General features: G+C 45.5%; 1 protein-coding gene and 1 long non-coding RNA gene across 2 annotated transcripts; one reads left to right on the top strand and one right to left on the bottom strand.

The window, feature by feature from the left end:
• The first annotated feature begins 48,835 nt into the window (after positions 1 to 48,835).
• Positions 48,836 to 95,584, top strand: LOC134956828 (uncharacterized). Its single transcript, XR_010186214.1, has 3 exons — positions 48,836 to 49,102; positions 52,618 to 52,823; positions 94,879 to 95,584. It is a non-coding gene; the product is annotated as an uncharacterized LOC134956828 (long non-coding RNA).
• A 40,247-nt stretch (positions 95,585 to 135,831) lies between these two features.
• Positions 135,832 to 140,279, bottom strand: LOC134958758 (actin nucleation-promoting factor WASL-like). Its single transcript, XM_063941497.1, has 7 exons — positions 140,045 to 140,279; positions 139,173 to 139,253; positions 138,905 to 139,006; positions 137,718 to 137,747; positions 136,816 to 136,935; positions 136,047 to 136,085; positions 135,832 to 135,913 (listed from the first exon to the last, which is right to left on the bottom strand). The coding sequence occupies exons 1-7, from the start codon at positions 140,277 to 140,279 to the stop codon at positions 135,852 to 135,854; spliced, it is 669 nt and encodes a 222-aa protein (XP_063797567.1). The 3' UTR covers positions 135,832 to 135,851.
• Between the last annotated feature and the right edge of the window lie 3,900 nt (positions 140,280 to 144,179).

Here is a 144,179-nt window from a genome sequence, read left to right as displayed (position 1 = left end):
TACTACTGGGGGCATAACTATAGGGGCTAAACTATGGGGGGAATTACTACTTGGGGGCTAAACTACAGGGGGGCTAAACTACAAGGGGGCTAAACTACAGGAGGGCATTACTACTGGTGGCATAACTACAGGGGCTAAACTACCGGGGGCATTACTACTTGGGGGCATTTCTACTTGGGGCAAACTACATGTGGCTAAACTACAGGGGCTAAACTACAGGGGCATTACTACTGGGGGCATAGCTGCAGGGGCTAAACTACAGGGGGCATTACCACTGGGGGCTAAACTACATGGGGAAAACTACATGAGGACTAAACTACAGGGGTTAAACTACTGGTGGCATTACCACTGGGAGGCTAAACTAAAGTGGGTGTAAACTACTAGGGTCATAACTGCAGGGGCATTACCATGGGGGGCATAAATACTGGGGCTAAACTACATGGGGCTAAATGACTGGGGGCATTACTACAGGCGACATTACTACTGGGGGCAATATTACACAGGGGCATTACCATTAAGGGCATTACTAATAGGGGCACTACTAATGAGGGCATTGTAAAAGGGGCACTTCATAAGGGGCATCACTCCTGGGGACATAAGGGGCACTACTACTGGGGTCATTGCATAAGGGGCACCACTACTATGGGCTCTATATCAAGGGCACTACCACAGTGGGCACTATCAGTACAGTGGACATTGCATAAGGAGCACTACTACTGTGGTCATTGTAAAAGGGGCGCTACTGCTGTGGGCATTGTGTATTATGGGGTGCTACTACTGTGGGTATTATGTGTATTAGGGGTGCTACTACTGTGGGCATTATTACTATTGTGTGACCATGCCTCTTTCTTTTTTGTGACCACGTCCATTTTTGGGATGAGCGCCATAGGCACGCGTAATTCCTTTATTACATGGGCGCCGGGGGGAGTGGGGGTGAGTTCCATCACCTCTCTAGGACCACTTTAAGCACTGGCCAACACTATGTATCTGACTGGTCACATCTTTGCGACCAGATCAGATAACACACTTGCTGATGTGGTTGCAAACTATGCGACTATGCCAGGCAAGTGGAATAAGATGTATGTACGTTAACATAAATCCCCCTTATTCCTATAGTAAGACGCATGTAGCTGTTCTTCTTTTCTTAGGTTTTTGAGTCTATGTGTTACTAATGCTATTTGTCATGTGATTGTCATGGAAACCACAGTCACATGATGCAGTGAGCAGAGAAACCTTGGAATTATCACAGCATTAAACCCTACCATTGTGCACTAAAAAAAAATAAACATATAAGGGTATATTACTAAAGAGTGAGTTTATAGAAGTGGAGATGTTGCCCATAGCAAGCAATCAGATTCTACTTATCATTTCTCTATCACCTTCAACAAGATAATAGCTAGAATCTAATTGGTTGCTATGGGCAACATCTCCACTTCTTTAAACCTGCTCTTTAGTAAATATACAGTACTCCATAATGTCAGCAGGCATTCATAAGCATACATACTCATACATAACTTTATTTTATATGGCCAAGAAAGTTTATCACAAACAGCATTCAAGAGCAGCAGGCGAATTCTATCAGCCAAATACACACAAGGATATGAATAAATTACGTTTACTGGATTCTGATGTACAAAGGAGAATGAACACATTTCAAAACTAACACACAGCTTTTCACTGAGCAAAAAGTTCACTTAAGCATATGCAGCTGTGGGTGGCCAGTTTCTGACAACACCATTAAACTCATCCTTTCATTATGCAGAATTTTCCCTTAGCATAAAAAAGTGAATAGTATCAACGTAGTGAAAAACCAGATGATTCATATGACAAATATTTATATTAAACATATCATTTTAAATGTGTAAATAAAAATATATTAATATTGCAATAAATGTAATACTTTAAATAACAATACAGATGTGTCCTCATATACTAGGCATTTTTATGCCACACACAGTGCTAGATACCAGGCAACTGAGATGCTCTGAGAAGAGTAGCGTAAGTTACTGTATTCTTCAAATTTTGTATTACAGACACAGTTAATATAGATGTAGCCACGTTCATCGTGTATGGGCACTCCCTGCGTAGCTAGGCACACTTGCGAATAGCCGTACCGAGTTGCGTCTTTTGTCACCCCCATTTATGCAAATGGTGCGCATGTGCATCTAAGGAGTGCATGCCATAAGGTGCCCATACACTAATGTGATTTTGCCCAATTTCATCCGATTCCGACGTTTCAGGGCGATACATCAGATGAAAATGGGCAAATCGTATGTGCTTTCCTTCTGATCCGATCCGATGTGCGGTCCTGTGAGCATCACACCGGAGCCCCTAGATCAGAAGTACTGCATTAAAGATATCTCGGATCCCGCAGGTATGGCTGGGATCACATACGATACATCGTATGCAAAAGGACCGCATACGAAATATCATATGCAATCCTTCCACCCAGGAAGCTACCGGGGGGTCAAGGAAAATCTGATGCAACTTCTTTCTCGGAGAAGGCCCATAAGTGTATGGGCACCGTTAGGCAGGCACGTGGTGGCAGCAAACAAGGCGCGAATGTGCCTAGATGTAGCTACAATGAGCATGACTTCATCTGTAGCTGCTTACAATGTATAGGGTTGCTGGGCTGCGGCTCCATCCCCACAGCAATTTGTTTCACACACGTACAAAGTTACAGATGAAGCACAACAGAACTTGGTGCTTGGAAAAGCAGCAGCTGTATCAAATGATCCAGTGTTTAAGTAATATATATGAGTGCCCCCACACGAAGGCATACAGATGATGGCCGTGTCCAGGTAATACCGGGGGTGTGGCCTTAAAAAATAATAAGTGATGCAAAACGACTTGGCACCCTGCACAGGGGGGTACCATTTGCCTCACAACCAGGAGCAGATCCATAGGGGTTTGATCACAACCCCCACCCCCTCTTCCGCAAGGAGAGGAGAACTGCTGTAGCTCAGCCGCTGCAGCCTCCCCTGACCCATGCAGCCAGCACACAGCAGCGTGTGCTTGCTGCCGGAGAAAGAGAGAAAGGCTGCTGCCAGCTGACACGTGAGGAGGGAGGGAGGGAAGGGGCAGGCCCGAGCCTCCGGCGGGAACCTCCAGGAAACCTGGATAATTCGTACCCACCCCTCTGCCCCCCTGAAGAGTTTATCTCTGTACAGTATGTTGTTGTCTTCTTGTATAAACTCCTTTTGACTAATCTGGTGTTGTAAAATCAGTTTTGATCAAATTAAATGCTGTAAACCAATGCAAAAAATGTAATGGTAATTTACAGACAGTCAATGTCATCTTAGCAAAGAAACTTTATAAAATCAGCTAAGAAAAACAATTAGTTATTTTTTTAAATTCTTTATTGAAATAATTTGTAATAATGTAACTATATCCACTATAATGGAATATGACTGAATATTGTCTTCCAGTTTTTATGTATTAAGTTATATCATAATAAAATACAAATGATACAGAATATATAGAATGACAATCGTAAAGGCGCATACAGTACATTTAAATATGAAATGTCTGAGGGAGGGAATCAGATAATTCATATGAGACCTGGATAAAGACTGGCTTTCAATATTATAGCAAAAAATAAAAAAGTAGAAATTGTACCAAATCATTAAGAATAAAAGAACTAGAATAGAAAATTACCATCTATCCATATTAACATACAGTATAAGGTGTAAATTGACGTTCATGAAATCTAACAAACCAAAAAAGGGCTTATCCTCATCTTTGCTTATCTGATGCCAGGCTGCAACTATTCGCAGCTGGTGATCACTCCAATAATTCCTAAAGGAATTAATGAAGCGATCACCATATAGTCACAGCCTGGTATTTTTTACTGCATTTTTGGTATTGGTGCATCGGGATACGGTCATTAGATCGACAGCACTTAGGTCGACAGCCATTAGGTCGACCACTATTTGTCGACATGCATTAGATCAACATGGTCACTAGGTCGACATGTACTAGGTCGACATGGAAATAGGTCGACATGAGTTTTTCATTTTTTTTTTTTACTTTTTCATACTTTACGATCCATGTGGACTACGATTGGGAGCAGTACCTGTGCCCGAATCATGGCAAGCAAAGCGAGCCATGCGAGGGGACATGGTGCACTCATTGGGGTTCACTTTACGAAGAAAATGACACCCAAAAAATAAAAAAACCTCATGTCGACCTTTTCCTATATCGACCTAGTGACCGTGTTGACCTAGTGGCCATGTCGACATAATGCATGTTGACCAATAGTGGTCGATATAATGACTGTCGACCTATGTGTGGTCGACCTAATGACACATAACCGGTGCATCCTACCCAGAGTCAAAAAGAGTGTCTATGTAATTCTCCCAAACTGCAATAGCCATCAACTTGAGTTTCCTTTTCCATGGCGACTTCTACTCATTAAACTCTAAAAAGGCAAAAAAGTTTGTCCCTAAACAAGGATGGAGATGAAGACTCGGAGTGTATCGAAATCTGAAGGATTGATTAGCAGGCTTCTGCCCTAATAGCCAAAAGCAGTCTCCAACACTCTTTTGTGATCAAAGATGTTAAGGGAGGATATAGAAAATTGCAGGTGTAAAAGGCAGATAAGTAATGAAATGAGCCTCTGAGTAATCAAGAACTTGCAACCAAAATGTACGTATCAATGGGCATTGCCAAAGGCAGTGATATACTGTAAATCAGCATAAGATTTCCCACGTGTAAAGCAGTTATGTGTATCAGAAAACGTCTATGTGGTGAGAGATAAGCTCTGTGAAAAATGTTTAAAACATTTCTGTCTATACCATAGTGACATAAGTCAACAAGATCTGACATATGCTTAAAGCAAATCATCTCTCTGCAATGCGTGGAACCTTGGAACCTAATGCTGAAGTTGCTTACAACTTATATTTATAAAGTGCATTCTGATCCTGAAAGAGAGAGACAAATACAATAAAACAGCAAAACGTCATGGTCACTAGGTAATTCCCATTGGACACAATGATATCTTTTGTGTTGCGTGCTGGAAAAAAATAATAATAATAAAAATAAATGTTAATAAAAAGACTAATATATTCCCTTTTATCTTCTACAGGTGTATTTATTATTACAGGTTGAGTATCCCATATCCAAATATTCCAAAATACGGAATATTCCGAAATACAGAATTTTTTTGAGTGAGACTGGGATAGTGAAACCTTTGTTTTCTGATGGCTCAATGTACACAAACTTTGTTTAATACACAAAGTTATTAAAAATATTATATTAAATGACCTTCAGGCTGTGTGTATAAGGTGTATATGAAACATAAATGAATTGTGTGTATGTACACAAACTTTGTTTAATGCACAAATTATATTATAACATTGGCTAAAATTACCATCAGGCTGTGTGTATAAGGTGTATATTTAACATAAATGCATTCTGTGCTTAGACCTTGGGTCCCGTCGCCATGATACCTCATTATGGTATGCAGTTATTCCAAAATACGAAAAAATCCGATATCCAAAATACTTCTGGTCCCAAGCATTTTTGATAAGGGACACTCAACCTGTATTAGCATTTACTTACAGTGCTCTACAAAGTTCCACTGCAACATACAAAGCAATGACACAAAACAGGGAAATATGTAAATATGTACATGGTAACTCCGCGCTAATGGTCAGCTTTATTTGTACATAGTGGCTCCGTTTACAAACACAATTATTCTAAAGCTAACAAGGGAGCACTTGATCATGTGCTCGTGTTAAAAATGTGATACTTGTAAAAAAGAAAATATGTTAAACAGAAATGTTTCCATCTCTTTTTAGAAACTTTGTGTTTGGATAGAGTCCATCAATGGTATAAAGTTTAGGGTTCTGCTGTTACATGCTGTGTGGCTGCACTCCGGTGGTTAGTGTAACCCCCGGGAGATAGAGAAAGGCACCACGTAACTTAATTTGGTAGTCGTTGCGTGATTGGGTTACTTCGGTTCTTTTGTTCCAGTTAAGTTGGGAATTTTCTTGCTTTAAAAGGATGGACAACTTTGTACTATTATAGCAGTTTTATTGCAGTGACCTTGAACCCTGGTCATAAGTGACAACTTCCATCAATGTCAATAATCACGCCTGCCAAACAGGTAAGTAGTTGCATACTAAACATACATCACTAATGACACTGTATCACATATGGCATACAAAATGTACTCTATTTATTCAGTATTTTGTGGTGTCATTGGTTGGTGCTGTAATATTTATGCGCACCTGTGAGTCGGCACGCTGGGCAATATGCTGCCACAACTAGGGAGAGTCCTCACCCAGCGCAAGACAATGCTACCACCCGACCCGGTCCAAAATTCTAATACTGCGTAATACCAGGTACCTAAGTACAGATGCAAATAATTTCCTTCTCCACATTTACCTTCTACACATCAGGTATTTTACTAGTGTTCAGGTATGGTATACCATATAAGCCTAATCCTGGATACCCAAGTATATTTGACTAGTGTAACACTCAAAGTCCTGAAATGTTACCTGTGCACAGGATTTCAGTACTGTATGTCCTCAATGGGCTTTCCACGTCAAGTGACATGTCACAGTCCCCAAGTAACAGCCTTCTTAGATTTATCTGGAAAGTTATTAAGCAATATAGTCCCGAGTTCGGAGACCTGAGGCGGGGAGAGTCTGATATCCTGTCTGTAGTTTAAAATCGGATAGCACAATATCATTCACCACCACCTGATGGTGCAATTTGTCCCATAGATGCGTATCAGGGTTTAGGTGTGGTGTTCAATGTCCTCCCTTGAACTTCCAATGCCCCTGATTCGGGGTAGTATAATTAGATAGTGATAAAATAAAGTCACTACTAGTTGGAGGCACTTCTTCCCCCCTCTCACCGACAGCTTATATAGTCTCAGGAACAGCTCTGTAATACTTGGCTGAGGAGGGCTGTTGGGCTGGTACTTTACTGGTTTACCCTAAGCTCACGTGGTGGTGGCCACCCACTGGGTCTCCCTCTACACAGTGCCTGGAGAGGGATCACGGGGCTCCACTTTCCTCTTGGGTAAAGGAGTCTGGGTCCCTGATACTGTCTTGTCACTACTGGGGGTCATGTTATAATACAGGGCACTATACTGGTCTGACTCACACGTTGTTCTGCTTCACTGGACTGGAAGCTGCCATGTTTCTGTTTTCCCCTTGTTCTGTCTCACGTTACAGGATCTCTCTCTGCCGGCGGGACACTATGTTCCACAGCTGGCCTCTGCTGTCACCGTGCTTCTGCGGGGCTCTGGCTGCACCGCTCCCAGCTCACTCTAGCGGCCATCTCACGCCCACTAGATCTCTGGACTGCTTCTCCATCAGCGCGTCACCACCGAGGGCTCGTGGATGCCGGGATCGCAGCAAGCACCTTCCGGACCTCTGGACTGCTCCTCCACCAGCACATCACCACCGGAGACTCGTGGATTCCGAGATCACGGTAAGCACCTGCCGCCCTCTGATGCCACCTCTCCGCGTCCTTACTTGTGTGACGTCACCCACCAACCTTCGCGCGCTGCTCCTCACTTGACCAGTGCTCCCTCCTCTACCTGAGCTCTGCCAGCCAATCAGGTCTCCCTCTTCCCAGGTCTGTCAATCAGGCCAGTCCCGCCCCTCTGTGGAGCATTAAAGGTCCCTGGGCACAATTAATCCTCGAGTTGCTCACAAGTCCCTGTGCCTTCACAGTCCACCTTGGCAGTATATAAACACCACCCTGTGGGGTGTTACATTAGCACGGGAACAAGCTATCTAAACTGTCCCTAACGCTTCCTACCTTTGGTTTGCTGTTTTCCTCCGTGGGGACCAGCTGAAGGAAAACGGAGTGGGCCTGCACCAAAGGTAGGAAGCGGTATGGACAGGTTGGACAGCTTGTGCCTGTGCTAACCACCAGTGTGTAGCCAAACACCACCGGAATGTAACAGCAGAGCTCTAAACTTTATACCATAGTCGGACTCTATCCAAACACAAAGTTTCTAAAAAGAGCTAGAAACTTTTCTGTTTAACATATTATCTTTTTTCCAGGTATCACGTTTTTAACATAAGCACATTATCAAGTGCTCCCTTGTTAGTTTTATAACAAAACAGGGTAAACCAGGAAACAAAATAATATGGAGATCAGAATACATATACATATTTAAATGTGTAGGTATAAATAATTATCAGCTTAGTTACATGACCGTGATCCATTCAGGATATCGACGGTTGGGATCCGTCAGTTGAAATACTAAACCTGGAATATTGACACTGCTCCTAAATGAGATCACAATCCCTGCACTGGCATCCCGTCAGCTGGGATCCCGAATGAGTGACAGCTGGGCCATCGTAGATGTAAGCCACAGGGGGAGGGGGGAGGTTAGATTTAGGTAGTGGGGGGAGGGTTAGGATTAGGTTGCATGGAAAGGGGTTAGGTTTAGGCTGCAGGAAGGGGGGGGTAGGTTTAGGCTCCACCAGGGAGGGTTAGGAATAGGCTGGGGGGAGGTTTAGGCAATGGTAAGGGAGGGTTAGGTGGTTTGGGATGGTAATGCATTACTCCCAGAGGAAGGCCAATCAGGGCTGAAACGCGTTGGAGGAAAGAGGACACAAACTCGCACAGACCACTCGTTAAGAGCCGCCGACAGCCTCCTCTGCTTTGTACCCCTAGTCTCCTTCACAGGCTAGTGAAGTGGAGCGACCGTCAGTGCTGCAGCGCGCCGGGGACTGGGCACCCGTACCAGGTTACCAGTACCCGGAAGTGCAGCAGCTGCCGGTGGTCCCGCTGTCCCGGAGGCAAAAGCATCAGTGTGCAGGTTTGCACACATCGGAATATATCTGCCTGGGCCCTTATCGGGGAAAGAAGGAGGTGCAGTGGGCAACAGCGGCTAAGGACAACTAGGAAAAGAAGGGTAAGTATATGTACTTGAGGGTCACGGGACACCGCACCCCCAGAACATATATCCCCCAACACACATTTACTTAGTTTAATTGAACATTTTTTGCGATCAGCAAAACTATGGATTTTCGGTTCATGTTGCAAAAATTACTCTTTATTTCTACTTTGCATTGATAAGTTCACACTTATTGCGATCAGCAATAATCATGGACTTTTATTAATTGGTCAATATTTGCACAAAAGCATTATTGGCTATCACTAGAGACTAGAGACCTTGCAGAGATGTGACATTGGTTTTTGGTTTTACTTACATGGACAGAGATATTAGTTTGTTTTAGCAAGACAGCATCTATCCGTGATTAGATCATTATTAGGAGCACTGTGGCTCCTTAATAAATTATATTTTGACATTTATACCTGTGCCATTTACACCTGTTTCGCATCAATTGGTAAATCATTTGTCCTTACCACACAATACATACGGGAATCAGCTGTATTAAGGGTTACCACTACAACTTGCAAAATTATCACACCGGTTGTCAATAGTGATCACTTTCTGCGATCCAGCATTAAGTCTACTATTGCAAAATATCATCTGCATTAGATTGCCACACATAACATAGAAACATAGAATTTGACGGCAGATAAGAACCACTTGGCCCATCTAGTCTGCCCCTTTTTTTTATCCTTTAGGTAATCTCAACCCTTTTTGAACCTTAATTCTTTGTAAGGATATTCATATGTCCCAAGCATGTTTAAATTGCTCTACAGTCTTAGCCTCTACCACCTCTGATGGGAGACTATTCCACTTATCCACTACCCTTTATGTGAAGTAATTTTTCCTTAAATTTCCCCTGAACCTCCCCCCCTCCTGTTTCAGTGTATGTCCTCGAGTTCTAATACTTCTCTTCCTTTGAAGAATGTTTCCCTCCTGAACTTTGTTAAGACCCTTGATATATTTGAAAGTGTCTATCATGTCTCCCCTTTCCCTTCTCTCCTCCAAACTATACATGTTAAGATCTTTTAGCCTTTCCGGGTACGTTTTGTGATGTAGGCCATGCACCATTTTAGTTGCCCTTCTTTGTACACTCTCTAATGTATTTATATCCTTCTGGAGATATGGTCTCCAGAACTGGACACAGTATTCCAGATGGGGCAGCAATCTCCACAGGATCAACACACGTGAGACTGCTCACATGCAGAGATACTATTGTCATTTACAATATCTGATATATACACCAGGGGCTGAGCGCAGTGTTTCACTTGCTTCATATATTGTTCAGTAGGAAAGATCACCTCCGAACACTAGCAGCTCACCAAATTCATTAGGATGATTGCCTCAGTACGCAGGTGGTAACTTCTTGTAGAAAACATGGAATGCAGCAATGTCAGTAAATATCATATACTGCACACAGGAGCTTGAGTAAACCTCAGGCACACATATGGTTAACAACTGGTCTGAGAACATTGCTGCAATCAGGATTCTGTGCACCTATGTAATCAGCTTGGGAAGGTGCTGCAGTTTGGAAACTAGTGTGCACAGCAAACACTGGAGTCCCCGGGAACACTGCAAAGGATCATCATAGCTTGCCAGATGCCAGAGCCCTCCTGTCAGAGGACCCAACGTACCCCCTGCCGCACCTGAAGTGACACCGGTGAGTGTTTAGGATGCCAATGCTGGTCGCGCATCCTGACAAGAATCTTACAAATTGTGTTCTTCTTTTAAAAAGAATACCCCTTTTAAGATAAAATTGCTGGGTCACACCTGGGATTTTGTACACAGATCCAAACAGGATGTGACCTGGTTAAGACCCCTTTCAGACAGGCAGCTTGACTTGGCTTCTTACCAATTCGGAGATGTCACTGCACACAGATGCAGCCTCGGCACTTGGAGATGAGATCATCTCCAAGCGTCAGCTCTTCTGATACGGTAAACAGGTCCCAGGTCGGATCAACCCGGGTTACCCATTTACACAGATCCTTACCCGGGTCCTTCCTGAGAAAAACCCTGCTCGCTAGCAGGGTTGGATTCCCGGGTTCACTAGACCCAGGATGAACCATTTCCACTGACAAAAATCCCGGGATCACATGCAATATCCTGGGATTTTTTTGTCCATGGTAAAGGGTGGCAAAGTCGGAAAAATATCATGCTACACGTTGCCATATATCCACCCCATGCGCGTGCCTGCTGCACGTGCACATTCTCTCCCGTGCGTGCGGATACTTGCAGCTGCGTGATGGCGCCCCCTCGGCCATGCGCTCGAGCGGGTGGTATGTGCATTTACGGTAGAGTTTGTGTGCGTCTAGCGGGCGACTCAATCGTTAAATAATAAAACCAAATAGTATGTTTTATAGATAATGTTCCCCTTAATAATGACTGTAAGTTTGTTTAATGTAAATGGTCGCTGGACAGAGGAATTCCTCTTTGCATGGTACGAAGAGTCAGACAGGGTTTGAGCAGTTGTGTTTGGTACCTAACTAAAGAACATTTTATTAGAAACAATCCGGTGCTGGTTAGGTAAAGATTAATCGCTCCTGCGTATAGTTATGGCCATTAGTATTTTCTGGACATTTACTATATTTGTGATTCATTACCCATGCGGCGGGAATCTTCAGATTCCCTCCCACCTGAGCAGTTTGATATAGTCGCAGCCCACCTGTTCAAACTAACCTATGACCTTTTGTTATGATGCGAGGAGACATTCCTGTGTCCAATGAACAATGAGATTATAGGTCCCTTTGTAGTGTACTGTACTCAGTATATATAAGATCAGCCAGCCTGGGCAGCTCTCTCACTCTCCACAAACGGTTTTCATCTTGACTAACTTGAGCTGGTACCAGAAGCTGCGCAGCGATCGTTCCCAGTGTGTGTAAGTAATTCTCTGTAACCAACTTGTTCTCTGTTTGTATTGGCCATACTCTCTCTCTCTCTCTGTTATAGTATAAGATTGTGACGCTATTGTATATTTCTGTCTAGATATTCTGTTAGAATGATATGTTAGCTTGTAGTGTATGACTTGTAAACTGTTTCCCCTTTTCGATATAACTAAAAGCTTGTTAGTAAAGGTGTTGGAACCTTAGCAAGGTATCGTGTGTTTATTATATTGCAGAGGGTAATAGGAGCGTCTCAAACACTCAAGCAGCTTTAGCAGTAACAAGGTTAAGCAGCGTTACAACGCTACAGTATTACAGTACAAAGTTTACAGTATAAGAGTATCCTTTCTGTGTGTTACATTCAAGGTTTACTGATTGTCATCCCGTGAGCGTCTGCGCCGCTCGTGTTCTCCTCGTGGACTCGAGCGTCCGCTACGCTGGTAGCGTAGCATTATGGTAGTCGGCCGCCTATAGCGTGCTCGACACCACGCATTAAGCTGTGAGCGAGCGTGTCGCATGTGCGTCTCGATCATGGCTGAGCGTATGCTACGCTAAGTGCGTACCCTTACGGTACCCCACACGCCAATTGCATACTGAGTCTCTTACCCATTTATAGTGAATGTTATAAGGTAAATAGTTAGCCTTATCAATTGGCGGCTCGTCCGTCCTCCACATATCCGCACTAGCGAACACAGACTTTGTCAGCAAGGGCGGGAAGGCAGTATCCCTTCGTATCGGGATACAGTAGTGCTGGCTAGATAAGCGTCTGTTTCGCTACGTTGAAGGAGTGCTGGTGGAATCCGGAACCGGAGGTAAGAACAATACGCTATTGTCTTTTAAAACTGTTTATTTCTGTTTTGCGTACACACGCACGCACGCACACACCTGTATTTCTTTTCATTTGTGTATTTTCACATATCACTTTCCTGTTTGCCATTTCACAATTGATAACGTGCTGAGAAAGATGTGTTGCTATTGGTAGTTAAAAGTAATATTAATACGTTAAGGAGTAATTTGTAAAACACGCGCACGGCTTGCCTAAGATACAAGGAAGTTCGGTGGGGTATTCGGTAGATGATTACAGTTAAAGATCATCTACATTGATATAAACGTGTTAATTATATTTCTGTGGATATACCTGGCTTGCGTACACATGTCTCTAACAAAGGGCGGGACTAGCGTACGCGACGCAAGGGCCAACGCACGGAGCGTATATTACGCAACGGAGCGTCAGGGTACGCCCACATAATACAAATCACACGATAGTATTGTTTTAGTTAGGCGATAAGGAGGCAACGCGATAATAGCGCAAATCGATCTCAGTGTCCAAAATTTTAAGCTAATAGATCCTTCTCTAGTTGCAACTCCTCGGGATTAGCCTGCGATACTGAATGAAAGGGATTTCTGCGCAGAAACTAAAGTAAAAGAGTATATGAGGTGAAAGAGTGTGTATACATATATATAAGTTTCTAATTTTTGGGGTTGAACCACAGGAAATCATCGAGTTCTCGTGAGGAACATACGTGTCAGTGACGGCATGGTGGCTTGGGAGGCATCCCTTGTTAAACATATTAAAATAAGAGCATTAGAGTATAGCAGACCAGGAGGTCTACTGTAGCACAGACCAGGAGGTCACGGACCAGGAGGTCCAGACAGACCAGGAGGTCTAGGTACAGCAGACTAGGAAGTCCGCTATAGATAAAGAGTAAAGGAGCACAACACCAGGAAGGGTTGGTGCGGTACCCATATAGGCCATTAAGCTCTGGCTGAAGGAATTCGCAGCCACAATTTTCGATACCACTGGTCGCTCCGCACATAAGATTAGTTGCTTATGTGCAGAACGATTGTACCGCACGTAATTGTGTGCATTAGTTAGTAACTTGACCCAGTAACATTTGCGTACGTAGAGGGGTCATAAACGCTATTTGTACATTCTAACGTGATTTGTGTAAAAAATTTTTTATTTTAAGGGAGGTACGCTGGTCACTAGGGAATTCTCTAACAACCGATACTTGCTGGGGACTGGTAGGTCCAACACGCCCCAGTAAATAAAGGTTCATAGGGGCCCTAGGTTGGGTACAGCAGCTTTGAGTCAGTGATTGCAGTACTGGCCAACGTGGGCGAGGAGTGAGTGGAGGTACTCGGTAAACTTCCGCCGCCGGCCTACCCCGGACATCTTGGTTTTTGTAAGGGTTCGCTGAAGACCCTGATTTGAAGGTCAGAGGTAGTGAAAGCAACACCTGCAAAGATGGGGGCCAGTTGTTCAGGTAGGGGGCGATCAACCTCGGTTCGGGTTGACTTAATAAACCGACCAATCGGGTCGGCAAGGTATGTCATGTGTGAGAAATACGGTTCACACACAGAGGTTTTGTGCTATGAATGGGAAAGAATGACTGTGCATGATGGGGAAAAGTTCCCACGGGTAGGCAGTTTTAGTCCCGAGGTGTTACAGAATCTAAGGAGAAGGATATGTCTCATTAAATCTACAAAGAGACGGATCAAACATTATGATTATTTACAGTTATGGCAACGGGAAGGTGAAATACAAGGAGGATTAGCTTACACAGCTGACTCTCACTGTGGTAAGAAAAATATGGCAACGGGAGAGAAGGTGGTTACAGAGAATGGCACACTGGTGTATGATAAAAATGCACTTAGCAACTGTATTATAGATGATAAGGATAAGTGTAACAAATGTAACAATGATAAAAGTAAAACTGTTAAATGTACAACTGTTAACCTGTGCAAGTCGCACCCCATGTTAAACTTCCCTCAGGATCACCAGCAAGAAAGTGAGCCCAGCACGATGTCAGCACCTTTTCCAGCAGCCATCACACAAGACATCCAGGTGGACGCGACCAATTCGGTAAAGGCAATAATCAAACCCCCTAACGGAGGGTCAGGTGAGGTCGTGTCCACAGGTACGTACGGTGTTATATATCACGCATAAACAAATGTACCTCATATTGTAGAACCAACACAAGATGATGTAATTGAGTTTAATCCTGTCAGAGTGATCACAGTCCCCAATGGGAAGACTGACGCTCAGGGAACCATTCCCGTCAGGGACAGTGCAATGCGCCGTCCCTGGTCCCGGATGGAATTGAGGTCAATTATGTCTGAATTTCCTGATCCTAGGAAAGATATAGTTGCATGTCAAAGGTTCATTAAAGAACTAGGAAACTCCACAGAACCCACCAACAAAGATTGGCGGACAGTGCTGAGGGCATGTTTGCCCTCCAGTGTTGACCCTGCGAAATTTATTACTGATTGTAAATTAGACACAGAGGTACCTCGTACGGAGGAACACAATCAAGAATGTACTAAGCAGATCAACCGGCAGTTAGGAGTATATTTCCCAGCCATTGTCAAGTGGGACATAATCCTCTCCATAAGACAAGGAGAAGGGGAAAGTACTTCTGATTACTTCAATCGAGCACTGCAAGTAATGGCTAGAGACACTGGGATCACGGACATCAAAACAAATGCACCGCATAGAGAGATAGCGGTTAAGGTATTAATGAATGGTTTAAAGGAAGTGTTGAGAACAAGGGTACAGACCACCAACCCAAACTGGAGAAATATCTCGGTGGCTGCATTAAGAAAGTCCGCTGTTGGGCATGAGCAAAACATTAGCAAGCACAGGGAAGCACAGAGAGGTAAGAGGCCTCAGATCCCTGTGGGTAAGTCAAAGGTGATAAGGTGTTATAATTGCCAGAAGGAAGGTCATTATGCACGAGATTGTAGGTTTAAAGAACCACAGAAGGTATATAAACCCCCTAGACAAAGACATGAGCAGAGTCATGACACACAAAATTGTAATCAGGGATCACATAGGAAGGAGTTTGGGCCGCACCTGTAATATGCAGTCGGGAAAGGTGATCATTAGGACTGATAGTAAGCCTGAGGTTACAGTTAATGATATTGGGAGGTCAGTTCCTTGTAAACACAGGAACGGCCGGGTAAACGTTGTAATTTATTTGTAAATGTTTCTTTTTTTCCCCATCTCTGACGTTCATTGGCAGAACTCAAACATCACATAGCTATTTGGTCCTTGCAGAAGCCTACCTAACCCCAGTGTGACCTACCGACATCGGTGTGTCCTGGCCAGGCACAAAAGGGTGGGGTGTGGAAATACTGGTGGGGAGGGGACTTCGCAAGGACACCAGTGGATGTGTTGGTGTGACAGCCTGATGGTGAACGGAAGATCTGACAATGTTTTTTTTTGTTGGTTAATGCAAAATGTGATGAATTGTTCTCTCTCTCGTTTGTTTTTTTTCCCCTCTTCTTTCTCATGTTCTCATGCTTTAAAGATGACATGTCACACATCAGTTGGACAAATGGTAATGCAAGATTTTTGCTCCTTACATAAAGATCGCAGATTTGGAAGGAATATTGTATCACCAGAATGTTCGTTTGGAAGACTGAGAGACAGCACCTTTGAGATGACAGCAGAGCAAGAAGAACAACAAGACTAGAGGACAAAAGCATCATAACATTTTTTCTTTCCCCTCAAAGTATTTTTTTTTTGTGCCCCCATTACAAATTTCTCTTTCTCCTCCTGTAAGATGGACTCGCCCCAAGAGACTGCAGTCCGTGTTTTCCTGTTGACCATGATGTTGACCAGAGCAGTCTGTTTCGGTGAGAGTACCATGGAGGTCGAGAAAGGATCGGGAATGGGTTCTGATGACCAGGATGCAGGCGTAGATTTCCAAGAACAACATAATCACCGAGTAAAGGCGAGTATCAGAAAACGATCTGGTAGCATTGACAATAGAAGGAATTGTGAAGGATTGTTAGCTGAAGAGAACTGCATCTGTAGGCATTGTGACAAAATAGTTGAGGATGGGTGCATAAAGAAATGTCAGTCCAGTTTTAATGTCCACATGGACCGGCATCCATTGAGTGACTATCACTCCTTAGTGGGTAAAGTGTTAAATCAGACAGACTGTTGGGTATGCTCTCAAGTACCTCAAGGCCATAGCAAATCAGGACTAGTACCATTCCCTTTAACTGTAGGAGAGGTACTTGAGCTAAGTGGTGGGAGGCCGGTGGACAAGAGGTTTAATATCTCTAGTCCTCCTAGTTTGAAGCTCCACCAATATCATGTGGATAGGTCCTTAGCGTGCTTTAACATTTCCAATCCCCGAAAGCCGGGAAATTGGGAAGTGTCATGGAGTAATCAAACCATGACCTTTTCATACAGACCCGACAGAATGCCCATAGACACAGAACTTATACGCCAGATAGCCGACCATGGAAAATATTTCCGGTATAGGTACACTCTAGGAAGTAGGACCATGCGAGTTGGAGAAGTATCACCAGGATACTGTGCACATGTCGTACAACCTGATACGTGTACTAAACAGATAGGAGAATTAGGGTTAGGAGATTTCACATGGAAAATTTGTAACATGATAATGTCATACTCCGTCCCATACGTTCTCCCCGATGATGCATATTTCATATGCGGGAGGAAGGCGTATAAGTGGCTTGCCCCAAACTCAGAGGGATTGTGCTATATTGGAAAAGTACTACCTGAAGTAATGACTGTAACCCATAACAAAATGAAATATATTCACCGCAGTGCCCAAGCTCCTTATACTCACACTCATTACGAGCACGTCGTTAAACGGCACCTGATAGAGAGGACAGAGCATTCAGCCTCTGATCTGATCCATGAATCCACCGGGATTCAATTCCTACTCGCGTTAGATATCACTCGTACCGCCAGAGGAGTGATAAATTACAAATATATATCTGCGCTTGCAAATTTATTAGACAATATCACCAAAATGTATGACGATACATTCAGGTACACTGGGAAAGAGTTACAAGCCTACAAAACAGAACTGGTTCAGCATAGGATGATTCTCAATTACCTCACAGCTGTAACAGGCGGGTATTGTGTTACCCTAGCAACTCAATATGGAATAAAGTGCTGCACGTACATTACAAACAGCACGGAGGACCCAGCCGAGGTCATAGACCAAAAGATGGATGACATTTTACAATTAAAGTGGGAGTTTCGAAGGAAACACAATCTCACACTCGCTGCTGTGGGTAATGAGCTGACCAGTTGGGTGTCATGGTTGAACCCACGAAATTGGTTCTCGGGCTTAGGAGAATGGGCTCAAGGTATTATTATGGATGTAGGGAAATTTCTTTTGTGTATTCTGGGAGTCGTCATATTGGTTGGCCTGATATTTAGATGCGTTCGGGTTTTAGTGAAGCGTAAAAGTAATACCAGGGTTATGAGTCTAAGGAGCGAAGACACTGTACTAACAACAACTAATTTGATGTATGACCCAACGATAGAGACAATGTTGTGATGAAAATGTGATTCCACGGTCCGTTTCTTTCACCCGTTTCTCCTTTCTTTTCCTCCAAGGTACAAAGACATCTGCTTGGAAGAAGAATTTGACAACCTCTGTTGTACAGACCATTGATGAACTATGCTACAAGCCCCATTTTCCCTAGTGACTTTAAATTTTACGATAGCCCAAATATTTTAGTGACTAACTTTCTGGACAATGAAAAAAACTTTTGCCGTCATTTATAGCAAAAGCATCAGGAGACTACAGTCAACATGTACATCGAGACAAGACACAAGACAAGACCTCAATCGGCAAATGTATATTAAACTCACATAGTTTATGACTGCATTTACCATAATTGCTTCTTATCTTCATTTCTACAACCTTCGGGTAATGACACACATAGTCAATAGGGAATATAGGCACAGATATCAGCACTCACATATCCCCCCATCCATGTATCATCAACTAAAATGTGCTCCCCCATTTTGTTACAACTAAAAGCCGAAAAGAGCTCGGTAAAGTTTGACAGCCCATCCACAGACCCTTGATACGGGATAAGAAAGAATTCAAATGTATACTTCGCAATACCTCGAAGCTTGATCTAAAACACGTACGGCACGATGATACATGACCCCTCAAACATGGATTCATACACACATGCTTCTACTATCTCACTAGGTCATACCTTTTTCCCACCTTCCTCTCTTCTCCTTTACCCAATCATAAGATGGTATTTACATTATGACATATATTTTTCTTTTTTGAACTGTTTTAGGAAGTGGCAGTTATTGATGACTGCCAAAGGGTGGACTGTCAAAGTCGGAAAAATATCATGCTACACGTTGCCATATATTCACCCCATGCGCGTGCCTGCTGCACGTGCACATTCTCTCCCGTGCGTGCGGATACTCGCAGCTGCGTGATGGCGCCCCCTCCGCCATGCGCTCGAGCGCGTGGTATGTGCATTTACAGTAGAGTTTGTGTGCGTCTAGCGGGCGACTCAATCGTTAAATAATAAAACCAAATAGTATGTTTTATAGATAATGTTCCCCTTAATAATGACTGTAAGTTTGTTTAATGTAAATGGTCGCTGGACAGAGGAATTCCTCTTTGCATGGTACGAAGGGTCAGACAGGGTTTGAGCAGCTGTGTCTGGTACCTAACTAAAGAACATTTTATTAGAAACAATCCGGTGCTGGTTAGGTAAAGATTAATCGCTCCTGCGTATAGTTATGGCCATTAGTATTTTCTGGACATTTACTATATTTGCGATTCATTACACATGCGGCGGGAATCTTCAGATTCCCTCCCACCTGAGCAGTTTGATATAGTCGCAGCCCACCTGTTCAAACTAACCTATGACCTTTTGTTATGATGCGAGGAGACATTCCTGTGTCCAATGAACAATGAGATTATAGGTCCCTTTGTAGTGTACTGTACTCAGTGTATATAAGATCAGCCAGCCTGGGCAGCTCTCTCACTATCCACAAACGGTTTTCATCTTGACTAACTTGGAGCTGGTACCAGAAGCTGCGCAGCGATCGTTCCCAGTGTGTGTAAGTAATTCTCTGTAACCAACTTGTTCTCTGTTTGTATTGGCCATACTCTCTCTCTCTCTCTGTTATAGTATAAGATTGTGACGCTATTGTATATTTCTGTCTAGATATTCTGTTAGAATGATATGTTAGCTTGTAGTGTATGACTTGTAAACTGTTTCCCCTTTTCGATATAACTAAAAGCTTGTTAGTAAAGGTGTTGGAACCTTAGCAAGGTATTGTGTGTTTATTATATTGCAGAGGGTAATCAAGCAGCTTTAGCAGTAACAAGGTGAGTATCACCTTGATAAAGACCCCGGCAGAGGGGGAGAAACGCGTTGGTGGAGGAGGTGGCGATTCAATTCGGGATTTACAGGAACATTGCTGGAAGCCGGGACAATCTGCAAGGAGGGATACCATACGATCCTGTGTTCTGAGCGTCTTTTGAACTGCTTAAAACCCAGTTCAATCCAATCCGGTAATTACCCGTGGTTTAATAAGCCTACCTCCTTATAAAGGAGCTTGTATGCCATACACTGCATTTTGTGATTCACCCCAGAATCAATTTTGATTATTGTTTGTTCATTTTGTCCATTTTGTGTTAATTAAAACAATGTTACACTATATTCCTTCCTTTTTCTCTTTGCATATCTGATATACCCTGAAAACGAGAAAGGGTTAATGCGAATGAGCCAACATATGGAATTCTGGAAAAGCGCTGGTTAAGTGTTTACTTCAATCTGTTGTTTGCTTCTGTTTGTCATCCCGTGAGCGTCTGCGCCGCTCGTGTTCTCCTCGTGGACTCGAGCGTCCGCTACGCTGGTAGCGTAGCATTACGGTAGTCGGCCGCCTATAGCGTGCTCGACACCACGCATTAAGCTGTGAGCGAGCGTGTCGCATGTGCGTCTCGATCACGGCTGAGCGTATGCTACGCTAAGTGCGTACCCTTACGGTACCCCACACGCCAATTGCGTACTGAGTCTCTTACCCATTTATAGTGAATGTTATAAGGTAAATAGTTAGCCTTATCAAGGGGTATAAGTAAACATGTGTGACATGATTGCAGAACATAAGATATTACTGTGGATGTGTCACTACACCATAAATCCCATGTTCATGTTAACAGGTTAATATTAGAGATGAGCGCCGGAAATTTTTCGGGTTTTGTGTTTTGGTTTTGGGTTCGGTTCCGCGGCCGTGTTTTGGGTTCGAACGCGTTTTGGCAAAACCTCACCGAAATGTTTTTGTCGGATTCGGGTGTGTTTTGGATTCGGGTGTTTTTTTTTTAAAAAAACACTAAAAAACAGCTTAAATCATAGAATTTGGGGGTCATTTTGATCCCAAAGTATTATTAACCTCAAAAACCATAATTTACACTCATTTTCAGTCTATTCTGAATACCTCACACCTCACAATATTATTTTTAGTCCTAAAATTTGCACCTAGGTCGCTGGATGACTAAGCTGGGCGACCCTAGTGGCCGACACAAACACCGGGCCCATCTAGGAGTGGCACTGCAGTGTCACGCAGGATGTCCCTTCCAAAAAACCCTCCCCAAACAGCACATGACGCAAAGAAAAAAAGAGGCGCAATGAGGTAGCTGACTGTGTGAGTAAGATAAGCGACCCTAGTGGCCGACACAAACACCGGGCCCATCTAGGAGTGGCACTGCAGTGTCACGCAGGATGTCCCTTCCAAAAAACCCTCCCCAAACAGCACATGACGCAAAGAAAAAAAGAGGCGCAATGAGGTAGCTGACTGTGTGAGTAAGATAAGCGACCCTAGTGGCCGACACAAACACCGGGCCCATCTAGGAGTGGCACTGCAGTGTCACGCAGGATGTCCCTTCCAAAAAACCCTCCCCAAACAGCACATGACGCAAAGAAAAAAAGAGGCGCAATGAGGTAGCTGACTGTGTGAGTAAGATAAGCGACCCTAGTGGCCGACACAAACACCGGGCCCATCTAGGAGTGGCACTGCAGTGTCACGCAGGATGTCCCTTCCAAAAAACCCTCCCCAAACAGCACATGACGCAAAGAAAAAAAGAGGCGCAATGAGGTAGCTGACTGTGTGAGTAAGATAAGCGACCCTAGTGGCCGACACAAACACCGGGCCCATCTAGGAGTGGCACTGCAGTGTCACGCAGGATGTCCCTTCCAAAAAACCCTCCCCAAACAGCACATGACGCAAAGAAAAATTAAAGAAAAAAGAGGTGCAAGATGGAATTGTCCTTGGGCCCTCCCAACCACCCTTATGTTGTATAAACAGGACATGCACACTTTAACCAACCCATCATTTCAGTGACAGGGTCTGCCACACGACTGTGACTGATATGACGGGTTGGTTTGGACCCCCACCAAAAAAGAAGCAATTAATCTCTCCTTGCACAAACTGGCTCTACAGAGGCAAGATGTCCACCTCATCATCATCCTCCGATATATCACCGTGTACATCCCCCTCCTCACAGATTATCAATTCGTCCCCACTGGAATCCACCATCTCAGCTCCCTGTGTACTTTGTGGAGGCAATTGCTGCTGGTCAATGTCTCCGCGGAGGAATTGATTATAATTCATTTTAATGAACATCATCTTCTCCACATTTTCTGGATGTAACCTCGTACGCCGATTGCTGACAAGGTGAGCGGCGGCACTAAACACTCTTTCGGAGTACACACTTGTGGGAGGGCAACTTAGGTAGAATAAAGCCAGTTTGTGCAAGGGCCTCCAAATTGCCTCTTTTTCCTGCCAGTATAAGTACGGACTGTGTGACGTGCCTACTTGGATGCGGTCACTCATATAATCCTCCACCATTCTTTCAATGTTGAGAGAATCATATGCAGTGACAGTAGACGACATGTCCGTAATCGTTGTCAGGTCCTTCAGTCCGGACCAGATGTCAGCATCAGCAGTCGCTCCAGACTGCCCTGCATCACCGCCAGCGGGTGGACTCGGAATTCTGAGCCTTTTCCTCGCACCCCCAGTTGCGGGAGAATGTGAAGGAGGAGATGTTGACAGGTCGCGTTCCGCTTGACTTGACAATTTTCTCACCAGCAGGTCTTTCAACCCCAGCAGACTTGTGTCTGCCGGAAAGAGAGATCCAAGGTAGGCTTTAAATCTAGGATCGAGCACGGTGGCCAAAATGTAGTGCTCTGATTTCAACAGATTGACCACCCGTGAATCCTTGTTAAGCGAATTAAGGGCTCCATCCACAAGTCCCACATGCCTAGCGGAATCGCTCCGTGTTAGCTCCTCCTTCAATGTCTCCAGCTTCTTCTGCAAAAGCCTGATGAGGGGAATGACCTGACTCAGGCTGGCAGTGTCTGAACTGACTTCACGTGTGGCAAGTTCAAAGGGCATCAGAACCTTGCACAACGTTGAAATCATTCTCCACTGCGCTTGAGACAGGTGCATTCCACCTCCTATATCGTGCTCAATTGTATAGGCTTGAATGGCCTTTTGCTGCTCCTCCAACCTCTGAAGCATATAGAGGGTTGAATTCCACCTCGTTACCACTTCTTGCTTCAGATGATGGCAGGGCAGGTTCAGTAGTTTTTGGTGGTGCTCCAGTCTTCTGTACGTGGTGCCTGTACGCCGAAAGTGTCCCGCAATTCTTCTGGCCACCGACAGCATCTCTTGCACGCCCCTGTCGTTTTTTAAAAAATTCTGCACCACCAAATTCAAGGTATGTGCAAAACATGGGACGTGCTGGAATTTGCCCATATTTAATGCACACACAATATTGCTGGCGTTGTCCGATGCCACAAATCCACAGGAGAGTCCAATTGGGGTAAGCCATTCCGCGATGATCTTCCTCAGTTGCCGTAAGAGGTTTTCAGCTGTGTGCGTATTCTGGAAACCGGTGATACAAAGCGTAGCCTGCCTAGGAAAGAGTTGGCGTTTGCGAGATGCTGCTACTGGTGCCGCCGCTGCTGTTCTTGCGGCGGGAGTCCATACATCTACCCAGTGGGCTGTCACAGTCATATAGTCCTGACCCTGCCCTGCTCCACTTGTCTACATGTCCGTGGTTAAGTGGACATTGGGTACAACTGCATTTTTTAGGACACTGGTGAGTCTTTTTCTGACGTCCGTGTACATTCTCGGTATCGCCTGCCTAGAGAAGTGGAACCTAGATGGTATTTGGTAACGGGGGCACACTGCCTCAATAAATTGTCTAGTTCCCTGTGAACTAACGGCGGATACTGGACACACGTCTAACACCAACATAGTTGTCAAGGCCTCAGTTATCCGCTTTGCAGCAGGATGACTGCTGTGATATTTCATCTTCCTCGCAAAGGACTGTTGAACAGTCAATTGCTTACTGGAAGTAGTACAAGTGGGCTTACGACTTCCCCTCTGGGATGACCATCGACTCCCAGCAGCAACAACAGCAGCGCCAGCAGCAGTAGGCGTTACACGCAAGGATGCATCGGAGGAATCCCAGGCAGGAGAGGACTCGTCAGAATTGCCAGTGACATGGCCTGCAGGACTATTGGCATTCCTGGGGAAGGAGGAAATTGACACTGAGGGAGTAGGTGGGGTGGTTTGCGTGAGCTTGGTTACAAGAGGAAGGGATTTACTGGTCAGTGGACTGCTTCCGCTGTCGCCCAAAGTTTTTGAACTTGTCACTGACTTATTATGAATGCGCTGCAGGTGACGTATAAGGGAGGATGTTCCGAGGTGGTTAACGTCCTTACCCCTACTTATTACAGCTTGACAAAGGCAACACACGGCTTGACACCTGTTGTCCGCATTTCTGATGAAATACTTCCACACCGAAGAGCTGATTTTTTTGGTATTTTCACCAGGCATGTCAGTGGCCATATTCCTCCCACGGACAACAGGTGTCTCCCCGGGTGCCTGACTTAAACAAACCACCTCACCATCAGAATCCTCCTGGTCAATTTCCTCCCCAGCGCCAGCAACACCCATATCCTCCTCATCCTGGTGTACTTCAACACTGACATCTTCAATCTGACTATCAGGAACTGGACTGCGGGTGCTCCTTCCAGCACTTGCAGGGGGCGTGCAAATGGTGGAAGGCGCATGCTCTTCACGTCCAGTGTTGGGAAGGTCAGGCATCGCAACCGACACAATTGGACTCTCCTTGTGGATTTGGGATTTCGAAGAACGCACAGTTCTTTGCGGTGCTTTTGCCAGCTTGAGTCTTTTCAGTTTTCTAGCGAGAGGCTGAGTGCTTCCATCCTCATGTGAAGCTGAACCACTAGCCATGAACATAGGCCAGGGCCTCAGCCGTTCCTTACCACTCCGTGTGGTAAATGGCATATTGGCAAGTTTACGCTTCTCCTCCGACAATTTTATTTTAGGTTTTGGAGTCCTTTTTTTACTGATATTTGGTGTTTTGGATTTGACATGCTCTGTACTATGACATTGGGCATCGGCCTTGGCAGACGACGTTGCTGGCATTTCATCGTCTCGGCCATGACTAGTGGCAGCAGCTTCAGCACGAGGTGGAAGTGGATCTTGATCTTTCCCTAATTTTGGAACCTCAACATTTTTGTTCTCCATATTTTAATAGGCACAACTAAAAGGCACCTCAGGTAAACAATGGAGATGGATGGATACTAGTATACAATTATGGATGGACTGCCGAGTGCCGACACAGAGGTAGCTACAGCCGTGGACTACCGTACTGTACTGTGTCTGCTGCTAATATAGACTGGTTGAAATTGAGATGTAGTATGTATAAAGAAGAAAGAAAAAAAAAACCACGGGTAGGTGGTATACAATTATGGATGGACTGCCGAGTGCCGACACAGAGGTAGCTACAGCCGTGGACTACCGTACTGTACTGTGTCTGCTGCTAATATAGACTGGATGATAATGAGATGTAGTATGTATAAAGAAGAAAGAAAAAAAAAACCACGGGTAGGTGGTTTACAATTATGGATGGACTGCCGAGTGCCGACACAGAGGTAGCTACAGCCGTGGACTACCGTACTGTACTGTGTCTGCTGCTAATATAGACTGGATGATAATGAAATGTAGTATGTATAAAGAAGAAAGAAAAAAAAAAACCACGGGTAGGTGGTATACAATTATGGATGGACTGCCGAGTGCCGACACAGAGGTAGCTACAGCCGTGGACTACCGTACTGTACTGTGTCTGCTGCTAATATAGACTGGTTGATAATGAGATGTAGTATGTATAAAGAAGAAAGAAAAAAAAAACCACTGGTAGGTGGTATACAATTATGGATGGACTGCCGAGTGCCGACACAGAGGTAGCTACAGCCGTGGACTACCGTACTGTACTGTGTCTGCTGCTAATATAGACTGGTTGATAATGAGATGTAGTATGTATAAAGAAGAAAAAAAAAAAAACACGGGTAGGTGGTATACAATTATGGATGGACTGCCGAGTGCCGACACAGAGGTAGCTACAGCCGTGGACTACCGTACTGTACTGTGTCTGCTGCTAATATAGACTGGATGATTATGAGATGTAGTATGTATAAAGAAGAAAGAAAAAAAAAACCACGGGTAGGTGGTATACAATTATGGATGGACTGCCGAGTGCCGACACAGAGGTAGCTACATCCGTGGACTACCGTACTGTACTGTGTCTGCTGCTAATATAGACTGGATGATAATGAGATGTAGTATGTATAAAGAAGAAAGAAAAAAAAAAACCACGGGTAGGTGGTATACAATTATGGATGGACTGCCGAGTGCCGACACAGAGGTAGCTACAGCCGTGGACTATCGTACTGTGTCTGCTGCTAATATAGACTGGTTGATAATGAGATGTAGTATGTATAAAGAAGAAAGAAAAAAAAAACCACGGGTAGGTGGTATACAATTATGGATGGACTGCCGAGTGCCGACACAGAGGTAGCTACAGCCGTGGACTACCGTACTGTACTGTGTCTGCTGCTAATATAGACTGGTTGATAATGAGATGTAGTATGTATAAAGAAGAAAGAAAAAAAAAACCACGGGTAGGTGGTATACAATTATGGATGGACTGCCGAGTGCCGACACAGAGGTAGCTACAGCCGTGGACTACCGTACTGTACTGTGTCTGCTGCTAATATAGACTGGTTGATAATGAGATGTAGTATGTATAAAGAAGAAAGAAAAAAAAAACCACGGGTAGGTGGTATACAATTATGGATGGACTGCCGAGTGCCGACACAGAGGTAGCTACAGCCGTGGACTACCGTACTGTACTGTGTCTGCTGCTAATATAGACTGGTTGATAATGAGATGTAGTATGTATAAAGAAGAAAGAAAAAAAAAACCACGGGTAGGTGGTATAAAATTATGGATGGACTGCCGAGTGCCGACACAGAGGTAGCTACAGCCGTGGACTACCGTACTGTACTGTGTCTGCTGCTAATATAGACTGGATGATAATGAGATGTAGTATGTATAAAGAAGAAAGAAAAAAAAAACCACGGGTAGGTGGTATACAATTATGGATGGACTGCCGAGTGCCGACACAGAGGTAGCTACAGCCGTGGACTACCGTACTGTACTGTGTCTGCTGCTAATATAGACTGGATGATAATGAGATGTAGTATGTATAAAGAAGAAAGAAAAAAAAAACCACGGGTAGGTGGTATACAATTATGGATGGACTGCCGAGTGCCGACACAGAGGTAGCTACAGCCGTGAACTACCGTACTGTGTCTGCTGCTAATATAGACTGGTTGATAATGAGATGTAGTATGTATAAAGAAGAAAGAAAAAAAAAACCACGGGTAGGTGGTATACAATTATGGATGGACTGCCGAGTGCCGACACAGAGGTAGCTACAGCCGTGGACTACCGTACTGTACTGTGTCTGCTGCTAATATAGACTGGTTGATAATGAGATGTAGTATGTATAAAGAAGAAAGAAAAAAAAAACCACGGGTAGGTGGTATACAATTATGGATGGACTGCCGAGTGCCGACACAGAGATAGCTACAGCCGTGGACTACCGTACTGTACTGTGTCTGCTGCTAATATAGACTGGATGATAATGAGATGTAGTATGTATAAAGAAGAAAGAAAAAAAAAACCACGGGTAGGTGGTATACAATTATGGATGGACTGCCGAGTGCCGACACAGAGGTAGCTACAGCCGTGGACTACCGTACCGTACTGTACTGTGTCTGCTGCTAATATAGACTGGATGATAATGAGATGTAGTATGTATAAACAAGAAATAAAAAAAAAACCACGGGTAGGTGGTATACAATTATGGATGGACTGCCGAGTGCCGACACAGAGGTAGCTACAGCCGTGGACTACCGTACTGTACTGTGTCAGCTGCTAATATAGACTGGTTGATAATGAGATGTAGTATGTATAAAGAAGAAAGAAAAAAAAACCACGGGTAGGTGGTATACAATTATGGATGGACTGCCGAGTGCCGACACAGAGGTAGCTACAGCCGTGGAGTACCGTACTGTACTGTGTCTGCTGCTAATATAGACTGGTTGATAATGAGATGTAGTATGTATAAAGAAGAAAGAAAAAAAAACCACGGGTAGGTGGTATACAATTATGGATGGACTGCCGAGTGCCGACACAGAGGTAGCTACAGCCGTGGAGTACCGTACTGTACTGTGTCTGCTGCTAATATAGACTGGTTGATAATGAGATGTAGTATGTATAAAGAAGAAAGAAAAAAAAACCACGGGTAGGTGGTATACAATTATGGATGGACTGCCGAGTGCCGACACAGAGGTAGCTACAGCCGTGGACTACCGTACTGTACTGTGTCTGCTGCTAATATAGACTGGATGATAATGAGATGTAGTATGTATAAAGAAGAAAGAAAAAAAAAACCACGGGTAGGTGGTATACAATTATGGATGGACTGCCGAGTGCCGACACATAGGTAGCTACAGCCGTGGACTACCGTACTGTACTGTGTCTGCTGCTAATATAGACTGGATGATAATGAGATGTAGTATGTATAAAGAAGAAAGAAAAAAAAAACCACGGGTAGGTGGTATACAATTATGGATGGACTGCCGAGTGCCGACACAGAAGTAGCTACAGCCGTGAACTACCGTACTGTGTCTGCTGCTAATATAGACTGGTTGATAATGAGATGTAGTATGTATAAAGAAGAAAGAAAAAAAAAACCACGGGTAGGTGGTATACAATTATGGATGGACTGCCGAGTGCCGACACAGAGGTAGCTACAGCCGTAGACTACCGTACTGTACTGTGTCTGCTGCTAATATAGACTGGTTGATAATGAGATGTAGTATGTATAAAGAAGAAAGAAAAAAAAAACCACGGGTAGGTGGTATACAATTATGGATGTACTGCCGAGTGCCGACACAGAGATAGCTACAGCCGTGGACTACCGTACTGTACTGTGTCAGCTGCTAATATAGACTGGATGATAATGAGATGTAGTATGTATAAAGAAGAAAGAAAAAAAAAACCACGGGTAGGTGGTATACAATTATGGATGGACTGCCGAGTGCCGACACAGAGGTAGCTACAGCCGTGGACTACCGTACTGTACTGTGTCTGCTGCTAATATAGACTGGATGATAATGAGATGTAGTATGTATAAACAAGAAAGAAAAAAAAAACCACGGGTAGGTGGTATACAATTATGGATGGACTGCCGAGTGCCGACACAGAGGTAGCTACAGCCGTGGACTACCGTACTGTACTGTGTCTGCTGCTAATATAGACTGGTTGATAATGAGATGTAGTATGTATAAAGAAGAGAGAAAAAAAAAACCACGGGTAGGTGGTATACAATTATGGATGGACTACCGAGTGCCGACACAGAGGTAGCTACAGCCGTGGACTACCGTACTGTACTGTGTCTGCTGCTAATATAGACTGGTTGATAATGAGATGTAGTATGTATAAAGAAGAAAAAAAAAACCACGGGTAGGTGGTATACAATTATGGATGGACTGCCGAGTGCCGACACAGAGATAGCTACAGCCGTGGACTACCGTACTGTACTGTGTCTGCTGCTAATATAGACTGGATGATAATGAGATGTAGTATGTATAAAGAAGAAAGAAAAAAAAAACCACGGGTAGGTGGTATACAATTATGGATGGACTGCTGAGTGCCGACACAGAGGTAGCTACAGCCGTGGACTACCGTACTGTACTGTGTCTGCTGCTAATATAGACTGGATGATAATGAGATGTAGTATGTATAAAGAAGAAAGAAAAAAAAACCACGGGTAGGTGGTATACAATTATGGATGGACTGCCGAGTGCCGACACAGAGGTAGCTACAGCCGTGAACTACCGTACTGTGTCTGCTGCTAGTATAGACTGGATGATAAATAATGATATAAAAAATATATATATATCACTACTGCAGCCGGACAGGTATATATTATATAATGACGGACCTGCTGGACACTGTCTGTCAGCAGAATGAGTTTTTTTAATTTTTATAGAATAAAAAAACACCACACAAGTCACACGACGAGTGTACTTTTTCAGGCAGACATTCAATCACAATATACTATACTAGTGGTCAGTGTGGTCAGGTCACTGGTCACAGTGGTCAGTGGTCAGTCACACTGGCAGTGGCACTCTGGCAGCAAAAGTGTGCACTGTTTAATATATACTCCTGGCTCCTGCTATAACCTATAACTGCTCCCCAGTCTCCCCCACAATTAAGCTGTGTGAGCACAGTCAGATATTATACATAGATGATGCAGCACACTGGGCTGAGCACAGATATGGTATGTGAGTGTGACTGAGTCACTGTGTATCGTTTTTTTCAGGCAGAGAACAAGAACAGAACGGATTATTAAATAATAATAAATTATAAAACTGCACTGGTGGTCAGGTCACTGGTCATCAGTCACTAGTATAACTCCTCCTAAGCTCCAGTAAGTAAATGAAGTGTCTCACTCTCACTCTCCTATCTATTTTAATTTCTAAACGGAGAGGACGCCAGCCACGTCCTCTCCCTATCAATCTCAATGCACGTGTGAAAATGGCCGCGACGCGCGGCTCCTTATATAGAATCCGAGTCTCGCGATAGAATCCGAGCCTCGCGAGAATCCGACAGCGTGATGATGACGTTCGGGCGTGCTCGGGTTAACCGAGCAAGGCGGGAAGATCCGAGTCGCTCGGCCCCGTGTAAAAAAAACTGAAGTTCGGGCGGGTTCGGATTCAGAGGAACCGAACCCGCTCATCTCTAGTTAATATTAGATATTTAATAAGAATTAGCAAAGTGTACTTACTAAAGAATCTAACCTAGGATGTCGGTGTATTTACATTTTAGCATATCTGAAATATGGTGCATACTGTATATTACTATTGCTGCTTTGGCTGTATGCACTGCTCAGCATATCGGCTTATATACACTACTTATGTTCTTCGCATTATGTGGAACTAACTGTTCTTCACATGGGAGTTTCTGATTTCCACGGTTGTAAATATAAAAGTTTTAAAAATTTGGTAAATCTATAGAGATGTAAATTTGAGACGTCTTAATGTAAGTAAATATTAATCTATGGTTCTTGGCGTTACCCGAGGAGCACCCATAACAGATATGGTAAAAAGTGACAGGACCATTTTTGTAGTTTATTAAATTCTGCACAGTGGAGGTGCAATCCAAACTTTGATATGATTGTCCATTTCGGCGTTATCATTCACGCAACGCAAGCCACACAACGGTAATGACCTCATTATGACAACCCCCCTTTCATCCCCTTAGGGGAGTTTTTTAAAATTCAAACAATGTATTTTTTCTAATTCCTACCTGCAGAATACCTATGTTGCATTTCAGCTTCCTAATATATCCAGAAGTAAGAGATTTAGTGACCAGTCAGTCAGTCAGTGGGTGAGCGAGTGAGGGCTTTTGTGTATACGTCTATATATATATATATATATATATAATGTATGTGTGTATACAGTATGTAGATATACAGTGTGCTGGCAACACAGAGAGAGATGCATATTGGGTTGTGCCTTGCCCAGAACATGTGCAAAAATATGCCACTGATATAAATGGCATTCATTTTGTGGTCCAGGCTGCAACAGCCCCTTGATGTATATCATTTTTGGAACCATAGAAAGGGACACATATGATTTTCAGTATACTGTAATATTAGACTATATTGAATGCAATTAAAAATATTTTGATGTTAAATAGACCTATTTATCCTCTTGTAGGGATGCTTAGATGTAACTGGATTCTTTTAGCATCTCAGCTGTCGGGATACTGGCGATCATGTGACCAACATCAGAATCCCGGGTGGTCTTCAGGTTGCCGAATGTCGGGATTCCGGCGCACAGTATACCGGCACCGGAATCCCGACATGCGGCGTACCAACATATATTCTTTTTCGTGGGGGTCCACAACCCCCTGGAGGGAGAATAAATAGCGTGGCGTGCGTAGCGCGCCACCGTGCCCGCAGCATGGCGAGTGCAGCGAGCCCGCAAGGGGCTCATTTGCGCTCGCTGTCGGTATGCCGGCGGTCGGGCTCCCGGCACCGGTATACTGGTCGCCGGGAGCCCGCCCGCCGGCATACCATACTACACCCCAGAATCCAAACACCACTCAGGACACTGGCACCAGATCACTAACAGCCGATATCCCGAAGGTGAGTATTGGGGTACAGGATAGGGCCAAGGGGGAGAGGGAGGGGACAGGTTAGGCACTAGGACGGGTTAGGGTTAAGCACTAGGGGAGGTTAGCCCTAGCTGCCATCCCCTAAGGCTTAACCATAGCTGACACCTGCAGAGGGTTAGAGTTAATGGGGGATTGGGGTAGAAATACTTTCCCTTTCCGATGTTCGGATCTTCAATGTTAGGATGTCATGGTTGCTCATGTGACTGCCAGCATCCTGACCACTGGTATATGGTATGTATTACGATGTAAGTTCATGTATGGAAACTATGGTATGGCAATGCAGGTACAAATCAATAAAGGTATCTATATAAAAGTACTATATATGTTCTGTATTTTTTTTTTTTAAGTTTCACTAAAATCTTCAATTGTATATAACAGTCATGCATATATTCATATGTATAACACATGTAACTCACAAATCATACAATCCTAAATTTGGAAGAGACCCATATTTGTAAACGACAAATTAAAGTTGATAAATAGACATACAAAAAACGGGTAATTCTACTCTGATCTATTTCTGAGAACGCATTCTATAATGTACTCAAGCATATACTTACAATGCAGGTGGACTCAGTGCTTAATCCATGTATGGATGGACAGATAAGGGTAGCCCAAGAAAAAGTAAGGAAAATATTTTCTGCATAATCATACAATTCAAAAACATTTGCAATTTTTTTTATACAAATAAATGAAACGTTTTCAGTAGGATGTTATTTATTACCTCATTTGAGTCTACATTGAAAAATGTCCATTTCTGTGTTTTCTAGAAAAGCCATTGTATTCTCAGCACATGTTAAACAGAAGGAGAAGGATCTGCCTCCTAGTATACTTTGGCTATAGATGCCAGTTGCTTCCTGTAAATACACAAAAGAAATCTGAAGCTGTCCCAAAATTTCTTCCTTACGCCCTACAACCAGCTGTACATCTTTTCTTGCGATCAACGCCTCCAGCCGCACAAGGCAAACTAGTAAAATGCACTGTGCATTATGGGTTATTGGTATTAATAGATGTTAACTCTTAAATACTCACTCTTATTGTATCTTCAGAGACAGAAAGGTCTCTCTCATATAATACTATACTGTATATATCACTGTTATTGAGTCCAGCATTCCTACCACCAAGTATCTATCTATCTATCTATCTATCTATCTATCTATCTATCTATCTATCTATCTATCTATCTATCTATCTATCTATCTATCTATCGGACTGATTCAGCGGTGGACACAGATGCAGCCACGACGTGGCTGCTTCTGTAAACTAATGCTGCAGCCAGGGGGTATTTTATGAGAGGAGAGGGCCCGCATGCATACCCCCTCCTCTCTGGCAGTGTGCAGACTATGGCCCTCATTCCGAGTTGATCGCACGCTGCTGATTTTCACAGCACAGCGATCAGGTTACTACTGTGCATGCACGCCGTACGGCTACAAACAGCATCATTGCTGTGCAATGATTCTAGCGACAAATCCATTTGCACAACCGATCGCAAGGAGATTGACAGGAAGAATGCGTTTATGGGTGTCAACTGATTGTTTTCTGGGAGTGGTAGGGAAAACGCAGGTGTGTCCAGGCGTTTGCAGGGCGGGTGTCTGACGTCAATTCCGGGACCGGACAGGCTGAAGTGATTGCAAGGGCTGATTAAGTTCAGACCTATTCAGAAACTGCAAAAAACTTTATCGTACTGCTCAGCTCCACATGCGATCGCACACTTGCAAAAATACACTCCCCCGTGGGCGGCGACTATATGTTTGCACGGCTGCAAAAAGTAGCTAGCGAGCGTTCAACTCGAAATGAGGGCCTATGTCTTTATGCCAGAGTCTACTGTGCATGTGTAGATGTCCGGGAACATGGAGCCTGCACCTTGATCCCGTGAGACATCTCTACTGTGCATGCGCAAATCACTGGTAAAATGGCTGCGGCGGCCACTTTTATGTGATTTATGTCTGCTGCCACTGTGGAACACTGGTAGGATAAGTACAAGTATATGGGTGCAGGGTGCAGTGTGGGCCCCCCTGGACCCTGGGCCCAATGTGCACCACACACATAGCACCCATTATAGATATGCATATCCCACAGCCTCTGGGCTCCCTACTGTGATGTCCACAAGCTTTGGTGCTAATCTGACTCCCCATCAGACATTGCACCAGACCTATGAAGGCACAGTCCATCTGGGCATGCCTGCATAGGTCGCTGACCATGATATGCCTAGCCACCTCTCCCAGTCACCACCCAGAAACACCAAGCAAAATTGCATGGATCTGCATGCAATTTTTGATCAGTGTCTCAGAGCGGTACCCATCAGGACACACGTGCAGTGTGGCTCGAACATTTGCACAGACTGAAAATATCAGCTGCTTCTGTCTGATGCCGCCCTTGCCTGTACCCAGAGCCGTAACTAGGCTTTTTGGTGCCCTGTGCCAGAGAGAGAATTTGCGCCCCCCCCCCCCCCCCCTCATTTTTCCAATAGGGACATAAGGCGAATGCCTCGTGGGGAAGGGGCATGACACAATTGATCCCAGAGAAAGCACATGCTATGATGCCCCTTCCCACATTTTTATAATACACACATATTTATAGACCACTGCAAGAAAATGGATTTGGGCACAAATCTTCTTTATACCACATTCATGCACTTAACTTGAGAGCTCAATGTTATTCAGTTACAATACCCTTTATTAAATAACACATTTCAATATACTGCCATACCCAGGATTCAAACCTATAACGTGTTGAATTCTAATCAAACACCCTACTCACTGAGCTATTTGATTCTGCATAAAAACTGTGAACACCATATGAAGCTACTGGTACTTTTTATAAATAACTAATCAGCACTGCAATTGAGCAGATCTATGTAGTGTGTAGCCACACATCCAATCTCTTCCAGAGACACACTACATAGATCAGCTTAGCCGCAATGCTGATAATTTTTTCACAAAGTACAAGGTAAGCTTCACATAGTTAGAATTATCTACCTTACTATGCAAAGACAGATAGCTCAATGAATAAATTGCCACAGGAAATGGGTTAGAATCCTGGGTATGTCAGCATCTTAAAATGTAATAAAGGACAGTGCGACTGAATAACAAAGAAATCTCAAGTTGAGTTCATTAATGTCGTATAGGTATTAGTGACAGAAGGGGTCAGGGTAGGAGACAGCGGCGGTCAGGAGATGCTGGGCTACAAAAAGAGGGGAAGCTGCAAGTGAAAGTAATTAAAACAAATAACTGACAAGTGCCGCCAACAGCGCCCCTTACCCTGCAGCGCTATATGCGGTGCCCCCTCCGCACACACCTAGTTACGGCCCTGCCTGTACCACTGAATCAGGCCCAGCATTTTATACTTGTGTGTATGTGGCATGTGTGAGTGTGTGTGCGTGTGTTTTGTGGGGAAAGGTTGAGGGAGGAGGAACCAGCAAATGACATAGACTCCATTGAGGTTTTAAGGCCCATATACACTAACCGATTTTGAGCTCAATGTAGCTCACTTTTGGCATTTTGAGCTACTTTAAGCTGAAACTCGGCCAGTGGTGCCGAGAGAGGAGGGGAAGAGGGTACAAATTACCTGGGTCCAGGTCTGATGGAGGGGCTCAGTGAGGGCCCAGAGGGGGCTGGGCCACCTTCCCTTACCTGACAGCACCAGCTGCAGCTCTTCTCCTCAGCCCAGCACTTGCTGCTGTGTGGTGGGCTGCAGTGTGGCCATGGAGGTGCTTAAAATACCATTTTTTTCAGCATTTTTTTCAAAGGGTGCATGACCACACCTCCCGTGATTAGGCCACATCCCCTGAAAAGTACCTGGGCCCAGCCGGGCTCTCGACTGCCCTGTGTATGGCCAAGTGGTGAGTGCTGATGCGCGCTCCCGCATCATCGCCAGCTGCTGCCATCCGTCGGGCTGTTTGAATAGCCGAGTGAACCACTTTCCACAGACTCCTACTGTGGAAAGTGGTCCCCCCCCCCCTACCCCCCGTAAACATCGCTGGGCCGGGTGAAAATCACTCAGTGTGTATGTAATGAGTGTTTTTCCTGCCAGCGATGTAAACATCATCGCTGTGCATACAAGCTGGGCAAAACCGCCCCGTGTGTATGCACCTTTAGTCTGGCAGTTTATGCAGTGATTTCACTTGTTTCCCATCCTGTAACAGGCAGAAACTAACAGTAATTCTTGTAGCTGTTTCTTATGTAGTGGCAGCTTGTTTCACCACTGGAAGTGATACTTTGTGTGCTTCTATGTGGGTGTATGTGAGAACTGAAATTTGTATCCATGTATTTGCTGTAGATTGTTAACTACTTGTATCATATGTACAACAGTACTGTATATGTTAGCACTTAGCAGAGCAGCTGACTGAGTAGAATCTACATGGATGTCAAGGAGATGCGGTGTAAATCCTTATCATATGTAACATTTTCTGTTGCTTTAATATGGGTTTTTTTTTTAGTACAGTAGATGTACTGATCTATTATTGGCTCATTTAAATATACCTAGGCATGAGCAGTTCGGACTCAGAGGATTCGACACAACCAAATTTCAGGGTACCGAGTCATAGCTCTGTTGTGACGGCAAAGTTGGATCTCAAAACAAGACAATGTGTACATTTTCATTTTCCTTCAAAAGGAATTGTGAGGAGAGGTTGCCTTCTGGTTAGAAGCATAGGGGTGTAGCCAGGGCCGGTTCTACACCTTGTGGCACCCAGTGCGAAAGTTTCCACTGGCACCACCCGCGCCAAAACAGTTTGTACGCACACAAAAATAGGGGTGTGGCCTCATAGGAGAGGGGCGTGGCCAGTTATGCTCCCAGTAGCTGTGCCCCCAGATTTGCCCCATATAGTTGTGCCCCAGTTGATTTGCCCCCAGTAGTTGTGCCCCCTGTTGCTTTGCCCCCTGTTGCTTTGCACCCAGTAGTTGGTCCCCGTTTCTTGGCACTCAGTAGTTGTGCCCCTTTTCTTTGCCCCCAGTAGTTTTGCCCCCTCTTTCTTTGCCCCCAGTAGTTGTGCCCCCTTTCTTTGCCCCCAGTCAGTGACGTGCGGTGAGGTCACTGGTTGGGGAGGCACTGGCAGCTAACACCCCCCCCCCCCCCCGAAAAAAAAAAAGTGTGGTCCCCCAACACATCAGTAAAACCAGCACTAGGCAGAACCAGCCAGGGGGAGTAATGCCATAGCAGGGGAGACACTCAGTGTGGTGTCCCCCTGCCATAGCATTTATCTGCCCCCCCAGCCAGTCAGCCCAGGGTTGGAATTCCTCAGAAAGTGTGAACCCCAAAAAGTAAAAATGGGGTCCCCCCTCCCGAGCAATAACCAGCACTGGGCTGATAGCCCAGTGCTATGCCCTGCACCCCTGGTGGCGGTGGGCGCGGGGTTCATTGTGTGTTAATATTGTTCTTTACAGGTGGCCTACAGGTCCCAGCAAGCCTGCCCCAGCATGCTGGCACTTGGGAGAACCACAAGTACCAGCATACCCGGACATAAAGGGCCTGCTGGCACCCGTAGTCCACCTGCAAAGAATAGTAATATTGTTCTTTACAGGTAGCCTACAGGCCCCAGCAAGCCTGCCCCAGCATGCTGGCACTTGCAGAACCACAAGTGCCAGCATGCCCGGACATAAAGGGCCCGCTGGCACCTGTAGTCCACCTGTAAAGAAAATATTAAAATAAAACACCACACGTCTTGAAAATAAGCTTTATTAAACTGGGTCTTCACCTGGGGGCGGCGGCCTTTAAGCTCTTTTGCGTGGCCGCCGCCTTCCCAGGGCTTCCGGCGTCTTCACCTGGGGGGCGCCACCCCCCCAGGGCTTCCAGCGTCTTCACCTGGTGGGCGGCGGCTGCTAAGCTCTTTTGCATAGCCGCCGCCCAGCCAGGACTTCCGGCGTCTTCTTTCTTCAGGAGCTCTTCACTGCTCCTCCTCCGCCGTCGGACTGACTCTCCTCCGCCTCGCGCTGACTTATATAAGTCAGCCGGAGGGGGCGGGCGATGATGCGGCGAGCCGTGATTGGCTCGCGGCGGCCATCTTGAATTTAAAAAATGACGCTGAGGCGCCATTTTTGAAACTGGAACCGCTCCGCTGCCAAACTCTGCAGGATAAAGGTAAATTTCCACCGCCGCCGCAACCCGCCACCCGCACCGCCGCCGCCCGCACAACCGCTGCCCGCACCAATCGCCGCATCCAGCCGCCCGCACCTCCTCCGCCAGCGTCGCCCACACAGTGATTGACAGCGGATCCAGTGACGAATCCGCTGGCCAATCACTGTGGCCTCACTGACAGGGACGTGCTTTCATAGGTTGAAAGCACGTCCCTGTATGAAAGCGGCACCACTAATGGTGCTGCTTTCCCATATATTTTCAATGGGCTTTTACAGCCCATGGCCAGTCCCCACCCGTGCCCGCCCCCCGCTCCCCATACTTTCCCCAGTGACAACGGGAGGCACCACGATCGGTGCCTCCCAAACACAGAAAGAAAACAGTAATGCAAAGAATAATATTAAGAAGATACATATGACACAGAATATGTGTCATATGCATCTTCTTTGTATTATCTTAATCATTAATGACAGTGGAGGCACTGCCTCCCCTGACTGCATGTCCCTGCCCCCAGCAGTTGTGCCCCCTCTTTCTTTGCCCCCAGTAGTTGTGCCCCCTCTTTCTTTGCCCCCAGTAGTTGTGCCCTGTTTCTTTGCCCCCAGCAGTTATGTCCCCTCTTTCTTTGCTCTCAGTAGTTGTGCTCCGTTTCTTTGCCCCCAGCAGTTGTGCCCCCTCTTTCTTTGCCCCCAGTAGTTGTGCACACACACACAAACACAAAAATAAAAAAAAACAATACTTACCACTGCCCAGCTCCTGCTTCCCGATCACTGCTGCTGCTCCGTCTGGCCGCTGGCTCTTTGTCACGATCCGGGTATCTGGACGCCATTTCTTACCCATCAGATGCCTCCTAAGGCTGGCTCAGCGCTCCAGGACCGGATCCCATCTGTTATCCTAATGTTCACATTCCTGCATCTTCTCCTGTCTCTCTGAGACGCTGTCACAGTAACGCCTTATTACATCTGGCATGGCGTCTCCCGCGGCCTCCGCCGCCGTCCCTGAGCTTCTGCATGCAGAGTGTCAGAGTGGCGATTACGTCAGCCGCGGCCTCCGCTGTGTCCGCGTGGTTGGATGTGCACTTGTCAGCCTGGCATCTCCTGTCTCCAGTGGCCGGCGCCGCCATTACTGTTTTCATTACCACATGGATTACAAACCAAACTTCCCTCCAAGTGTCTGCATGGGCGCAGCCATCTTGGATTCTGTCAGCTGATCATTTCCTCCAATCTGTTGTCAGTATTGTTAATCTGCATAATTGCCTAGCCAATCCCTTCCTTGCTGCAGGTATAAATACACTGTGCCTGAGCAAGGAAGGCGTCAGTGCTTTGGTTGTCAAACCTAGTTCCTGTTTGTCTCTCTCCTGTGATTGTCTTCCAGGTTCCAGCTCCTGTCTCAAGACTTCCACCATAGAGACCCGCACCAGCATTCCACCTGCGGTGTAGCCTGACTCTCCAATCCATTGTGGATTCATCTGTTTCCAGCTACAACATTACCTGCTTCCAGCTCAGCTTCCAGCAGAGTACAGCTTCCCTTAAAGGGCCGGTGTCCTTTCTACACTTTACCACTCTCCACCGGTATTATTATTTCTCCGCTCTCAAGTTCTACATTTCAGTTCATATTTCATCGCTCCCAAGTTCATTTATTATTTAACTGGTTCCAGCCAGTATCCACTCCGTGCTAACAACAGTCTGGTTCCAGCCAGTATCCACAGCAGCTGTTTTATCTTCAGCAACCCAGCTTTTCCTGGAACACCAGCTGGCACAATCCTGGGTTATCTCCATTGCTACAGTCGGGCCTGGTAAGGACTTTCCATCTAGAAGATCATAAGAACTATCTCACACTACCAGTGCCCTGTGGCTCCTGCCATCCTGTAGTACCCAGGAACTGTATTTATTCTTTGCTGACTTTTACGTTTTCTTTTACTGCTGCTGTGTTGCGGAGTTGTCATAATAAACATCATTGACTTTTATCCAAGTTGTCGTGGTCACGCCTTCGGGCAGTTATTATTCATGTTACTTACATGTCCAGGGGTCTGATACAACCTCCCAGGTTCCGGTACATCTCAGCCCCTACAACTGAGGCTGCCTCCCGTCAGCTCAGGCCCTCAGTTGCGACAGTAAGCACTGACCTAATGAATCCAGCCGGAGACCAGGATCAAGCGGCCAGGCCGATGCAAGAACTGGCAGCCCGACTAGAACATCAGGAGGCTGCACAGGGCCACATCATCCGCTGTCTCCAGGATCTCTCTACTCGGCTGGATGGGATTCAGACAACTCTCCATGGATCAGGCGCGTCTGGTGCGTCAACCACAGTGACTCCAGCTATAACCCCACCCACCTTACCCATTTCTGCTCCACGTCTTCATCTTCCAACGCCAGCAAAATTTGACGGATCTCCAAGATTCTGCAGGGGATTTCTCAACCAGTGTGAGATTCAGTTTGAGCTACAACCTGGCAATTTTCCCAGTGACCGTACAAAAATTGCCTACATTATTTCTCTTCTCAGTGGCTCAGCCCTTGATTGGGCATCACCGTTATGGGAGAGGTCCGACACCCTGCTATCTTCCTACACTGCCTTCGTGTCAACATTCAGGCGCATCTTCGACGAGCCAGGCCGGGTAACCTCAGCTTCATCCGAGATTCTCCGTTTACGCCAGGGGTCACGTACTGTAGGACAATATCTGATACAGTTCCAGATCCTGGCATCCGAACTGGCATGGAACGACGAGGCCCTGTATGCTGCATTCTGGCATGGCTTATCTGAGCGTATTAAAGATGAGTTAGCTACCAGAGACTTACCTTCTAAGTTAGATGAGCTAATCTCACTCTGCACGAAAGTTGATTTACGTTTCAGAGAGAGAGCAACTGAGCGTGGAAGATCATCTGCTCCAAAATCTTCTGCTCCTCCTCCTCGTCAACTGTCACCATCTAAAGATGAGCCCATGCAACTTGGCCGTTCCCGTTTAACTCCTGCTGAGCGCCGAAGACGTCTCTCCGAGTTTCTCTGTCTCTATTGTGCAGCTCCGTCTCACACCATTAATGCCTGTCCCAAACGTCCGGGAAACTCCAAATCCTAGCTCGCCAAGGAGAGGGCCGGCTAGGAGTAATGATCTCCTCTCCATCTCCTCAAGATTGTAATCTCCCAGTCTCGCTTCAAGTTGCTCAACGTTATCGGAACGTCATTGCCCTCCTTGATTCCGGAGCAGCTGGGAACTTTATTACCGAAGCCTATGTTAAACGGTGGTCCCTACCCACCGAGAGACTTCCTTCGTCCATTTCTTTAACTGCCGTGGATGGCAGCAAAATTTTTGATGCAGTCATTTCTTTAAGGACTCTACCAGTTCGTCTGAGAGTGGGAGTTCTTCATTCCGAACTTATTTCTTTTTTAGTGATTCCAAGAGCCACACATCCTGTGGTCCTGGGCCTTCCATGGCTCCGTCTTCACAATCCTACAATTGATTGGACGACTACGCAAATCCTGGCATGGGGTTCCTCCTGTGCTGAGACATGTTTGTTTAAAGTATTGCCTGTCTGTTCTTCCTCCCCCAGGTCGTCTGATGTTCCACCTCCTCCATATCAAGATTTCACGGATGTGTTCAGTAAAGCTTCTGCTGATATCCTTCCTCCTCATAGAGAATGGGACTGTCCGATTGATCTCGTTCCAGGGAAGGTTCCACCTCGAGGCCGAACTTATCCGTTGTCTCTGCCTGAGACGCATTCTATGGAGGAATATATTAAAGAGAACCTAGCAAAGGGGTTCATTCGACCTTCTTCTTCTCCAGCCGGCGCAGGCTTCTTTTTTGTAAAAAAGAAAGATGGTGGTCTGCGGCCGTGCATCGACTACAGAGGTTTGAACGACATTACCATCAAGAACCGTTATCCTTTACCCCTGATTACTGAGCTCTTTGACAGAGTTAGCGGAGCTACCATCTTTACAAAGCTGGACTTGCGAGGTGCATACAATCTCATCCTGATCCGTGAGGGTGACGAGTGGAAGACCGCCTTTAACACCCGTGACGGACATTATGAGTACCTCGTCATGCCCTTCGGATTGAGCAATGCTCCAGCTGTCTTCCAGCATTTTGTCAATGAGATCTTCAGAGACATTCTATACCGTCATGTCGTGGTCTATCTAGACGATATCCTCATTTTTGCCAACGATTTAGAGGAACATCGTTTTTGGGTTAAAGAGGTTCTGTCCCGTCTCCGTGTCAATCATCTCTATTGCAAATTAGAAAAATGCGTCTTTGAAGTCAAGTCCATTCCGTTTCTAGGGTACATTGTGTCCGGTTCCGGACTAGAGATGGATCCTGAGAAACTACAAGCAATCCAAAATTGGCCGGTACCCTTAACCCTCAAAGGGGTCCAGAGGTTCTTAGGGTTCGCCAACTATTACCGAAAGTTTATACGAGACTTTTCCACCATTGTGGCACCTATTACTGCTTTCACTAAGAAGGGTGCTAACCCGTCCAAGTGGTCTGAAGAAGCCATGCAAGCATTTCATCTTTTAAAACAAAGGTTCATCTCTGCGCCTGTTCTGAAACAGCCTGACATCGACTCTCCTTTCATCTTAGAGGTGGATGCCTCCTCCGTTGGAGTAGGAGCGGTGTTATCTCAGAGGGCTAAAGATGGCCATTTACACCCTTGCAGTTTCTTCTCCCGGAAGTTCTCCCCAGCTGAGCGCAACTATGCCATTGGCGACCAGGAGTTGCTAGCCATCAAGCTCGCTCTAGAAGAGTGGAGGTATCTGTTGGAGGGAGCTTCTCATTCAATCACCATACTTACAGACCACAAGAACCTTTTATACCTGAAGGGCGCACAATGTCTCAACCCTCGTAAGGCCAGATGGGCACTTTTCTTTTCCAGGTTCCACTTTAAACTCCAGTTCTGTCCGGGCTCTCAGAATCGCAAGGCCGATGCCCTTTCCCGCTCATGGGAGCAAGAAAATGAGTCAGAGTCTTCAGACAAGCATCCTATTATAAATCCGTTGGCATTCTCCACGGTAGGGATGGACTCTACGCCCCCATCAGGGAAAAGTTTTGTGAAGCCGATGCTAAGGAAGAAGCTCATGCATTGGGCCCATGCTTCCCGTTTTGCCGGACATACAGGTATCCAAAAAACCCTGGAGTTTATCTCTAGGTCCTATTGGTGGCCAACTCTGAAAAAGGACGTCTTGGAGTTTATTGCATCTTGCCCAAAGTGTGCCCAACATAAAGTATCCCGCCAGTCGCCTGCGGGGCAACTGGTTCCACTATCCGTTCCCCGTCGACCATGGACCCACTTGTCGATGGATTTCATTACAGACTTACCCATGTGCAACAAGTTCAATACCATCTGGGTGGTAGTTGACCGGTTCACCAAGATGGCACACTTCATTCCTCTCACCGGTCTTCCGTCAGCTTCCAAGTTGGCTCAAGTATTCATACAAGAGATCTTCCGACTCCACGGTCTTCCTGAAGAAATTATCTCAGATCGAGGAGTTCAATTCACAGCCAAATTCTGGCAAAGTTTATGTCAAGTCCTCCAAGTCAAGCTAAAGTTTTCCACGCCTTACCATCCTCAGACCAATGGTCAAACCGAGAGGGTGAATCAGGACTTGGAGGCCTTCCTCCGCATCTATGTGTCATCCTCTCAAGATGACTGGGTTCAATTACTTCCCTGGGCCGAGTTCTGTCATAACAACCAGTATCATTCTTCATCTGCTTCAACACCATTCTTCACTAACTTTGGATTCCACCCTAAAGTTCCTGAGTTCCAACCGCTTCCAGGAACTTCTGTTCCCGCAGTGGATATCACCTTGCATCAGTTTGCCAATATCTGGAAGAGCGTACGATCAGCTCTGCTCAAGGCATCGTTCAGGTACAAGAAGTTTGCGGATAAGAAGCGTCGAGCAGTTCCTGCTCTCAAGGTGGGTGATCAGGTATGGTTATCCACGAAGAATTTGAGGTTAAGAGTTCCCAGTATGAAGTTTGCACCTCGCTATATCGGTCCTTTCAAGATTGAACAAGTCATCAATCCTGTTGCTTACAGACTCCAGTTGCCTCCCTTCTTAAAAATACCCAGGACATTCCATGTTTCCCTGTTGAAACCGCTGATCTTGAATCGGTTTCATTCCTCACTTCCTCCAACTCCGAAAGTCCAAACTCAACGAGGCGTTGAGTATGAAGTGGCCAAGATCCTGGACTCACGTCACCGTTACGGTCAACTACAGTATCTTATTGACTGGAAGGGTTACGGCCCTGAGGAACGTTCATGGACCAATGCTTCTGATGTCCATGCTCCTGCCTTGGTCCGGAGATTCCATTCCAAGTTTCCTCAAAAGCAAAAGAAGTGTCCTGGGGCCACTCCTAAAGGGGGGGGTGCTGTCACGATCCGGGTATCTGGACGCCATTTCTTACCCATCAGATGCCTCCTAAGGCTGGCTCAGCGCTCCAGGACCGGATCCCATCTGTTATCCTAATGTTCACATTCCTGCATCCTCTCCTGTCTCTCTGAGACGCTGTCACAGTAACGCCTTATTACATCTGGCATGGCGTCTCCCGCGGCCTCCGCCGCCGTCCCTGAGCTTCTGCATGCAGAGTGTCAGAGTGGCGATTACGTCAGCCGCGGCCTCCGCTGTGTCCGCGTGGTTGGATGTGCACTTGTCAGCCTGGCGTCTCCTGTCTCCAGTGGCCGGCGCCGCCATTACTGTTTTCATTACCACATGGATTACAAACCAAACTTCCCTCCAAGTGTCTGCATGGGCGCAGCCATCTTGGATTCTGTCAGCTGATCATTTCCTCCAATCTGTTGTCAGTATTGTTAATCTGCATAATTGCCTAGCCAATCCCTTCCTTGCTGCAGGTATAAATACACTGTGCCTGAGCAAGGAAGGCGTCAGTGCTTTGGTTGTCAAACCTAGTTCCTGTTTGTCTCTCTCCTGTGATTGTCTTCCAGGTTCCAGCTCCTGTCTCAAGACTTCCACCATAGAGACCCGCACCAGCATTCCACCTGCGGTGTAGCCTGACTCTCCAATCCATTGTGGATTCATCTGTTTCCAGCTACAACATTACCTGCTTCCAGCTCAGCTTCCAGCAGAGTACAGCTTCCCTTAAAGGGCCGGTGTCCTTTCTACACTTTACCACTCTCCACCGGTATTATTATTTCTCCGCTCTCAAGTTCTACATTTCAGTTCATATTTCATCGCTCCCAAGTTCATTTATTATTTAACTGGTTCCAGCCAGTATCCACTCCGTGCTAACAACAGTCTGGTTCCAGCCAGTATCCACAGCAGCTGTTTTATCTTCAGCAACCCAGCTTTTCCTGGAACACCAGCTGGCACAATCCTGGGTTATCTCCATTGCTACAGTCGGGCCTGGTAAGGACTTTCCATCTAGAAGATCATAAGAACTATCTCACACTACCAGTGCCCTGTGGCTCCTGCCATCCTGTAGTACCCAGGAACTGTATTTATTCTTTGCTGACTTTTACGTTTTCTTTTACTGCTGCTGTGTTGCGGAGTTGTCATAATAAACATCATTGACTTTTATCCAAGTTGTCGTGGTCACGCCTTCGGGCAGTTATTATTCATGTTACTTACATGTCCAGGGGTCTGATACAACCTCCCAGGTTCCGGTACATCTCAGCCCCTACAACTGAGGCTGCCTCCCGTCAGCTCAGGCCCTCAGTTGTGACACTCTTCTCCATGGTAGAGACGTCATGACGTCTCTCCCATAGCAGCGCCGCACAGACACTAGAGGTCAATACTGACCTCTAGTGTCGGTCCCTGGAGCCGGCTGTAGCGGACACCCACACAACCCACGGCATCCGCTGGGGATCAGGGTGCGGGCAGGCGGCGGTGCCTGCGGCCGCGCCCCCAGGCCGCAGCGCCCCGGGCGAAGGCACTGCTTGCCCGCACCAAGATCTGCTCCTGGGTGTAGCCCTGCAGTGTGAGACAGGGACAGTGACATATGCAATGTTAGACAGAGATACAGAATGATACAGACAGGGAGAGAAAGAGTCTGAGACATTGATGCATTGTGTACTAGAACAAAAAACAGGCTGCTAGGCTGCTTCTTTATCCCTTTTGCAGTATACAGATGTATCCACATTTATCTTGACGGTTAATAGGATTTACTGAGACTGGCCAGTCAGACTTAACCCCTGCTGTAATGACTTAATCCCCTGCTGTATTGTTCTCTGTATTGTATTGCAGTTGAGAACAATAGCTGAAGGGTTTATGCTAATAAATCATGTTGTGACTAGGCACAGAAAACTACTCAAGATAACGGTGGATACACCTGTACCACAACTCCCCCCTCCAGAAAAAAAAAGTATTTAATTATCTTTTACTGTTGTGAGAGGAGCAGTCCCCTTATATATCTGATAGAAACATTTTTGCTATGGATGAGTGTGCCACAAAAAATATTTTGAAACCTAAAAATTATTTTATTCTGACATCTGACTACTCAACTTTTTTAAAAGCTGAGTAGTCAAAGCAGCAAAGAAAGAAGGTGCTGTCACTGTGCACACTGTACTGTGCATAGCAACTCCACCCCCACCCCCACCAAGAAAGCAACAACAAAATCTATATATTTATTTGGTATCCGGACTCCAGGTCGACACCAATAAGGTCGACACCACTTAGGTCAGCACCAATTGGTCGGCACACCTTGGGTCGACATGGACAAAAGGTCGACATGAATAAGGTTGACATGGAAAAAGGTCGACATGAGTTTTTCACTTTTTGTCTTAATTTTTTGAACATACTTTCCGATCCACGTGGACTACAATTGGGAATGGTAATGAGGCACTGTGCCCGAAGCATGGTGCCCTAATTGGGGTTCCCGGTCACATTACGGAGAAAATGACACCAAAAATACATAGTGGCGTGGCTTCGTGGGGAAGGGGTGTGGCCACAAAATAATACCAATTCATAAAACGGTGCACAGTAGTCTCCATTATTCAATTACGCCGCACAGTAGCACCACTACACCAGGTAGAAACCCTTTTACACCTTACGGCGGACAGCGTCCTCTTTTTACACATTACGGCAGACAGCGTCCCCCTTTTTACACATTACGGCAGACAGCGTGCACTTTTTACACATAGCGGCAGACAGCGTCCCCTTTTTACACATAACTGCAGACAGCGTGCCCTTGTTACACATTACGGCAGACAGCGTACACTTTTTACACATAACGGCAGACAGCGTCCCCCTTTTTACACATTACGGCAGACAGCGTCCCCCTTTTTACACATTACGGCAGACAGCCTACACTTTTTACACATTACGGCAGACAGTGTGCCCTTGTTACACATTACGGCAGACAGCGTCCCCCTTTATACACATTGCTGCAGGCAGATTCCCCCTTTTTACACATTGCGGCAGGCAGATTCCCCCTTTTTACACATAGCGGCAGGCAGATTCACCATTTTTATACATAGCGGCAGGCAGATTCCCCATTTTTACACATTGCGGCAGGCAGTCCCAAGAAAGACAGAAAGAAAGACAGACCGAAAGAAAGAAGAATTATACTTACCCTCTCCGCTGGCTCAGGCTCCTCGGTGCAGCTTCTGACGATTCCCGGGCAGGAGAGAAGGACGAGGAGGGAGGTGGAGGAGGGAGCCGCAGCAGCGCTGTGTTATTGGTTGAGGCGCTGCTGCTGCTGCCCCTCTGCTTCACTTTAGGCTGTTCTCGGAAGACAGCCTATAGTGAAGCAGAGGGGCAGCAGCAGCAGCGCCTCAACCAATAACACAGCGCTGCTGCGGCTCCCTCCTCCACCTCCCTCCTCCTCCTTACCCCCGTGCCGCTGCGCTCCTCTCCTCTCCGGGCGGCTATGTGCTGCGGGCAGCGGTTGCCCGCAGCACACATCGGCATGTAATGAGTCAGTTTGACTCATTACATGCTTTGGCCCCTGGACAGAGGCGGGCCCCAGTGCAACGCACTGGTTGCACTGGCGGTAGTTCCGCCTCTGGCGCACACCACATAAGCGCTGCAGTGGCAGGAGGCGGTAACCAGCGGTGGTGAGTGACAGAGATAAAGCGTCTGTGTGGGTGGTGCTGCCAGATGGTGCGCCTACAGTGCATTTGCCATTTGCGCTGTAGGCAAGGCACCACTGGCACACACCTAGTCACGGCCCTGATAGATAAATACCACTTGTGTAAACTGCAATATAGACAGGGAACATTAGTTGTAGCCAGCATTAGCTGACATATTAGTAATGATCAATATGCCCCCTCCCTTCTCCGTACAGGTAGATTTACTGTACACTACTGTCTAACATGAATTCATACAATTAAGAAAAACAACTTACTTAGACAATTGTCACCAAAATATTTGTAGATTAAGGCAAGCAAAAATATCAAAAACAAAGAGCTAATTATGCAGCATGACAAATTTCTCTTTATCAAATTTACAGAAGACTAGAGAATGAAAACTGTAATATACAATATTAGGTTCACTGTGGAAACATACTGTACTGTGGCTAATCATTGCACGGCACATACCTGCTATAATAGGAAAGGAACAGCAAAGCGCTGTTGAACAGGAGGAGTGCAGACAGCTTGCCCTGCGAGGTGTGCTGCTGGGAGTGCAGGCGACCATGGCGGCGGCGGGGGCTGACAGCGGTACATGGACTGTAGATGCCGCCAGTCTGTTCAAACTGAGTCCGTCGTCCTCCCGGATCCCAGCATCCCCTAGCAGAAGGAGGCGCATCCCCTGAATGCTGTATGGTCATGTGCGCGCTGCACACCATGCTGCTGCTAGACTCGAGGAGGGGGAGGAGCCAGAGGGAAGCACAGAGAGAGACTGCCCAGCGCTGTGTACGGCATTGAAGAAGCTGATCCGGACGCATCACAAGTACTACTATTATATATTATAGGGGGGAGCGTTGGTGCTGTCGGCGGCCAATTGGGGTGGATGGTGCGCCCACAGCGCATGTGCACTGTGGGCTAAGCACCATCCGCCCACACCTAGTTACGGCCCTGATTTGACCCATTCTCCACTAATGCCACCATTAAGACATTTACATTGCATATCAGTAATTATGTGGAAAGTGCAGATCAGACTGCACAGGACCAAACTTACAATCTCTCTAGAGCGGAATGCACTGCCTTAAAAAACCTGGGAGGATACCAGCGGACAAAGGTGGTGGCATAGTGGTACAATACTTACAAGACTATAAAACAGATCTACAAGCAATTGGCTGAAAGAGTATACTAGACATTACCACATAATCCTATTATTAAATTCAAGAAAGAATTAGACAACATTCTTACAGACGCGGCATCCAGAGATATTATTTGAAGGGAAACCCCGGAAGCTCTCACACAGGAGTGTTTACACCATTCCCAAACTGCACAAAAATCCAGTACAGCTGCCAGGGAGGCCCATAATCGCTGCTACAGATTCCCTGTATTATGGAGTCTCAAAGTACCTTGATTTCTTTTTGCAACCTCTGGTACAGAAGGTGAATACAATTCTTGAAGATACCACAGCATTACTTTTACTACAATCACTATCACATCTGCCTGAGAGGTACTTGATGTGCACCATAGACGTGGTGGGTCTATGTACCAGTATCGCACACAACTGGGACATTGAAGCGGTGTGTAGATTTCTCACACATAATGTGAATTATACAGGTCCTGATGTCATTTTTTTCATCCAGAAGCTGGAATTGACTTTATCCAGAAATTATTTCAAATTTGATGGGAAATGTTATACTCACACCTCTGGTGTCTCATGGGGTCTTGCGTGGCAATGAGCTTTGCCAACATCTTTATGTATCTATTCTTTGATAACAGGAAAAGTCTTTTGCCGCAATATAGGCAATATTTTTGTATTGTGGTCGGGGTCAGAAGAATCATTTATACAGATGATGACACAAATTAACCAAGCAGACCCCTCCATCAAGTTCACATCTAGTTGTAGCTTCACTAACAAACATTTTCTGGATGTAGCGGTACATCAAGATCAAGATCATCGGCTGCACACCACAGTCTATTACAAAGAAACATACAGGAATACTTCCCTTCATGCAGAGAGCCATCATCCCCCTTTTCTAAAATGGGGACTGCCATATTCCCAATTTCTTAGAATTTTTCTGATCTGCAGTGATACAATGGAGGCAATAACCCAAACTGACCTAATGTTGGTGAAATTCCTGAAACAAGGATACCAATTTAAACCTCTACAGCAAGCACTGCAACGAGTTTTGTCACTGGATCTTCAAGAAGTCTTATTACAACATGGAAAAGATGAGAACCAGAAATGGGTGGTGTGAACGCAAGACTTTTCCACAAACAGTTCCACAATAATAATAATAAAAAAAAAAGCTAAAAACATGTGGCCGATCATTTCTGAATATAAAACATTACCAATGCTAAAACACCAAATTATACTCCCCTCTTACAGAAGGGGCAGAAATGTGAAAGATATTGTAGTACATAAAGATGTCTCTAACTTTGTATCTAGCAAACCAAAACACTTCCTCCAGGGAATTACAGATGTGTTGGATGCACTACCTGCAGCTGTCTAGAAATAAGGGATACTTTCAGACAACCCTGTTCATGAAAGAAGTATAAAATCAAACATCTCTTGACATGCTCTGGCAGATTTGTAGTGTATTACATTGGTTGTCCATGTGGACTTTTCTATGTGGGTAAAACCACCAGACAATTCAACGAACATGGCATTCATGGATTCATAAGCTGGGCACACTACCCCCCCCCCCCCCCCCCCGTGGTCTGAATGAAAACCTCGGTTTACAGTGTTTTCTCTAATCTAGCCCCTATAGCAGGGGTGGGGAACCTCCGGCCCGCGGGCCGTATACGGCCCGTGAAGCCGTTTGGTCCGGCCCACCAGGTTGTGTCAGTGAGACACGCTGCCGCTCAGTCGGGCGGCAGCGTGTCTCAGCTGTCAGAGCAGGGAGACGGAGGAGAGCGCGGCTGTAGAATGGGACCAGCGGCGTGTAGTACTTCAAACCAGCCGCCGGTCCGTGAGCCAATCAGAGCTCGCGGACCGGCAGCCAATCAGGAGCCGCGGCTGCCGGTCCGCGAGCTCTGATTGGCTCTCGAACCGGCGGCTGATTTGAAGTACTACACGCCGCCGCTTTCACCCGACAGCCTCGCTCTCCTCCGTCGCGTCCACGGTAAGCTGCACGGAGGGGAGAGGGGAGGGCATTTGTATACCTGGCACTGTGGGGGCTGTATACCTGGCACTGTGGGGGTATTTGTATACCTGGCACTGTGGGGGCTGTATACCTGGCACTGTGGGGGGTATTTGTATACCTGGCACTGTGGGGGGCATTTGTATACCTGGCACTGTGGGGGAATCTGTATACCTGGCACTGTGGGGGCTATTTGTATACCTGGCACTGTGGGGGGCATTTGTATACCTGGCACTGTGGGGGAATCTGTATACCTGGCACTGTGGGGGAATCTGTATACCTGGCACTGTGGGGGGTATTTGTATACCTGGCACTGTGGGGGGAATTTGTATACCTGGCACTGTGAGGGGCATTTGTATACCTGGCACTGTGAGGGGCATTTGTATACCTGGCACTGTGGGGGGTATTTGTATACCTGGCACTGTGAGGGGCATTTGTATACCTGGCACTGTGGGGGCATCTGTATACCTGGCACTGTGGGGGCATCTGTATACCTGGCACTGTGGGGGGTATTTGTATACCTGGCACTGTGAGGGGCATTTGTATACCTGGCACTGTGGGGGCATCTGTATACCTGGCACTGTGGGGGGCATCTGTATACCTGGCACTGTGAGGGGCATCTGTATACCTGGCACTGTGAGGGGCATTTGTATACCTGGCACTGTGGGGGCAATTGTGGATCTGGCACCGCACTATTGGGGGCATATGTGTATCACGTCCCATTTTAACTGGCCACACCCATTTTTTTGGCGCGTGCGCGCCTCCGGCGCGCACACACAGTAACTCTATGGGGCAGACCTACTGGGGGGCAGGGTCATTTTTTAAGTTGAAAATTTTTGTATGGCCCCCGAAGGATTTTATAAATATCCAAATGGCCCTCGGTAGAAAAAAGGTTCCCCACCCCTGCCCTATAGGGTTAGTCAGCTTACTTTATCCCACACAGACCTTTATTTGTAACTGGCATTTTAACCAGTATGACTAGTAAGAGTGTGAGTCACCTCTGTAACATTGTTTTAGTCAGTTCTAGTGACGCTTTCTCCTGTTTAAATTCTGCCTGCGGTCCCATGCTTATATAATATACATTTTTATTTTCATCAAGGCCGGGATTGATCTACTTTGTGCAGTGAGTTGTAACAGTAATTTTTCTGGTGTTTTTCCATGTTTTATTCATGTCTTTTTTTCACTTTTTACTTTTGTATTTCAGGTTGCTTAGTTACCGTCCTGCGACGCGCCGCCGGATGACGTCACGGGCCGGCAGCATGAGACCCTGAATACAGCCCCAAGCAGCGGACGAGTGGGCATTGGAGTTGTCATGGTGACGGACTTCAGCCTCAGCTTGATGACGTCACGGACGGGCGACATGGGAGCGCTGCCGAGTGTCTGGATGGTCAGGATGGCGCCGCTGAGAAGGTGAGTCACATTAGGGTTTTCTGATTGTTTGTTAATGTTGTTGAGGCCCTGAGGAAGGGGTTGAGCCCCGAAACATGTCGGTCGATTAAAGCTGACCTTTTCATTTTGCCTATGAAGTCTGTCTGAGTGCCGCCTTTATTCCACATCAATATATGGAGGACTTGTTCCACTGGGAAGGCACCGCAGCATATACTCAGTTTCAGACGAGTGCCGGGACTTTTGCCAGTGTATGTATGTATGTATATGTATATATAATAAGAATTTACTTACCGATAATTCTATTTCTCGGAGTCCGTAGTGGATGCTGGGGTTCCTGAAAGGACCATGGGGAATAGCGGCTCCGCAGGAGACAGGGCACAAAAAAGTAAAGCTTTACTAGGTCAGGTGGTGTGCACTGGCTCCTCCCCCCATGACCCTCCTCCAGACTCCAGTTAGGTACTGTGCCCGGACGAGCATACACAATAAGGGAGGCATTTTGAATCCCGGGTAAGACTCATACCAGCCACACCAATCACACCGTACAACTTGTGATCTAAACCCAGTTAACAGTATGACAACAGAAAGGGCCTCTTAAAGATGGCTCCTTAACAATAACCCGAATTAGTTAACAATAACTATGTACAAGTATTGCAGATAATCCGCACTTGGGATGGGCGCCCAGCATCCACTACGGACTCCGAGAAATAGAATTATCGGTAAGTAAATTCTTATTTTCTCTATCGTCCTAAGTGGATGCTGGGGTTCCTGAAAGGACCATGGGGATTATACCAAAGCTCCCAAACGGGCGGGAGAGTGCGGATGACTCTGCAGCACCGAATGAGAGAACTCCAGGTCCTCCTTTGCCAGGGTATCAAATTTGTAAAATTTTACAAACGTGTTCTCCCCCGACCACGTAGCTGCTCGGCAGAGTTGTAATGCCGAGACCCCTCGGGCAGCCGCCCAAGATGAGCCCACCTTCCTTGTGGAGTGGGCTTTTACAGTTTTAGGCTGTGGCAGGCCTGCCACAGAATGTGCAAGTTGAATTGTGTTACAAATCCAACGAGCAATCGACTGCTTAGAAGCAGGTGCGCCCAACTTGTTGGGTGCATACAATATAAACAGCGAGTCAGATTTTCTGACTCCAGCCGTCCTTGCAATGTATATTTTTAAGGCTCTGACAACGTCCAACAACTTGGAGTCCTCCAAGTCGCTAGTGGCCGCAGGCACCACAATAGGTTGGTTCAGATGAAATGCTGATACCACTTTAGGGAGAAAATGCGGACGAGTCCGCAGTTCTGCCCTATCCGAATGGAAGATTAGATAAGGACTTTTATAAGATAAAGCCGCCAATTCAGATACTCTCCTGGCAGAGGCCAGGGCTAGTAACATAGTCACTTTCAATGTGAAATATTTCAAATCCACCTTTTTCAATGGTTCAAACCAATGGGATTTGAGGAAATCTAAAACTACATTTAGATCCCACGGTGCCACCGGAGGCACCACAGGAGGCTGTATATGCAGTACTCCCTTGACAAAAGTCTGGACCTCAGGGACAGAGGCCAATTCTTTTTGGAAGAATATTGACAGGGCCGAAATTTGAACCTTAATGGATCCCAATTTGAGACCCATAGATAATCCTGATTGCAGGAAATGTAGGAAACGACCCAGTTGGAATTCCTCCGTCGGAACCCTCCGATCCTCGCACCACGCTACATATTTTCGCCAAATGCGGTGATAATGTTTCACGGTGACTTCCTTCCGTGCCTTAATCAAGGTAGGAATGACTTCTTCTGGAATGCCTTTCCCTTTTAGGATCTGGCGTTCAACCGCCATGCCGTCAAACGCAGCCGCGGTAAGTCTTGAAAAAGACAGGGACCCTGCTGTAGCAGGTCCCTTCTCAGAGGTAGAGGCCACGGTTCGTCCGTGAGCATCTCTTGAAGTTCCGGATACCAAGTCCTTCTCGGCCAATCCGGAACCACTAGTATTGTTCTTACTCTTCTTTGCCGTATGATCTTCAATACCTTTGGTATGAGCGGCAGAGGAGGAAACACATACACTGACTGGTACACCCAAGGAGTTACCAGTGCGTCCACAGCTATTGCCTGTGGATCTCTTGACCTGGCGCAATATTTGTCCAGTTTCTTGTTGAGGCGAGACGCCATCATGTCTACAATTGGTCTTTCCCAACGGTCTATTAACATGTTGAAGACTTCTGGATGTAGACCCCACTCTCCCGGATGAAGATCGTGTCTGCTGAGGAAGTCTGCTTCCCAGTTGTCCACGCCCGGGATGAACACTGCTGACAGTGCTATCACGTGATTCTCCGCCCAGCGAAGAATCTTGGCAGCTTCTGCCATTGCACTCCTGCTTCTTGTGCCGCCCTGCCTGTTTACATGGGCGACCGCCGTGATGTTGTCCGACTGAATCAACACCGGCTTTCCTTGCAGGAGAAGTTCCGCCTGGCTTAGAGCATTGTAGATTGCTCTTAGTTCCAGAATGTTTATGTGAAGAGACTTTTCCAGACTCGTCCATACTCCCTGGAAGTTTCTTCCTTGTGTGACTGCTCCCCAGCCTCTCAGGCTGGCGTCCGTGGTCACCAGGATCCAATCCTGAATGCCGAATCTGCGGCCTTCTAATAGGTGAGCCTTCTGCAACCACCACAGAAGTGACACCCTTGTCTTTGGTGACAGGGTTATTCGCAGGTGCATCTGCAGATGCGACCCTGACCATTTGTCCAACAGATCCCTTTGGAATATTCTTGCATGGAATCTGCCGAATGGAATTGCTTCGTAAGAAGCCACCATTTTTCCCAGGACTCTTGTGCATTGATGTACTGACACTTTTCCTGGTTTTAGGAGGTTCCTGACCAGATCGGATAACTCCTTGGCTTTTTCCTCTGGAAGGAAAACCTTTTTCTGAACCGTGTCCAGAATCATTCCTAGGAACAGCAGACGAGTTGTCGGGATTAAATGGGATTTTGGAATATTCAGAATCCACCCGTGTTGTCTTAGCACCTCTTGAGATAGTGCTAAAGCTGTCTCCAGCTGTTCTCTGGACCTTGCCCTTATTAGGAGATCGTCCCAGTATGGGATAACTAATACGCCTTTTCTTCGAAGAAGAATCATCATCTCGGCCATTACCTTGGTAAAGACCCGAGGCGCCGTGGACAATCCGAACGGCAGCGTCTGAAACTGATAGTGACAGTTTTGAACAATGAACCTGAGGTACCCCTGGTGTGCGGGGTAAATCGGAACGTGTAGATACGCATCCTTGATGTCCAAGGATACCATAAAGTCCCCTTCTTCCAGGTTCGCTATCACTGCTCTGAGTGACTCCATCTTGAACTTGAACTTTTTTATGTAGAGGTTCAAGGACTTCAGATTTAGAATAGGCCTTACCGAGCCATCCGGCTTCGGTACCACAAATAGAGTGGAATAATACCCCTTTCCTTGTTGTAATAGGGGTACTTTGACTATCACCTGCTGAGCGTACAGCTTGTGAATGGCTTCCAACACCCTCTCCCTTTCGGAAGAGACGGTTGGTAAGGCAGACTTCAGGAAACGATGAGGAGGATCCGTCTCTAATTCCAACCTGTACCCCTGAGATATTATCTGCAGGATCCAGGGGTCTACCTGCGAGTGAGCCCACTGCGCGCTGTAATTTTTGAGACGGCCCCCCACTGTCCCCGAGTCCGCTTGAGAGGCCCCAGCGTCATGCTGAGGTTTTTGCAGGAGCCGGGGAGGGCTTCTGTTCCTGGGAAGGAGCTGCCTGTTGGTGTCTCTTCCCTCTTCCTCTGCCTCGTGGCAGGTACGACAAGCCCTTTGCTCTCTTATTTTTGTAGGAGCGAAAAGGCTGCGGTTGAAAGGTCGGTGCCTTTCTCTGTTGGGGAGTGACTTGAGGTAAAAAAGTGGATTTCCCGGCAGTAGCCGTGGCCACCAAGTCTGATAGACCAACTCCAAATAACTCCTCCCCTTTATACGGCAAAACCTCCATGTGACGTTTTGAATCCGCATCGCCTGTCCACTGTCGTGTCCATAAGGCTCTTCTGGCTGAAATGGACATAGCACTCACCCGAGATGCCAGTGTGCAAATATCCCTCTGTGCATCACGCATATAGATAAATGCATCCTTTATTTGTTCTAACGACAGTAAAACATTGTCCCTATCTAGGGTATCAATATTTTCAATCAGGGATTCTGACCAAACTACTCCAGCACTGCACATCCAGGCAGTTGCTATAGCTGGTCGTAGTATAACACCTGCATGTGTGTATATATTCTTTTGAATAACTTCCATCTTTCTATCTGATGGATCCTTAAGTGCGGCCGTCTCAGGAGAGGGTAACGCCACTTGTTTGGATAAGCGTGTGAGCGCCTTGTCCACCTTAGGGGGTGTTTCCCAGCGCGCCCTAACCTCTGGCGGGAAAGGGTATAATGCCAATAACTTTTTTGAAATTATCAACTTTTTATCAGGAGCAACCCACGCTTCATCACACACGTCATTTAATTCTTCTGATTCAGGAAAAACTGTTTGTAGTTTTTTCACACCATACATAATACCCTGTTTTACGGTATCTGTAGTATCAGCTAAATGTAACGTCTCCTTCATTGCCAAAATCATATAACGTGTGGCCCTACTGGAAAATACGTTTGAATTTCTACCGTCGTCACTGGAATCAGTGCCCGTGTCTGGGTCTGTGTCGACCGACTGAGGCAAAGGGCGTTTTACAGCCCCTGACGGTGTTTGAGGCGCCTGGACAGGCATTAATTGATTGTCCGGCCGCCTCATGTCCTCAACTGACTGTTTAAGGGAAGATAAACCATCACGTAATTCCACAAATAAAGGCATCCATTCTGGTGTCGACCCCCTGGGGGGTGACATCTGCATATTTGGCAATTGCTCCGCCTCCACACCAATATCGTCCTCATACATGTCGACACCACGTACCGACACACACCGCAAACTCACAGGGAATGCTCTAATGAAGACAGGACCCACTAGCCCTTTTGGGGAGACAGAGGGAGAGTCTGCCAGCACACACCACAAAGCGCTATATATACAAGGGATATCCTTATATTAAGTGCTCCCTTATAGCTGCTTTAATATATATATATATAGCCATTAATGTGCCCCCCCTCTCTGTTTTACCCTGTTTCTGTAGTGCAGTGCAGGGGAGAGACCTGGGAGCCGTTCTGACCAGCGGAGCTGTGACAGAAAATGGCGCCGTGTGCTGAGGAGATAGGCCCCGCCCCTTTTTCGGCGGGTTCTTCTCCCGCTATTTTTCCAGTCAGGCAGGGGTTAAATATCTCCATATAGCCCCTATGGGCTATATGTGAGGTATTTTCAGCCTTGTATAAGGTTTATATTTGCCTCTCAGAGCGCCCCCCCCCAGCGCTCTGCACCCTCAGTGACTGCCCAGTGAAGTGTGCTGAGAGGAAAATGGCGCACAGCTGCAGTGCTGTGCGCTACCTTATGAAGACTGAGGAGTCTTCAGCCGCCGGTTTCCGGACCTCTTCACGCTTCAGCATCTGCAAGGGGGTCGGCGGCGCGGCTCCGGGACCGGACTCCACGGCTGGGCCTGTGTTCGATCCCTCTGGAGCTAATGGTGTCCAGTAGCCAAGCAGCAAATCCACTCTGCATGCAGGTGAGTTTACTACTTTCCCCCTAAGTCCCACGTTGCAGTGATCCTGTTGCCAGCAGGACTCACTGTAAAGAAAAAAACCTAAACTAAACTTTCTCTAAGCAGCTCTTTAGGAGAGCCACCTAGATTGCACCCTTCTCGTTCGGGCACAAAATCTAACTGGAGTCTGGAGGAGGGTCATGGGGGGAGGAGCCAGTGCACACCACCTGACCTAGTAAAGCTTTACTTTTTTGTGCCCTGTCTCCTGCGGAGCCGCTATTCCCCATGGTCCTTTCAGGAACCCCAGCATCCACTTAGGACGATAGAGAAATATATATATATATATATATATATATGTAGGAACACTGGGCAAGGCAAATACTCATCACTTAGATGCAGTAGATAGTTACTGGTAAACTCCCAAACAGACGTTTTTGGTACAAAACCTTCATCAGGGGAACAACCGACTATAAAAAGCCATAGTGCCAACATAAGAAAGTGTCTGAGTGCAGTGTAAAACTCCCATCTCCTGGGAGTTCTATTTAAGCTCCCTGGCCGCCACTATCACCAGCGACCCATTCCCATGCCGCTCATCCTGAGGCCGGCCACATCGCGCATCACGCTCCCAGAAACTCCCGTCAGTGGAACGCATGCCAAGCGATACGAAACCGGAAGTTACGGTCCGTGGAACGCGGTGCATCACCAACCTGGACGTCCTGGCCGGTGGAGCACAAACAGTGTGCTCCCCTGGAAACTCGCGCTGGTTCCCAGATACCCAGTGACAGTGGTGCTGTATATATTCTGTACACAACTAGTACTAGATCACAGAACATATGTGATCAAGGACCACGTGGCAGCATGTCATTAGAGTTAATAAAGTGTCTAAGCTCACTGGTAAGTATTCAATATATTGTATATTAACTGAGACATTATCATAGACAGCTGAGTCCATCATACCAAATCACTGTTGTGTAACAACAAAAGAACATCACAATTAACAAAACAGGAAAAAGACATTACTGTAAAGATAGCAACACTGTGTATACCCCAGGTGTAGTAACAAGTAATTAAACAATTCAGATATGATCCAACAGTCACCAGCAAACATTATACTAGAGAAAAGGCACGATTGAGAATTCTTCATTCAGGCCCTGAGGAGCCATAGCATCCAGGCGGTAAATCCACCTACATTCTTGCTGTAATAAAGGTTTGTGTTTGTTCCCTCCTCTTCTAAGGGGTGGTACATGATCAACGGACATGTAATGAAACTCACTCAGTTTGTGTCCATGGGTGACAAAATCTCTCGCAACAGGAGGTGTACTCCCATCAACCTTCAGATATGCTTTTTTAATTAAAGATCTATGCATGGCTATCCTCTCTTTGAGCATACGACTAGTCTTCCCTATGTATATTCGGTTGCATGGACAGACAATCATATATGTAATATATTTCGTGTCGCAAGTCATCCGAAATCGTAGCAGATATTGGGGGTCATTCCGAGTTGATCGCTAGCTGAAAATGTTCGCTATGCAGTGATGATGCAAAAAAATGGCACTTCTGCGCATGTGTGTGTGTATGCGGCGCAATGCGCATGCGTGTGCGTATGCGGCGCAATGCGCATGCACGACGTACTTTCACAACGGCCTATGTAGTTTTACACAAGGTCTAGAGAAGCTTTTCAGTCGCACTGCCAGAGTGATTGACAGGAAGTGGGCATTACTGGGTGTCAACTGACCGTTTTCAGGGAGTGTTTGAAAAAATGCAGGCGTGCCAGGAAAAACGAAGGCATGGCTGGCCGAACGCAGGGCGTGTTTGTGACATCAAACCAGGAACTGAACAGTCTGAAGTCATCGCAAGCGCTGAGTAGGTCTGGAGCTACTCTGAAACTGCATAAAAATTTTTTGTAGTCTCTCTTTGCTCCTTTCGTTTGCACTTTTGCTATGCTAAAATATACTCCCAGTGGGAGGCGGCATAGCGTTTGCACGGCTGCTAAAAACTGCTAGTGAGCGATCAACTCGGAATGACCCCCATTGTGTCCCTTTAGAAGGGTGACTGCAGATTTTTTCTGTTATCATAAAGCTACAATTGACACAGCCAAGGCACTTGAAGACACCTAATTGAAGTCTTAGCCAGGTGGTTCCCCTGCCCACACATGGGCTTATATCAGAGACAGTCACACTTTCTTTTAAATTCAGGCTGCGACGGTAGCAAAAGAGTGGTGGCTTACTGCAGAATCTGCTCATTGTTGGATCCGACTGTAGTATATACAAGTATTTAAGTATCGATTTGCGAGCAGTTGCAGATGAAATGGAGTACGTGCTGGCAGAGACCAGTCTGTCCAACTCTTTTGCTCTCATGGATTGCCTCAATAGCTCTTCCCGCGGGAGCTGTAGACATTTGTCAATTGCCTGTTGGACTTCCCTTCCGTCATAGCCTCTGTCAATAAAGCTGTCACCCATCTTTGTCAAAGCCTCCAGTAACATCTCTCTGTTAGAAGAAATCCTCGCTACTCTAACGAGTTGCGAGTATGGTAGTCCCTTCTTTAAAGCACAAAGGTGGAAGCTTGAGGCAAGCAAAAGAGAGTTTTTGTCAGTGGGCTTCCTGTATATAACTGTTGAAAGAATCCCATTCACAACACATATGGACACATCAAAATAGTTGATCACAGAAGGATCATCAGTGCTGGTGAATCTAATGGATCCCGGTATCAAATTGAGTTTTTTAATGAAGTCTAATAATAAACGTTTGCCTCCAGTCCACAGAAAAAAAGGTCATTCATAAAGCACACACAAAATTGAATGTACTTGTAAAAAAATGAAATCACCCATTATGTGCTGCTGTTCATACTGATACTTGAACAGATTAGCATAACATGAGACCATATTAGACCCCATCGCTGTTCCTTTAAGTTGCAGATAGAATGAGTTATTAAACAAAAAATAATTCTTGTGGAGGACAACCTCCATCAACAACAAAAGAAGCTCAAGTGGAGACCCTTTATACTGTGGACTGTGGCTAACAACATTTTTGACAGTGGGAAGACCCTTATCATGTTCAATATTTGTATATAAACTGGTGACATCTAGAGTCACCAGCATACAATCCTGAGGCAGTGGACCAATGGCAATCAGTTTACACAGAAAATCTTTGGTATCTCTGATGAAATATGGGGGGTAATTCTGAGTTGATCACAGCAGCAAGTTTGATAGCAATTGGGCAAAACCATGTGCACTGCAGGGGGGTCAGATATAACATTTGCAGAGAGAGTTAGATTTGGGTGGGTTATATTGTTTCTGTGCAGGGTAAATACAGGCTGCTTTATTTTTACACTGCAATTTAGATTTCAGTTTGAATACACCCCACCCAAATCTAACTCTCTCTGCACATGTTATATCTGTCCCCCCTGCAGTGCACATGGTTTTTCCAACTGCTAACAAATTTGCTGCTGCGATCAACTCAGAATTAGGCCCATGGAGTAGACTGAACTACTGGTTGCAGGTAGAAGTCAATGTACTGGGAAATTGGTTGTCCCAGGGACCCTCGAGATGAAATAATGGGTCTACCTGGGGGTTTATCCAGTGACTTATTCACTTTGGGTAGAGTGTAAATTAGTGGCATTTTGGGGAATTCTTGTACAAAAAAAATCCATGGTAGTTTCATCTATCCAGTTGTTGGATAAGCCCAACTAGATAATGGAGTCGATTTCCTTCTTAAATCATTCAGTGGGATCAAAGGAGAGGAGTTTGTAACAATCAGAATCAGAAAGTTGGCGTAAAATCTCATTTGTGTAACCCTGGCGATTTATAAGTACTATTGCCCCGCCCTTATCGGCGGGGCGAATGATGAAGTCAGGATTATCATGCAGACCTTTGACCGCTAGTTTCTCATTTTAAGACATATTGTAAAAGTATATCCTGCCCCTCTGAATGCTGGTTAAGGTGTCGCTACGTACTAGCCTCATGAAGGTCTCAATCAAGGCATTGTTAGGTGGAGGGTCAAAGGTACTCTTTCCTCTAAACAGTGATTGTTGTCCACTTACTTCACCCTTTTTAGCAAAAAAATCTTTTAAATGTAACTGAATTTGGAATTTATAAATTTCAATCTCACAGTCAAACCTGTTTTGGTGGTGGGTCTGCACATAAGATAGACCCCTCAACAAAACAGACCTCTAAAGTGCAGAGGGTGTGTAATGGGACAAGTTGTGTTTCCCTTCTGATTTTTTCCTGTTATTTTTGTGCCTCCTCCCCCCTCATCTACAGAATTTTTTGAATGCCTGTTTCCCCTTGCAAGGCTCCTGGTATTGGCTCTTTTGCCTAAAAAAGAAGAGGAAGAGTTTTTCCTTTGTGTGGAGTGATCAGAATCACTCTGAGATGTATAGGATTCTATATCAGTAAATTGCGTCTCTACTCTTCTCCAATAACCTTGCATTGCCCTCCAAGAATGCCTATTAGAAGAGGAAAAAATCCAGGGATACACCCTTACCTCCTCATAATGCTCCTTGACTTTTCTATACTTGGATTTCTTAAAAGCCAGTAGTTCACTCCTAAAAGTCACCAGAGCTTCATCAATCTGAGCCAACCAATACACTGAGCTGTCAGATTTCAATATCTCAAGGTCCTGAGCTTCTCGCTGATCTGTGCATGCTTCTATCAAACTCGACTATCTGAACCTGGTCTATTTTAATCTAAGATTTGGTAAGGGTTTGGGTGTAAGTTTACAACTGGGACCCTATTACATTTAGCCCAGGGAGGAAACTGGAGCACCTGGATAGTATCTTAATATTTTATGTATCCATTAAAAGTTATTTTTTTAACAAATTTACCTAAAAGTATGCCCCAGAATAGACCTACTGTATTTTAAGTCTCTTTTTAAGTCTCTGTAAAAACCATCTTCACATATAGTTTATTTGTCTGAGGCATCACCAACCAAGTGCTACAAAAAACTTTCTTAAACACAGCCTATATGTTGGCATATAGTTTCATTTACAAAATTATACAACAAGGTCCTGTGCAGTTTCAAAATACGTGCTTGCATCTGGAGGACAACCACGCAAGTGCGGGGGCTGGGAGAATATACAAATTCCACACCGGGCCTTGGTGGGAACATATAATCTCAGAGCTGTGAGACAGTAATGCTAACCATTACACCATCTGTACTGCTCTTGAGAATTTACAGTACTGTACAAAATTGCAGTAGGGATACAACCATTTTGCGTGTCAGATCCAACTCATGCACCTAATATGACATCAGAACCATGGGCGTCACTTTCCCGTGTGACACCTGGTGTGGATGGGCACTAAAAGGGGTGCAGCCTTAAACGAAGAGGCATGGCTTGGTGGGAGGGGGCATGGCCTCATGGCCCAAACTCCCATTTTCGGGGGGTTCGGGAGATTATCGGCTGCCCCCAGGGATTGCTGTTTCTGCAGTGCTGGTTCCTACACAGTGACAGAAGCTGGGTGCTGCACATAATGTAACAGTGCAGGACCCAGTTCCTGTCACTGAACAGGAGCCAGCATTTTGGTGTCACCCCCTTGGTGGGTGACACACGGGTGCAGCCAACACCCCATGCATTCCCTGTGTGGTGACACTGATCAGAACACACACATTCCCCTTTAGAATGGCATCAGAACCCTCTCATCTGGACATTATATGTCACCAGGACTCAGTGGCGGATTTAGGGGAAGGGGGGCACCCAGGCACGTGCCCCCCCTGTCATTTAGGATATATTCATAATACAGACGCTGCATGGGCTGTGGGGACCGCATGCAACCTGCGGTCCCCACAGCCCATGCAGCTACTGTATTATGAATATAGCGTGTCACCAGGAAGCAGGGCTGGCCGGAGCGAAGTAGTGTGGTCACAGCGGCGGATTGGGATGCCGGTACATACTACCAGTCGGCCGGCTTCCCTGTTCACTTCAGTGGCCGTGCTGCTCCCCCTTCGCTTTGGCTGGCTCCTATATCCGCGGCTGCGGCGATAAGAGCTTCTGCGCATGCTCAGAAACCCATTCAAGCCGGAGCCGCGGCAGTGAAGACTAGAGAGTGTCTGCTGGCTGCTGCCCTCAAGGCAAATAACCAGCGGCAGCGAGCGCACCGAGGAGCCAGCTATCCAGGGCCTGACCAACAGTGTTATAGCACGGGGCACCCTGGAGCAATACATCCCTTGATCACCAGCAGCCTGTAGGAACTGGAATCGCGACCGGAAGCATATGCAAGTTAGCAGGGGCGGATCCAGAACAAAATGACAGGGGGGGCACCATGATAGGGGAAGGCGGGGGGGGGACTTTTGCGTACGCTCCTGGGAAGGTTGGTGTGGTCTCATAACAAGGGTTGTGGCGTCACAGTGCCATACCAACGAGCCACAACCTCATTTTTATCACGCTGTGGGCATGACCGCATGGAGTACAGGTCTGGTGTCTGGTGAGTGACAGGCTGAGTATACAAGGACAGGTCTGGTACGAGACGGGGTGAGTGTGCGGGGACAGGTCTGGTAGGGGACAGAGTGAGTGTGCGGGGACAGGTCTGGTAGGGGATGGAGTGAGTGTGTGGGGACAGGTCTGGTAGGGGATGGAGTGAGTGTGCGGGGACAGGTCTGGTAAGGGACGGGGTGAGTGTGCGGGGACAGGTCTGGTAGGGGATGGAGAGTGTGTGGGGACAGGTCTGGTAGGGGACACAGTGAGTGTGCGCGGAGAGGTCTGGTTGGTGACAGGGTGAGTATACAAGAACAGGTCTGGTAGGGGACAGGGTGAGTGTGCGAGGATAGGGTGAGTGTGCGGGGGCAGGTCTGGTAAGGGACAGGAGGGGGGGGGATTAGGGGTACTCTTTCTAGGGGGCTGACACACACAGACAGAAGCTGACACACAGGTACTGACACTCAGACAGATACTGACACACTGTTGCTGACAGATACACACAGAAACTTGCTGACAGACAGCTGTTGACACACAGACGCTAACACAGACGGACACTGACACAGAAACATGCTGACACACTGACACAGACAGATGTTGACACAGACACTGACACACAGATGCTGATACATTGACAAACAGATGTTGACACAGATGCTGACTTACTGATATACACAAACTGACACTGAGGATTCAGGAATAACTTTCCTGCAGCTCTCCTAGGCATCCAAACCCTGACCTCCTATCATAGCACAGTCCCATCTTATACAGTGTGCAGGGAGAGGACGCATTGCAAAGTCAGACATACTCACGGGTGATCAGCGTCACCGCCGGCACTAAGGAGCCACACTCATCTGATGCGGCTCCATCGCAAACATGCACTCCCGGCGTGGCTACGTCATCCAGCTCCTAGCCACGCGTCGGGAGTGCACAGAGATGCTCTCATTGCACGCGCATCCCAGATGCTGCGCTAGGCGCAGGCGCGCCCTGGCACAGATGGAGCCACGATTAGCGTGGCTTCATCTGTAAACGTGGGTGCAATTAGCAAAGATGAGCATGGCTATATCTGTACATGATGCATACATGCCTAGGCTCCTGAAATGTCATCCTACTAAACTCCTGGTAGAATAGACCAACTTCCCAGTAAATTGCATCATTAAGCACTGCCGCTAATGAATGACACAGCGATTTGTTGCTTTATAAATCTGTGGGTAAGGCCGCCAGGATAACGCAGCTTTGTGAGTCTTTGGGTAGGGCCATTGGGATGATGAAGCCAGTAACATGCAGTCAGGGGAGGCAGGGGAAGCAGTGCCTCACCTGTCAAACTCCAGTATACTCCAGAGCTTTGAGTATACAACTGTGTTGAATAATAAAAAGATTATTGTAACTTATAAATATCTTTGCATTAGAGATGAGCGGGTTCAGTTTTACTCGGTTTTACTCGGTTCTCAAAACAGCATCTTATTGGTTCACGGATGTCTCTTGTTTTGGATAGCCAATAAGATGCCGTTTTGAGAACCAAGTAAATCCGAGTAAAACCCGAACCAGCTCATCTCTACTTTGCATTAATCTTATCATCTCTGTGTTATTCTATTTTTTTTTTTTTTATAGCCACAACTCACCATCAAATCATATATGTGTGTGTAAATCGGTCTATGGGGGTAATTCAGATCTGATCACAGCAGCAAATTTGTTAGCAGTTGGGCTAAACACAATAAATTATATACTATATATAATAAGACCAGGCGCTCTAAATTATAATTAATGTGCCAAATAAATATATAATTAGTTAATTACTTTTTGGAATTGAACATATGCTGCTCCATAAAAAGTCCATAGAAAACTGCAACAAAGTATCACTCAAAGAGAGATAAGGGAGCGCTATAGCAATATATAAATGAAAACATTTTTAATGAATTTTTAATAACATAGATTAAATGTCTAAAATACAGAGATTTTGCAATAAAACATATTGGTGGTCATTCCGAGTTGATCGTTCGCTAGCAGTTTTTAGCAGCCATGCAAACGCTAAGCCACCGCCCTCTGGGAGTGTATTTTAGCTAAGCAGGAGTGCAAACGAAAGGATCGCAGAGCGGCTGCAGAAAAAATTTGTGCAGTTTCAGAGTCGCTCCAGACCAACTCCTAGCTTGCGATCACTTCAGACTGTTCAGTTCCGGATTTGATGTCACAAACACGCCCTGCGTTCGGCCAGCCACGCCTGCATTTTTCCTGGCATGCCTGCGTTTTTGCAAACACTCCCTGAAAACGGTCAGTTGACAGCCAGAAACGTCCACTTCATGTCAATCACTCTGCGGCCAGCAGTGCGACTGAAAAGCGTCGCTAGACCTTGTGTAAAAATACATAGGCCGTTGTGAAAGTACGTCGTGCGTGCACGCTGCGAACATTTTTCACTAGTGATCAACTCGGAATGACCCCCATTGTCTCCAGATCGCAATCAGATGGAAAATTTAGTGAAATACCACAATAATAATTGTGTAAATAATGTCATCGACACAGTTCCTTAATGGTTTAGAATGATCAAATGTCCGAACCATTGAGCTGTCCGAACCAGTGTATAAAATAAATGCAGCTGCTGCTTACATGCAGAAAGCTGTGAGATCACCTGAAATGCCCCAGAAGGATCCTGGGAGACCGGACCGTGCTACCACCTCCCCGTTGCCACTGGGGCTCACCGACTGATGTGAAATCTACCGTCTCCAGGCAAGGGCACGGGTTGGCTGTCGGGTAGCGGCGATGAAAGCAAAAGTCCAGGCAGGTAGAGTGCGTCTCCTAACCTGTGATGAGTAGGACTGGATCCAGCACAGGTGCCACATGCACACATGCAATGAGACAAAATTCAGGGAGAGTGACAGCAGGGACAGGGAAAGTGACAGAGAGACAGGGAAAGTGACAGCAGAGACATAGGGACAGGGAGATTGACAGAGGGACAGGGAAAGTGACAGCAGGCACATAGGGATAGGGAGAGTGACAGAGAGAGGGACAGCAAGAGCATACAGTAGGGACTAGGGAGAGAGAAAGGCAGCAGGGTAAGATTACCTATTTAGTAGCTGCGGTGCATGAGAAGGCTGTGGTCGGCGCGGGACAAAGGAGGCAGTGGTCTTTGGAGATGTTGCGGAGGTGCAGAGAAGGACTGAGGGTGGCAGAGGACTGAGGGCGGCGGCGGTGCAACGTAGGAGGAGGCTGTGGTCGGCGGCCTTTGGTGCGGCACCGGCTCCTATGATGACCATGGCGCTACTATTTTAAATCTGCCGCGGACCGGCAGCCAATCAGGAGCGGCCGCTCTCTGGTCTGCCTGCTCCCCAGCCTCCCCTCTCATCTCAATAGAAATGGAGGAGTGCCGCGAGTCCACGCCTAGGCTTCCCCCGTGTGCGTGTCGCGCACCATGCCCATCTCCATGTAAATGGGGGCATGCCACAAGTCCACCCCCCCCCCCCCCCCCCGACTTGAGGCACACACGTCTTTAGTGCCCGCTCATCCCCATTTACAGCATGCGCATTCACGCAGATGGTTGGGCCCCCAGTCTGTCCCTGCACCTGTATGTAATGAGCACAAGGCTGACAGAGGAGGACACTGGTCCTGATGATCCCAGCCCCTTGTTGCTTCGTTATCACACTTGCACAGGCAGACACCTGCCTGTCAGTGAGCAGCAGCCACGAGCACCAGCGGGCTCCTCTGTCAGTGATACTTCCTCCCACCTTATTCTCCTGAGGCTCCCAGTTACTTCTGCCCCTCTCAGCTTCACCTGCCGCCCACCCTCCCCAGTCAGCCCGGCCTCTCAGTACAGCCGGCTGACTGTGAGCAGCCCCGACCAGCAGCAGCTCATCAGTCAGCCTGGCCACTTATCCCCGCCGGCTGCCTGCTGCAAATATGTGCCTGGCCCTCTGACCCCCTCCTCCTGTCCCACCTTCTGCTCTTCTAACATCCGCCGCCGGTCAGGACTCGCTACGAGTTGGGACTTGACTGAGCCGGCAGTTGAAGTCCTCCTTTCCACTCTGGTGAAGGCGCCGCCCCCGGTCATCGCGACGGGCGGGAGAAAAGGGGGTGTGAGTGACGCAGCCGAGGGAGGCGGGATCAGGTAATTAGATGCGGGAGCCGAGCCCACTTGCAGGGGGAGCGGGTAACATGTTGGATGTTGGAGACCAAACGCACCAGGGGGAAGAGGGAAAAATTATGCGGGTGCTCCTGCCATGCGGGGGAGGCAACATGTGGGAGCCCAATTGTGGGTGGGGGGGGAATCTAGTAACAAGATGCAGGAGGGGGGGGAAACGTGGGAGCTGAATTGCAGGGGGGGTCTAGCAACAAGATGCAGGAGGGGGGGAGGAAACATGTGGGAGCTGAATTGTGGGGGGGGATCTAGTGACGAGATGCAGGAGGGGGGCAATATGTGGGAGCTGAATTGCGGGGGAAGGGGGGAATCTAGTGACAAGATGCAGGAGGGGGGCAACATGTGGGAGCTGAATTTCGGGGGGGGGGGAAATCTAGTGACAAGATGCAGGGGGGGGAGGCAACATGTGGGAGCTTAATTGCAGGGGGGAATCTAGTGACGAGATGCAGGGGGGGAGGCAACATGTGGGAGCTGAATTGCGGGGGGGGAATCTAGTGACAAGATGCAGGAGGGGGGGAGGCAACATGTGGGAGCTGAATTGCAGGGGGGGAATCAAGCAACAAGATACAGGAGGGGGGGCAACATGTGGGAGCTGAATTGCGGGGGGGGGGGAATCAAGTGACAAGATACAGGAGGGGGGCAACATGTGGGAGCTGAATTGCGGGGGGAAGAGGAACCGCTAGTAGCAAGATGCAGGAGGGAGGGAGGCAGCGGGAGCCCAATAGCCGTGGGGAGAAGAGGAGGTGACGTGATGCAGGAGGGGGGGGAGGCAGCGGGAGACGAATAGCCGTGTGTGTGGGGACAGGTGACAAGTGACAAGAGAGGGGGAGCGCGGAGCGGGTGACTGATCCAAAGTTGCAGGAGCCGATCATGGGGGGGCGGGAGGGGAGAGAGTCAGAGCGGGTGACTGATCTGTAAGCCCAAACTCAGGATGGGGGGACGGACGCCGGATCGGGTAAAAAGATGCGGCAGCGGAGCGGCCCAGCCCGGCCCAGCGGTTGACTGCTTACTGAACCCGGGGGGGTGGGGGGGGGGCGGAGCGGGCATCATAACGCAGGACACAGTTGCGGGGGGAGCGCCAGTGCCAGCTAGTAAGAATAATGTGCAGTGGGACTACAGTCGGGAACACATGCGGCAGCACAGCAGCCTGATTGAACATTCCACTATGCGGGGCGGCACGTATACAATGCCGGGTGCTGCTATCACATAGGTAGGGGGGGGGGGGAGGGGGGCGGCAGGGTTGCAGAAACAGGGACTCACACAGTCAGTCACTCATGTTGAAGACAGACAGACTTGGTGGGCGCCCACGAGCTGCTCCTTATTTCTTAAAGAATAGGAGGAGTTTGGCTGAGCTGAAGCTTTCTCTCTTTCATTCACTGTGCGGTGCCGCCCTCCAGTGGTCGCCGCCCATAGGCAGCTGCCTAAAGCTGCCTAGTGGTAGCGCCGGCCCTGCCTACTGGTACTTGCAGCTTCCATGGGAAATGCCCAATGTCATCTCACTGCAGCCTGAACCAGTTCGACTCTGCCCGGAGGACCAGCTGCCGGCGACGATGACCCCGGAGGACTTGCTGCCAGCACCAATGATCAGGTGGGCCCACTGCTACAGGTCAATTTTGCATGTTCCATCCCCAGCTGTTGCTACCGCTACAAGGGATCCTGGGCTGACGGGAGCCTTGGCACTGATGGATTGGCAGAGGTGTAGTAATGCTAACCATCTATCCATTTCTTCCTCTCATTCTAACTATCCCCTCCTGTCTCCCATTCTATCCATCCCCTCCCAACTCTCAAGCTCAATCTATACATCCACTCCAGCCTCTCATGCTGGGATGTAGTTATGTGACCAGCAGTAAGGAGACCACCGGTCACATTACCTCCCCCTACATTCTGCCCCCTTGTGGGAGTCCACGACGGGTGTGGTTCATCAAATCGGCAGTGTCTAGGTCGACAATGTTTAGGTCGACAGTCACTAGGTCGACATGGATGGAAGGTCGACAGGGTTTCTATGTCGACATGTGCTAGGTCGACAGGTCTAAAGGTCGACATGAGGATTTTTTTTTTTTGTGTCGTTTTCTTCGTAGAGTGACCGGGATCCCAAATTAGTGCACCGCATCCCCTCGCATGGCTCGCTTCGCTCGCCATGCTTCGGGCATGGTGCCTTCGCTCCGCTACCGCTTCGCTCGGCACACTTTACCGTTCCAATCGTAGTCCACGTGGATCGTTAAGTATGAAAAAATTCAAAAAGAGAAAAAAAAATTGAAAAACTCATGTCGACCTTTAGACCTGTCGACCTAGCACATGTCGACCTAGAAACCGTGTCGACCTTCCATCCATGTCGACCTAGTGACTGTCGACCTATAGTGGTCGACCTAAACATTGTCGACCTAGACACTGTCGATCTTCAGACCGGATCCCGTCCACGACACCCATAGAGTGGGAATAGAACCTGTGGTGACCACATTCTGTTGCCAGAATCCCGGTGTTGGATCCTGAATGCCGGCATCCCGAACACACCCCTCATGCTTTCTGTTCCCTTCTTTAGGATTCTTTTCATCCTTTCATTCTATCCATTCCTTCCTCTCACACTTTCTGTGTCTCATGTGCCATATAAGAGTGAGTAATACTGATGAGGACTCCTATTTAGAATAGTGCTGAGACCACCTGCCCCTCCACACCTGCCAAAGGCCACCTATTCCCCACCATTCAAAACTGACCCCCACTCGATGTGCTGGATCCTGCTCATGGTGGCCAGGGGTGTCACAGCATACAGTGGCACGGCAGGGGGGCACTGCAGGGGGGTACGGAGCCGGTCACTGCCCTGTAAGTGACATATAGCTGGCTGATGCACCCTCACTCACCTCAACCTGTTCAGTGACAGCCTGCCTCTCTCCATCCCTCCATCCTCACATCGCTGTCGGCTGACACACTGCGGCCGGGCTCTGTGCTTCCTGTGTGCTAGCTCTGCTCCCAGTCGCTCTGGACGGGGGTGGGGGAAAGGCAACATTTGCTCCGGTTCTCATTAGCATTAGCTGCCGCCAATTCAAGGTTGACAGGGACAGCCAGGCAGTGATATACTGCCGTGCCATTGCCACCTCTGCTGGGGATACAAGGGCAGCCAAGCAGCAGTCATAGACTGCCGCAGTTGCCCCTGAACCTCCTCCCCATTCCCGCACAAACGCTGCTGCCAGTACGGATCCTACTGTGACAGGTGCAGCCGGGATGGACTGCCTCCGCTGCACCAGGGTCTCTTCCTGCCACTTCCAGAATGATAAGGGCAGCCCGGCAGCAGTGATGGACTTCCGCAGTTGCCCCTGAACCTCATCCCGGCTCCCGCTTCACAGTGCCACCGCTGCCATGGATCCTGGGCTGACAGGGTCAGTCCAGCCGCCAGTTATGGTGACAGAAGTAGGCGGACACTGTTGGCCAGTGTCCACCTACTTTTCTCTGACGTCCTAGTGGATGCTGGGAACTCCGAAAGGACCATGGGGAATAGCGGCTCCGCAGGAGACTGGGCACAATTAAAGAAAGCTTTAGGTCACCTGGTGTGCACTGGCTCCTCCCACTATGACCCTCCTCCAAGCCCCAGTTAGATTTTGTGCCCGAACGAGAAGGGTGCACACTAGGGGCTCTCCTGAGCTTCTAGAAAGAAAGTATATAATTAGGTTTTTTATTTTACAGTGAGACCTGCTGGCAACAGGCTCACTGCAGCGAGGGACTAAGGGGAGAAGAAGCGAACCTACCTGCTTGCAGCTAGCTTGGGCTTCTTAGGCTACTGGACACCATTAGCTCCAGAGGGATCGACCGCATGGAACTGGCCTTGGTGTTCGGTCCCGGAGCCGCGCCGCCGTCCCCCTTACAGAGCCAGAAGCAAGAAGAGGTCCGGAAAATCGGCGGCAGAAGACATCAGTCTTCACCAAGGTAGCGCACAGCACTGCAGCTGTGCGCCATTGCTCCTCATGCACACTTCACACTCCGGTCACTGAGGGTGCAGGGCGCTGGGGGGGGGGGCTCCCTGAGCAGCAATAAAAACACCTTGGCTGGCATATATATCACAATATATAGCCCCAGAGGCTATATATGTGATAAATACCCCTGCCAGAATCCATAAAAATGCGGGAGAAAAGTCAGCGAAAAAGGGGCGGAGCTATCTCTCTCAGCACACTGGTGCCATTTTCTCTTCACAGTGCAACTGGAAGACAGCTCCCCAGGCTCTCCCCTGTAGTTTTCAGGCTCAAAGGGTTAAAAAGAGAGGGGGGCACTAAATTTAGGCGCAATATTGTATATACAAGCAGCTATTGGGAAAAATTCACTCAATATAGTGTTAATCCCTAAATTATATAGCGCTCTGGTGTGTGCTGGCATACTCTCTCTCTGTCTCCCCAAAGGGCTGTGTGGGGTCCTGTCCTCAGTCAGAGCATTCCCTGTGTGTGTGCGGTGTGTCGGTACGGCTGTGTCGAGACGTTTGATGAGGAGGCTTATGTGATGGCAGAGCAGATGCCGATAAATGTGATGTCCCCCCTGGGGGCCGACACCAGAGTGGATTGATAGGTGGAAGGTATAAACCGACAGTGTCAACTCCTTACATAAAAGGCTGGATGACGTAACAGCTATGGGACAGCCGGCTTCTCAGCCCGCGCCTGCCCAGGCGTCTCAAAGGCCATCAGGGGCTCAAAAACGCCCGCTCCCTCAGATGGCAGACACAGATGTCGACACGGAGTCTGACTCCAGTGTCGACGAGGTTGAGACATATACACAATCCACTCGGAACATCCGTTACATGATCCCGGCAAATAAAAAATGTGTTACGCATTTCTGACATTAACCCAAGTACCACTAAAAAAGGGTTTTATGTTTGGGGAGAAAAAGCAGGCAGTGTTTTGTTCCCCCATCAAATGAGTGAATGAAGTGTGAAAAAGCGTGGGTTCCCCCGATAAGAAACTGGTAATTTCTAAAAAGTTACTGATGGCGTACCCTTTCCCGCCAGAGGATAAGTTACGCTGGGAGATATCCCCTAGGGTGGATAAGGCGCTCACACGTTTGTCAAAAAAGGTGGCACTGCCGTCTTAGGATACGGCCACTTGAAGGTACCTGCTGATAAAAAGCAGGAGGCTATCCTGAAGTCTGTATTTACACACTCAGGTACTAGACTGAGACCTGCAGATAGTGCTGCTGCAGCGTGGTCTGTAACCCTGTCAAACAGGGATACTTGTTTGCGAACATAAGACGTCGTCTTATATATGAGGGATGCACAGAGGGATATTTTGCCGGCTGGCATCCAGAATTAATGCAATGTCCATTCGGTCAGGAGGTTATTAGAGACCCGACACTGGACAGGTGATGCTGACTTTAAAAGGCACATAGAGCCTTATAAGGGTGAGGAATTGTTTGGGGATGGTCTCTGGGACCTCTTATCCACAGCAACAGCTGGGAAGAAAAATTTTTACCTCAGGTTTCCTCACAGCCTCAGAAAGCACTGTATTATCAGGTACAGTCCTTTCGGCTTCAGAAATGCAAGCGTGTAAAACGAGGGAAGAGGGAAAAAGCTGCACCAGTCAGCCAGTTCCCAGAATCAAAATTCTTCCCCCGCTTCCTCTGAGTCCACCGCATGACGCGGGGGCTCCACAGGCGTAGCCAGGTACGGTGGGGGGCCGCCTCAAAAATTTCAGCGATCAGTGGGCTCGCTCACAGGTGGATCCCTAGATCCTTCAAGTAGTATTTCAGGGGTACAAGCTGGAATTCGAGGCGTCTCCCCCCCGCCGTTTCCTCAAATCTGCCTTGCCGACAACTCCCTCAGGCAGGGAGACTGTGCTAAAGGCAATTCACAAGCTGTATTCCCAGCAGGTGATAGTCAAGGTGCCCCTACTTCAACAAGGACGGGGTTACTATTCCACACTGTTTGTGGTACCGAAACCGGACGGTTCGGTGAGACCCATTTTATATTTGAAATCCTTGAACACATACATAAAAAAATTCAAGTTCAAGATGGAATCGCTCAGGGCGATTATTGCAAGCCTGGAGGAGGGGGATTACATGGTATCCCTGGACATCAAGGAGGCTTACCTAAATGTCCCCATTTACCATCCTCACCAGGAGTACCTCAGATTTGTGGTACAGGATTGCCATTACCAATTCCAAACACTGCCGTTTGGACTGTCCACGGCACCGAGGGTCTTTACCAAGGTAATGGCAGAAATGATTATACTCCTTCGAGAAAGGAAGTTTTAATTATCCCGTACTTGGACGATCTCCTTATAAAGGCGAGGTCCAAGGAGCAGTTGTTGGTCGGAGTAGCACTATCTCGGGAAGTGCTACAACAGCACGGATGGATTCTATACATTCCAAAGTCACAGCTGGTTCCTACCACACGCCTACTGTTCCTGGGGATGGTTCTGGACACAGAACAGAAAAAAGTGTTTCTCCCGCAGGAGAAAGCCAAGGAGCTGTCATCTCTAGGCAGAGACCTCCTGAAACCAAAACAGGTATCGGTGCATCACTGCACACGAGTCCTGGGAAAAATGGTAGCTTCTTACGAAGCAAAATTCCATTCGGCAGGTTCCATGCAAGAACCTTTCAGTGGGACCTCTTGGACAAGTGGTCGGGATCGCATCTTCAGATGCATCGGCTGATAACCCAGTCTCCAAGGACCAGGGTATCTCTACTGTGGTGGCTGCAGAGTGCTCATCTTCAAGAGGGCCGCAGATTCGGCATACAGGACTGGGTCCTGGTAACCACGGATGCCAGCCTTCGAGGCTGGGGGGCAGTCACACAGGGAAGAAATTTCCAAGGACTTTGGTCAAGTCAGGAGTCGTCCCTACACATAAATATTCTGGAACTGAGGGCCATTTACAATGCCCTAAGTCTGGCAAGGCCTCTGCTTCAAAACCAGCCGGTACTGATCCAATCTGACAACATCACGGCAGTCGCCCATGTAAACCGACAGGGCGGCACAAGAAGCAGGATGGTGATGGCAGAAGCCACAAGGATTCTCCGATGGGCGGAAAATCACGTCTTAGCACTGTCAGCAGTGTTCATTCCGGGAGTGGACAACTGGGAAGCAGACTTCCTCAGCGGACACGATCTACACCCGGGAGAGTGGGGACTTCATCCAGAAGTCTTCCAACTGTCGGTAAACCGTTGGGAAAGGCCACAGGTGGACATGATGGCGTCCCGCCTGTACAAAAAACTAGAGAGATATTGCGCCAGGTCAAGGGACCCTCAGGCGATAGCTGTGGACGCTCTAGTGACACCGTGGGTGTACCAGTCAGTTTATGTGTTCCCTCCTCTGCCTCTGATACCAAGGGTACTGAGAATAATAAGAAAACGAGGAGTAAGAACAATACTCGTGGTTCCGGATTGGCCAAGACGAGCGTGGTACCCGGAACTTCAAGAGATGATCTCAGAGGACCCATGGCCTCTGCCGCTCAGACAGGACCTGCTGCAGCAGGGGCCCTGTCTGTTCCAAGACTTACCGCGGCTGCGTTTGACGGCATGGCGGTTGAACGCCGGATCCTGAAGGAAAGGGGCATTCCGGAGGAAGTCATTCCTACGCTGATTAAAGCCAGGAAAGATGTAACTGCAAAGCATTATCACCGCATATGGCGGATGTATGTTGCTTGGTGTGAGACCAAAAAGGCCCCAACAGTGGAATTTCAACTGGGTCGATTTCTGCATTTCCTACAAGCAGGAGTGACTATGGGCCTGAAATTAGGCTCCATTAAGGTACAGATCTCGGCTCTGTCGATTTTCTTCCAGAAAGAACTAGCTTCACTACCTGAAGTTCAGAAGTTTGTTAAGGGAGTGCTGCATATTCAGCCCCTTTTGTGCCTCCAGTGGCACCTTGGGATCTCAACGTGGTGTTGAGTTTCTTAAAATCACATTGGTTTGAGCCACTTAAAACCGTGGATCTAAAATATCTCACGTGAAAAGTGGTCATGTTATTGGCCTTGGCTTCAGCCAGGCGTGTGTCAGAATTGGCGGCTTTGTCATGTAAAAGCCCTTATCTGATTTTCCATATGGATAGGGCAGAATTGAGGACTCGTCCCCAGTTTCTCCCTAAGGTGGTATCAGCTTTTCACTTGAACCAACCTATTGTGGTACCTGCGGCTACTTGGGACTTGGAGGATTCCAAGTTACTGGACGTAGTCAGGGCCTTGAAAATTTATGTTTCCAGGACGGCTAGAGTCAGGAAAACTGACTCGCTATTTATCCTGTATGCACCCAACAAGCTGGGTGCTCCTGCTTCTAAGCAGACTATTGCTCGCTGGATTTGTAGCACAATTCAGCTGGCGCATTCTGCGGCTGGACTGCCGCATCCTAAATCAGTAAAAGCCCATTCCACAAGGAAGGTGGGCTCATCTTTGGCGGCTGCCCGAGGGGTCTCGGCTTTACAACTTTGCCGAGCTGCTACTTGGTCAGGGGCAAACACGTTTGCAAAATTCTACAAATTTGATACCCTGGCTGAGGAGGACCTTGAGTTCTCTCATTCGGTGCTGCAGAGTCATCCGCACTCTCCCGCCCGTTTGGGAGCTTTGGTATAATCCCCATGGTCCTTTCGGAGTTCCCAGCATCCACTAGGACGTCAGAGAAAATAAGATTTTACTCACCGGTAAATCTATTTCTCGTAGTCCGTAGTGGATGCTGGTCGCCCGTCCCAAGTGCGGATTGTCTGCAATACTTGTATATAGTTATTGCCTAACTAAAGGGTTATTGTTGAGCCATCTGTTGAGAGGCTCAGTTGTTTTCATACTGTTAAACTGGGTATTGTATCACGAGTTATACAGTGTGATTGGTGTGGCTGGTAAGAGTCTTACCCGGGATTCAAAATCCTTCCTTATTATGTCAGCTCGTCCGGGCACAGTGTCCTAACTGAGGCTTGGAGGAGGGTCATAGTGGGAGGAGCCAGTGCACACCAGGTGACCTAAAGCTTTCTTTAATTGTGCCCAGTCTCCTGCGGAGCCGCTATTCCCCATGGTCCTTTCGGAGTTCCCAGCATCCACTACGGACTACGAGAAATAGATTTACCGGTGAGTAAAATCTTATTATCATTCAGTTGGGGGGAAAGTTCCCCCTACACCTGAATAACTAGTTGGGAAAATCAAACAGGTTTGATTTTCCCAACTAGTTGGACAAACCGTTTCTGGACGTTTTTCAGCCTGTGGGAGCAAACTGCTGATAATCATTTCCTCCCACACACTGCCCAACTATCGTTCCAACCAGCCAAATAGTTGGCTGGTTGGAATGATATCGTTCTGATGTATGGCTAGCATTAGATTAGGGTGGGTTATTTTGTTTCTGTGCAGGGTAAATACTGGTTGCTTTATTTTTACACTGCAATTTAGATTTCAGATTGAACACACCCCACCCACATCTAACTCTCTCTGCACATGTTATATCTGCCCCCTCCCCCTCCCCCTCCCCTTGCAGTGCACATGGTATTGCCCAGTAACCAACAAATTTGCTGCTGCGATTAGATCTGAATTAGTTCCAATGACAATAGCCATTACCCTCACTGCAGCTCACTGGATGTAGCACACATTGCCATGTGCTCTGCTGCCCCGAAAAAAATGTCATGTTTGGAACTGCCATCAAGGGATTTCTTTGAGGGTAGGCATGCAATGTCTGCAAGCGTGGTACATGACTGCACTACATACAATAGAAGTATGTAGCATGTATCAGAAGTGAATGATGTTAAACAGTATGTGCCTTTTATAGCTTTAAATGCCTGACCCAATAATACAATTTGTGTCCAGCCCATCCACTCCAAAAACAAACAAGCTTGTAAAGAAATATGACAAAATTAGGCAGCAGAATCACATTTTGTTTCCCTTATAGATGATCCGTGATACCTCTGGCAGATCTATAAACACGTACTAATTTTCCGACCTTGGTAGTAATTAAAATATGTTGACTCATAGACACTGGTCCATACCTGCATGCTTATTTACAATTATGTCTTGGTCTTTAAACCAAAGATAACATAATTTTATTCATTTAATTTTCTTTTTAATGTAACTCATATCAGCTTTGTGTGCTGCTTACAAGAACTTAATTGCTATTTTGAGCCCCACAGTAAAACAGAGTTCATTATTTTGATTTTAACATGCATGAAGCTATGTTTTAGATCTACTTGTCTTGGGCTAATCAACTGTGAATAATTTACATTTCAACCCAAAATGTCAAAACAAGTGAATATGTCTGCTCTCAACACTTGCAATGCCTAATCAACTTGTTACGTTCACTCATTATGAAAATATGTGTCAAAATATAATAGTTGTGAATATCTTTTCCTGCTTAATATGACTGCTTGTCTTCAAAATTGACCATGTTTAACTGAGATATATTATAATATGCTGCTGAGTGGTCAGCAGATTGGTATTTATTATTTTACGGCAAGCTACCCACTAGCATTGTATTTGTCTTTTTTTTTTACTCCGTAATTGTCATTGAATGCGCACGTCAAAGGCAGACATGTTTGTCATCATATGGGAACTCAATGTACAGTATGTCTCCACAAAGCACTTACACATTGCAAGTGCATGTGGATAACCCTAGATACATTTGGAAAGCAAAACACTACCACAACTAACAAATTCTAGTAACAGATGTAGCGGATTTGGCGATACGAGAAACAATGGTTCTAGTGTCATATGCATACAATAACTGTGTGGCATTTACTTGTTCTACCCTTCTTCACATGGGTATCCTTCAGGCACTCCAGGCTTATCACAAAAATGAAGGATAACTCTGAAAGATGCATCTTTGTTAAACTTAATGCAGATGGAGGCTGTTGAACTTCTATAAACTTCTAAGATGCTTTCTCCACACCTTCACCTGAGGGGCTGAAAAGTGGGTACTGGTGTGCGGTTTGGTGGGTGGGGGGTCAGGTGGGCGGCAGGCTGAAGTTTTGCCTAGGGTGTCGAGAAACCTTACACCAGCCCTGCTAGATTCCCTCCCATATGGACTGATTCTGTGATGGGAGCAAAGCAAAAAAAAGCAACCACTGTAACTTTGCACCAGGACCATCTATGCTGCAATGCAAGGGGTGCAAATATATATACAGTATAAATATTTTTGGTAAGCTAGATGCTGGATTCTTTTGCATGAAGCCCTCAAAAGATGAAAAGCTTCAGGTTTAAACTGCACTTTAGATTTGAGTTTGGACATGCCTTTGTCTGCACGGTTTACATCTGCGCCACCTGCAATGCAACATCATTTTGCCAAGGTGTAAAGTTGTTTTTTATTGTATTGCTCCCAACTCAGAATCATGGCTATAATCCACAAATATACTAGTAGGTTAATTGCTTCTGGCTAAATGGAACCTATTGTACTGCATACATTATGTAAGCAGTGGCATCACTGGGGTTGGTGACATCCAGTACACTGATTAGCAACCATCTGCATGGCCTCACAGGGCATCCTGATTTAATCAATCTGGGGGCTCTCCCCGAACTGCCGGCTTCTCAATCACAGGAGCTGGTCACTTCAAAGGAGCTGGCATTTTGGTTAGAGATGTGCACCGGAAATTTTTCGGGTTTTGTGTTTTGGTTTTGGGTTCGGTTCCGTGGCCGTGTTTTGGGTTCGAACGCGTTTTGGCAAAACCTCACCAAATTTTTTTTGTCGGAATCGGGTGTGTTTTGGATTCGGGTGTTTTTTTAAAAAAACCCTAAAAAACAGCTTAAATCATAGAATTTGGGGGTCATTTTGATCCCAAAGTATTATTAACCTCAATAACCATAATTTCCACTCATTTTCAGTCTATTCTGAACACCTCACACCTCACAATATTATTTTTAGTCCTAAAATTTGCACCGAGGTCGTTGGATGACTAAGCTCAGCGACCCAAGTGGCCGACACAAACACCTGGCCCATCTAGGAGTGGCACTGCAGTGTCACGCAGGATGGCCCTTCCAATAAACACTCCCCAAACAGCACATGACGCAAAGAAAAAAAGAGGTGCAATGAGGTAGCTGTGTGAGTAAGCTAAGCGACCCTAGTGGTGGACACAAACACCTGGCCCATCTAGGAGTGGCACTGCAGTGTCACGCAGGATGGCCCTTCCAAAAAACACTCCACAAACAGCACATGACGCAAAGAAAAATGAAAGAAAAAAGAGGTGCAAGATGGAATTGTCCTTGGGCCCTCCCACCCACCCTTATGTTGTATAAACAGGACATGCACACTTTAACCAACCCATCATTTCAGTGACAGGGTCTGCCACACGACTGTGACTGAAATGACGGGTTGGTTTGGACCCCCACCAAAAAAGAAGCAATTAATCTCTCCTTGCACAAACTGGCTCTACAGAGGCAAGATGTCCACCTCATCATCATCCTCCGATTCATCACCGTGTACATCCCCCTCCTCACAGATTATCAATTCGTCCCCACTGGAATCCACCATCACAGCTCCCTGTGTACTTTGTGGAGGCAATTGCTGCTGGTGAATGTCTCCATGGAGGAATTGATTATAATTCATTTTAATGAACATCATCTTCTCCACATTTTCTGGAAGTAACCTCGTACGCCGATTGCTGACAAGGTGAGCGGCGGCACTAAACACTCTTTCGGAGTACACACTTGTGGGAGGACAACTTAGGTAGAATAAAGCCAGTTTGTGCAAGGGCCTCCAAATTGCCTCTTTTTCCTGCCAGTATACGTACGGACTGTCTGACGTGCCTACTTGGATGCAGTCACTCATATAATCCTCCACCATTCTTTCAATGGGGAGAGAATCATATGCAGTGACAGTAGACGACATGTCCGTAATTGTTGGCAGGTCCTTCAGTCTGGACCAGATGTCAGCATCAGCAGTCGCTCCAGACTGCCCTGCATCACCGCCAGCGGGTGGGCTCGGAATTCTGAGCCTTTTCCTCGCACCCCCAGTTGCGGGAGAATGTGAAGGAGGAGATGTTGACAGGTCGCGTTCCGCTTGACTTGACAATTTTCTCACCAGCAGTTCTTTGAACCCCTGCAGACTTGTGTCTGCCGGAAAGAGAGATCCAAGGTAGGTTTTAAATCTAGGATCGAGCACGGTGGCCAAAATGTAGTGCTCTGATTTCAACAGATTGACCACCCGTGAATCCTTGTTAAGCGAATTAAGGGCTCCATCCACAAGTCCCACATGCCTAGCGGAATCGCTCTGTGTTAGCTCCTCCTTCAATGTCTCCAGCTTCTTCTGCAAAAGCCTGATGAGGGGAATGACCTGACTCAGGCTGGCAGTGTCTGAACTGACTTCACGAGTGGCAAGTTCAAAAGGTTGCAGAACCTTGCACAATGTTGAAATCATTCTCCACTGCGCTTGAGACAGGTGCATTCCACCTCCTATATCGTGCTCAGTTGTATAGGCTTGAATTGCCTTTTGCTGCTCCTCCAACCTCTGAAGCATATAGAGGGTTGAATTCCACCTCGTTACCACTTCTTGCTTCAGATGATGGCAGGGCAGGTTCAGGCATTTTTGGTGTTGCTCCAGTCTTCTGTACGCCAAAAGTGTCCCGCAATTCTTCTGGCCACCGACAGCATCTCTTGCACGCCCCTCTCGTTTTTTAAATAATTCTGCACCACCAAATTCAAGGTATGTGCAAAACATGGGACGTACTGGAATTTGCCCATATTTAATGCACACACAATATTGCTGGCGTTGTCCGATGCCACAAATCCACAGGAGAGTCCAATTGGGGTAAGCCATTCTGCGATGATCTTCCTCAGTTGCCGTAAGAGGTTTTTAGCTGTGTGCGTATTCTGGAAAGCGGTGATACAAAGCGTAGCCTGCCTAGGAAAGAGTTGGCGTTTGCGAGATGCTGCTACTGGTGCCGCCGCTGCTGTTCTTGCGGCGGGAGTCAATACATCTACCCAGTGGGCTGTCACAGTCATATAGTCCTGAGTCTGCCCTGCTCCACTTGTCCGTGGTTAAGTGGACATTGGGTACAACTGCATTTTTTAGGACACTGGTGAGTCTTTTTCTGAGGTCTGTGTACATTTTCGGTATCGCCTGCCTAGAGAAATGGAACCTAGATGGTATTTGGTACCGGGGACACAGTACCTCAATCAAGTCTATAGTTGGCTCTGCAGTAATGATGGATACCGGAACCACGTTTCTCACCGCCCAGGATGCCAAGGCCTCAGTTATCCGCTTTTCAGCAGGATGACTGCTGTGATATTTCATCTTCCTCGCAAAGGACTGTTGGACAGTCAATTGCTTTGTGGAAGTAGTAAAAGTCGTCTTACGACTTCCCCTCTGGGATGACCATCGACTCCCAGCAGCAACAACACCAGCGCCAGCAGCAGTAGGCGTTACACGCAAGGATGCATCGGAGGAATCCCAGGCAGGAGAGGACTCGTCAGAATTGCCAGTGACATGGCCTGCAGGACTATTGGCATTCCTGGGGAAGGAGGAAATTGACACTGAGGGAGTTGGTGGGGTGGTTTGCGTGAGCTTGGTTACAAGAGGAAGGGATTTACTGGTCAGTGGACTGCTTCCGCTGTCGCCCAAAGTTTTTGAACTTGTCACTGACTTATGATGAATGCGCTGCAGGTGACGTATAAGGGAGGATGTTCCGAGGTGGTTAACGTCCTTACCCCTACTTATTACAGCTTGACAAAGGCAACACACGGCTTGACAAATGTTGTCCGCATTTCTGTTGAAATACTTCCACACCGAAGAGCTGATTTTTTTGGTATTTTCACCAGGCATGTCAATGGCCATATTCCTCCCACGGACAACAGGTGTCACCCCGGGTGCCTGAGTTAAACAAACCACCTCACCATCAGAATCCTCCTTGTCAATTTCCTCCCCAGTGCCAGCAACACCCATATCCTCCTCATCCTGGTGTACTTCAACAGTGACATCTTCAATCTGACTATCAGGAACTGGACTGCGGGTGCTCCTTCCAGCACTTGCAGGGGGCGTGCAAATGGTGGAAGGCGCATGCTCTTCACGTCCAGTGTTGGGAAGGTCAGGCATCGCAAACGACACAATTGGACTCTCCTTGTGGATTTGTGATTTCGAAGAATGCACAGTTCTTTGCTGTGCTTTTGCCAGCTTAAGTCTTTTCATTTTTCTAGCGAGAGGCTGAGTGCTTCCATCCTCATGTGTAGCTGAAACACTAGCCATGAACATAGGCCAGGGCCTCAGCCGTTCCTTGCCACTCCGTGTGGTAAATGGCATATTGGCAAGTTTACGCTTCTCCTCCGACGATTTGAATTTAGATTTTTGAGTCCTTTTTTTACTGATCTTTTGTGTTTTGAATTTTACATGCTCTGTACTATGACATTGGGCATCGGCCTTGGCAGATGACGTTGATGGAATTTCATCGTCTCGGCCATGACTAGTGGCAGCAGCTTCAGCACGAGGTGGAAGTGGATCTTGATCTTTCCCTATTTTTGGAACCTCAACATTTTTGTTCTCCATATTTTAATAGGCACAACTAAAAGGCACCTCAGGTAAACAATGGAGATGGATGGATACTAGTATACTTATGGATGACGAGTGACTGACGACACAGAGGTAGCTACAGCCGTGGACTACCGTACTGCGTCTGCTAGTATAGAGATGATAATGATATAAAAAATATATATATATCACTACTGCAGGTATATATAATATAATGACGGACCTGCTGGACACTGTCAGCAGACTCCTAAACTACTAGTATGAAGAAGATAGAAAAAAAACCCCACCACAGGTAGGTATACAATTATGGACGAGCACTGACGACACAGAGGTAGCTACAGCCGTGGACTACCGTACTGCGTCTGCTAGTATAGAGATGATAATGATATAAAAAATATATATATATCACTACTGCAGGTATATATATAATATAATGACGGACCTGCTGAACACTGTCAGCAGACTCCTAAACTACTAGTATGAAGAAGATAGAAAAAAAACCCCCACCACAGGTAGGTATACAATTATGGACGAGCACTGACGACACAGAGGTAGCTACAGCCGTGGACTACCATACTGCGTCTGCTAGTATAGAGATGATAATGATATAAAAAATATATATATATCACTACTGCAGGTATATATAATATAATGACGGACCTGCTGGACACTGTCAGCAGACTCCTAAACTACTAGTATGAAGAAGATAGAAAAAAAAACCCCACCACAGGTAGGTATACAATTATGGACGAGCACTGACGACACAGAGGTAGCTACAGCCGTGGACTACCATACTGCGTCTGCTAGTATAGAGATGATAATGATATAAAAAATATATATATATCACTACTGCAGGTATATATAATATAATGACGGACCTGCTGGACACTGTCAGCAGACTCCTAAACTACTAGTATGAAGAAGATAGAAAAAAAAAACCCACCACAGGTAGGTATACAATTATGGACGAGCACTGACGACACAGAGGTAGCTACAGCTGTGGACTACCGTACTGCGTCTGCTAGTATAGAGATGATAATGATATAAAAAATATATATATATCACTACTGCAGGTATATATATAATGTAATGACGGACCTGCTGGACACTGTCAGCAGACTCCTAAACTACTAGTATGAAGAAGATAGAAAAAAAAAACCACCACAGGTAGGTATACAATTATGGATGAGCACTGACGACACAGAGGTAGCTACAGCCGTGGACTACCGTACTGCATCTGCTAGTATAGAGATGATAATGATATAAAAAATATATATATATCACTACTGCAGGTATATATATAATATAATGACGGACCTGCTGGACACTGTCAGCAGACTCCTAAACTACTAGTATGAAGAAGATAGAAAAAAAAAACCTTACCACAGGTAGGTATTCAATTATGGACGAGCACTGACGACACAGAGGTAGCTACAGCCGTGGACTACCGTACTGCGTCTGCTAGTATAGAGATGATAATGATATAAAAAAAATATATATATATATATCACTACTGCAGGTATATATATAATATAATGACGGACCTGCTGGACACTGTCAGAAGACTCCTAAACTACTAGTATGAAGAAGATAGAAAAAAAAAACCTTACCACAGGTAGGTATTCAATTATGGACGAGCACTGACGACACAGAGGTAGCTACAGCCGTGGACTACCGTACTGCGTCTGCTAGTATAGAAATGATAATGATATAAAAAAAATATATATATATATATCACTACTGCAGGTATATATATAATATAATGACGGACCTGCTGGACACTGTCAGAAGACTCCTAAACTACTAGTATGAAGAAGATAGAAAAAAAAACCCCACCACAGGTAGGTATACAATTATGGACGAGCACTGACGACACAGAGGTAGCTACAGCCGTGGACTACCGTACTGCATCTGCTAGTATAGAGATGATAATGATATAAAAAATATATATATATCACTACTGCAGGTATATATATAATATAATGACGGACCTGCTGGACACTGTCAGAAGACTCCTAAACTACTAGTATGAAGAAGATAGAAAAAAAAACCCCACCACAGGTAGGTATACAATTATGGACGAGCACTGACGACACAGAGGTAGCTACAGCCGTGGACTACCGTACTGCGTCTGCTAGTATAGAGATGATAATGATATAAAAAAAATATATATATATATATCACTACTGCAGGTATATATATAATATAATGACGGACCTGCTGGACACTGTCAGCAGACTCCTAAACTACTAGTATGAAGAAGATAGAAAAAAAAAACCTTACCACAGGTAGGTATTCAATTATGGACGAGCACTGACGACACAGAGGTAGCCACAGCCGTGGACTACCGTACTGCGTCTGCTAATATAGAAATGATAAAGATGATAGAGATGAACAAAAAAAATATAACACTACTGCAGGTAAATATTTATATAATATAATGAATGACGGACCTGCTGGACACTGTCAGCAGAATGCGTTTATAGAATAAAAAAAAAAAACACCACAGGAGTGTTTAACTTTTTCAGGCAGACAATATACTGGTGGTCACTGGTCAGTCACACTGGCAGCAAAAGTGTGCACTGTACTCCTGCTATAACTGCACCCCAGTCTCCCCCACAATTCAGCTGTGTGAGCAGTGAGCACTCAGCACAGTCAGATATACATAGATATATCATGCAGCACACTGAGGCTGAGCACAGATATGGTATGGAGCGTTTTTTTCAGGCAGAGAACGGATTAAAAAAAACTAGCAAAACTCTGCACTGACTGTACTCCTCCTAACAGCTCTCCCCAATCCTCCCAACAATAAGCTAAGCAGCAATCAGATCAACTAACTACTAACAGTAACTATAAACGGAGAGGACGCCAGCCACGTCCTCTCCCTATCAATCTCAATGCACGTGTGAAAATGGCGGCGACGCGCGGCTCCTTATATAGAATCCGAGTCTCGCGATAGAATACGAGCCTCGCGAGAATCCGACAGCGGGATGATGATGTTCGGGCGCGCTCGGGTTAGCCGAGCAAGGCGGGAAGATCCGAGTCTGCCTCGGACCCGTGTAAAAAGGCTGAAGTTCGGGGGGGTTCGGATTCCGAGGAACCGAACCCGCTCATCTCTAATTTTGGTGTCACCCCTTCGGAGGTCCACTTCCCCCACATCCCCCGAGCAATGCCACTGTATTTAAGCTCCAATGTTGTAGGGACTGATAGTAGTGGTCATATATTCTCTGTATAGCAATGGGTAATATGATTAGCATAATATAAATAACATTAATAATAATAATCATAATAATAATAATAATAATAATAATAATAAAAAAATTAAGTGATACAAGTTCAAATAAAATGCATGTAATTAATGCCCAAATCCTGATAAGACAGTTGTAATTAACATAACTGCACCCACTGTACAATGAAGGAAAAACACATACAATAGGGTAATGTTAGATGGGTATACATTAAATGTAAAATGTATTCAGTTATATACTGACATAGTGCTGCATACAGTTTCACACACTCTACATTTGCTGCATGCAGAGTTTGAATAATGACTAATGAAGCACACAAACATGTGGGAGAATAAAGCTCTTAATTGCCACTATGCTTCTCTCTCTCTCTCTCTCTCTCTCTCTCTCTCTCTCTCTCTCTCTCTTTTATATATATATATATATATATATATATATATGTACCAAATAATTGAATTGTTATTTTTCTTTGCTATTTCTACTGTCACAAAAAAATGACAGTGAAAGACTGCCAGAGGAATGATTGATTGTGGCAGTGTAAGATAATATTGTAAAAAAATAAAATAGACTTGTAACGGTTATAATATCATCATATTCCAACAAACACACACAAAAACACATACCAGTTACAATCCATTGACCAATTCAGTGAGGATCCTTTCCTGAGCTCACACCTGAATAAGGTGGCTGAAGGTCTTTATAACACACTCTCCTTCATTGGTTGTGGTGCATTGATTTTATTAATGTATGTAAAATCATTATTTTAAAAGATTACTGAAATGTCTTTAAAAAGAAATGAAAATAAATATTTGGTATCTCTTACTGATTGACCATTTGGCATTTTCTTTAGGTGATTTTTCTGGTGAGAGGGCATCTCTTATAGGGGTGACTTTGGAACCGTTATTGGACTACAATTGACAGAATAAAAAGAACTGTGTATATTTAGTCTTCAAAAAGAAAATGGTTAAAAATAAGATATAATGTAGCTTTTTATTTGCCAAGACACGTTATAGGTTGTTACATAATCCATAATAATTAGTGTTTAGTTTGTCCTGTAATCCCCTGATCCACCCCTGAGGAAATCTTTGTTAAGATGAAATGCGTAGTATGAAGGGGCAGGATATATCAGCATCAAGGAAGACCACTGTTATGAGCTCACATCACTCCATAAGGCGAGACAGGAGGTTGCTCATCATCTTGTCCATAGTGTGATTATAACTGCATATTTTATGTTATATAGGCAAATTTATTTGTCATTTTTTTTTTTAGTTCTAAAATATATATTTTTTACATACATAACTTAACGGTTGGCGTTTGGGCTGTGTGTTGGATGTTTTCTGTATGAGGGTCTAATTCCTAGATCCAAAGAAAAGACATATACAATACAAGTGGTGTTCCTGTTCCTGAATATGATTTAATACAAAGTCACCTGGTTAGAGGCATTTCTTTGTTGGTCTAATTCCTCCTCTACACTCTGCAAAATGTATCTGTATATGGAACTATAAGATGGTGCCTATTTTTTCATATGACGTTTATTAATTGATGGCTACTAATCTGTCAATTAGTGCACAGTTTGAACATGTATTTAGTCAGTTGAAACAGCTGTCGGACATCTGCTACCTGTGCCACTGCCTGTATGTTGCTATGTACCTGATTAAACCCTATTATACTGAATGTGAGTGCTGGCCCTACAGGACACATATTTCTGGAAAGGAGGAAGTGACTGTGGAACATATATATATATATATATATATATATATGTGCAATAAGGATGTAAAACAAGCGCTAAACACCTTAAACGTTTACAATAAGTGAATTAATATTACATAATTCGTGCATAAACATTTATGTCAATTCCCATCAGCACTCCTAAGTGTAGGGGCTGCAGCATAGACTTTCTTATTGACTCATATTTCAATAAGTCATAGGTAAAAATGTTCAATAGGGATAAAGTCTCTGCGCCTTCAGTGCTCTGGTGTGGAAAATTCCTTCAGTGTGCAGTAAATAATATATATGCGTACCAGAGATATGATCAAGATATGCCTGTGGTGGTATCTTTATATGGTCGTCGTCCCTTGTCCTCTTACTTCATGTACAGACACCCTCAGCGAGTGGTTTAGGTACAGTTATATGTGGAAAGGGAAGATATGTGTCAGCAAAAATGCTCTTAGTATTATAAAGTGACCAGTGACTTATTAGTGCCAATATAACAAAGTGCTGTGTGCCTATAGTGTCTCAAAAACCACTATATTAAATTGTGATTTCTAATATAAGTAATCAGAATCACACCCGAGTGATAAGGTTTAAAAATATTATAATGACTCACTCCTTTTTAGGATGCTGCTCATGTAAGGTACTCCTTGTCAGTGCATAGTACCTTTGAAAAAAAGAGTTTTTTTCCATTCAAGGAAAAAAAACAGAAAGAAAAGGGAGCTAATAGTGTGATATAGTTTTTCACAATTTTTAATCACACACATATACATAACAATGGAATCGTACAATTTAAAAAGTTATAACAAGCTTATCTGTTGTAAGATGCCGTTGGAGAGGTAGTGGAAGCTGGCCCAACGCGTTTCGTCCCTTTATCAGCTTTTGTGGGACTTCCTTCACTACAACCCCTGAGGAAGTCCCACAAAAGCTGATAAAGGGACGAAACGCGTTGGGCCAGCTTCCACTACCTCTCCAACACTCCTTTCCTAAAAAGGAGTGAGTCATTATAATATTTTTAAACTTTATCACTCGGGTGTGATTCTGATTACTTATATTAGAAATCACAATTCAATATAGTGGTTTTTGAGACACTATAGGCACACAGCACTTTGTTATATTGGCACTAATAAGTCACTGGTCACTTTATAATACTAAGAGCATTTTTGCTGACACATATCTTCCCTTTCCACATATAACTGTACCTAAACCACTCGCTGAGGGTGTCTATACATGAAGTAAGAGGACAAGGGACGACGACCATATAAAGATACCACCACAGGCATATCTTGATCATATCTCTGGTACGCATATATATTATTTACTGCACACTGAAGGAATTTTCCACACCAGAGCACTGAAGGCGCAGAGACTTTATCCCTATTGAACAATATATATATATATATATATATATATATATTAGTATGTTTCAGTTTTAACAACTTTTTTCAGGATCAAACATAAAAATAACAAGGTCTTACCTATAGCATCCCTATTCCAGTCTCCCATCAGGTTCAACGGATGTCACACATCTTTCTGCGACACGTGCTCTCTGGCACATACAGCTGGAATGGCGGGTAATCTGGCAACCAATGTAAACAAACAGTGTACACTAAAAATATCAATGACCGCAGTCAAAAGAAAAAACATACTCTGGGAAGCAAAATATAGCCTGAACATGGGCACCAATCTATGGATAGATGCAATCAATAAAATACCAATAGCTAGCTAATCTAATGATGTTACGTATATATCCAGTATATGAAAACAATAACTATATATAGTAAACGCTAGCTATGGGACTAAGGGCCTAATTCAGCATGGATCGCTATTCAGAGAATTTGCAAATTAAGCGATTATCGAATGACTGCGCATGTGTAGCATTTGCATTGTGCATGGGCGAGGGGTAATAGTGACAGAAAATGCACACAGAATGTAATCGCAATGTAACCGCTGTTTGACTGACGGTAGCTGACGTTTTTGGGCATAAACCTGCCGTTACCTGGGTGTGTCAGAAAAAACGCAGGCATCCCCAGGCTTTTTTGGGGAGGGTCTCTGATGTCAGTGCAGACCACTTACAGGGCATTTTAGTCGTGGATTAGTTGCGGCCTCAGACCTACTTACATTTGCTCAGACGGCAAAAAATATTCAATGTTACGGAAATTGCGTATGCATCTGCGAATGGATAGCGATCTGTGATGCATTCTCAAACTTGCACAGGGCGTTTTTTCTTCCTGTTGGGGCGGCGCCATTCAACTGCAATTTCTCAGAATAACGATCCATGCTGAATTAGGCCCTAAGTTAGGCAGTACCCTAGATAAGTTCTGGATAAAAGTAGTAGCATAATATATGTAGCAACATAAGTTGCCATAGTTCTACAAAAGTGAAGCAAGCTAAGATCACTGATACACATTATCTCTCAGAGAAAACAATTAAGACTAAAATTCTCATTAAGTCTATGGGGTGAGACTGTACTGAGTCTATGGGGAAAATTTACTAAAGGTTCTAAAAATGAAGAGTGGTGATGTTGCACATACCAACCAATCAGATTCTGTCTATTATTTTCTAGGATGCAATAGAGAAATGATAGACAGAATCTGATTGGTTGCTATGGGCAACATCACCATTTAAGAATCTTTAGTAAATTTACTTCTTTGAATCCACTTAGCCTCTCGCTGAAGGAGGAGTTTGCCCCTGTTACCCCCATGCATATTTTTGGACTCCTTGTGTAGTATTTTGTAACAAAGGATTGCTAAACCATTCTTGAAATATCTGAAGTGGTGGATCACAGGTTGTTCCTGTACTTTTTCTTTACCCTCCACAGCCAGATGGATTGCAGATCTGCGGAGGACCATCCATTCCTTAAACTGCCTTGTGGTCTTCCCCAAATAGAAGAGACCACAAGGACAGCGTATAAAGTAAATAACATAGGTGTTAGAACATGTGAAAACCTGATGGATCTTAATTTATTTACCAGTATGAGTATGGGAAAATGAGTCAACACATTCCAGATAGCTATATGTAGTGCAGCAGGTGCACTTGTGACAACCCGGCTTTCTGAAAAGAAAATTACTAGGGCTAGAAGGAATGACCCTTGAAATGTAATTGTGAATAAGCCTATCTCTTAGGTTTCTCTTCCTAACAAAGCTGGACATCAAAGTGTTATTCTTAAAACAAAGCAATTCTTCTGCATCTGAGTTCCTTAGCTACACTCGTAAGTTAGAAGTATGAAATCACTGTACAAATGGAATCAAGTGCTCTAATTACAGGGTGGCCTGGAGGAGACATGGGGTGCTTGTGTATTTTGGGGAGTGTATATAATACTGTAGCCATTGAATGTCCCTGTTATAATGCTTTAAAGATATATGGTGTAATAGTACCCACCTGAACGGCCCCCAGTAAAAGCCTGTCCAAATCCTTATTAAATGTAGCAGCAGGATTTGCATTTAATGCTGTACACACTACACTGTCTCCTAACTATCGATGAACCTCTCTATGTGCCCTATTCAGCTTGGTTCGCTATTGCAAAATGCATATCAAAAAATTGCAAATTATCTAAAAATTGCGAGTCAACAAAGCAACCGCCCACAAAAAGCAAACGCAACAGCCATCGAAACTACAAAAGAAAGGAGGACACCGTGGCTGGGCAAGATTTGCTAAATTGCAATTGCATATGGATATACAATTACAAACGCAATACACTTAACATTGGAAACATTTGTGTATTTGACTCTATTTTCTAACTCACTGGCTATCTACTCAACCCACTCTAAGTACTTCATTAGGTGTAACCAAAGAATTAAGCCATAAAACACAACAAATTAGTTTGTATGATGGGCTTAATTGTTCTATATACATGATATTGTATATATAACATACATAAACACTGACACATTTAAAAAAAAACACTTTACTAAAAAAAATTACGAGAAAAATAATAAAAACATAATATAAAGGCATAACAATTTTGTAAACAAAATAAAATGTAATAAATTAATATGAATTTCAATGCAGGTAGCCATGCCAAGCAGATGTTGCTGCTTCAGCTGCAGCTATCCTCAAATTGCTCCATTTCTGACCACTTCTTTAACAACTGCAGATTGTGGGGGGGGGGGGGGGGGGTTAACAGTTCTGAAAACTTTTTAATAAACATACTGTGTTGCCCATTTATCAAATGATATTTGTGGCTATGGGCCTAATTCAGACCTGATCGCTAGCAGGCGATGTTTGCACTGCTGCGAACAGATTGTTGCCGCCTACAGGGGGAGTGTATTTTAGCTGTGCAAGAGTGCGAACTCATGTGTAGCAGAGCTGTACGAACAGATTTTGTGCAGTCTCTGAGTAGCCCAGGACTTACTCAGCCGCTGCGATCACTTCAGCCTGCCCGGGACCTGAATTGACATCAGGAACCCTCCCTGCAAACGCTTTAACACACCTGCGTTTTTCAAACACTCCAAGAAAACGGTCAGTTGCCACCCGCAAACACCTTCTTCCTGTCAATCTCCTTGCAAACGCCCGTGCGAATGGATTCTTCGCACAAACCCATCGCTGAGCGGTGATCTGCTTTGTACCCGTGCGACACGCCTGTGCATTGCGGTGCATATGCATGCGCAGTTTAGACTTGATCACCCGCTGTACGAAAACACAGCCTAGCGATCAGGTCTGAATTAGCCCCTATGTCCCTCCAAAACTCCTATTTTTGGAGGGCAAGCAACAAATATTAAATACTAGCTGTTCTACCCGTTCTTCACATGGGAGTTTCTGATTTTCAAGGTTGTAAATAAATGAGTGTTAAAAATTTGGTAAATCTATAGAGCTGTAAATTTGAGATGTCTTAATGTAAGTAAATATTAATCAATGGTTCTTGGCGTTACCCGAGGAGCACCCATAGTAGATATGGTAAAAAGTGACAGGACCATTTTTGTAGTTTATTAAAATATACACACTGGAGGTTCTATCCAAAAGAGGTTTAGTAATATTATAGTATAATTTTATATGGGAGGGACCTGCGCTGCAGGCTGAGACCAAATTTAAGAAGGTGTGCAGAGCTTGCAAATGCCAATGCTGGTGGAGGGTTTATGCCTCAATCTTTGGCGTTGTCCCAACAAGACAAACATCTAATGGGGTCACAAAGAGATAGATATTTGGTGGGTGTTGGCCAATTGGAAGTGGAGGATACAATGGGAGTGGTAAATCTCCACTGGAATTGTCTGCACCTACCATGGAAGCCATGGTCTTGAATCAGGTACTGTAATAAGAATATATTATAAAGCCAATCTAAGTATTACTATTATTAATAAATACAGAAGACAAAAATTGAATGACAAAGAATACATTTATTGCCTTTCCTTTCACTACTACATGGTTGATTAATTTGCAAAGTTATGTGTCTTCAATGCTTCTACATCTGATTCAGGTCCAAATACCTCCCCCCAAAATAAACAAAAATCAAATGTAAGTGTTAATTTGTTGATATGTGTATTCTCATATACAGTATATGTATGTTGTCTACAAATACATATAGATAGATATATAGATAGATTTATTTATTAATTTGATATTTTTTTTTCTTTTTCTCCACCTAGACAACCTGCTGACCTCTCCAGTGACTCAACAGGAGGGCCTGAGGGATGAATGCCAACAAGTCTCTCAGGCACCCTCCACTGCCACCATGGAAGAAAACATTTCAGTTATCAGGGAGGCAGTGAAAGGCACCAACAGTTTCTCAGATTGCCTAATGGAGTTCTTGGATAGGGATTCTGAAGCCAGAATGCGGGAGACCTCTCTCCTAAACCAAAGACTGGTGGTGCTTATTGACATTCTAGCAAACAGACCCTCCACCACTGACCAACCATCCTCATGCCCTGGCCCACTTGATCCCACCTCTTGCAAGGACACATGAAGATGGCCCACAAGCCTGCTTACTCCCTCTACGACCTCAGCCTATTATGAAGTATGGGTGCCCCATGAACTTTTGCCACATCTTGACCTTTTCTGTACTCCTGACCATGAATCTTCCCATTGCCTCTTTATTCAGGATGGCATTCTTTCTCATTTTGATGTGTGGTACTTGTCTATCCACTATATCATCTTCTGTTGTATCATGACAGGTGTTTTCTGACTGTTGTCACATTGGAGTGTGTGCTTGAGATTGTTTTATCTGCAGCAGAAGCAACTGCAACTGTAACCTTCATTTTCTCTAGACTTGTAAGCAACACACTTTGATTTACCATCAACTCATCCAGAAAGTCTATGTCTTGTGAAAATGAAAAAAATAATAATAAATAATAATAATAATAATAATAATAATAATAATAATAATAATAATAATAATTTAACACCATGTTATATGTTGATTTTTGACATTGGGATAAGTCATGAGACATGTACATGTTAGCAAACAGTATATAGTATTGTCTCCATGAGTTACATTTGCAAGGACAAATTTATTTACAATGTACAACATAAAAATGAGTTACACATAGTACACTGTCATAGAAAAACACAAGGTAGTGTACAAGACCAAGGAAATTGTGGGTTCAGTCTCTTAATGTCACTAAATGAAATGTTAGAACACAATGGGTTAATAACGATTTTTTTTTTATACAAAACCAGAAAGTTAATTGATTACCTTTATGTGCAAATGTTTGTTGTTTTTAAGATGCAGGAAGTTAACAAAATTGAACAAAATATAATTTATTTTCTGATGTGGATTTTTTAACCATAAACAATAAAATGTTTAAATATAATTTACATTTTTTATTGTTTATGGTTAAAAAATCCACATCAGAAAATAAATTACTGGCTAAGGATAGGTAATTAAGCAGATGGGTGTTCGAAATGTTTTAGTTAATCTTTATAATTGTAGCAACAATAAATGGTATTTTTATAAAAACATTTTAATGATCACAACCTTAAAACAGTATGTGACAAAAAACAATGTTATAAGACCGTTTCAGTGATGATTTACATCGCAATCTCTTTAAATTAATTGGAAAGGCTAATAGCCTGCACTTATGGATGTGCAGTCTTTCTCCAACATTGATGATTGCAGTAAAAGTATGCATTGTAGAACCATTGAGAACAGCCTGATCAGGCCAGGAGCTACTCAGAAAATGGATTGCAATTCTCAATCAGATTTCTGTCCCTGAAATAGAAGTTGCTAATGTATACATGCCCACATTACGCACTTGTGAATGCCCACTTTTCAATACCAAATTGGACACACCTCGATGATTCCTTGTTACTTCTCTTTTTTGGTAATGAAGGCCCTCATTCCGAGTTGTTCGCTCGCTAGCTGCTTTTAGCAGCATTGCACACGCTAGGCCGCTGCCCTCTGGGAGTGTATCTTAGCTTAGCAGAATAGCGAACGAAAGATTAGCAGACTGCTACTAAATAATTTGCTGCAGTTTCTGAGTGGCTCCAGACCTACTCCTAGACTGCATCACCTCATTCTGTTTAGTTCCTGGTTTGACGTCACAAACACGCCCTGCGTTCGGCCAGCCACTCCCCCGTTTCTCCAGCCACTCCTGCGTTTTTACCTGGCATGCCTGCGTTTTTTTAGCACACTCCCTGAAAATGGCCAGTTTCTGCCCAGAAACAACCACTTCCTGTCAATCACACTACGATCACTCGAGTGTTGAAAAAACGTCGCTCCAGCTTGTGTAAATCTACAAAGTTTTGTGTAAAAGTACTTAGCGCATGCGCGCTGCGTACCATGCACATTTTTGCAGTTTTTTCACTTGATCGCTGCGCTGCGAAAATTGGCAGCGAGCGATCAACTCGGAATGACCACCGAAGATAGCAAAAAAATGTAACAGTGGTTTTGATGCGTTCGCTGTTGGAAGAATCGCCAACCCCTATCTGAGCATGCGCAATGCATTTGCAGCGCATACGTAGTCATCCAATTATCATCCGTTTGCGATTTAGCAATTTTGTTCAATGTCCTGAATAACAATTACACCCCCTTTGCCCGCAGGGTGGATAACAAATGCTTGTGTCAGAGCTCAAGATTTTAGAGCAGTCAGCTCTTGTTTGGAAATATTCCCCCTTTGAGAGTTTTGCTGTCTCACAACTGTTTTAACCCTGCTATCTAACATGCGCTTAAACATTTCATAGAAAAATGAAAGGAAACAGGATGAGATCTAATATTAGTCATCTTGTCCATAGCCATATTATCTAGAAAATTACTGTATATTTATTGAAATGCTCTTTTAGATGAAACTTTCTACTAAATTGATACATATCCAGTTTCCATTGAAAGTCATCCATATCCCTGGGGTGGACAAATGTCAGTCCTTTATTCAACATAATTTGTTTTTCATCAGCAGTTAACGCCTTATGAGAGGTTATATATAGAGATGTGCAGCGGGCACTTTTCATGTTTTGTGTTTTGGTTCTAATTCCACAATCGTGTTTTGGTTTTCGATTGGTTTTGAGAAAATCACCCTTTCGTGTTTTGGTTTTGGATCTGGATTATTTTTGGGAAAAAAAACATAAAAAAAGCTAAAAACACAGAATTTTGGGGTAATGTTGCTCCTATGGTATTATTAACCTCAATAACAATAATTTCCACTCATTTCCAGTCTATTCTCACACCTCACAATATTGTTTTTAGGCCAAAAGGTTGCACTGAGGTTGCTTGATGACTAAGCTAAGCGACACAAGTGGACAACACAAACACCTGGCCCATCTAGGAGTGGCACTGCAGTGTCGGACAGGCGGACAGATATATTAAAAAAAAGGCCCCAAACAGCACATCATGCAAAGAAGAAAAAGAATTGCAATGAGGTAGTTGTATGACTAAGCCAAGCGATACAAACAATTGGCCCATCTAGTCGTGGCACTGCAGTGGCAGACAGGAGGGCAGATATAAAAAAAAGGCCCCTAACAGCACATGATGCAAAGAAGAAAAAAAGGTGCACCAAGTTTGCTGTAGGCCTAAGCTAAGCAACACAACCACCTGGCCCATCTAGTAGTGTCACGTAGTGGCTGAATGTCAAGAGTGGGCCGCAATTGTTCGGTCCACTGACAGCATCTCCAGCACGCTCCAGTCGCTTTAAAAAAATCTGCAATTGGTGGACTTATACGGCAGTACCCCAGGACTAACACAGCAGTACCCCTGGACTCATACGGCAGTGTCACACAGGATGGCACTTTTCAAAACCTAGGCCCCAAACAGCATCTCATGCAAAGATGTCGAAGAGGTGCAATGAGGTAGCTGTATGACTAAGCCAAGCGACACAAACAATTCCAACTGGAATTATATGTCCAAATCACTGGAATTAATTGGCAAGATCACTGTAATTAATAATTATAAATCACTGAAATTAATTGGCGAAATCACTGTAATTATACGTCCAAATCACTGGAATTAAATGGCAAGATCACTGTAATAATATAAATCACCGGAATTAATTGGCAAGATCACTGTAATTAATAATTATAAATCACTGAAATTAATTGGCAAAATCACTGTAATTATACGTCCAAATCACTGGAATTAAATGGCAAAATCTCGCTATCGCCTGCCTAGTGAAGTGGAATCTAGATGGGATTTGTTACCGGGGACACAATACCTCCATCAATTGTCTATATCCCACTGCACTAATGGCGGATACCGGACGCATGTCTAACACCAACATAAGTGTCCAGGCCTCAGTTATGAGGGCTTCCATCGTCATGGGAAGCTGAACCATTAGTCATGAACATAGGCCAGGGCCTCAGCCATTCCTTGCCATGCCGTGTCATAAATGGCATATTGGTAAGTTTACGTTTCTCCTCAGATGATTTAAATTTCTTTTTTGGTTCTTTTTACTGAACTTTGGCTTTTTGGATTTTAAATGCCCTCTACTATCACATTGGGCATCGGCCTTGGCAGACGACGTTGATGGCATTTCATCGTCTATGTCATGGCTAGTGGCAGCAGCTTCAGCACTAGGAGAAAGTGGTTCTTCTTGATCTTTCCCTATTTTATCCTCAAAATTTTTGTTCTCAATTATTTTTTGGGAGTTATATGAGACAATATGCGGCACAGGAATGACTGGACTGACTGATGGACAGGACACTACCACTGGTCTGATGTAGAACAACACAACAACACTGTAAGGGACTTGTGGTTATTGTTATTATTATTATACGGCAGCAGTGGAAATATAGCAGCAGCGTATATCGTCACTGGAATGACTGATGGACAGGACACTACCACTGGTCTGATGCAGCACAACACAACAACACTGTAGGAGACTTGTGGTTGTTATTATTATTATTATACGGCAGCAGTAGACATATAGCAGCAGCGTATATCGCCACTGGAATTACTGATGACACAGGACACACACTACCACTGGTCTGATGCAGCCCAACAGCTTTTTAATAATAATATAATTGTAAGTAATTTGTTAAACTGCAGCAGTGGATATATATAGCAACAGCGTATATCGTCACTGGAATTACTGATGACACAGGACACTACCACTGCTCTGATGCAGCCAAACAGGTTGTTATACTGCAGCAGTGGATATATATAGCAGCAGCAGCGTATATTGTCACTGGAATTACTGATATATATATATATATATATATATAGAGAGAGAGAGAGAAGATAAGGTTGTCTGCACTCACAATTCAATGTACTATTGCTGGGGTGTCACTCAATATTCCATAGGATCAAAGAAACGTTCCTTTTTCCATGAATACATAAAGTTCCTGTATAGAGTGCACTCACCAGACGGATTCTGTAGCCAGTAAGATTTTAATAGGGTTGGTTCTATATCGGAGGGGCTGAAGGGACCATGTGACGTTTTGAGGGGAGGAACTACGTCACCAGGGGGAGGAGCTACGGGCGAACAGGGTACCCGAAAAGTACCCTCGCGGGCTCGCTTCGCTCGCCACGCTTCGGGCACGGTGGCTCGCTCCGCTCCGCTCACCACCTAATTACTAAAGGTAATAGTTGGTGGCGTGGATAGTAGAGGAACTATCCCGCTGGTCTAGCTCCTCCCCCTTGCGTCGTAACTCCTCCCCCTTACAGAAAAGGTCCCTTAGCCCACTTGATTCTAGCATCTACCATTTTAATAGGGCATCATGTACATGATGCCCTATTAAAATCTTACTGGCTACAGAATCCGTCTGGTGAGTGCACTCTATACAGGAACTTTATATATATATATATATATATATATATATATATATATATACACTGGAATTACTGATATATGGCAGCAGAGAACACCAACACTGTGAATGGCTGGACTGATACAGCACAATACACTAACTACACTGGACTGGTCTGCACTGCACAACACAGCACCACTTTACAGCTACACTGGATATATCTGCCTGGACTGAAGCAGCACAATACACTGACTACACTGGACTGGTCTGCACTGCACAACACAGCACCACTTTACAGCTACACTGGATATATCTGCCTGGACTGATACAGCACAATACACTGACTACACTGGACTGGTCTGCACTGCACAACACAGCACCACTTTACAGCTACACTGGATATATCTGCCTGGACTGATACAGCACAATACACTGACTACACTGGACTGGTCTGCACTGCACAACACAGCACCACTTTACAGCTATACTGGATATATCTGCCTGGACTGATACAGCACAATACACTGACTACACTGGACTGGTCTGCACTGCACAACACAGCACCACTTTACAGCTACACTGGATATATCTGCCTGGACTGATACAGCACAATACACTGACTACACTGGACTGGTCTGCACAACACAGCACCACTTTACAGCTACACTGGATATATCTGCCTGGACTGATACAGCACAATACACTGACTACACTGGACTGGTCTGCACAACACAGCACCACTTTACAGCTACACTGGCTATATGGACTGGACTGAAGCAGCACAATACACTGACTACACTGGACTGGTCTGTACTGCACAACACAGCACCACTTTACAGCTACACTGGCTATATGGACTGGACTGAGCAGCACAACACTTGTCACCCCACTTTCCCACCCGAATAAACAAAGACTGAGCACACTGAATAGTACATGTCCTCTCACTCTCCGAGACTGGAGTGAAAATGGCCACGATGCGCGGCTCCTCATATGGAATCCAAATCCCACGAGAATCCGACAGCGGGATGATGACGTTTTGCCGAGTTCGGGTTTCCGAGTCAAGAGGGAAGATCTGAGCCTGGCTCGGATCCGGACTCTTAAGCCAAAGTTCAAGGGGGGGGGGGGGGGTTCGCTTATCTGAGAACCGAATTCGCTCATCTCTAGTTATATACGAAGTCTTCTTTGTTTTTGTACCAGGTTTTGCAGATCCTCTGCCACAGCTGGCCTCGTCACGTGGGGTATCTCCTGTTCCTGCTCGTAGAATTGCTGAAATCCTTCAGATTCACTCAGGATGAACACCCCCACTTAAGGTATCTGTAGCAAATAACATTTTTTCAAACAGCCGTGGTTTCGTGTGGGTGGTGCGTTGCTGTCAGGGTCATAAGCCCACAAATACACCTTACATTCTTGACCATAGTTAGTTTATTTCTTTTAAGCTTGATCAGTTCTCGCTTATATGATTCCACTTGCGTGGCAAGTTTATCAATACAATTCATCTGGGTATCAGCCTTTAGGGTGTTTAAATATGGAGATTCTAACATGCTGCCTTTTTTTACTTAATCTGAGTCAGTTCACAAGCAGATTCTTCGCTTACCAATAAAATCAAGTCAAAACTGCGCTTTTTCAGAATGGCCACCCACTTTCGGCAGATATCCTGATTATATTTCCCAATTGTGGGTATATTCCTGATTTCAGAAACCTTACGGGATTTGTTTATTCCTGTGATAATCCGAAAGGGTGACTCCATGCATTAAGAAATCAATCTCCTTTTTTTCAAAGTCTAAGGAGTTGGAGGAATAGTTGCTCATTAGATTCTTCCCCACCTGACATCAACAGGTTCTCCTTAAAGTGGATATTATCTTCATCCACATCTGAGAAATTCCATGTTTCTCCTGAAGGCAAAAAAAAGTTTTTGAATCCACTATTGTCCTGCATGACAAACTTGGTACACAAATTAAAAGCAACTCTGCAAGATACAGAGACAGGTTCACTTGGCAAAAGTGCAAATGTTTAGTGGTATGTGCCTTATTGCGCTGGTCTCCAAATTGTCTGGAAACAGCCCGGATGTGGATTATTACAGCAGATCTACACTAAAAAGGTCTATAGTCAATTAGTCTAGCACTAATTGTAGACATGCATTAGGTTGACAGGGTCAAAAGGTCGACAAAGAATAGGTAGACCGTAGGAATGGTCAATAGGGTAAAAAGGTCGACATGGAAATGGTCTACACAAAAAAAGGTGGACACCCTTTATTTTTATTTTTTTTGGGGGGGTGTTTTGTCACTTTTTCCCCACAAAAAAGTCCCATAAGTGTATTGCGTCCCCTCGCATGGCTTGCTTCACTCGCAATGCTTTGAGCAATGTTACCATTCCTAATCATAGTCCACGTGGATGGTAAACTATGAAAAAGCTGAAAAAAATAAAAAATAAATAAAAAACCTTGTGTCTACCATATGTGTGTCGACCATTTTCACGTTGACGTTTTGACACTGTCAACCTGGTGAATTGTCTACCTTTTATATGTCGACCTTTTGACCCTGTTGACCTTTTGACCCTGTCGACCTAATGCATGACTACCATTAGTGGCAGACCTATTGACTGTAGACCTTTATAGTGTAGATCTACCTGATTAAACACTACTACACTGAATGTGAGTGCTGCCCCTAAACTTTTTTCTGGGAAGTAGGTGGTGAGTGTGGATTATATATATATATATATATATATATATATATTTGTCCCGATAGGCAGCATAACCCATACAGAATTGAATAAGGTTCCCGGTACCCTTAGTAGCTGCTCTTTAGTGCATAAAGCCCAAATATACTTCAGATGTAGCGGCGGAACTCTGGAAATATAACCAATAACAGCAGGGATATGATCAACATTTCAATGGTCTTTAAGCCATCGTCATCAGGATAATTATTTGGGCTCTATGCACTTAAGAGCACCTACGGAGGCGACCGTGAACCTAATTTAGATCTGTACTGGTTGTGCTGCCTATTGGGACAAACGTATTTGGATGGTCTGAAGCAGGTATCAGACTTATCTTATTCAATAGCACACACAGCATTTTGGACATGTTCATGGACATCACGGTTTTGTCAGCACAGTTGTTTTAACATGGCTGAAGGACAGAATGCCACTGAGGAGGAAGCATGTGAGGTATTTTACCTGGCAAAAATCACTCAAGGTACAGCACTGTCTTTTTCAGAGTCTGAAGAGGAATCCATGCTATTTAAGGAGCTATTCAATACTGAAATGGATAATAAATCGTCAGAACAATGATATCTTGAACTATTAAAACTTAAACAACGAGAACTGGACTTTTTCTATCATGGGGTGGCCCTGACAGATTATTACCAGGAGAAATGCATCCCGCGGGGCTTCCGCTTTAAAAACTGCCAACTATCGGGAGACATAATGTATCTCTCTCTAAGAGATGGATCACAGCATTTAACAAATGCAGCTATGACCTTATGCTCCTCATGATAGAGGATGCAGGTAAGGAGTTAACCAACACTCGGGAGAATATAGCTGATTTTGAATCCATCAATATATTGACACTGGAAATGGATACAGAAATTAATTGGATCGAGAAACTAGCTAAACAGGTTGCCATCTACAAATGAGATCTTATCCAATTCAAAAAATGTAAGCTCTCCAAAGTTATTGCTGACTATGAACAAAATAAAGTGTATCAGTGGATAGGGGGGAATCGGAAAGAGACTAATCACATGCAGAGATAAACATCCCATAACTTCAATTCTGACACTGATTGATCCTTTGTACAACGTAACACTAGTGACTTGGATCAGGATGCCATTATGGGACACAGCAGTAATAGGGCGTACGCACAGTCAAATCTACGGCGAAAGAGGAAATATATGAGGAGAGGGGGCAAAACACGAGGGCAAAGGGTCGGTCGTCCACTCCTTCCCTGCAACCAGAGACGGTAATTAATCTATCTACACACCCATTGACTGAACTGTAAATCCGAGTTTTGGAACGTGGACTATCATATGTACCGACAACACATTTTGATGGCTTTAACTGGGAAATCGAGAAGTACAGATTAAACAGACAATTACGCCTACATGAACATTTTCATAAACCGCAGGAACAACGTAATACTGTAACAGAATTACAGAATATACCTATCCAGTTAAAACGTTTACATATGACAACATCATTTGATCCAGTTTTAAATAATATTGGAATTAAAACGTACTCACAAATGCTCAGTCAGGAGGGTGATATTACTCTGTCTAAACCATAGTCACTCTATGGTAATATGTCCAGAGAAGAATTTCATGCTAAAACAACTAGCCTCATATTCTGATATCACTATTTGCCCCACTGATAAAGGTGGAGCAATAGTAAGACAAGATTCAGTTGATTATAAAAATGAGATTGAAAGACAATTGACACAAATGTTTACAAATTGCTTTCTTCTGATCCTACTAAACAGTTCTGTAAAGAGTTATGTGAATGTTTGGATAGAGCAGAGATGGATTGATTAATTTCCTCTAAGCTGAGAGATACATTGGTTCCGAAATGTCCAGTTACACCACTACTCTATACATTGCCAAAAATTCACAAGTGGTTAAACTCGTCCCCTGGACGGCCGATTATTTCAGTTCGGGGTTCTCTTTTTCAATCTACTTCGGTACATCTAGATTATTTGCTACAACCGTGTGTGGGAAATCATCCGAACTACACACTAGATACCTCTTTTTTAAATCAATTGAAAGCTATTGGTGTTATTCCTGATGGAAGTCTATTGTGTAGCATCGATGTATGGAATCTGTATACGATTATTCCTAACATTGATGGTCTGGCAGATATACGTAAAATGATTACTGACAATCGTAATTATGCAGGCCATAGAATGGACCTAATCATTGAATTACTGGAGCTAGTGTTGACTAGGATTTTATTTCTGTATGATGGTAGGTTTTACCTCCAGGTCTCCGGTTGTGCGATGGGGTCCAATGTGGCTCAATCATACGCCAATGCATATACTGTATGTTCTGTGTGGAAAATGATATCTTCTTTAGTAGACCTAAAATAGCTGAAAACATCAGTTTGTACGCACGGTACATAGATGATTTGTTCTTAACATGGACAGGGACAGAACAACTGTTTAAATCATTTATGGATAAGCATAATAGTTCCATAAGTCATGTGAAATTCACTTCTACCATTGAGGGTTAATTTTCTGGATGTGCAGATATGTGTACGTAATGTTCATATTATAAAAGACCTTTATAATAAACCTAATGACCACAACACAATCCTGCATTCAGGAAATTTCCATCCAAAACCTCTGAAATATGGTTTACCCTACTCACAATTTATTCAGGTCATGCATATGTGCAGTGATAGAGATTTGGCTAGTGAGAACATTGACCAGATGATCTCTAAATTCCTATGTAGGGGATACAAATATGAATGATTAATTAAGGCTAAAAATAGAGCCATGAAAAAAACTAGGGAGGATCTGTTGCGTCCTAGAGCTAAAATACAGAAAAAAACAATGTATGTTCTGGGTTAACCATTTCAATGGGATCAGTATGAAATACCTACCATCCAATTCCCGATGGTCAAAATCCCAACAACAATTGACCGACAGTCAAAATCACGACAAGGTCAAAATCCAGACAAGGTAAAAATACCGACATTTAAAATACCGACAATGTCAAAATTCCAGCATTTAAAATGTCGACAGATCAAAAAGTTGACACCACTTTTTCATTGTTTTTTCATGTGTATGTCGACATAGACACCGTATAAGTGTATACGGATATATATGGACACCGTATAAGTGTACCATGGCCCCTCGCATGGCTGACTGCACTCGCCATGCTTCGGGCACGGTGCCTCACTGCGCTTGGCACACTATTATATTCCCTCTCCAGGACCACTGGAATGGTAAAGTACGAACAAGTTGGTTTCAATAAACAAATCATGAAAAACTCATGTTGACTTTTTAACCTGTCGACATTTTAAATGTCAGTATTTTTACCTTGTCGGTATTATAAATGTTAGTATTTTGACTATGTCAGGATTTTGACCGTCGGGCAATGGTTGTTGGGATTTTGATTTTGATTGTAGGTAAATTGATCACATCCCATTTCAACACCACCAGTGATAACATCAGACATGTAAGTAAGAACTTATGGCCCATAGTTAGGCCGGACAAGGAATTGAACCTAAATTATATTAATATCATGCCCTGTTACACTCGTGGAAAGAACATACAAGATTGGGTTGTTAAAACCAATATTAGTGATTTAGGCAAAAAACTTCCTGACCATTTTCTCTCTAAGAAAAATGGGTGCTTCAAATGTCTAAATTGCACCACATGTAGGCATATGATAGCTGGTGACAGTTTCTCCCACCCACATAGTAGAAAAAAATACTTTATTAGACATAAAGTAACATGTACCACCAAGTATATAATTTTATATGATTAAATGCCCATGTGGCTAAAGTTACATGGGCAAAACAGATGGCACCTTAAGGGAGAGAATAGCAGCACATCAGCTTGCAATTAGATCTGCATTGGAAGTGGGCCAAAGTGCTCAGCCTGTGGCCAGACATTTTGCTTAAGCTGGCCACAATTTGGCAACACTAAGGTATAGAATCATTGACCACATACCCTGGAACTGGAGAGGGGGTGATCGCTCAATGAAATTACTGAAAACAGAATCCAGGTGGATATATAGATTAGGGAGTTTGTCCCCTCGCGGTCTCAATGAATATTTGGGTCTCCACAGCTGTCTATGAGTGATGTTTATATACATTTGTAAAAACGACTGTTATTGTGTAACAGGGTGATAATGTATTGTGCTTAACAAGTTACTCCTTGCTTATAACAAATGGTTAAATTCGATTATATATTTTGTATCTTTTACAGTGTGTACTTAAAGTGTATCATGTCCTTGCTATTCTCAGTCAGTTGGACATTGTTCTAATGCCTATTTTTATATTTGTACTTATTTGTTTTTAGCTGGTTGCTATGGAAACGGGCGGCGGGGCATGTTTTCATCAGTGGGTTCTATGCTTCAGCTTCCGGATCCAGCCGGTTCACGTGGGGTGGTAATGGACTTTAAATGGTGAGTGTTTTGTACTGTATTTTATATTGATGATTATGGATTAAAGACCATCGTAAAGTTGATCATATACCTGCTTTTGTTGATTTTTATTACCGGAGTGCCGCCGCTACAGCTGAAGTATATATAGTAGAGATGTGCGGCGGGCACTTTTCGTGTTTTGGTTTTGGATCTGGATCCTCACTCGTGTTTTGGATCTGGATTGGTTTTGCCATCAATCTGGATTGGTTTAGGATCATCCAGATCCAAAACCAAAACCCCTTTTGGGTTTTGGTTTTGGATCTGGATGATTTAAAAAAAAAAACACAAAAACAGTTAAAATCACAGAATTTGGGGTAATTTTGATCCTACGCTAGTATTAACCTCAATAACATTAACTTCCACTCATTTCCTGTCTATTTTGAACACCTCACACCTCACAATATTGTTTATAGGCCAAAAGGTTGCACCAAGGTCGTTGGATGACTAAGCTAAGTGACCCAAGTGGGCGGTACAAACACTTGGCCCATCTAGGAGTGGCACTGCTGTGGCAGACAGGATGGCAGTTTTAAAAATTAGGCCCCAAAGAGCACATAATGCAAAGAAGAAAAAGAGGTGCAATGAGGTAGCTGGATGTCTAAGCTAAGCGACCCAAGTGGGTGGCGCAAACACCTGGCCAATCTAGGAGTAGCACTGCAGTGGCAGACAGTATGGCAGTTTTAAAAAAATCTAGGCCCCAAATAGCACATGATGCAAAGAAAAAAAAGAGGTGCAGGATGGAATTGTCCTTGGGAGGCACCCACCCTTATGTTGTATAAACAGGACATGCAAACTTTAACAAACCAATCATTTCAATGACAGGGTCTGCCACATGACTGTGGCTGAAATGATTGGTTTGTTTGGGCCCCCACAAAAAACAAGCAATTAATCCCCCCACCAAAAAAGAAGCAATTCATCTCTCCTTGCACAAACTGGCTCTACAGAGGCAATATGTTGACCTCATCCTCATCCTCCGATTCCTCATCCCTTTCACTGTGTGTACATCCTCCTCCTCACAGAGTATTAATTCATCCCCACTGGAATCCACCATCACAGGTCCCTGTGTACTTTCTGGTGGCAATTGCTGGTAAAGGTCTTCTCGATGGAATTAAGAATTCATTTTGATGAACATCATCTTCTTCACATTTTGTGGAAGTAACCTCCTACGCCGATCGCTGACAAGGTGACCAGCTGCACTAAACGCTCTTTCAGAGTACACACTGGTGGGGGGGGGGGGGGGGGGAGGGGGCAACTTAGGTAAAATAAAGCCAGTTTGTGCAAGAGCCTCCAAATTGCCTCTTTTTCCTGCCAGTATATATATGGACTGTCTGACATGTCTACTTAGATGCTGTCACCGATATAATCCTCCACCATTCTTTCAACGGTGACAGCATCATATGCAGTGACAGTAGACATGTCTGTAATCGTTGGCAGGTCCTTCAGTCCGGACCAGATGTCAGCACTTGCTCCTGACTGCCCTGCATCACCGCCAGTGGGTGGGCTCGGAAATGTTATCCTTTTCCTCGCAGCCCCAGTTGCGGGAGAAAATGAAGGTGGAACTGTTGATTGGTCACATTCCGCTTAAGTTGACAATTGTCTCACCAGCAGGTGTTTGAACCTCTGCAGACCTGTATCTGTTGGAAAGAAAAATACAACGTAGGCTTTAAATCTAGGATCGAGCACCGTGGCCAAAATGTAGTGCTCTGATTTCAACAGATTGACCACCCTTCAATCCTGGCAAAGCAAATGAAGAGCTTCTTCCACAAGTCCCACATACTTAGCGGAATTGCTCTATCTTAGCTTCTCCTTCAATTTCTCCAGCTGCTTCTGCAAAAGCCAGATGAGGGGAATTCCCTGACTCAAGCTGGCAGTGTCTGAACTGACTTCACGTGTAGCAGGTTCGAAGGGTTGGAGAACCTTGCACAAGACGGAAATCATTCGCCACTGCGCTTGAGTCTGGTGCATTACCCCTTCTTTGCCTATATCATAGGTGGATGTATAGGCTTGAATGGCCTTTAGCTGCTCCTCCATCCTCTGAAGCATATAGAGTGTTTTATTCTACCTCGTTACCACCTATTGCTTCAGGTGATGGCAGGGCATGTTGAGGAGTGTTTGCTGGTGCTCTAGTCTTCGGCATGCGGTGGCAGAATTCCGAAAGTGGCACGCAATTTTTCGGGCCACCGAAAGCATCTCCTGCATGCCCCTGACATTTTTAAAAAAAAAATTGCACCACCAAATTATTTGTATGTACAAAACATGGGATGTGCTGGAATTTGCCCAGATGTAATGCATGCACAATATTGGTGGCATTGTCCGATATCACAAATCCCCAGGAAAGTCTAAGTGGGGTAAGCCATTGTGCGATGATGACCTAAGTTTCCGTAAGAGGTTGTCAGCAGTGTGCCTCTTATGGAAACCGGTGATACACAGCGTAGCCTGCCTAGGAACGAGCTGCTGTTTGTGAGATACTTCTACTGGTGCCGCTGCTGTTGTTGCTGTGCGAGGCAATACATCTACACAGTGGGCTGTCACAGTCATGTAGTCCTTAGTTTGCCCTGCTCCTCTTGTCCACATGTTCATAATTAAGTGGACACTGGGTACAGCCGCATTTTTCAGGACACTGAGGACACTTTTCTTAATGTCCCTATAAAGTCCGGGAATCGCTTTCCTAGTGAAGTGGAATCTAGATGGGATTTGGTATGGGTAACACACTACCTCCATCAATTGTCTAAATCCCACTGCACCAATGGCGGATATCGGATGCACGCCTAACACCAACATAGCTGTCAAGGCATCAGTTATCCGCTTTGCAACAGCATGACTGCTGTCATATTTCATCTTCCTCACAAAGGACTGTTGGACAGTCAATTGCTTAGTTGAAGTAGTACAAGCGGTCTTCCGACTTCCCCTCTGGAAAGACGATCGACTCCCAGCAGCAACAACAGCAGCGGCAGCAGCAACTGTAGGCGTACCACTCAAGGATCCTCCAGAGGAATCCCAGTTAGGAGAGGACTCGTCAGTCATGCCAGTGACATGGCCTGCAGGACTACTGATGTTCCTGACTGAGGAGGAAATTGACGTTGAGGGAGTTGGTGATGTGGCTTGCAGGAGAATGGGTACAAGAGGAAAAGGGGTTTTAGGTGTCAGTGGACTGCTTACGCTCTTACCCAAAGTTTCTGAACTTGACAATGACTTCTGATGAATGTGCTGCAGGTGACATATAAGGGAGGATGTTCCTAGGTGGTTAACATCCTTACCCCTACTTATTACGGATTGACAAAGGCAACACACAGCGTTATGCCTGTTGTCCGGATTTGTGGAGAAATAATTCCACACTGAAGAGGTGGCTTTTTTGGTATTTTGCCGAGGCATGTCAATAGGCTTGTTCATCCCATGGACAACAATTATCTCCCCCGGTGCCTGATTTAAACAAACCACATCACCATAAGAATCTTCCTCATCATCTTCCTCCTCAGTGCCAGCAACACCCATATCCTCATCCTGGTGTACTTCATCAGTGACATCTTCAATTTGAATATCAGGAACTGGACTGTGGGTGCTCCTTCCAGCACATGCAGAGGGCGTGTAAATGGTGGAAGGAGCCACCTCTTCCCGTCCAGTGTTGGGAAGGTCAGGCAACACAACCGCTGACACACTTGGACTTTCCTCTGGGATTTGTGATACCATCTTAGAACGCACAGTTCTTTGCTGCGTTTTTGCCAGCTTAACTCTTATCATTTTTCTAGCGGAAGGATGAGGGCTTCCATCATCATGTGAAGCTGAACCACTAGTCATGAACATAGACCAAGGCCTTAGCCGTTCCTTGCCACTCAATGTCATAAATGGCATATTGGCAAGTTTACGTTTACCACTGGACTTATACGGCAATACCCCTGGACTTAGACGGCAGCACCACTGGACTTATATGGCGGCACAGGGACACCACCACTGGACTGATGCAGGATAAGACAGCACCACTGCAATGGACTAGACTTATACAGCAGCACTGGACATATGGCAGCAGAGGACACCACCACTGTGACTGGACTGATGCAGCACAAGACACCACCAATGGACTGATGCAGAACAACGCAGTACCACTGGACTGGACTTATACAGCAGCACCGGACATATGGCAGCAGAGGACACCACCACTGTGACTGGACTGATGCAGCATAAGACACCACCACTGGACTGATGCAGCACAAGACAGCACTGGAATGACATATAAGACAGAGCAGGTCGCCACACCACTTTTCCGCACAGACAGACACTGAGGAGAGAGACACGTCCTCTCGCTACACTCTCCAGGACTGGAGTGAAAATGGCGGTGATGCATGGATCCTTATATGGAATCGAAAACCTGCAAGAATCCAACAGCGGAATGATGACGTTTTGCCTTGTTCTGCTTTCCGAGTCTGGCGGGAAGTCCCGAACCGGGCTCGGATCCGGGCTCGGGACAGTAAGTTTGGCTGGGTTCAGTTCTCAGAGAACCAAACCCGCTCATCCCTAAAATATATATATATATATATATATATATATATACCGAACTTTGCCTGCTGAGTTTGGTTCCGAGCCCGGCTCGGGTTTTCCCGCCTAACTCGGAAACCAGTACGCGGCAAAACTTCATCATTCCACTGTCGGATTTGGATTCCATATAAGGAGCCGCGCGTAGCGGCCATTTTCACTCCAGTCTCGGAGAGTGTAGTGAGAGGACGTGTCTCCATCCTCCAGTGTCTGTGTGGGGGTGGGAAAGTGGGGTGGCAAGACTTGTGCTGTGTTGTGCTGCTCAGTCCAGTCCAGTGTAGTCAGTGTATTGTGCTGCATCAGTCCAGTGTAGTCACAGTGTTGGTGTCCTCTGCTGCCATATAGCCAGTGTAGCTGTATAAAGTGGTGCTGTGTTGTGCTGTTCAGTCCAGTGTAGTCAGTGTATTGTGCTGCATCAGTCCAGTCAGTCACAGTGTTGGTGTTCTCTGCTGCCATATATCCAGTGCAGCTGTATAAAGTGTTGTTTTGTTGTGCTGCATCAGACCAGTAGTAGTGTCCTGTCTCATCAGTCATTCCAGTGATGATGGGGGTAATTCAGAGTTGATAGCAGCATCAAATTTGTTAGCAGTTGGGCAAAACCATGTGCACTGCAGGTGTGGCAGATATAACATTTGCAGAAAGAGTTAAATGTGGATGGGTTATTTTGTTTCTGTGCAGGGTAAATACTGGCTGCTTTATTTTTACACTGCAATTTAGATTTCAGTTTGAAAAACCCCCACCCAAATCTAACTCTCTCTGCACATGTTATATCTGGCCCCCCTGCAGTGCATATGGTTTTGCCCAACTGCTTACAAATTTTCTGCTGCGATCAACTCTGAATTACCTCCCATATACGCTGCTGCTATATGTCCACTGCTGCCGTATAATAATAATAATAATAATAATAATAATAATAACAACCACAAGTCCCTTACAGTATTGTTGTGTTGTGCTGCATCAGATCAGTGGTAGTATCCTGTCTCATCAGTCATTCCAGTGATGATATACGCTGCTGCTATATGTCCACTGCTGCCGTATAATAATAATAATAATAACAACAACCACAAGTCCCTTACAGTATTGCTGTGTTGTGCTGCATCAGACCAGTGGTAGTGTCCTGTCTCATCAGTCATTCCAGTCATTCCTGTGCCGCATATTGTCTCATATAACTCCCAAAAAATAATGGAGAACAAAAATTATGAAGATAAAATAGGGAAAGATCAAGAAGAACCACTTCCTCCTAGTGCTGAAGCTGCTGTCACTAGCCATGACATAGACGATGAAATACCATCAACGTCGTCTGCCAAGGCCGATGCCCAATGTGATAGTAGAGGGCGTGTAAAATCCAAAAAGCCAAAGTTCAGTAAAAAGAACCAGAAAAAGAAATTTAAATAGTCTGAGGAGAAACGTAAACTTGCCAATATGCCATTTACGACACGCAGTGGCAAGGAATGGCTGAGGCCCTGGCCTATGTTAATGGCTTGTGGTTCAGTTTCACATGACGATGGAAGCCCTCATCCTCCAGCTACAGGAAAATTAAAAGAGTTAAGCTGGTAAGAGCACAGAAAAGAACTGTGCGTTCTGAGATGGTATCACAAATCCCAAAGGAGAGTCCAAGTGTGTCGGCGGTTGCGATGCCTGACCTTTCCAACACTGGATGGGAAGAGGTGGCTCCTTCCACCATTTGCACGCCTCCTGCAAGTGCTGGAAGGAGCACCCACAGTCCAGTTCCTGATATTCAAATTGAAGATGTCACTGTTGAAGTACACCAGGATGAGGATTTGGGTGTTGCTGGCACTGAGGAGGAAGTTGACGATAAGGATTATGATGGTGATGTGTTTGTTTAAGTCAGGCACCGGCTGAGACACCTGTTGTCCTTGGGACGAAGAAGCCCATTGTGATGCCTGGGCAAACTACCAAAAAAGCCACCTCTTCGGTGTGGAATTATTTCTCCACAAATCCGGACAACAGGTGTCAAGCCATCTGTTGCCTCTGTCAATCTGTAATAAGTAGGGGTAAGGATGTTAACCACCTAGGAATATCCTCCCTTATGCATCAGCTGCTGCGCATTCATCAGAAGTCAGTGTAAAGTTGTGAAACTTTGGGTAAGAGCGTAAGCAGTCCACTGACACCTAAATCCATTCTTCCTCTTGTACACAAGCTCCTGCAAGCCACACCACCAACTCCCTCAACATCAACTTCCTCCTCAGTCAGGAACGTCCGTAGTCCTGCAGGTCATGTCACTGTCAAGACTGAGGAGTCCTCTCCTAACCGGTATTGCTCTGTAGGATCCTTGAGTGGTACACCTGCTGTTGCTGCCGCTGCTGTTGTTGCTGCTGGAAGTCGATCGTCATCCCAGAGGGGAAGTGGGAAGACCACTTGTACTACTTCCAGTAAGCAATTGACTGTGAAACAGTCCTTTGTGAGGAAGATGAAATATGACAGCAGTCATCCTGTTGCAAAGCGGATAACTGAGGCCTTGACAGCTATGTTGGTGTTAGAGGTGCGTCCGGTATCCACCATTAGTTCAGTGGGACTTAGAGAATTGTTTGAGGTACTGTGTCCCCGGTATCAAATCCCATCTCGGTTCCACTTCTCTAGGCAGGCGATACCGATAATGTACACAGACGTCAGAAAAAGAGTCAGCAGTGTCCTACAAAATGCGGTTGTATCCAGTGTCCACTTAACCACGGACATGTGGACAAGTGGAACAGGGCAGACTAAGTACTATATGACTGTAACAGCCCACTGGGTAGATTTATGGCCTCCCGCAGCAACAACAGCAGCGGCACCAGTAGCAGCATCTCGCAAACGCCAACTCGGTCCTAGGCAGGCTACGCTATGTATCACCGCTTTCCCTAAGAGGCACACAGCTGACAACCTCTTACGGAAACTGAGGAACATCATCGCAGAATGGCTTACCCCAATTGGACTCTCCTGGGGATTTGTGATATCGGACAATGCCACCAATATTGTGCGTGCATTACATCTGGGCAAATTCCAGCATGTCCCATGCTTTACACATACAATTAATTTGGTGGTGCAGAATTTTTTGAAAAATGAGAGGGGTGTGCAGGAGATGCTGTCGGTGGACCGAAAAATTGCAGGCCACTTTCGGCATTTTGCCACTGCGTGCCAAAGACTGGAGCGCCAGCAAACACTCCTGAACCGGCCCCGCCATCAACTGAATTAAGAGGTGGTAATGAGGTGGAATTCAACACTCTATATGCTTCAGAGAATGGAGGAGCAGCAAAAGGCCATTCAAGCCTATATATCCACCTACGATATAGGCAAAGGAGGGGTAATGCACTTGACTCAAGCGCAGTGGAGAATTATTTCCGTCTTGTGCAAGGTTCTCCAACCCTTCGAACTTGCCAGACGTGAAGTCAGTTCAGACACTGCCAGCTTGAGTCAGGTCATTCCCCTCATCAGGCTTTTGCAGAAGCAGCTGGATAAATTGAAGGAGGAGCTAAGACGGAGCAATTCCGCTAAGTATGTGGGACTTGTGGATGGAGCCCTTCATTTGCTTTGCCAGGATTCAAGGGTGGTCAATCTGTTGAAATCAGAGCACTACATTTTGGCCACCGTGCTCGATCCTAGATTTAAAGCCTACATTGTATCTCTCTTTCCAGCAGACACAAGTGTGCAGAGGTGCAAAGACCTGCTGGTTAGTAAATTGTTAACTCAAGCGGAATATGACCCGTCAACAGCTCCTCCTTCAAATTCTCCCGCCACTGGGGCTGCAAGGAAAAGGATAAGATTTCCTAGCCCACCAGCTGGCGGTGATGCAGGGCAATCGAGTTAATACTCTGTGAGGAGGATGTACACAGTGAAAGGGGTGAGGAATCGGAGGATGATGATGAGGAGGACATCTTGCCTCTGCAGAGCCAGTTAGTGCAAGGAGAGATTGATTGCTTCTTTTTTGGTGGGGGCCCAAACACACCAGTCATTTCAGCCACAGTCGTGTGGCAGACCCTGTCGCTGAAATGATTGGTTTGTTAAAGTGTGCATGTCCTGTTTATATAACATAAGGGTGGGTGGGAGGGCCCAAGGACAATTCTGTCTTGCACCTCTTTTTCTTCTTTGCATCATGTGCAGTTTGGGGACTAGTTTTTTGTGTGCAATCCTGTCTGTAACTGCAGTGCCACTCCTAGATGGGCCAGGTGTTTGTGCCGCACACCTGTGTCACTTAGCTTGGCCATCCAGCTACCTCATTGCACCTCTTTTTCTTTGCATCATGTGCTGTTAGGGGACTAGTTTTTTGTGTACCATCCTGTCTGTAACTGCAGTGCCACTCCTAGATGGGCCAGGTGTTTGTGCCGCACACCTGTGTCACTTAGCTTGGCCATCCAGCTACCTCATTGCACCTCTTTTTCTTTGCATCATGTGCTGTTAGGGGACTAGTTTTTTGTGTACCATCCTGTTTGTAACTGCAGTGCCACTCCTAGATGGGCCAGGTATTTGTGCGGCACATTTGTGTCACTTAGCTTGGTCATCCAGCTACCTCATTGCACCTCTTTTCTTCTTTGCATCATGTGCTGTTAGGGGACTAGTTTTCTTTGTGCCATCCTGTCTGCCACTGCAGTGCCACTCCTAGATGGGCCAGGTGTTTGTGCCGCACACTTGTGTCATTTAGCTTGGCCATCCAGCTACCTAATTGCACCTCTTTTTCTTCTTTGCATCATGTGCTGTTAGGGGACTAGTTTTTGAATAGTGCCATCTTGTCTGCAACTGCAGTGCCACTCCTAGATGGGCCAGGTGTTTGTGCTCTACATTTGTGTCGCTTAGCTTAGTCATACAGCTACCTTGGTGCAACTTTTAGGCCTATAAACACTATTGTGAGGTGTTCAGAATAGACTGGAAATGAGTGGAAATGAATGTTATTGAGGTTAATAATATCGTAGGAGCAAAATTACCTCCAAATTTTGTGATTTTAGCTGTTTTTATGTTTTTTTTTAAAATCATCCAGATCCAAAACAAAAAATAAAAACAAAACACGAAAGGGTGGTTTTGGCAAAACCAAGCCAAAACACGAAAGTTGAATTAGAACCAGAACACAAAACACGAAAAGCGCCCGCCACACATCTCTAATATATATATGTATATATCAATGTTTCAATGTTGTGACATTTTCTTCTTACACAATTGGCTGGTCTTCCATAGCACTAATACAGACGTAGCCATGTTCATCTCAATGCGATGCACCATGTTGCATCACAGCGTTCTACATGGCCTGCCTGGCTGCGACTACTCACAGCTGACGATCATTTAATTAATTGCTTTAGGAATTAATTAATTAGCATGCATTGCAGCAAAGATGAACATGGCTACATCTGTACTATATAGGGTTATAACACTCAACCCTGCAAAATGTGGTTGTCAAATTGTGTCTCCTCACCTACTTTTGTTGAAATATTGGAACCCTCAAGGGTGGTTTCCATGTCCCTCACTACCATACCATAAAATGCACTTGACCAACTCTTGTGCCAAAGCGCTTACAGTTTTGCCATGCTTTACTGCCCCAGCAGATCCACACACAAAGACAAATAGACTATAACATCTACTATATAAAAGCGAAAATTTGTCCTTCTGTCTTTCTATACAAATACACAGTTTACAAGTGAAGATCGTGAAATTTTACATACGAGCGTATTAAAACACGGCCGTGGCAACTAAAACAATTAGAAATCCCTAGCACCCCTGGGGGAGGGATACAGCAGCACAGAGTATATCAGGAGACAGCATAACTCCAGAAGTGCTGGAGCATTGTACTTAAAAATTTGTAAACATATGCCTTACAATCTGGGAACAAACACTGTGGCACCCCTAGGGGTGAGGCAGCAGCACTGAGTATTTTAGCAGATAGCATAACTCTGGAATGCCTGCAGCAATTACAAAAAACTTGGTACACATATGACTTACACTCTGGAAACAAACACTGTGGGGGTCAGACACCCCTAGCAACCTTAGGGGTTAGACAGCAACACAGAGTATGTCAGCAGACAGTATAACTGTGGAAGGCCTGGAGCAATTTACACCACACTTGGTACACATCTGACTTACAATCTGCAAACAAACTCTGTGAGGGTTAGACACCCCTAGCACCCCTAGGGGTGGGACAGCAGCACAGAGTATTTCAGAAGACAGCCTAACTCCTGAATGCCTGGACCAATTTACAACAAACTTGGTACACATATGACTTGCAAGCTGGGAACAAACACTGTGGGGGTAAAACACCCCTAGCACCCCGAGGGGTGAGGCAGCAGCACAGAGTTTTTCCGCAGACAGCATAACTCTGGAATGCCTGGAGCAATTTACACCAAACTTGCTACACATATGACTTACACTCTGGGAACAAACACTAGCACCCCTAGGGGTGGGCCAGCAACACAGACTATATCAGGACATGCATGATATGTCAGTGATCACAGGGCTGCATGTGACAGGGCCAGTGACATGATGTGAGGAGGGGAATGGAGGTAGCATGAACCCACACACTAAGAGTTATATAGTGGAAGTAGCACGGTCCCCCAGCGGCACAGAGTATATCAGGAGATACATAATGTGCTACGCTATAGAAGAAACTGTAAATAAATAGATAATTTCACAGGGCCAGTGACATGATGTGAGGAGGGGAATGGAGGCAGCAGGAAACCACATACTGAGAGTTGTATAGTGGGAAGAGCAGGGTCCCTTGAGGGACCAAAAAGGGGTCTGGCCACTACACAAAGTGCATCAGGGAAGCAAGATATGCCTATATACTAGATCTCCAACCAACGTAAATTAACTAAGTATCATTCTAATTTACCATCCTCATCCCATGGCGATGCACGGGTATTAAGCTACCTACAATGTTATTTATACTGTGTGTTTAATATTTCCATTTATTTTTGTAAACAGACATTCTTAAAGTCCCGGGCAACGCTGGGTACTCCAGCTAGTTACAACTAAAAGTAAACAACACATACTGTAGATAGGATTTAGGGAATCACAGACCTACTCCTTCCTCAAAAGCCCCCAATCACCATTGACTGAGCTGATTTTAACTAACCTCTAGGCAGAACATAAACCCTCTCTACTGTAAGTCAGCCAGAATATTTGTAAAATTTCAAGGTGCAACCTTTGGGTTTAATTCTCTTCAGGCTTATGCAGCCTTACGTCATTCACAGAACACCTGGGGGAAATTATTAAAGGTCAGCTTTGTCTGCTGCTTGAAAACCATCACACATCTGGTACAGTTTTCACAGCCTGTTTGAAGGCTGAAAACTCAAACTGCATTCAATAGAGTTTTGGAGGTTAGAGGATTTGGCACAGATCCATAAGCAATCAAATGTACATCTATAGAACGGTGTTTTAAAAGTGTGTATGTGTAGAATTTACACATTTCTCTCTTTATCAGGAAACAGGGCCATCCACACTCACCCACATTTTTATTTTGCAATTTATCTCGGTCAAATGGCACTAAAATCAGTCTGTAGTCCATATTTGAAGGACCTCTATAGTCATTTACTATTGTTTCATTATTTATAAGAGTGATTGACATGTTTATTTAGGCCAGTGACTTGTGCTCCAAGTAAACGGTGAGCAGGGGAGTATCTAATCTTAATAGATCGGAAAGCCTTATTTATGTTTCATATTTGGAATGCATTCTCATATCATGACCATGAGGTATACAAGATTACTAATAATGTTGTTGATCTGAAATCACAAAACGTGGCCTAAAAAAAATTTGATTGCCTGTGCATTTTAAATTGCATGCAACCTGAGATACATGCAGCTAAAAATACTATGTACAGATGTGCCCACATTCACCTTTGCTCAAATCGCAATGAATACAGTAACCTTGTTTAGTTCGCCATAGCCATTGTCTTCAAATTTTCATCTTATTCACATCACTAATGTGACAAAAGTTCAATGCACGGGTCAAAACACGTAAGTAGGGAAGCCTGCATTTGGAATTTGCTCTGTGTTTCTACCCACAAGGAACTGGAGGATGTCTGACTTATGGGGCCCTGTTTTGTTGCTTTACAACTAAAACCTCTGTCAACCCTGGGTATAATTACACCTGTTTTTTGTTTTATCACCAGATGTTTGTATGTGAATAAATTATGTTTTTAATATCAAACATCTCTTCTGATATATATCCACACACTCTTGGGGAGGAAATGTGTATGGCTAAGGAGGAGTGAAGGAGAAAGATATGCTTGTTTATGACCTGACCACCATATTGTGAGAGCAATATAAAGGGCAACCCCAAGATTATTTACTTGGTGACAGCCAATATCACTGCAGAGAACTTAGATTAAATACTTTCACTTTGTGCACCATTGCGAGTGTTTGGGAAGGGGGGTCTCCCCATAATGGTATTTACCCTATAATCTATGATGTGAACTACCTCTATCGTACTGTGTTACATAAGGATCTTGTTGTAGTCTGTTTTCTTTTATGTACATCCGTATACACCCTGAGAGTGAAAGAAGGAGCAAACAGATCAACTCTATTCATAACTAAGGGAAATGGATATAGATTATATATGTGTATGAGTGTCTAGGGCAGTAATCGGCAACCTGCCGCTCGCGAGCTACCGGTAGCTTGCCGCAGTAATTTCGGTAGCTCGCAGAGCGCACGGAATCAGACAATCACTGGCATGGCAATCCCTTCATTTTTAATATGGTGTCGGCTGTCAGCCAATCAGAGCTCACGGACCAGCAGCGGTGGCACCTGATTGGCTGCTGGACCGTGAGCTTTGATTGGCTCACTTATCGATGCCATATCTCATATGCCCGGCGCCGCTGGAGACTATCACCCTCACCGTCCCACTCTCTGGATGTCACAGAGAGGAGAAGCGTGCGCTGCGCTGCTCTCCTCTCTCCCCCCTTTCCGTCCCTCATAGAGAAGAAGCCAGCAGGGGTGAGCACTGTGCGGGGGGTGGGAGGGGGGGAGGCATTGTATCTGGCACTGTGGGGGCACTGTATCTGGCACTCTGGGGGCACTGTATCTGGCACTGTGGGGGCATTGCATCTGGCACTGTGGGGGCATTGTATCTGGCACTGCAGGGGGCATTGTATCTGGCACTGCGGGGGGCATTGTATTTGGCACTGTGGGGGGCACTGTATCTGGCACTGTGGGGAGCACTGTATCTGGCACTGCAGGGGGGACATTGTATCTGGCACTGTCGGAGCATTGCATCTGTCACTGTGGGGGCATTGTATCTGGCACTGCGAGGGGCATTGTATCTGGCACTGCAGGGGGCATTGTATCTGGCACTGCGGGGGGCATTGTATTTGGACTGTGGGGGGCACTGTATCTGGCACTGTGGGGAGCACTGTATCTGGCACTGCAGGGGGGACATTGTATCTGGCACTGTCGGAGCATTGCATCTGTCACTGTGGGGGCATTGTATCTGGCACTGCGAGGGGCATTGTATCTGGCACTGCGGGGGGCATTGTATCTGGGACTGGTAGGGGCATTGTATCTGGCACTGGTAGGGGCATTATTTGTGTATCTGGCACTGCTGAGGGGCATTATTTGTGTATCATCTTCTTTTCTTACAGGTAATGGCATATGTAGCTAGCGTTAATAAATAACATTAAATAAATAACATTAACAGAATAACTAAGTCATGGGATTGATCGGAGTAGAAAGGAATTCTGTTACAAAGTATTTTCTAATATATTATTATTATTATTATTATTATTATTATTACTACTACTATTCTATAACAGTGGAAACAAAGTATTGCTTACAAAACATTTTATGCAACATTGATTAAAACATTGACATTATTTTTTTCTTTAACTGTCAAAATAAAAATGTTTGCTGTTAATTGGCTAACGGAAGGTTGGTTTTACCTTCTCGCATGAAGTCCTCACTTCGGCTTCTCGCACCCTATTACACTTACCCCTTTGTGTCATACGTAACAAACTGTCTATTTTTGTTTTAAATGTAAGCTACTGTATTTAGGAGAGAAAAATAAAAGTAATAAAAAAGTGCATCCAACCAGAGAAAATGTCATTCTTTTACTATCTATCTATCTATCTATCTATCTATCTATCTATCTATCTATCTATCTATCTATCTATCTGTCTATCTACAGATGTGTCCTGATATATCGTTGCTGCATACCGCATAGCGGGCGTCATGCAACTCGCGCAAGCTCCTTGCGCTATAACTCCCGTTATAAGTTGCGTTGTAAATGTGACGTCACGTTATAATTGTAATGTTCATTCTACTCTCTGTCCACCAGATGTCGCTTTTCCTAAACTCTACAGCGCATGCCTCAAATAGCCAACGGACCCTTCATAGCGCCGCTGTCACAACTGAGGGCCTGAGCTGACGGGAGGCAGCCTCAGTTGTAGGGGCTGAGATGTAACGGAACCTGGGAGGTTGTATCAGACCCCTAGACATGTAAGTAACATGTAGAATAACTGCCCGAAGGCGTGACCACGACAACCAGGATAAAAGTCAATGATGTTTATTATGACAAACTCCGTAACACAGCAGCAGTAAAGGAAACATAAAAGTCAACAGAGGATAAATACAATTCCTGGGTACTACAGGGTGGCAAGGGCCACAGGCACTGGTAGAGTGAGACAGTTCTTATAATCTTCTAGTTGGAAAGTCCTTACCAGACCTGACTGTAGCAATGGAGAGAACCCAGGATCGTACCAGCTGGTGTTCCAGGAAAGGCTGGGTTGCTGAAGATAAAACGGCTGCTGTGGATACTGGCTGGAACCAGACTGTTGTTGGTACGGAGTGGATACTGGCTGGAACCAGTTAAATAATAAACGAACTTGAGAGCGATGAAATAATAATGAAGTTTGGAGTTTGAGAGCGGTGAAATAATAATACCGGTGGAGAGTGGTAAACTGCAGAAAGGACACCGGCCCTTTAAGAGAAGCTGTACACTGCTGGAAGCTGGGCTGGAAGCAGGTGATTGATGAAGTTTGGAGTTTGAGAGCGGTGAAATAATAATACCGGTAGAGAGTGGTAAACTGCAGAAAGGACACCGGCCCTTTAAGAGAAGCTGTACACTGCTCGAAACTGGGCTGGAAGCAGGTGATTGATGAAGTTTGGAGTTTGAGAGCGGTGAAATAATAATACCGGTGGAGAGTGGTAAACTGCAGAAAGGACACCGGCCCTTTAAGAGAAGCTGTACACTGCTGGAAGCTGGGCTGGAAGCAGGTGATTGTTGTAACTGGAAATAGGTGAGTCCAGAATGGATCGGAGAGTCAGGCTACACCGCAGATGGAATGCTGGTGCGGGTCTCTATAGCAGAAGTCTGGAGACAGGAGCTGGAACCTGGAAGACAACCACAGGAGAGAGACAAACTGGAACTAGGTTTGACAACCAAAGCACTGACGCCTTCCTTGCTCAGGCACAGCTTACTTATACCTGCAGCAAGGAAGGGGTTGGCTAGGCAATTATGCAAATCAACAATACAGACAGCAGATTGGTGGACATGCTCAGATGACAAAATCCAAGATGGCTGCGCCCATGCAGACACTTGGAGGGGAGTTTGGTTTGTAATCCATGTGAGAATTGAAACAGTAATGGCGACGCCGGCCACAGGAGACAGGAGACGCCAGACTGACAAGCGCACATTTAACCACGCGGGCACAGCGGAGGCCGCGGCTGATGAAATCACCACTCTGACATTCTGCATGTGGAAACTCAGGAACAGCGGGATCCGGTCCTGGAACGCTGAGCCAGCCTTAGGAGGCATCTGAAGGGTAAGTAATGGCGTCCAGATACCCGGATCGTGACAGCACCCCCCCCTTTAGGAGTGGCCCCAGGACACTTCTTAGGCTTTAAAGGAAACTTTGCGTGGAAATTTCGGACCAAGGCAGGAGCATGGACGTCTGAGGCATTGGTCCAAGAGCGTTCTTCAGGACCATAGCCCTTCCAGTCAATGAGGTATTGTAACTGACCGTAACGGAAACGTGAGTCCAAACTCTTGGCCACCTCGTACTCGACTCCCCGTTGAGTCTGAACTTTGGGAGCTGGAGGAAGTGCGGAATGAAACCGATTCAGGATCAGCGGTTTCAACAAAGAAACATGAAATGTCCTGGGTATTTTCAAGAAGGATGGTAACTGTAACCTGTAGGCAACAGGATTGATGACTTGTTCAATCTTGAAGGGTCCGATGTAGCGAGGTGCAAATTTCATGCTGGGAACTCTCAACCTCAAATTCTTCGTGGACAGCCACACACGATCACCCACCTTGAGAGCAGGAACCGCTCTACGCTTTCTATCGGCAAACTTCTTATACCTGAATGAGGCTTTAAGCAGGGCTGCGCGGACGTTCCTCCAGTTATTTGAAAACTGACGCAAGGTGACATCCACTGCTGGAACAGAAGTTGCGGGAAGCGGTTGGAATTCTGGGACTTTAGGGTGGAATCCATAATTAATGAAGAATGGTGTAGAAGAAGATGAGGAATGGTATTGATTGTTGTGGCTGAACTCGGCCCAAGGAAGGAGTTGAACACAGTCATCTTGAGAAGAAGACACATATATATGGAGGAAGGCCTCCAAGTCCTGATTCACCCTCTCGGTTTGACCATTGGTCTGAGGATGGTAAGCCGTGGAAAACTTTAACTTGACTTGGAGGGCTTGACACAAACTTCTCCAAAATTTGGCTACAAATTGTACTCCACGATCCGAGATGATCTCTTCAGGAAGACCGTGAAGTCGGAAGATCTCTTGTATAAACACTTGAGCCAACTTGGAAGCTGACGGAAGACCGGTGAGAGGGATGAAATGTGCCATCTTGGTGAACCGGTCAACTACCACCCAGATGGTATTAAACTTGTTGCAGATAGGTAGATCGGAAACAAAGTCCATCGACAAATGGGTCCAAGGTCGACGGGGAACAGATAATGGAACCAGTTGCCCCGCAGGCGACTGGCGGGAGACTTTGTGTTGGGCACACTTTGGGCAGGAGGCAATAAATTCCATAACGTCCTTCTTCAGAGTTGGCCACCAGTAGGACCTAGAAATAAATTCAAGGGTTTTCTGAATGCCTGTATGTCCAGCAAAACGGGAAGCATGGGCCCAATGCATGAGCTTCTTCCTTAGAACTGGCTTAACAAAACTTTTCCCTGGTGGAGGCGTAGAGTCCATCCCTACCGTGGAGAATGCCAACGGATTAATAATAGGATGCTTGTCTGCAGACTCGGACTCATTTTCTTGCTCCCATGAGCGGGAAAGGGCATCAGCCTTACGATTCTGAGAACCCGGACAGAACTGGAGTTTAAAGTCAAACCTAGAGAAGAAAAGTGCCCATCTGGCCTTACGAGGATTCAGACATTGTGCGCCTTTGAGATATGAAAGATTTTTGTGGTCGGTAAGAATGGTGATTAAGTGGGAAGCTCCCTCCAACAGGTATCTCCACTCCTCCAGAGCGAGCTTGATGGCTAGCAACTCCTGATCGCCAATGGCATAGTTGCGCTCAGCTGGGGAGAACTTCCGGGAGAAGAAACTGCAAGGATGTAGATGTCCATCTTTGGCCCTCTGGGATAACACTGCTCCTACTCCAACGGAGGAGGCATCTACCTCTAAGATAAAAGGAGAGTCGGTGTCGGGCTGTTTCAGAACTGGTGCAGAGATGAACCGTTGCTTCAGAAGGTGAAAGGCCTGTGTAGCTTCCTCGGACCACTTGGACGGATTAGCACCTTTCTTGGTTAATGCAGTGATAGGCGCCACAATGGTGGAAAAGTCTCGTATAAATTTTCTATAATAATTGGCGAACCCTAAGAACCTCTGGACCCCTTTGAGGCTTAAGGGTATAGGCCAATTCTGGATTGCTTGGAGTTTCTCAGGATCCATCTCTAGTCCGGAACCGGACACAATGTAACCTAGAAACGGAATGGTTTTAACTTCAAACACACACTTCTCCAATTTACAATAGAGGTGATTGACATGGAGACGGGAAAGAACCTCTTTTACCCAGAAACGATGATCTTCGAGATTATTAGCAAAGATGAGGATGTCGTCTAGATAAACCACGACATGGCGGTACAAGATGTCCCTGAAAATCTCATTCACGAAGTGCTGGAAGACTGCTGGAGCATTGCTCAATCCGAAGGGCATGACGAGGTACTCATAATGTCCGTCACGGGTGTTAAAGGCGGTCTTCCACTCGTCACCCTCACGGATTCGGATGAGATTGTAGGCACCCCTCAAGTCCAGCTTTGTGAAAATAGTTGCACCACTAACTCTATCAAAGAGCTCGGTAATCAGGGGTAAAGGGTATCGGTTCTTAACGGTAATGTCGTTCAGACCTCTGTAGTCGATGCACGGACGCAGACCACCGTCTTTCTTCTTAACGAAGAAGAAGCCTGCGCCGGCTGGAGAAGAAGATGGTCGGATGAAACCCTTCGCCAGGTTCTCTTTGATGTACTCTTCCATGGAGTGTGTCTCAGGCAGAGACAACGGATAAGTTCGGCCTCGCGGTGGAACCTTCCCTGGAATGAGGTCGATTGGGCAGTCCCATTCTCTATGAGGAGGAAGGATATCAGCAGAGGCTTTACTGAACACGTCCGTGAAGTTTTGATATGGAGGAGGCGGAACATCAGATGACCTGGGGAAGGAAGAACAAACAGGAAGAACTTTGGCTAAATAAGTCTCAGCACAGGAGGGACCCCATGCCAGTATTTGCGTAGTCGTCCAGTCAATTGATGGGTTGTGGAGACGGAGCCATGGAAGGCCTAAAACCACTGGATGTGTGGCTCTTGGAATCACTAAAAAAGAAATATACTCAGAATGAAGAACTCCCACTCTCAGACGAACTGGAAGAGTCCTTAAGGAAATGACTGCGTCAAAAATCTTGCTGCCATCCACGGCAGTCAAAGAGATGGACGAGGACAGTCTCTCGGTGGGTAGGGACCACCGTTTAACATAAGCTTCGGTTATGAAATTCCCAGCTGCTCTGGAATCAAGGAGGGCAATGACGTTCCTGTAACGTTGAGCAATTTGGAGCGACACTGGGAGGTTACAGTCATGAGGAGATGGAGAGGAGATCATTACTCCTAGCCGGCCCTCTCCTTGGCGAGCTAGGATCTGGAGTTTCCCGGACGTTTGGGACAGGCATTGATAGTGTGCGACGGAGCTGCACAGTAGAGACAGAGAGACTCAGAGAGACGTCTTCGGCGCTCAGCGGGAGATAGACGGGAACGACTAATTTGCATAGGCTCATCCTTGGATGGAGATGGTTGACGAGGAGGAGGAGCAGAAGATTTAGGAGTAGATGATCTTCCTCGCTCAGTTGCTCTCTCTCTGAAACGTAGATCAACCTTCGTGCAAAGAGAAATTAGCTCATCCAACTTAGAGGGCAAGTCTCTGGTAGCTAACTCATCCTTGATGCGTTCTGATAAGCCATGCCAGAATGCAGCATACAGGGCCTCGTCGTTCCATGCCAGTTCGGATGCCAGGATTTTAAACTGTATAAGATACTGTCCCACAGTACGTGTTCCCTGGCGTAAACGGAGAATCTCAGATGAAGCAGATGTTATCCGGCCTGGCTCGTCGAAGATGCGCCTGAATGTAGCTACAAAGTCAGTATAGGAGGATAGCAGGGGATCAGACTTCTCCCATAAAGGTGATGCCCAGTCAAGGGCTGAGCCACTGAGAAGGGAGATGATATAGGCAATTTTGGTACGGTCACTGAAGAAATTGCCAGGTAGAAGCTCAAAGTGGATTTCACATTGATTGAGAAATCCCCTGCAGAACCTTGGAGATCCATCAAATTTTGCTGGCGTTGGAAGATGAAGATGTGGACTGGAAATGGGTAAGGTGGGTGGGGTTACAGCTGGTGTCACTGTAGTGGACGCACCGGACGTGCCAGGTCCACGGAGGGTCGTTTGAATCCCATCCAGCCGTGTAGAGAGATCCTGGAGACAGCGGATGATGTGGCCCTGTGCAGCCTCCTGATGTTCTAGTCGGGCTGCCAGTTCTTGCATTGGCCTGTCCGCTTGATCCTGGTCTCCGGCTGGATTCATTAGGTCAGTGCTTACTGTCACAACTGAGGGCCTGAGCTGACGGGAGGCAGCCTCAGTTGTAGGGGCTGAGATGTAACGGAACCTAGGAGGTTGTATCAGACCCCTAGACATGTAAGTAACATGTAGAATAACTGCCCGAAGGCGTGACCACGACAACCAGGATAAAAGTCAATGATGTTTATTATGACAAACTCCGTAACACAGCAGCAGTAAAGGAAACATAAAAGTCAACAGAGGATAAATACAATTCCTGGGTACTACAGGGTGGCAAGGGCCACAGGCACTGGTAGAGTGAGACAGTTCTTATAATCTTCTAGTTGGAAAGTCCTTACCAGACCTGACTGTAGCAATGGAGAGAACCCAGGATCGTACCAGCTGGTGTTCCAGGAAAGGCTGGGTTGCTGAAGATAAAACGGCTGCTGTGGATACTGGCTGGAACCAGACTGTTGTTGGTACGGAGTGGATACTGGCTGGAACCAGTTAAATAATAAACGAACTTGAGAGCGATGAAATAATAATGAAGTTTGGAGTTTGAGAGCGGTGAAATAATAATACCGGTGGAGAGTGGTAAACTGCAGAAAGGACACAGGCCCTTTAAGAGAAGCTGTACACTGCTGGAAGCTGGGCTGGAAGCAGGTGATTGATGAAGTTTGGAGTTTGAGAGCGGTGAAATAATAATACCGGTAGAGAGTGGTAAACTGCAGAAAGGACACCGGCCCTTTAAGAGAAGCTGTACACTGCTGGAAGCTGGGCTGGAAGCAGGTGATTGATGAAGTTTGGAGTTTGAGAGCGGTGAAATAATAATACAGGTGGAGAGTGGTAAACTGCAGAAAGGACACCGGCCCTTTAAGAGAAGCTGTACACTGCTGGAAGCTTGGCTGGAAGCAGGTGATTGTTGTAACTGGAAACAGGTGAGTCCAGAATGGATCGGAGAGTCAGGCTACACCGCAGATGGAATGCTGGTGCGGGTCTCTATAGCAGAAGTCTGGAGACAGGAGCTGGAACCTGGAAGACAACCACAGGAGAGAGACAAACTGGAACTAGGTTTGACAACCAAAGCACTGACGCCTTCCTTGCTCAGGCACAGCTTACTTATACCTGCAGCAAGGAAGGGGTTGGCTAGGCAATTATGCAAATCAACAATACAGACAGCAGATTGGTGGAAATGCTCAGATGACAAAATCCAAGATGGCTGCGCCCATGCAGACACTTGGAGGGGAGTTTGGTTTGTAATCCATGTGAGAATTGAAACAGTAATGGCGACGCCGGCCACAGGAGACAGGAGACGCCAGACTGACAAGCGCACATTTAACCACGCGGGCACAGCGGAGGCCGCGGCTGATGAAATCACCACTCTGACATTCTGCATGTGGAAACTCAGGAACAGCGGGATCCGGTCCTGGAACGCTGAGCCAGCCTTAGGAGGCATCTGAAGGGTAAGTAATGGCGTCCAGATACCCGGATCGTGACAGCCGCCTGCAGATTGGCTGACATTTATTGTGACAATGACGAACCATTAATCACTTCCCTGTATATGGGAATTATTTCGGACTAGCTTTGTGTTTCAGTCACTACCAGATGGTCTCCAGCCACACTGCCGCCCAATCACGCTAGCTATAGATATTGTCGTTACAGTGTGTACAAATTGCAGGATCACATTAGCGTAAGCAGCTACCTTTTTTTTTTTTTAAGCACCAAGATACAACACATGACATATAAACCCGGAGGGCCCACCTCTACAATAGTCGGCTGTGGCCTAACTAGAACAGGGGCCGCCTGCAATGCTTGAAGACCCGGGTTCGATACAGAGTTCGGCACCTATTTATTATTTTGTTTTAATTTTTTTATTCTTTTTTAATACAATAAAGTTATTTAGTGTTTTAAGTTTCTACTTCTCGTTATATAAAAAAAGTCCGCTTCTACTAAATACAAGGCCACGCTGCAGCCCTGTTCACGCTATTCATCTAGTCGTTACGTTGTGTAAAAAATGATGATTAACATTAGCATAAGCAGCAATCCTATTTCGGACTAGCTTTGTGTCTCTGTTGTTTCAAATGGGCAGACATATTGAATGCAAAGTGCAACTGGGTACCTACAGTATCTCATGAGTGCACAGTATGACTACCAGATGGTCTACAGGCACACTGCCGCCCGATCACGCTAGCTATAGATATTGTTGTTACAGTGTGTACAAATTGCAGGATCAGATTGCCCCAGTACTGTGCCCCAGTAGTTGTGCCCCCTGTTGCTTTTCCCCCAGTAGTTGTGCCCCCTGTTGCTGTGTCCCAGTAGTTGTGCCCCCTGTTGCTTTGCCCCCAGTAGTTGTGTCCCCTGTTGCTTTTCCCCCAGTACATTTGCCCCCTGTAGCTGTGCCCCTTGTGCGCCCAGTTGATTTTCCCCTGTAGCTGTTCCCCCTGTAGCAGTGTCCCCAGTATGTGCCCCCTGTAGTTGTGCCCCTAGTAGTTGTGCACCCTGTAGATGTGCCCCTAGTATGTGCCCCCTGTAGTAGTGCTCCTTGTAGCTGTGTCCCCAGTAGCTGTGCCCGCAGTTGATTTGCCCCCAGTAGCTGTTCCCCCTGTAGCAGTGCCCTCTGTAGTCAGTCAGTCAGCGTCGCTGGCTGCAGCCGGCATCCACACAGCTCACGGCGCCTGCTGCAGCCAGGGAGGGGGTCAGGAGTAGCTGCTCTTGCCATGGTGGTGGCACCCTCAGGGCAGCGGCGCTCCTGGGTAAAAAGCCTGCTTGCCCGTGGCAAGAGCCGCTACTGACCCTAGCAGGTCCTAAGAGCAAGCCATGTGCAGGTTCATAGGAAGACAAAATGTCCATTTTGTCCCCGAACATGTCTCTTTTCTCTCCTGTTACAGTAGCTAAGGCCCGCACTGTACCGTATGTCCGTGTATTCCTTCCTTGTACACTAGCCATGTCTATAGATGCACATCTACTGTACAGTATGTACAGTAATTTGCAGTGCCGCAAGTAGACAATTTAGCACTGTGTGCAAGAAACTGCAACACCGATTCGCAGATATCACGAGGGGCAATTTAATTGTTTTAACATCCATAATACTGTACACAGTTCTGTACTGTACTGTACAGTATATTGTAAAAAAAATTATATAATGGAGTGCCAAAAATTACAGTACAGGTCACTATTTACTGTACATTATCTTGTCTCCCCAGTTCCTGACGTGAAACATGACAGTAAAAATCAGCAAATCTATGAGCCAGATAATTGCAAAGATGAAAAAAGAAAACAAGACAACACGACAGATCCAGGCTTGGCTTAAAGAAAGTGGTGTTGTAGTTAATTTACAGACTGTGCGCAATCATGCTTTTATGAGGATGCGCTGCAGATATAGAACTCCTTCTAAATGCACATGGTAAGTACAGTAGAAGACTGTACATACAGTACTGTACTTTACAGATTCATTGTACAGTAGATCAGTGATGTCCGGGGAGGTCAATGGCTGGGGAGGCACTGGCTTCAGTACATCCTCACCAGCACTAGAACGCAAACCTCAGCTCACTTTTTAGGAACATCAGATACAGTACAGTACAGTACATTAGAGTACATGGGGGTGGGCTGCTACTGATGACATTGTGTATACAGTACTGTATACTGTGATTAAAGGACAGACTCCAAAGTACTCAGACAACTCCAGGCCTACTAGCACTCTGAGCAAGATCTTTTGAAGTGCCCTCCAATCTCCCCAATGTGTGAGTCGAAGGCGCACGTTGTTCTAGAAAAGTGGGCAGGGCCTCACAACTCATGTATACAGTATATAGTATTATGTTATTACATTATAAATATATACAGTATACCACATTATCACACCACCCTACACACACAATTGGCAGCATTACACATAATGAACACAGTAGTACTCTTTACAAGTAATGCCCCCAATATAGTGCCAGTTACACGTAATGCCCCCAGTATACTGTAGTGCCAGTTACACATAATGACTCAGTATAGTGCCAGTTACACGTAATGCCATCAATATGGAGCCAGTTACACGTAATGCTTCCTATAGTGCCATTTACACATAATGCCTGGTGTAGTGCCAGTTACACGTAATGACCCCCTGTAGTGCCAGTTACTGTACACCTAATGCCTCCTATAGTGTCAGTTACATGTACTGTTCCTGTAGCGCAAGTTACAGTACATGTAATGACCACCTGGAGTGCTGCTCTTCCCACTCCCCAGTGCCGCTTGCTGTGGGGACACTGGGATAATTATAATTCTGTAATTACTGTATACTGTACAATTATTTTTGTGTATTACTGTAGGAGAGTCAAAAAGATTGTTGAAGAATTAACTCGTGCGGATGATGAGCGTACTGCTGGACAAATAAGACGCATTCTTCATTCAGAATATAATCTGGACATCTCATGTTCCAGTATCGAACGGATACGGAGAGAAATGGGATGGAGTTATGGTCAGACAAGGTACTGTAAAATACTGTACACCAACCCTAATTTATTTAGTAATACTGTAAGTCTTTAACAATACACTGAGTGACTGCATTGTCCACATTTTTATTTGCACAGGATAAATCCCATGATCAGAGATGTTAATAAAGAAAAGCGAGTTGAACAAGCTCAACGGTGGATTGACAGTGGTGAAAAATTTAATGATGTAATTTTCACAGATGAAACTTCTGTTTCTATGGAGAGGTTCTCAAGAATGTCCTTCCGCAAACGTAACTTTATCTCATTGAAACCACGTGCAAAGTTTCCATTAAAGGTCCACGTATGGGGAGGTATATCTCGCATGGGTGCTGGACCTATGTGCATTTTTGAAGGTATTGTACAGTGTTAGTTCTAAACAATGCAGAACAAATAATATTTTTTCATTCCTGTATTGTAAATGACAGTATACAGTACAATACTGCAATGTGTTCTTGTTAGGGACAAACATTTCTTATCTCTGTAAGGATTATGGATAAGATCTTCTTCCAAGAACACATAGTAGATAAGTGTTTGATGCCATTTATCAGACAATACTATCCATCTAGACACAGAGTTTTCCAAGATAACGACCCTAAACATTCTGCTTCTGCAAAATTCATGGAAGAGAGAGGAATAAATTGGCAACGCACACCGCCAGAGTGAGTATTATCCTAATGTACAGTAACAGTAGCCACTAATTATTGTGCAATATGCATTTATTATAGTTGACTTTGTATTGATTGAATTAGTGTACTGTGCAGTATGCTAATAATTTATTTTTATGTACTATTGTATACTGTAGGTCACCGGACATGAATCCTATAGAAATGGTCTGGGCACAATTGAAGAGATTCATCAGGTGTGATGTGAAACCAAGAAATAAACAAGAACTTATGGCTGGGATAAAGAAATTTTGGGAAGAAGTACTGACACCTGCCGTGTAATAATTACATAAACCATCTGGACAGAGTGTTGCCTGTCGTCATTGAACGAAATGGTCATGCCACTGCTATGTAGTTTCTCCAGTACCTCTCACTTGACTCAATGTTCCCTTCACTGTCCACCTCACAACACATCTCCCTCCCTTCAGTGTCGACATCACATACTGTATATTCCTCCCTGCAGTACCTTAAATATCTATCTCTCAGCACTTCGTACAGTACAGTACTCACACTGAGAAGGGTCTGAGAAGATGGAAGAAGAGCAGAGTTGAAGAACATAAGCCTGTGATATTACCATATACAGTATAACAGTCTTTGGTATCTCTCTACTTGACATTGTCTCTCCCCTGAAACTGTATCTCTCTCCCACCCTCTCTCTCTCTTTTCTCTGAAACTGTCTATCTCCTTCCCCCTCTCTCCCCATGTTACTCTCTCTCTCCCTCGCTTATATTTCTCCATGACACCATCCTGCTGCTGCTCCTCCTCCTCGGGCTTCTGCGGCACTTTGCCCTGGGATCCCTGCTGTCCAGGGTTCGGCTGCTGCTGCAGTTGCCACTACTTCTGACCCTGCTGTCTGGTGGTCCAGGTAAGCCCTCAGTGAGTCTCCCTCTCGGTGTAGGTATTGTGTTTCACTGCATTCTCCTAGAGTAGGTATTGTCTCACTGTATTGTCATAGGCTGCAGGTATTGTGTTTCACTATATTCTCCTAGAGTAGGTATTGTCTCACTGTATTGTCATAGGCTGCAGGTATTGTGTTTCACTATATTCTCCTAGAGTAGGTATTGTCTCACTGTATTGTCATAGGCTGCAGGTATTGTGTTTCACTATATTCTCCTAGAGTAGGTATTGTGTGTCACTGTATTCTTATAGACTAAAGGTACAGTATTGTACATATGTCACTGTATGTTTCTGCATTGTACAGTATTTCCTGTGCGCATAGCGTTCTGCGATATTCCACCTCATAGTGGTTAGGGGGCTGTAGATTGGTCAGGCCGCAGGCATCGCTTAGGCGCTAGGCGCGCAGGTACCCAGTCTAGGTCTGCCTCCACGCATTACTTCCCAGTCAGGCGCCCCTCACAGGTTGGCTGTTAGCTGTGCAAAGTTCCAGTCAGTGACAGAGCTGCTCGCTTGTGTGTGCCTCCGCCCGCGGCGCTTTCTCTTGCGTATTCCTGTCCTAGGTACCAGAAGTGTGATCACTCGTCATGCAAGTGGGCAAGATAGAGTCAGGTGAGCAAACCTGTATGCCGTGTGTGTTACATAAGTTTGTCATCACATTCCCCACCCCTCCCCCTGTTCATGGGCGTTTCCGTCCGTGGTTGCACCGGGTGCTTCTGCACCTCACGGGCATCCAGTCTGAGGCCACAAGTGCCAATGATGACCTATTATTGAGCTCACCTGTGGGTGTCCCTCCTCCCCTCCTCTCAGTCCATGCGTATGTAGGTTGTTTTCTCCTTTACAGGAACCATCCAGGACTCCCAGCCATTGCAGTCTAGCGAGCCAGAGCCACCCCCGAGGGGAACCCGGGGCATCCAAAGGGGAGCAGAAGGTCCACCCTCGGTAAGTGTAATAGATACCCAGCCCACACCCGGCCCCTCCTACATATACACCATCTCTCTTCTCCTGACTCTTTTTTAACATGAAACCCTCTCTCTCTCCCCCTTCTCTTTCTTGTTCCTCTCTCTACTGCATGGGATTTGATATTGACACCAGCAGGGTGGGCTTTCAAGGTTTTGCTATGGGGCTAATCAAAGTTTTACTTTCGCCCCTACCTGGCAGTACTCAATTTCAGACATCTACAGTATACTGTACTGTACTGTAGGCTGTATCTGAAATGTCAGATTTAGAGAGACACTTTGTTAAGCATTGTTGGGACATGTTGTGAACATCCGAATACTACTACTGTACTAACGATACTGTATTTCTATTATCTTCTTCCCACCATGCACTGAACTACTGTACATGGAGCCAAATGCAGTTTGTTGGGTGTAAGAAATGCAAAATTCATGAAAGAGAGGAATAAATTGGCACCACACACCGCCAAATACAGTACATTGGCAATGTACACCGCCAGAGTGAGAATCATTCTAATCTACTGTATTCACTAATTATTGTACAATACAGTACGGTATGTACAGTATTTACAGTATATACTGTAGTTGACTTTGTATTGATTGAATTACTGTACTGTACAGTATGCTAATATACAGTACTGTATATTAGTGAACTGTAGGTCACTGGACAGGAATCCTATTGAATTGGTCTAGGCACAGTTGAAGAGGTTCATCAGGTGTGATGTGAAACCAAAAAATAAACAAACACTTTTGGCTGGAATAAAGATGTACTGTAATACACTAAATAAACAACAACAAATACTGTACAGTAATAATAAATATTTTTTTTTACAAAGAACGATAAATATAGTCAAACAGGGTGTTTGCTAATGACATTAGTCTTCGGAGTTCTGTGAAAATATAAAACAATGTACTGTATTAGAACAGTAATACAGGTTGAGTACTGTACAGATACAGATAAGATACAGATAAGGTTGAGGAACAGTGGTGAAATGAACCTTAACTTAACAAAAAATGTCTTACCGGGAGGAGGTGGATTGCCGGATTCTGGCTGTGGTGGGACTGCAAAAAAACAAACAAAACATTTTTTGTCATTTCGGGATGTACAGTAAATTTCTACAGTATTGTTAGTGTCACTCAGAGGGAATTTTGGGGTAGTAGTAAATCATAATACAGTATACAGTCCAGTAGAATACAGTACTGTACAATACTAGGCAACTCAATGGTGACAATCCTGAAAGTAGTTACAGTAGGTACAGTATACAGTACTTACCATACCCTCTACCTTCTAACCCACCTTTTCTGCAGCCTAACCCTAAAAACCCCACCACAGCTTAGCCCTAACCCTCCACGCCACAGACTAACCTTAACCTCCACCAGCGATGCCTACACTTATCCATCCCTGGCGGTGACTAACCCAAACCCCTCTTCCCTGCAGCCTATCCCTAAACTCCCTCTTCTCCTCACACTGTAATACTAACCCTCACCAGTTATCGTAGCATCTAGTGTCAATGTTAAACCCCCCTACCCCTGCAGTCTAACCCTAACCTGATCGCACCTGCCTCGTTTAAGTTAGTCTCCCCTAAAATTACTACTGTTTCCTCTGGCTTTCTCCACAAGTTTATCAATGGCTCACCCTCACCTAGCAATGGTCCTGCTGGATTCTTTCAGGACAGTAAAGTTCTTACTGGACAGAGGTGTCCATACACAGTAATGTAGACTTTTCCTATACTTTACAGTATTTTTCCGTGTACAGTACATGTACAGCAATGTACAGTGCAGGAATGCTTACTTATTGACGGTACAGATGTGCCGGCATCATGAAGTGGGTGGGTGGGTGGTAGGGTGGTGGTAGTAGCGGGAGTGCTGGGGGGTCCTGGAGACCATGTTTGGCCCTCACCCTCATGGAGGCCTGTCAATGGTGAAAAATAATAAAACACATTGGCCCCTGTACAGTAGTTACTGTATCAAACACATTGGTCACAACATTCACATTGTCCCCAGGAGTGATCAAACAGAAGCATTCACCCCCACATGGTTTAAATTTCACAAGGTGCACATCGCACCTGTGGCCTATTTCAGATCAGATCGTAGATGTACTGTAGATGTGCTACATTTAGCACATCTACGATCAGTTCTACAATCAGTTGCACAGACATGCGGGAGGACGCCCAGCATGTCTGGCCCTACACCCCAGCATACAGTAGGTACAAAAGCATTGCATGGCTGCAAATATTGGGGTAGTAAAGCATAATACCGTATACAGCACATTAATACTTTGTACTGTAATTACAGATAGGAGAGGGCTACTGAGGCAGCTTGTCCCACCCTCCGCTTACTGTTCCTCCCCAAACCCTGCCATGAATAAACATACAGTACATATGAAATGCAACAAGGAAATCCCCATAATGCCCTACCACTCCCCACTGGAAAAAATACACAGTACTGTACATTACTAGGGCTACAGTATTTTGGAAGCCAAAATCCTAGGCAATGTTGGGGGTACTGTAGTTATACATGAATGGCAACCTTACAGTATTTACTGGATTTTGACCTGGTGAATGGCGAATACATTAAAATACTGTACTGGATTCAGCAAGCATTGCAGAAGTCTGAAGATTATTCCCATTTGATACTGTAAACAGCCATGAGGGATCTTAATACTGAAAGTTATTAATAATTACAGTACTGTACCTTGGAGGTCTACCTCTTCTACAGGCGTTGCTGTAAAAAAATAGTGCACTGTCAGTTTACTGTGCAGTACTGTACCTCGAACCCATGTGAGCAAACACAATACAGTGAATGGATAAAGAAGGTAAAGGTGGGGCATGAGATACACTTTACAATAATGTACACTGCACATGTGGTGTTTTATTTAAATGACAGTAGAGAAGGTACTGTACAGTACAGTTCAGTACTCTGAGGTATACTGTAGGTTTAGTTCTCTACCGTAGACCTCACGGGGCCCTAATCAAAATGCAGATTTAGGGCACCCCTCCCTCAAACAATCCAGCATCCCCAATACTGTACTTAAAATAACACTGTCCACCCAACTATGGGGAGGGCTGTGATTGCCTCTCCAGTGGAGGATGGGTGGACGGGTGGTGGCGGGTCCTGGAGGGCACGGTGGGCCCTGGTCCACCTGGAGGCCTGTCACTATGGAAAAATAATAAAATACATTGGTCCTTGTACAGTAGTTACTGTATCAAACATATTGCCCACAGCATTAACACTGTCCCCAGCAGTGATCAAACAGAAGAATTCATCCCCACAGGAATAAAGCACATTGGCCCCCCCACAGTAAACAAACACATTGGGGGTAATTACGAGATGATCGCAGCAGGAAATTTTTTAGCAGTTGGGCAAAACCATGTGCACTGCAGGGGGGCAGATATAACATGTGCAGAGAGAGTTAGATTTGGGTGGGTTATTTTGTTTCTGTGTAAGGTAAATACTGGCTGCTTTATTTTAACACTGCAATTTAGATTGCAGATTGAACACACCACACCCAAATCTATCTCTCTCTGCACATGTTATATCTGCCTCCCCTGCAGTGCACATGGTTTTGCACAACTGCTAACAAAAATCCTGCTGTGATCAACTTGGAATTACCCCCATTGTTCCCCGTACTAAGCAAAAACAGCAATCCCAGCAGTAACTTTTGGGGTAGTAAAGCATAACACAGTATACAGTACTTACCATACCCCCTACCTTTAACCCACAATTTCTGCAGCCTAACCCCAAAAACTCCTCCACAGCCTAGCCCTAACCCTCACTGCCACAGACTATCCTTAACCTCCACCAGCAATACCTAAACTTAACCATCCCTGACGGTGAGTTAGCCAAAGCCCTCTTCCCTGCAGCCTATTGACTTAGCTTACTTATTGAGGGTCCGGGAATGCCGGATGGTTGGGTCGTGGTGATGGTGGTGGTGGTGGGAGCCGGAGGGCACGGTGGGCCCTGGTCCGCCTGGAGGCCTGTCACTGTGGAAAAATAATAAAAATCATTGGCCCCTGAACAGTAGTCACTGTATCAAACCCCCCCCCCCACAGTAAGCAAACACATTGTTCCCGTACTAAGCAAAAACAGCAGGCACGGCAGTAACGTAGCATCTACTGTCAAGGTGAAACCCTCTGCCCCTGTACTTACCTGGCAAGGGAGGGAGGGTGCCACTGGGGCCCTCCAGAGGATCAGCTCCCTGGCTAGACGGGTGGAGGCGTGGCCTACATTCTGTGAAAAAGAAACATTATTTAAAATCCCTACCAAATCGTCACCCCCTCCCAAAAAAAAATTATACTATAAATACAGTATGCACCCATATTATACAGTAATTAATCATTAAAAAAAAAACAAAAAAAAAACAAAGGATACTGTCCGTATGCCAGCTGAGGGATTTCCAGCAAAAACAGATGCCAGAATCACAACTGTAGGACGACATGTTCTACTGTAGGTCGACAGGTCAGAAGGTCAACATTAGTTTTTCACTTTTTTTTAATTTTGTGAAAACCTTTTCATGCAGTACTTTACAATTCACGTGGACTACAATTGGGAACGGAAACCTGTGGCAAGTGCAGCGGTAGCAGAGGGAGGAACCTTGCACGAAACATGGCGAGCAAAGCAAACCATCCGAGGGGGCTCGGTGCACTACTTGGGGTTCTCGGTCACTACTGTATATGGAGGAAACCACACCAAATAAACATCAAAAACTCATGTCTACCATCTCACCTGTCAACACAAATCGTGTCGACCTGCAGACCCTGTCATCCTAGAAACCCTGTCACCCTACAGTACTTAGTGTCGACCAATAGTGGTCGACCTAGACACTGTTGTCCTACAGTAGTTACTGTCGATCTTCCATACAGTACCAGACCCCTTGAGCAAGCCCTGTTCTTACTGTACTTGTAATAATAATAATAATATACTGACTTGGCTGCAGTACTGTACAGTAGTACTTTTTAGTATACTGTACTGTAGTACATAAAAATGTAATGACAGTAATAAAAAAAATCACTGTACTGTACCTCTAGCAACTTTGGCCCTCAATAGTTGCAGCGTCTGCTGTTCCCGTCTAACCAGGTCACTCCATCTCCTCTGGAGAGCCGGGAAACCTCTCTCCCTGTGCAGTCCGGACAGGATCTCCTGTCTGGCACATTCATATGCTGCCAATTTCTCAGCATTATTGGCCAGGGGCCTGTCAATATGCCGCACAAGAATCTTTAGCTCCTTACTACTGAACCTTCTTGCCCTGTGCGCCATTTTGTCACAGAGGTAATAATAATGGCGCCACCTGCCCGATCACGCTAGCTATAGATATTGTCATTACTGTGTGTACAAATTGCGGGATCACATTAGCGTAAGCAGCTACCCTTTTTTTTTAAAGCACCAAGATACAACACATGACATATAAACCCGGTGGGCCCACCTCTACCATGGTCGGCTGTGGCCTAACTAGAACAGCGGCCGCCTGCAATGCTTGAAGACCCGGGTTCAATACTGAGTTCGGCACCCATTTATTATTTTATTTTAATTTTTTTATTCTTTTTTAATACAATAAAGTTATTTAGTGTTTTAAATTTCTACTTCTCGTTATATAAAAAAAGTCAGCTTCTACTAAATACTACAAGGCCACGCTGCAGCCCTGTTCACGCTATTCATCTAGTCGTTACGTTGTGTACAAAATGATGGATAACATTAGCATAAGCAGCAATCCTATTTCGGACTAGCTTTGTGTCTCTGTTGTTTCAAATGGGCAGAAATATTGAATGCAAAGTGCAACTGGGTACCTACAGTATCTCATGAATGCACAGTATGACTACCAGATGGTCTACAGGCACACTGCCGCCCGATCACGCTAGCTGTGGATATTGTTGTTACAGTGTGTACAAATTGCAGGATCACATTAGCGTAAGCAGCAATACTATATCGGACTAGCTTTTTTTTTTTTTTTTTTAAAGCAGTCAGATATAACACATCACATACAGTATACACCCGGAGGGCCACTTGGTCCATGTTTCCCTATTCAGTATATTATATTTTAAAAAGGTGCTTGCTGATACCAGAGATATCGGTGTCCTAGTGGTTAGAGTAAGGCACGTGCATTGCGTGCTCCTTGGGTTCGATCGCCGGTTGGAGCACACAACTTATTTATTTACTTATTTATCCTACTATCTGTCAGGTGCATCCAGCATCATGCGTCATGCTAGGGACTTCAGTAGGAAAAATGGCGACCCACGGAAGCCCATACCTAAGCGGGGAGCTCCTCATTCTATTGAGTTGGCGGGACCGGCCCTTCGCCAATAATCGGGAGAAGCGGCGAACATACTGTATAACAGAGCCCGCCGTTAAATTTTGTTTAAGTATGAGAGGTCACGTTCTATACGGTCACTCCAGCGGAGGTGGAGTGACTTGGTCTCCAGACAGCCGAGGAAGCTGGAGTTGCTGCGGCTGTCTCTGCTTATGAGTAAGTACAGTCCAGTACTGCGCTTTATTATTGTTTAGTACAGTACACAGGGCCAGATTAACAATGGGGCGGATGGAGCTCCAGCTCCAGGTCTACACATCAAAATAGGCCCATCATCATGGCAGCATGATGATCACTAGCCACCACCTGTATACATGGTCTGCCACAAAGCATAACTAATAGGCCCAATTCACACTACAGTACTGTATATGGATTTTGTCTTTACAGTGTGTACTGATGCAGTACGTGTCATTTCTTAGCATAAACGCCGTGGGGGCATACTGTCTCTGGCACTGTGGGGGCATACCATGTGTAGCTGGCACTGCTGGGGGGCATATCATGTCTATCTGGCACTGCACTACTGTAGGCATTGTTTGTGAGGCCCAATTCACACTACAGTACTGTATATGGATTTTGTCTTTACAGTGTGTACTGATGCAGTACGTGTCATTTCTTAGCATAAACACCGTGGGGGCATACTGTCTCTGGCACTGTGGGGGCATACCATGTGTAGCTGGCACTGCTGGGGGGCATATCATGTCTATCTGGCACTGCACTACTGTAGGCATTGTTTGTAAGGCCCAATTCACACTACAGTACTGTATATGGATATTGTCTTTACAGTGTGTACTGATGCAGTACGTGTCATTTCTTAGCATAAACGCCGTGGGGGCATACTGTCTCTGGCACTGTGGGGGCATACCATGTGTAGCTGGCACTGCTGGGGGGCATATCATGTCTATCTGGCACTGCACTACTGTAGGCATTGTTTGTGAGGCCCAATTCACACTACAGTACTGTATATGGATTTTGTCTTTACAGTGTGTACTGATGCAGTATGTGTCATTTCTTAGCATAAACACCGTGGGGGCATACTGTCTCTGGCACTGTGGGGGCATACCTTGTGTAGCTGGCACTGCTGGGGGGCATATCATGTCTATCTGGCACTGCACTACTGTAGGCATTGTTTGTGAGGCCCAATTCACACTACAGTACTGTACAGTATATGGATTTTGTCTTTACAGTGTGTACTGATGCAGTACGTGTCATTTCTTAGCATAAACACCGTGGGGGCATTCTGTCTCTGGCACTGTGGGGGGCATACCATGTGTAGCTGGCCCTGCTGGAGGGCATATCATGTCTATCTGGCCCTGCACTACTGTAGGCATTGTTTGTAAGGCCCAATTCACACTACAGTACTGTATATGGATGTTGTCTTTACAGTGTGTACTGATGCAGTACGTGTCATTTCTTAGCATAAACACCGTGGGGGCATACTGTCTCTGGCACTGTGGGGGCATACCATGTGTAGCTGGCACTGCTGGGAGGCATATCATGTCTATCTGGCACTGCACTACTGTAGGCATTGTTTATAAGGAACACTACTGTGGCTGTTATGTGTAAGGCTTCAAATTGTGTGCATAGAGGGGGTGTGAAAATATATTTACAGTATCATATGAAATTACTGTTACAGTATTCAGTACTGTATGTACAGGACTGTGTCTAAGGACACTGTAATTATTATCTGTACCCAGAACGTCGGAGGATACAACAGGACCGAGCCCGGCAACATGGCTTTACAGCCATACCAGGCACAAGCCCAGCAACCAGTAAGTCCTGTACTCTCTTTATTGTGTCCTTTTTTTTTTCCATTTAAAGTAAAACGTTAAAGGTAGGGGGGTATGGTAAGTGCTGTATACTGTGTTATGCTTTACTACACCAAAAGATACTGCTGGTCCTGATAATTTTGCTTAGTACGGGGAACAATGTGTTTGCTTACTGTGGGGGGGGGGAGGGGGCAATGCGCTTTATTCCTGTGGGGTTGAATGCTTCTGTTTGAACACTGCTGGGGACAGTGTTAATGCTGTAGGCAATGTGTTTGATACAGTAACTACTGTACAGGGACCAATGGATTTTATTATTTTTACACAGTGACAGACCTCCAGGCGGACCAGGGCCCATCAAGCCCTCCGGCTCCCACCTCCTCCACCTCCACCACCACCACCACCACCACCACCACCACTCCTCCACCTTCCAGCATTCCTGGACCATCAATAAGTAAGCTAAGTCAATAGGCTGCAGGGAAGAGGGCTTTGGCTAAGTCACCTCCAGGGATGGTTAAGTTTAGGCATCGCTGGTGGAGGTTAAGGATAATCTATGGCAGGGAGGGTTAGGGCTAAGCTGTGGAGGAGTTTTTGGGGTTAGGCTGCAGAAAAGGTGGGTTAAAGGTAGGGGGTATGGTAAGTACTGTATACTGTGTTATGCTTTACTACCCCAAAAGTTACTGCCGGGCCTGCTGTTTTTGCTAAGTACAGGGAACAATGTGTTTGATTACTGTGGGGGGGGGGGGGGTTATTCCTGTGGGGGTGAATGTTTCTGTTTGATCACTGCTGGGGACAATGTTAATGTTGTGACCAATGTGTTTGATACAGTCAATACTGTACAGGGGCCAATGTGTTTTATTATTTTTCCACATTGACAGGCCTCCAGTCGCACCTGGGCCGACTGCGCCCTCTGGCTGCCTCCACCACCACCACCACCACCACCACTCCACATTCCAGCATTCCTGGACCCTCAATAAGTAAGCTAAGTCAATAGGCTGCAGGGAAGAGGGCTTTGGCTAAGTCACCTCCAGGGATGGTTAAGTTTAGGCATCGCTGTTGGAGGTTAAGGATAGTCTATGGCAGGGAGGGTTA

The sequence above is a fragment of the Pseudophryne corroboree genome, chromosome 9 (genome assembly GCF_028390025.1).
Source record: "Pseudophryne corroboree isolate aPseCor3 chromosome 9, aPseCor3.hap2, whole genome shotgun sequence".
NCBI classification, from domain to species: domain Eukaryota; kingdom Metazoa; phylum Chordata; class Amphibia; order Anura; family Myobatrachidae; genus Pseudophryne; species Pseudophryne corroboree.
This window is presented reverse-complemented; position numbering and strand designations above follow the sequence as displayed.

Excerpts from the sequence above, each read along its gene's own strand:
- LOC134958758 (XM_063941497.1), bottom strand. The coding sequence starts at position 140,279 with ATGGCGCACAGGGCAAGAAGGTTCAGTAGTAAGGAGCTAAAGATTCTT. Across the intron at positions 139,254-140,044 it reads GAGGGCCAAAGTTGCTAGAG|AATGTAGGCCACGCCTCCAC; the intron begins GTACAGTACAGT and ends TCTTTTTCACAG. Across the intron at positions 135,914-136,046 it reads CGGCAATCCACCTCCTCCCG|AACTCCGAAGACTAATGTCA; the intron begins GTAAGACATTTT and ends ATATTTTCACAG.